This window comes from Thermobia domestica, chromosome 4 (genome assembly GCF_964235325.1).
Source record: "Thermobia domestica chromosome 4, izTheDome1.hap1.1, whole genome shotgun sequence".
In the NCBI taxonomy this organism is placed as follows: domain Eukaryota; kingdom Metazoa; phylum Arthropoda; class Insecta; order Zygentoma; family Lepismatidae; genus Thermobia; species Thermobia domestica.
The window spans coordinates 26494750-26621690 of record NC_137457.1 but is presented as its reverse complement, the minus strand read 5'-3'; the positions used below and the strand labels follow the sequence as shown (position 1 = coordinate 26621690).

The 126941-nt window shown below is 36.1% G+C and overlaps 2 protein-coding genes and 1 non-coding gene across 3 annotated transcripts; 1 reads left to right on the top strand and 2 right to left on the bottom strand.

The window, feature by feature from the left end:
- Window positions 1-30327: 30327 nt before the first annotated feature.
- On the bottom strand, window positions 30328-30411 carry TRNAL-UAA (transfer RNA leucine (anticodon UAA)). The gene has a single exon. It is a non-coding gene; the product is annotated as a tRNA-Leu (tRNA).
- Window positions 30412-58689: 28278 nt separating this feature from the next.
- Window positions 58690-98979, top strand: LOC145683785 (uncharacterized). Its single transcript, XM_081755366.1, has 3 exons — window positions 58690-58829; window positions 91466-91526; window positions 96985-98979. Exons 1-3 carry the CDS (start codon window positions 58788-58790, stop codon window positions 98655-98657), a joined length of 1776 nt encoding a protein of 591 aa, XP_081611492.1. The 5' UTR covers window positions 58690-58787; the 3' UTR covers window positions 98658-98979.
- An 11713-nt stretch (window positions 98980-110692) lies between these two features.
- LOC145683784 (uncharacterized) lies at window positions 110693-126438 on the bottom strand. Its single transcript, XM_081755365.1, has 3 exons — window positions 126245-126438; window positions 115480-115759; window positions 110693-111009 (listed from the first exon to the last, which is right to left on the bottom strand). Exons 1-3 carry the CDS (start codon window positions 126321-126323, stop codon window positions 110994-110996), a joined length of 375 nt encoding a protein of 124 aa, XP_081611491.1. The 5' UTR covers window positions 126324-126438; the 3' UTR covers window positions 110693-110993.
- Window positions 126439-126941: the final 503 nt, after the last annotated feature.

The following is a 126941-nucleotide window of genomic DNA, read 5'->3' as shown; positions in this document are numbered from 1 at the left end:
GTGGTGCTACCACTACGTATATACAACTATTCTGCAAACGTTCTACAATCACTGGACGCTTCTATAACAGTACGCAATATATTGTGGTCTTTCTAACGCATACTCTTCAAAATATTCAACCAATTCATCATTCACACGCCTTAAAACAAATCACCCAAACAGCAACAATATTCCATGTTACATTTCATACTACTTATTATGGTTAAAATATCTATTTTCTTACAGTACCTTTGGAAACTACTGTCTAACCTACTAATCATGGATATAGTCTTTATATTTCTCAATATTAGATCCATTCATCAGAATAAAGCTTTATTCGAAGTGCTGTTAGTGAAAAAAAGAGCTGTAGTGTTTATCCTTAACAAAACCTTTCTCACTTCCTCCACAAATGGATGAACAGTTGTGGAATTTTCTCCACGTATTTCATCACGCCACCACTTTTGTATGCTGCCAGATCTTCCTGAATATCTCACCATTATTTTATATTTCCGTAATATAACTATAATCGTTGGTACAGTTTATATCAAACCTGTAAACCTGCTACCTACTGTAATCGTGCAACACATTTCCGATAATTATAAGAAATTCATAATTATGGCCAAGTTCAACATACACAGCAAATCAGAAAGAGACAAATCTACCTTTCAAACCTTTGTCATAACTTACATACCTGGTATCAATCAAAGTCTTTCAAACCCCCTAGGCCTGTATCACAAAGCATACCTAATATTGTCATTACTTCGCTAATCACATTTCACAAATCCAAATTAATGTTCTCGATCCAATAGGAAGTGAGCCTCTTCCGATCAAATTACAACTTAGTACTCATCATACGACTCAATCTACAGAATTTCAAAGAACTAGCATCCGTTAACAAATTCAACTGTAAACAATACAAAACACCTTTATCAGCAGCAGTAGACCCATTACAACCGTACATCAATGGACGCACTATATCATGACATTCATACCAATACATCTTCAATCCAAGAAGCTAATACACTTTACATACCAGTAACTACATCAACGCCTTATCGACCAACATTTCCAATAAAATATCTCACATTTATCACTCGCTCTCGACAATTTTAACGTAACTATCAACGTACAAAAAAAAAAAAAAAAAAAAAAACAAAATCATTCCATCATCACCAACAACTTTAAAGAATGGTCAAAATTACATCTGTGGTTACAAGCTATGGTGTTGAATTAAAATCTATAATACTCTCTAACGTCACTCGTCCTAACAAGTATTGAAAACATTTCAATGCTCTTTGCGAAAAAACATAGTAAAACAACATATCAACTATCAAATGACGCCTTACCTATATAGAGAGACTACTCCAAAGTTGATGCTTTTGTTGATTTCCTTCAAGACATCTTCACACCACTCACTCGCAAATATTTCTATAGACATCCAACCGACACAATCAATCCATCTTTACACCCTCATATCCTTCATACTCTTCGGCAAAATGAACCTCTAATAATAAACGAATTGGTCGTTATCATTTTATCATTTTCATTCAAATATCATAATACAGTTAAAACATTTGTCACTATACTGAAGAGATAAAATCAACAAACGTAACATAAAACATATCTTGCAGAAAATAAAGGGATCATTATAATGAAAACAATTCTATGCAATTGTTAAAGTCAATATAGTGTCAAACTGTCACCTAAGATGAACAAGCGCTTATAGTTACTAATAATTAAATTATTCTTTGTATGTGCTAAAACTATGAACAAATCCCACAATGTGATGATCCCCTAATTATAACATTTATAAATGGACATAACATTCATCTATTCATAAACATTGTCTTGGGAGGATTTCAAACCTTCAAAGCACTTAATACTGTAAGTGTCATAATCTATAATACAATTAAATTATCATGTAATTCATCAGTAGTGAAAATAGTATATAGTTTTTGTCTGTAATCAATCTGAAATAAAAATATTTAATGTCACTATTAAACAAAAAAATACATAAAGAGTCTTCATAAGTAAAAATTGCTATTTTCTTATCCATCATATTCTCCTGATATATCTCCACATCATAATGTCAGGTCTCATCGTTTTAGTTTTTATCAATTACTTGTAAATATTTCTTATGATTCTTTAAACTTCATGTATTTGAAAAATTTCTGTTCAATAAGGATACAGTGTTCTTCAGTACAAGAAAATTATTCCATATTCATAGAAAGTTATCCTTAATGTTATGCTTACCGATATACAAATATAAAATTCACAGTGTGTTTGTTCAACTCTTCATCATCAACTCGTAAATCAAACCAGTACTTATTCAATATGTAGGCTATAAATATATAATTTCAATTTAACTGTTTTTATACAATTATATTTATCTTATCAAATTTCTTTAACAAAAGAAACTGTCTACAATAACAAGTTAATATAAGCAGCAAAATGATTGAAATATAAAGTTATGTAAAAGAAAATATAATGCATATCCATTAGTATTTATTAATTGAATGAATAAATATTCAAAATAATTAGTCTTTAGTATAACAGCAAAACGTCCTAGTCTGTCATTCAAAATCTAATAATTTAAATACGAAGTAGTACATGGTAATGTCGTATACTGAGTCGTATTTAGCGTCAATATACCTTGTTACTATACAATCATTTTAAAAAATATTTATGGTTTAATAAATGAATATTTGAAGTAAAACAATTCAATCTGACATTCATGCAGTTAATAACTCAAATAAGTCAACAGATGTCGCTAGTTGTGTTACCTTCTATCTAACAGGAGTAGTCTTGATATCATACTAATCAAATATCAATCCTTAAATGTAAACCTAATATATCTTATAATGAAAAGAAAACAAATCAAACTAGCATTCAAACTGGCAAATAAGTTAATAGATGTCGCTAGTTGTATTTCCCTCTATCTAACATATATAGATTTCATTATTGTAATAATCAAAATATTCAACTTTAATGTAAAGTAAATACATCTTATGACAAAAAAAAACAAATCACGGTAACATTCGCGTATTTAATACTTCAAATAAAATAATAGCTGTCGTTAGTTGCGCTGCCTCATATCTAAATAAGTGACTAATACCAAAAACAAAAGTGTCTCCATAAATGTTAACCAAATATATCTTATTATAAAAGCAAAACATATCCATCTGTCAATTATATTTAAATAGCTTTAAACAAAACAATAGTTGTCACTATTTGTGGTGGCCTGGCTATCTATTAAGTAAATGTCGATAGTACACTCTTCAGTTAGCATTACATGTAATTGCTATGCATTTATGTTATAAAGTACTATGTGGCAATCTGTCAATTATGTGCTTAGTAATTCAAGAGGATAATACTTGTCATTTAGCTGTGGCGCTTTGTATCTAAAATAAATAAATAAATAACTATATTCCAGGAATCATCTGTCAATCTTAATATTCTAAATCAATTAATTCTTATTATTAAAGCAATACATATCAATATATCTCTCAAATCATAATAATTCATAATCATAGTATTTCTTAGTAAAAACTACAATTCCAAGGATATAATAAGTCTCTACTGTACATTTTCACTGATATCAACTCAAAAACATTCTGCAATGGATCATAATATTGGTCATAGTTAAAACTGTTACTTTAGTTGATTCCAGTTAAACAAATCTAAATAACAATAATAAACATACCATTTATAGATAATTAAAAGAGTCGTTATCATCAATATTTATAAATAATGTACTTCTATCTGCTAATTGCAATACTAATAAATTAAAGTTATATAAATAGAGTATCTCCAATCCAGTATAATAGCTGTCACTATTGTACAAATCAATTGTCCTTGCTCTTAAAACATAATAACCATCTACTTCTTAAAAGACTAGTAATTTCAAACCTACAAAGTATAGTGTGAACTTGTGTTCCTAGTAAACCATAGTTAGTATTAGTTATCGATAGTTCATACTTAATATTGTGTCATATTTCAATATAAAATAAATTCTAATCTTACTGTAATATCTACAAATAGTCATAAAAAACTAATTTATCCTAAAATGTATGCAATATGTGAACAGTAAAGTATTAAATTAGTGGTGGTACCATAACACATAATTAAAGTTCTAATCAGTATAATAAGTAAATATTAATTATCGCCAAATTCAAGCAAAGTCCTTTGTCTTCAATCTTATTTCAAATATAGTTACCAATTCTGATAAATAGTTTCTAATATGGCCTAATGTAATATAACAAACTAATTTGTAGTTATTTCTGGTAATGTCACATAAATATAATACAGTAAACAAGTTTCAAGTTTGAATAGTGTAATTATAATTCAACAAATTTAAATCAACATCCATAAATAAACCAAATAACATCAAACAAAGTTCTATCTTGCAATCTGAAATTCCAAAATCTTAATGGACACAAGTTTCCGTGAATTCTTTTCTAAAAACCATTAACCCATATATCTAATATCCAAACAATAAAGTATCAATCATTTTCATCATCATACAGTAATAGCGTGTAGTTAATCTGTATCTCTATACAAAACTAATCTCGTAAAAACCTAGTTCAGCAAAATATAAAGTGTAATCAATCAATCAAATCTTCACATGTTGGTTCTGTAGGGTATCACAATACAAGTTATGTCAAATTCTAATATTATCGTGCATTGTAAATTTAAATATATCTACAGTACACTATACTAAATATCAATGTGCCATATATGCATCACATGACAATTTGTGAATCTTTGATTCCCCACTTCAATTAAACCTATGTCAAATACTCTGTCAATAACAATATATTCTAGTCTTAGATATAATCAAATTCACATATACTCCATAGAAAATATTTTTAGGAAGCTCCTTCGTGACTAAGTGGTTAGCGTACGCGCCTTTGGCGTGGGAAACCCGGATTCAATTCCCGGCAGTAGCTCATGTGGTTCAAATTCCACGTTAATCAGTAGGTCCACGTCTCATATAGCCTCGCTGCTAAACGGGACGTAAAACTCAAAGTCAACTCAACTCAATATTTTTAGGGTAAACAATCAAAACAATTAACATAAAATTTCAATAAAAAACAATTTTTACCTATAATAATTCTGTCAGTAATTTAAATGTACATAAATTGAGTCAAATAAAACCATATACATTAAAATATTGTTGTGCAGCATAAAAAATAAATAACCATCTACTACATCCAAGTGTTAACCAAAAGGCTTGTGAATCAAGCCCACTTGTAAGTACAAGATTAAATATCCATAGTATATTTCCTTCAAAGTATAATAATACAGTCCTCAGCAAGCTTAAACTAAAAAAAAAACTCCCTATAAAGGCATCAACTATAATCTTTGCCTAAATCAATAGTCCCAATACTGTATTCGTTGTAAGTCCACATAATATATAAATAGTTCTGCAACACTATCTATCACATAAAGTAAATAACTTTTACCCCTCAACAATTTCCCATTAAATTCGCTTCAAACAATGGAATACCCTCTATTCTTACTTATAGTGAACACACTTCGTAGTTAGTATCATCAGTACTCTTGGTTCAATTCTGGACCCTGTATGTTTGTAATGGACAAACATCATACATATAAAATTTTCTCATAGTTCTACCGTTTCCTCCTACATTCTCATTCCATCGTTTCATTCATCTTAAAAGGGAAAGTCACCACAATGTGTTCTAATACAAGTTATCTTAACATGCATAATCGTATGACAATAAACTTAAAATTATTTAGTGTTTGATTGTAACCTCTGGAGCGTAAAATGTTTAGTTCAATTTCTGATAATACTATCAAAATCAAATATTTCTGTAATCATATCTTCATTCAGTAAACAAATATGCATTTCACCTACAAAAACAATAACTATCATGCTATAAACGTATATACCATTCAAACGCTGCAACAGGATTTCTAAGTAAATTCAACTATAAAGTTTCCCATTATAAAGAAAAAAATCTAATCTCAAAGCATAATTCAAATAACTCCAATGTAAATCAAACCGCTAATATTAATTTCATGCGAACAAAACAGCTTAAAACCATTGCAAGTTCTAGTAAAATTATTGCCATACGTAGTAAGTATAGTTTAATTAGTAAATTCACGCTTGACTTAACAATCCATAATCTCACCATTATTTTGAATACAAGCTGTATTAAATTAGTAATAAAATTATTAAATTCGGGTCTTATATCTTGAATGTCTATGCATTAATATTGTAAATAAAAATGCAGCACCCTAAATAAAAAATAAGTATCTAACAAAACAAAAAATGGTTATCCTTAAAATCCACCCTCCAAAATATCTAAAATACAATTTCAGTTTCAACCTATGTATGAAATGTCTATTCTTATGCATATGTAATATAAATCTAAACAGCACAAAATTAGGCTGGTAAACAAGACTTCTACGCATTTTCAAATTGTTTGTTCAATCTTACCGAATACATAACTGATAGGATATACAAACTAAACATTAAAATCTGAATATCACAATCCAAAAGTAAACTAAAATCATATGGCCTCCGCAATTAGTAACAAAATAATAACTGTATTACACATATCAAATAATTATAACGTGCAATTTCATATTTAAATAATAGGTGCATACAATAAAACAATCGTATCTACATGTTATTTCTATATCCAATTTCATATACTAAAACGTAATCCCATGCTTATAATAATTTCCTGCAACATACAAAACTAACTTTCTTCCAGTCATATATATCCTAACATAACGGAATATTAATTCAGAACCCAAGTGACAATTCTATTTACGTAAGATAATACTTATTTTGATACTTCAAATAATAATAATAATAATAATAATAATAATAATAATAATAATAATAATAATAATAATAAATAGTAATAGCCAAAAAAAACCAATTAAAACTGTATTATCAATCCAAATGTGTAAAAGAACATAGTTCTGACTTGCAAGGTACAACAAATATCCTACAATCAAATGCTATACCTGCAATCAATGTCATATAAGCCATGCTTCCGGAAAAAAGCAACATAAAAGTACCAACATACAACGTTAGCTTGTAAACATAGCTAGTTTCGGACAGTGTACGTGTAAGCGCCATAAAAAATATCGCCACTCCAATAATGTATAGTTTCTCTTACTTTTTTAAAAATTCTTCAATACATAAGTGCACAATAATTATGTTTTTCATAAAATTACAATATCAAATTTATATATTCAGCCAATTAATTATTATTTTATTAAATTCAAAAATAGCCTGAATCAAATAGTCAACCGAGGTTATAAATATACCTAAAACCGAAAATACAATGGCGGTATCGCAATATTTGGTTGCTTTCGGTTCGCGCAACAAGTTCTTCTACGTCATAAGGAAAATGGTCAACATCAATGAACCACCAACCGCAACCAGAAAATAAACAGCAAAATAGCGGGCGTGTCATCAAAGGTAAGTAAACTTTCTCTTCTTACTTAAGTTAAAATATTGGATAAATATACAAAGTGTGCCAATATCTATAAATGGAAAATACCATTAGCGTCCTCGGCAAATATACAAAAAGGGCGTGCTAAAACTCGCAACAGTAATGGCGCCAGCGGAAAGCTAACGTTCAATACAGTGCGGCTGTCGGGCAGTCGGTAATATACAAAGTGGACGGGCAAAAAAGTATAAAGGGAAGTCACGGCATAACCAGACAGTAATGGCGCCAGCGGCACCATCTGCCAAGCGTTATCAATCCAAAATAATTGCAGTCATTACTTCAATAATACATTAAACCCGTTCGTAATTAAACACCACTATAAGGTAATAACGGTACGTATATCATCATACGCGATTACATTAATTCTACGTAATCATCTTTAATTGAATAAATTAATAGCTGTTTGATTAAAGGGGGTAATCAATTTGATAAGAGTTTAATTAAAGGGTTAATTAAATTGATATCAAAATTTAATTAAATTATATCTTACAATGTTGCATGATTTACACTATAAATATACATAATATAGGGAATTTCAACCCTTTTAGGGCATAATTTGGCAACACCGCGGCGCTAAAAAGCCCGTAATACACCGTAAAAGGCCACGATTAATATAATATCGCCTCAGGGCGGTCAGATTCGGAAACCTACCTACTACCCACCACCCACCGTGACCCACGATCCACTTACCCACCGTGACCCACGATCCACTTACCCACCACCCACCGTGACCCACTCTGACCCACCACCCACCATGACCCACCACCCACTCTGACCCACCACCCACAGTGACCCACTCTGACCCACCACCCACCATGAACTACTCTCATCCACTTTGACCTACTCTGACTCACCAAAATCCATCGTCACCAACTCTGAACACGATCCACGGCCTCTTCTGAACTGACTAAAGAGTTTACACTTGTAATAAAACAAGAGTACGAAATTATCACTAATCGAAGTTTGAATTTCTAGTCAATCGCTCAAGCACAACTCTGTTACAATAACGGTGGATCTGACCTTTACGATATAAAATGGTAAAGTGTTTGTCAGTGAGGAAATTGAAGCAGTTCGAGATGGGGGGAAATTAGTGTGTGCCTAAAATATTCTTGTACTAAGAGAGTATTCCTGCAAGTGTTAATTTCTGAACGCATTCCCCAAGAAACTTCTATTCGCAGGAAAATATCCCTGTACAATATGGAAAAGGTTATGGTTTCTCAGATCACGGTATTTTTCTCACAAAAAACTTGAAAAATCAGTTTTTCATAGTGTATAAAGGTGGTCTGGTACCCTATGTGAGAGCATTTCCATAAAGCATGCTCATAATTGTAATTGTGTAATCACTAAAACACCACGTTAAATATAAGTTACAAATATGCATAATTGCAATTATTATGAATATTTATTCAAAGTAGTTTACCTAAGGCAAAGAAGAGACTTACTAAAAATTAGGTACAAAGTTGAATAACATAAGTAACTAGCCATTAGTAATACAAGTATACATTTTTCGTAACTCGTAATTTTCCACCTTAAAACAAACCTGAAATCGGATTTATTTCCTGTTGGTAACTTTTTCGTGGTAAATCGTCCGCAGCGGAATGATGTCCATCCTTCAGCCAAGAAATAACTAGCTCGTCTATTTCGAGCTTGTCTAGCGGTGGGTCATTAACATTGATGAGCAACAAGTTAGACAATGTTTGAGCACTTAGTCTATTTCTAATATGTCATCTGTAAATTCATACGGAGAAATCCCCGTTTGCACTCTGTCGTGGAAATTGATAATACTTCTACCCGATTTCTGCAACTTCACATCGACAATCTACTTGTTAGACTCAAGTCTGATAACGATTTTTCTTGGTCAGGTTTGAAATACTCAGCAAGAAGTATCATCTCTCCATCACCATACATCTTTTCCATATCGACCATGTCAGTTGGCAATGTCGACCCATGTAGAACAGAAACTTCATCTACCACACCTTTGATAGGGAATCGTGTGAATAAATTATCAATTAAAGCCAGTAGTAGGCCCCCCCGTATGGCTAGCCGAGTCAGCAAAAATTTTCTCGATTCTGATTGGCTGAGAGAGGTCACGTGACGTTAGGCCCCGCCCACGCGGGAAATTCAAATTTTCAGGTCACGTGGTATGATGACCCGCGGGGAAATCCCTCATTCTCTTTTATGACCGGGATTTTTGAAATTTGTTCCCTTTTACGGGTAAGATGTGTGATTCTGATTGGTTGATAGCTGTCACGTGATTTTAGACCCTGCGATATTTGAAATTCGTTCCCTTTTACGGGTAAGATGAGTGTTTATGATTGGTTGATAGAGGTCACGTGATCTTAAGCCCTGTGACTTTTGAAATTCGTTCCCTTTTTACGAGTAAGATGAGTGTTTTGGTACCTCGATTCTGATTGGCCGACAGAGGTCACATGATCTTAGACCCGCCACACACCCCATGAGTGAAATATAGAGCGATATGTCTGTGATCACCCTAGACCTGTATTTTAGAATTTTGTTCCCTTTTATGGTTATCCTTAAAGTTCCCATGGAGGGTTCAACCTCCTCCTTAAATAACCCTTTTTTGGTATCATGATATTGTACTGAAGTTTACATTAAATATTATCGTTCTCTTTGGCAGATAAGATGATTACCAGCTTTCTTACCTTGATGGAGATCCTGTCCTTGAATTAGTAGCCTATGTCTCTGGAAGTAACAATGGTGAAAGAGAGGTGTCGCTTGTAGATTTCTTATAACACATTGTTGTGAGTTTAAACGATTTTTTAAACGCTCAGTAAGCGCTTCATTAATGGAAACAGTGTTGCCAGATTTTTTTTTACCTAAACTGCACCGATTCTTTTCGAAACGGTTCCGCAGAGTGCAAGAAATTTTAAACTAAAAATTTTTCGAACTAAAAAAATTTGTAACTAAAAAATTTTAAACAAAAATTTTCAAACAAAAAAAATTTCGAACTAAAAATTTTGAAACAAAAATTTCAAAAAAATTCGAACTAAAAAATTTAAACTAAAAACTTTCGAACTAAATTTTCAAATCAAAAAAATTTTCGAACTAAAAGGAATTTAAAAAATTTTCGAACCCAAAAAAATTCGAACTAAAAAATTAAAAATTTTTCGAAAAATATTTTAAACTAAAAACTTTCGAACTAAATTTTCAAATCAAAATTTTTTCGAACTAAAAATTTAAACAAAAAATTTCGAACCAATTTTTAAAACAAGTTTCGTACTAAAGTTGTAAACAACATTTGAAAGTTTTCAAATCCAAATTTTTTTCGAACTAAATTAAAAACCAAATTTTGGACACTAAAAAATTCTTTAATTATTTTTTTCGAACAAAATCACGTAAACCAAATCTTGGATATATTTTCCACCTTAAATTTTCAAGATTACCATTTATTTGAAAAACAAGTGTTCAGGGTTTCAAGAAATAATAAAACATATTTTTTTTCAACTTGTTGTATTTAACGAAAGGTATGTGGTCTTCCTATACATGTTTATTAACATAATAAATACAGGATCTAGTTTAATGAATATGTTGGACGTGTCATCATCTTCGAATCTTGTAGACGTATCCTGTAAAGAAAAAGAAGAAACGACGGATTACTTTAAGAATTTCTTTTTTTTCTGAAACAATAAAAATGAGTCAATATTGATAAGAGAGAAATAAAACTTACTCGTAAATGATGGATCTGTTTAGGCTCATCTTCCTCCTCGGGTACGAGATAACACCATTTCATCCACTGATGGATGTTTACGAACTTTTTCTGGGTACTGCATTTTTCTTGGTGTTGCTGCTTTATGGTCAAGGTTCCCCCTTGGGTACGAGATGACTGCATTTCTTCCACTGATGGTGGTGTTGATGGTTTATAAACTCTTGTGGGTACTTCATTTTCTTCTTGGTGTTGCTGCTTTGTGGTTAAGGAGTGAAAAAAAGGAAAAGGAAAAAAGAAATGGCGGCCTTATTGAGTATTTACAGTTTTTTCTTCTTCATCTTCTTTTTCCAGTTCCATCTTCTGTTTTTTAACGTACCCGTACGGAACCGTATCATAGGAATTGAATTCTTTAAATCGACGTTTTGTGTACTGGATACTGTACATTTTTTCTTCTTTGCGTGTGACGATGGTATGGTCTTTGGTCCTGCATATCTTATGGGGGATAGTGATGGTGACTTGTCCACGGCATTGATTTGTAATCATTTCTTTTAGCGTGTTGAAATTTAATTGTTGTCCTGCATTGTAATTTAATGTAAATCCTCTAATTTTACATATGTAACTGGTGACGTTGGTATCCGGATTGTATATTTCTAGGCTGTAATTTTTTGGTCCTCCACTGACAAATGTCTTGATGTATGCTCGTGGTCCGTAAGACTCCATCTCATTCGATAAGCATCCCAAGTACGTAGAAGGTTCAATGGTTGGCTCCCCGGGCTTCTCCGTAAATATTACAGAATCCGTGTCGAAATATAAAACACGTTCCTGCAACATTTCCAGGTACTTGTACAGTTCCAGACGTGCCTGACATGTTGTAAATACACCTAACACGACATTGGTGTTTCGGTTTTGAACAGGCACATGTTCATTGTACTCCCAGAACGCATACAACATCGTATCATTGATGGGTACAATTTGATGGAGTTTAATGTCGGGGGAAGTGAGTTTTTCATAAAATTCTTCCGGCCGATCAATAATTGTGGTCTGGCTAAAGTTTGATCTTTGCGAAAGTTTTCCCCAAAGAGCATTAACACAAAGCTTAGATAAACTTCTTCGTGCAGGATTATTTTCAATTTTGGACGGATCCAATGCAATACCTTCACGCTCCAGGACGGTTTGTATGAATTTTGATTTGTCTTCTTCGGTCACACAGGAACTGGGCCAGCCAGACGCTTCCATTTTTGATTTTAAAAATGTATTGATATATTCCGTGAACAAGCCACCTGTTTTCGTGATGGGATCATATTGTTCAATGTCATAGTCCCAAATTTCAAAAATTTCCACTGGTTGATATCCTAATTCTATTGCTTTCTGGATTTCATATGATACCCATGTTCCAGTGAGGCATCGCTCCTGGTCGTTGTGTGTACACGTTGCTGTAGGGTCTGGGTTCATTTCTTCGGCACACGCAGCACACAGTGGAAACAGTAGTTTCTTGTTACATCGGTAAGGCAGGAGACCATGATAAAGATGGCGACTTGGTAATATCGACATTTTGATTAGACCATTGACTTTATTTATTGGTGGTATATTTTCATCACCCTGTAGATAAATTCGTGGATGCCCTACAGGGTATTTAGCACACTTATTGATGTAAGGATAAAGCGAGACAATATCGAAATATTTTATTACTTCCCCCGCTTTTTCGTCGACTTGGTGGTACAATTTCACGCAATTGGTCCTTCCTCCAAAAAAACTATCTCTTGGATTTAATGGTCTGCGGTTCATGTACGGGTGATTCTTCAGATACGTCGCCATTGCAGGATTTTGTTTTAAGAACTGATTAAATTCGCACTCCCACATTTCATGTACAATGTACCCCAATTCACGCAGTCTTGCATTTTTTCTTTGCGTTCGTTCATAACGGAATTCCATAGTGTCTTCTGGATTGCTGTAGATGGGCTGATTACGGCCTGTAGTAAAACATACTTTACACCCGTGGTAAAAACAGCCGGCATGCTCGTAGATGTGCTCCTCTAACGTCTCAGGATCTTGGTAGTAACCATCAACATGGAATCCCGCAATAAACACTTCCTTTTGTCGGGCCGCATGTAAGATTTGTTTTTCTTCGGTTTTTTCAATGTAGGCCAGCCATTGCATTGCAGCAATCGATTGGGTACTTCTCCATCGATAGCCATGTGCCGGTAGAATTCCAATAGTGTTGGGTTTAAGGAAATTCCGGCGGAATACTAAATTGGAAGCACTGGCAATCGTGATCGTCTCCAAGAAGGGATTCACTTTGGTTTCTGTTTCAAATGACGTCATAAACGAAACGCATGCTTGTCGCAGTACATTGACATCTTGAATACAATACTTGAGAATTTCTTTCTGGAAATCAAACGTGTCATTACGATGATCGTTGTACCACTGCATGAACTTGTTTCTGTCTTCGACGGCCATTTCATCTACACCATAATACTTTGTTTCTGGAAGTGGTCCAATATACGATTGATTCTCCTTGGTGTTGAAGAAATGCGGGAAGTAGCCTTTGGTTGTGGGTAAATTGAACGCTTTTGACAATTTACTTAATGCCATAGGTAGGAAGTTCAACGAGTCAATGAACGTCAGATTATTCAAGGTTAAACTCAGTATCTTGGTTCCATTTAATATGACGTCAGGTCTCCATTGGCATTGTTCTACCATAGCCTTTAGGATGAAATGCCCATCGTATCCCTTAGCGTTGTGCGCGACACAGAAAATCCTATTTATATTGGGACGACGTTCCCGCAAGTACTGGAGAAAATTATAAACTGGATCCTCTCCTTGGAAAATATGCTGGCGCTGACCACACGTACTGCAAGACTGCTGGATATTATTGTTTTCAACACATGCATAACATACTTGTTGTGCAACCAATAAATTTGGAATGTGTACATACGTATTATCGCCAATATTCGTGTCCTGCATAGATTCTATATCGTAAAAAATCAATAATGCTTTCTTTGCGTGCATGAGTGAAGGAACACCAGGTTTCAAGCATTGGCGATCAGGAAGCATAAAACATTGATGCGATCCCGGAACAATCTTCTTACAAACATTGCAAAAGATCTCATTGCAATCATGAAGGCGTTCTCCACTTCGTACAAAGGAATATACTCTGTAGCATCTAGTACATTGCTTCACCATTTTGCATACAGGTTCCCCTTGATGATATATTGCATTCCGATGATTGTTAAAACATTCTTCGCCGTAAAATTGACGATTGCAGTCGTTACACAATATCGGTGTTTGAGTCTTGTCGCATAGAGGTCTCTGTAAACATTTGGAGCATGGTACAGGACAATTTTTCACATGTTCATTGCGTTTACTATACTTTTTATGGCACGCTTCACAGTAGAACTTGGTTGCAAAACAAGCAGTTAAAGATTGAATGATGTCAAAATGGCCAGCCAAACAAATCAAATTTATGGGAGTGCGATTTTCGTCGTTGGGCCCCTCGTACATGATATCATGGCCTGTGAAACTAGTATACACTGTAATTTTATATTCTTTGAGGTATGACTGGAATTGTCGAATTTCATTTACACTGGCACCATGATCCAAATTGACTCCTGCATTTGCACATAATGCATTCACTTCATCGTCCACAATACATTTCGATTGATTTTTATACTGCTTATGTCGTTGCATATCTACATTTTTGTATGCCTTCAGGCCAATAGCAATAACAAGGGCGTACGCCAGGCACCTTGAATCTTGATTTCTTACACGTACAATCCCTCGCTTGCTACGTAACAATTCTTCATTTTGAAGTACTCCTTGCCGCAAACCGCCATAGCCACGTGGAATATCCACACGATGAAAATGAACGGTGAATGGCTCGTGCAGGAGAAATGCATTGTTACTTTGTAACACTCTTTCGAACGAGGACCACATCGTTTCCAGTGTCAAGTTTCGTGCTTGGCGAAAACTCACCCAAAACGGTTTATTCGTGTTCCGTGGTGATATTACTGATAAACCAACCATCGCCTCATCGTCGACATTGGCTAACAAATGGTCCAGCATTGCTTGGAAACTGTTATGTACATACTGTATGATATCGGTTCCTACGGGCGGTGCGTTGAATTGAATTTCGAGCATTCTGCCCTCAATGTTAAATCGTCTATAATGACGAGTGATTTCATTGCGAACAGTAAAACCCGATTCGGCCATGTTAATAAAAGGAGATAACAAACAAACAGGTACGGTAAAACAAATATGTAATGGGAAAAAAGGAATTGAGCAGCGTGAATTTACTACAAAAGAAAAGAAGAAAGAAAAATCTTAATCACCTGATAAACAGGAAATCATAACATTCATGATAAATTCTTAACTAAACAATTCATGTAAAGGTCCTGAGTTTGATTCCTGGCGGTGACGTTCAGAATCTCATTATGAAAGCATATGTACTAGAAATCAAAGTTTTTTAAAAAATAATTATGTTACTGAAATGAGTGTTTTATTGCTGTCAAACTCGAGAGCATTACATCAGCATTTAACTGACCTACCATTCTATAGTGATAAAAAGAATGCATGAATGAATGTTTCATCAGTGCTGAGATGTGATAAAGTACGCGTAAGCATTTTTTCTACTCACAACGACCTTTAAATGATGCGTTTGCAAGTTGAAGAGACTCATCGAACATTAACGATACACATACGTAATTGTCGAAACAAAATCTGTATAGCGTATTTTTTTTTATTATTATTGTGACTAAGCGGTTAGCGTACATGGTTCGGACGTGGAAGGTCCTGGTTCAAGCCTCGGTGGGTTTGCTTTCCACGTCGGGGCATGTCAAGCCTTTTCTGTAATTTAATATTCTCACGCGTTATCATACATTCTTTTCAAAACTAAGCTAAATGGTTGACGTGCACACCTCATAATACATAAACGTACATAAATCGTCTATAATGACGAGTGATTTCATTACAAACAGTAAAACCCGATTGGACCATGATTAAAAATGAAAACAAACAAACAGGTACGGTAAAACAAATATGTAATGGGAAAAAAAGGAATTGAGCAGCGTGAATTTGAGTTGATTTTTTGATTTTTTAGTTTAGCGTCCCTTTCAGCAGCGAGGCTATATGAGACGTGGACCTACTGATTAACGTGGAATCCGAACCACATGAGCTCCCCGCCGGGAATCGAACCCTGGTCTCCCACGCCAAAGGCGCGTATGCTAACCGCTTAGTTCGGGAAATCATAACATTCATGATAAATTCTTAACTAAGCAATTCATGTAAAGGTCCTGAGTTTGATTCCTGGCGGTGACGTTCAGAATCTCATTATGAAAGCACGTGTACTAAAAATCAAAGTTTTTTAAAAAATAATTATGTTACTGAAATGTGTGTTTTATTGCTGTCAAACTCGAAACAATTACATCAGCATGTAACTGACCTACCATTCTATAGTGATAAAAAAAAGAATGCATGAATGAATGTTTCAACAGTACTGAGATGTGACAAAGTACGCGTAAGCATTTTTTCTACTCACAACGACCTTTAAATGATGCGTTTGCAAGTTGAAGAGGTTCACCAACCATTAACGTTACACATACGTAATTGTCAAAACAAAATCTGTATAGCGTAAATCTTTTTAACCACATATTCATGCACTCGTGGCTAAGTGGTTAGCGTACATGCTTCTAACGTGGAAGGTCCTGGTTCAATCCTCGGTGGGTTTGCTTTCCCACATCGGAGCGTAGTCAAGCCTTTTCTGAAATTTAATATTCTCATGCGTTATCATACATTCTTTTCAAAACTAAGCTAAATGGTTGACGTACACGCCTCTGGCCTTGGTTCAATCCCAGGTGATTGCTCGAATATCACGTTAAGCTGAAGGGGGCCGCTAATGCTTTCAAAGGGTATCGAACCATATTGTTCTCAGGCATAGTTTCTGAAATTTTGTAATGCATTCTTTTCAAAACTAAGCGCACACATTTTTCTGGCCATGGTTCAATTCCCGACGGGTGCTCGCTGAAGGGACGCTAAACCATATCGTTTATCGTGCTTACTTTTAATGTGTGGAGGTTCCTGATTCGTACTCCCACTTTCCCATTCCACTAATTTCTTCATAGTCTAAATATTTCGTACTAAAAGTAAAACAGTGTATTCGTGATCCGCCCACAAATATAAAATAAAAATGATTTTCGAATCTTGTGTGAAAAATAAAATCTCACTGAACTTACCTCAAATTCAATGAACACAAAGTCGGTGCAGTAAAGCTTCTTAAATAAAGACACTTTTCAAGAACAAACCTTCTCACACGATAGTTGAGAGCGATGTAGGATTTGAAAAATGAAATTTAGATTTTTATTTAGGTCGCTGTGAAAACGACGTCACCGTCAGCCAATCAGAAACGAGGAAATTTATAAAATGACATCACAACGAACCAATCAAAACGCTCGCTGCTTTTCGTCATGAATCACGAACCAAAACGATGTGTAACAATCGATCGTGGCGTCATTCACGTTTCTCAATAGTTACAACATCTAGTATCGCAATTCCGATGCCAATTCCCTTCTGCCAGGATCATGTCACTACTTGTCGTAACTGTGACGACATTTCATTTTCCTCATATTCCATACGAGAATGTCAATGTTTGCTTTTTTTCCATGAATCATGCTGACACGTTCGTAGTAAAACAAAAAGTAATGCGATCCGCTGACGTTTGCATTTTTTCAATCATATGTGCTTCTATGTCGTCACACAAAGAAGTCTATCAGCATTTTATTTTAATCCACGAACGAAAGCGTTACACTGTCAGATTTATTTTCTTAAAGTGTATGTGTATCCTTTTCAAGGACCATGGTTCGAAACCCACCAAGCATAATTAAATCCGAATTCATTCATAGCTAAGCGGTTAGGATACACATCTTTGGTTTGAAAGACCTGAGTTCGATTCCTGGAGAAACATTTCTTAGGATTTTTCTAAACTTGGTTTCAATTTCTAGTTCGAAAATTTTAAAAGTTTAGTTCGATAAAAAGTTTGATTTGAGAAGCGTTACACTGTCAGATTTATTTTCTTAAAGTATATGTGTATCCTTTTCAAGGACCATGGTTCGAAACCCACCAAGATCGATTAAAACCGAATTCATTAAGCGGTTAGCATACACATCTTTGGTTTGAAAGACCTGAGTTCGATTCCTGAAAAACATTTCTTAGGATTTTTTCTTAAACTTGGTTTAAATTTCTAGTTCGAAAATTTTAAAAGTTTAGTTCGATAAAAAGTTTGATTTGAAAATTTTTAAATGTGATTTACATCTTTAGTTCGAAACTTTTGTTTTTAAAAAATGTTTTAGTTCGACAAAATTTTGTTTCATTTTTTTTAGTTCGAAATTTTTTTTGGGTTCGAAAATTTTTTGTTTGAAACTTTTTTGTTTCAAAATTTTTTAGTTCGAAAATTTTTGTTTAAAATTTTTTTAGTTTTGAAATTTTTTTAGTTCGAAAAAATTTTTAGTTTAAAATTTCTTGTACTCTGCGGAACCGTTTCGAAAAGAATCGGAGCAGTTTAGGTAAAAAAAATCTGGCAACACTGTTTCCATTAATGAAGCGCTTACTGAGCGTTTAAAAAATCGCTTAAACTCACAACAATGTGTTATAAGAAATCTACAAGCGACACCTCTCTTTCATCATTGTTACTTCCAGAGACATAGGCAACTAATTCAAGGACAGGATCTCCATCAAGGTAAAAAAGCTGGTAATCATCTTATCTGCCAAAGAGAACGATAATATTTAATGTAAACTTCAGTACAATATCATGATACCAAAAAAGGGTTATTTAAGGATGGGGTTGAACCCTTCATGGGAACTTTACGCATAACCATTAAAAAAAAAAAATCCCGGTCTAGGATGGATCGCTGTCATATCGCTCTGTATTTCCCTCATGAACTGGGGGGGGGGGGGTAAGATCATGTGACTTCTATCCACCAATCAAAATTGAGGTACCAAAACACGCATCTTACACATAAAATAAAACAAATAAGTAAGGGGTTTTCCCATGTAATCTGTTCATCGTGTGGCGGGTCTAAAATCATGTGACCTCTGTCGGCCAATCAGAATCGAGGTACCAAAGTATACATCAGAAAGGACACCCTAATTTCAAAAATCCTAGGACCTAAAATCACGTGATCTCTATCATCCAATCAGAATCAAGGTACCAAAGCACTTATCTTACCCGTAAAAGGAAACGAATTAGTGATGGATTTCCCCGCAAGGGTAAAACATGACGTCATACCATGTGACCTGTTCACCGTGTGGCGGGTCTAAGATCATGTAACCTCTGTCGGCCAATCAGAATCGAGGTACCAAAGCACTCATCAAAGAGGATACCCAAATTTCAAAACCCAGGGTCTAAGATCATGTGACCGCTATCAACCAATCAAATTCAAGGTACCAAACCACTCATCTTACCCATAAAAGGGAACGAATTTTAAAAATCCCAGGGCCTAAGATCACGTGACCTCTATCAGCCAATCATAAACACTCATCTTACCCGTAAAAGGGAACGAATTTCAAATATCGCAGGGTCTAAAATCACGTGACAGCTATCAACCAATCAGAATCACACATCTTACCCGTAAAAGGGAACAAATTTCAAAAATCCCGGTCATAAAAGAGAATGAGGGATTTCCCCGCGGGTCATCATACCACGTGACCTGAAAATTTGAATTTCCCGCGTGGGCGGGGCCTAACGTCACGTGACCTCTCTCAGCCAATCAGAATCGAGAAAATTTTTGCTGACTCGGCTAGCCATACGGGGGGGCCTACTACTACAAAGCCTGATAAACTGATGATTTCTTATTTGTTTATAAATTTAATTTTTGTAGTTACACATGAAGGTTTGATACCATTACCAAGTTTCCTCCCCCGTCTAGAAAGCGAAAGGGAACGAGGTTCCTGGAAAGTGTTCAGAGGTGAATGGGAATTTCCCTCCTTCCTCTTCAATTACCACACTGCTGTTTGGCATGTGCCAAATTACGATGAATTTCAATTAAATTATCATAATATAATTATTTCCTTGTTGAATTATCAATACTTTTCAGTGGAAAAAAGGATGAAATTTCAAAGTTCCAAATCAAAGTAAGTAGACCAACATAAAGGGAAAAAAGTGTAAAATTTTCCATACAATTATGCGTACAATCCAAACTTAAAAGTTCCGTGTAATTAAGCTTACAGTACAAATTTTATGCCTATTTTTCTCACAACTTTATGGGTTGATTGCCCTGTGCTGTAAGCGCTCCATATAATAAACATAAGCTTCAGCAATCATTATAACAGAAAGCAATGGCTATATGAAGCCAAGCACTGTTTTTTTTTGTTTCTGATTTTTTCTTAAATAACATCGATCGTTTTCGATCATTTTTACTAGAGGTGGGCACGAGTCGAGCTGAAACTCGACTCGACTCGAAGCTCGACTCGAATTCGAGTCGAGTTTCGAGCCGTGTGAAAGGTTGTTTTCTCGAGTCGAGTTTCGAGCTGAGTTACTGTTTTTGAGATCGAGTTTCGAGTCGAGTCAAGTTTGGTACATGGCTCGCTCGTTTAGCTCGTTTTAGCTCGATTTGAAATCATGGTCTGATTAAACTGTAAAGCGAAAGCCATGAGAAATGTAAGCCGTACTGTGGAATACTTTTAGTGTTGCTCACGAGAGGGGACACTGCTTGCATCTCATCTCGTCTCGATAACGAGAGCACAATAGATTTTTTTTTAAATAAAACTACAGCCTCAAATGTCTTGAGCACCAATATATGTATATACTGTAGTTTTTACCATCAACGATGAGACCTGCACGGTCGTATTTCTGAACCTAAGCAGAAGCCCAACCCGGGTAGTGATGTCAACGGGCTCGGCTCGGTTCAACTGAGCAAACAGCTCGAGCCGGCTCGGTTGGAATGAGCCATCGGCTCGGCTCAATTGAGCCGATGGCCTGAGCCGACTCGTTCGGAATGGGTTCGGCCCTGGTGAGCCATCGGTTTTTGCCGTCTCGGTTAGGTGAGGTGTTTACCATTAAAATTTACCATATTTTCCAATATTTTATCATATATATCTCGAATAACCCCTCCAACCATAATTATCAACATTAAATCTCCTTGTCTTTATATATATGTGACTGTGTATAGCTGTGTTGAAATGGCTCCCATTATGAATGATTAATAAAAGGGATAATTCAAAATTGATCACTTTTCTGAATATCTTATCATAGGCTATGTGGAGAAATTACTAATTTTTCAGTATTAACATATTGGTTTATTAGTCTGTTTTTCTGTTAGTATCAATCATTATAAAGAATTCTAGTGACAAAAGAAGTCATACTTAACTTTAAATTATCTTCATAATACTCTTTAGTAATATTCCTATATTGTCTTTAGCTTTATAATTTTCCTATGGTATTTTTAAATTCCTCATATTTAGAATTTCTTGCGAGAAGAATAATCGTCATCTAGTTTCTACATATTATTATTATTATTATTATTATTATTATTATTATTATTATTATTATTATTATTATTATTATTATTATTATTATTATTATTATTACCAATATTATAAAAAGCCTATTCCGGATAACAATGTTGTTATTTGTATAATATGGGCAGCTCGTGGAAACAAAATTGTATGCCACATTTTCTGACTTTCGAGTAAGTATGAAAAGAAAGTTCATCATTCCTATGCAATTCTATACAATGACACATACCAAACTAGTTTCCCTTGTAGTCTAATACCAATCCGGTCCACCTAATAACTTAATTTTACCAGAAGTGACAATTATCATGATGTTCGCTAAATCCTCTCGTATCATGGTAAAAACGAAATGAATCTTTAAGTTTTATGTCCCACGGTTTTGCCGGTTAGGCTAAAGGACACGATGATGATGAGAGATGAGTGAAATGGTGGAATGAAGAAAGTGCGAGGAAACGGGAGAATCCCGAGAAAACCCACGAGCGCGGTGTGTGTCCACCACAAAGTCCACACGGTGCGAGCTGTGATCGAACTAGGGATCCCAAGCACCGGAGGTGAACGCTCTACTACTGAGCTACCGCCCCCCCACACACACACATCATGGTAAATAAAGTGATGGCTTCGCTTCTTCATATTTTGTATGGCCGGAAATTCTCTTTTATCTTATTAATTGGAGGCAAACGTTCTTACAGATTTAGACTGGACTGCAACTGAACACGTGGTTTATTGTTCAACAGCCCTGCAACTCTGCAAGTAAACAAGTTACCACCAAACGGAATATGTAATCAGAGGTCCCTCCCTGCAGAGGTTCAGACTTTTCTTTACTGAATAGTTTTAAGCTCTTTCCTTTTTTATAGGAGGCAATAAAAATAGGAGAAGAACAATATTACTTTTCTGCGGCAGTGTGTCATTTATTTGAGCAAAGCTATGGTAGTCAAAATTTGCAGACACTCCTCAAATAACAGGAAGAATCGCACAGCTATTTACAAAGGCAATCGGAAAAACAAGTTCATTTCTCAGCTTTCACGAAAATATTTACATGTGTGACACTTTGCGTGCTGGAATTAATAATAATAATAATAATAATAATAATAATAATAATAATAATAATAATAATAATAATAATAATAATAATAATAATAATAATAATAACTAACTCTCTGGCCTATGAAACCCGGAGGTTCAATGCCGCGTTCACAAAAGCTCTCCACTGATTTCTATCCTTAGCCAATTGGATCCAGTTTCTACTTTGTATTCCAATCTCTGCGAGATCCATCTTAATATTGTCCTCCCATCTGCGCCTAGGTCTTCCTAATGGTCGTCTTCCGATTGGTCTTCCAGTCAAGACTTTGAAAGCGTTTCTACTTTCTTCCATTCTAGCTACATGACCCGCCCACCTAAGCCTTCTAGACTTGACAACCCTAACAATGTTGGGTAAACCATGTAACTTATGTAGTTCCTTGTTATGAAGTTTCCGCCATTCCCCATTCCCGTTCCTCTTGGGTCCGAATATTCATCTCAGGATCTTGTTCTCAAATACTTTCAGTCTATGTTCTTCCCTCAGAGTAAGTGACCATGTTTCGCACCCATACAGAACAACAGGCATAATTATCGTTTTGTATATTTTAAGCTTCAAATTCCTCGACAGAATTCGCGACGACAAGAGATTTTGAACCGAATAGTAACACGAATTCCCTGCTTTTAGTCGACATTTAATTTCTTCGTGAATATGATTTTCCTCTGTTAATATTGATCCTAGATATTTGAAACCATCCACTTTATCAAAAGTATTATTTAATATTTTAACGCATCCATAATTTGCTGTATTCCGGCCCGACGCACTTCCATGTATTTAGTTTTCTCTGCATTTACTTCTAAACCCATGTCCCTGCAAGCGTTTAATAAAATCTCTGCATTTCTTTCTATTGTTCTCCTATCATCCCCTATTAAATTTACATCATCAGCATATGCCATAACCTGGTGAGTACCGTTCAACGCTAGGCCCTGGTCGCTATCTTTGATTTTCCTTATGGCGTATTCCAGAACGAAGTTAAATAATAATGGCGACAACGCATCTCCTTGTTTCAGGCCATTTTCGACGTGAACAAAGCTCGTGGACAAAAATTTTCCTATCCGGATTTTACTTTGGGATTCATTTAAACATATTTTAATTAATCTAATTAGCTTTCTCGGTATTCCAAGTTCTATAAGAACGTTGTATAATATTTCTCTCCTAACCGAATCGTACGCCTTTCTAAAATCAATAAATAGTTGATGTACTGGGGTATTGTATTCCCACTTTTTTTCGAGTATTTGGCGAATGGTAAATATTTGATCGATAGTTGATCGATTTCGTCTAAATCCGCACTGATAATCTCCAATAATTTCATCTGTGTATGGGGTCAGTCTTGCTAACAGAATATTTGAAATGATTTTATAGGATGTTGACAGAAGAGAAATGCCTCGATAATTATTACAGTCAGTTTTGTCGCCTTTCTTGTGAATTGGAACAATGATTGATTCTTTCCACTCTTGTGGCAATTCTTCCTTGTTCCAGATAAGGAGAATGAGTTTGTGTATCTTGTTCCACAATTTCTCGCCTCCAGCTAAAATTAACTCAGCCGGAATTTCATCTACACCCGGAGATTTGTGTTTCTTTAATTTCTTTATAACGGTTTCTACTTCTATTCGTTTGGGTTCTGGAATATACGGTTCTGCGGTGTGTATCACCTTTTCTCCACGCATACTAGTTTTTGGTTGCGTGTTAAGCAAATCGTCAAAGAAATCTTTCCATCTATTTAAGATGCTATCCGTGTCAGTGAGAACCGTACCGTCAGATTTCTTTAATATATAAGCACGAGGTTGATAGCCTTTCTTAAATTCGTTGATTCCCTTATACATGTCCCGGATGTTTTTATTTTTACTATTATCTTCAAGTTCCTTAATTTTAGCTTTCAGAAAATCGCGTTTCTTTGTTCTATAAGTTTTGGAAGTTTCCCGCCTGATATCTGCGAAATTTTGTGTAGTTATTTCATTCGGATTTTGTAGCCAGCGTAATTTTGCCTGTTTTCTCTTCTCTGCTAGTTTTATGCATTCCTGGTCGAACCATGGTTTGTTCCTACGTATTTCCGCGTGTCCCAATTTTTCTTTTGCTGAAATTTTAATGCTATCTCTAATTTCAATCCAGGTATCCTCAACGCTAGTACACTCCGAATCTTCCAAAGCCGAGAATCTATTCGAAACTTCAATCTGGTATTTCTCTCTTATCTGGCTCTCTTCTAATTTCTTTAAATTGAATCTCTCCGTTTTCGGACAATGAATGTTACCTTTATTCAACGATAACCTCTCTCGTATTATCGCTACTACCAGGTAGTGGTCAGTGTCACAATCAGCCCCTCCAAACGACCGGACATCAATTATGCTAGATTGCCTCCTTCTATCTACTAAAACGTGATCAATTTGGTTGTGTGTTTTTCCGTCTGGTGATGTCCAAGTGTATTTATGAACGTCGCGATGTGGGAATTTTGTACTCTTCACGATTAGGTCTTTGGATGTTGCAAAGTTCACGAGTCTAACACGATTGTCATTACTTTCTTTATGCAGACTTTCGTTCCCTATAATCGGTTTGAAAATATCCTCTCGTCCTACCTTCGCATTGAAATCCCCTAATAGAATTTTTATATGGTATCGCGGGAGTTGGTCAAATATCCGTTCCACTTCTTCGTAAAAACTGTCTTTTATATCGTCATCCTTATCTTCGGTTGGGGCATGTACATTTAAAACAATAATATCACACCACCGTCCCTTAAGAGTAATAAAAGAAAGTCTATCAGTAACAAATTCAACCCGTTTAATTGCTGGTAATATACGTTTATGAACGAAAAACCCTGTTCCTAACTGGTGATTTTTATTTCCTTCCCCGTAAAAGAACGTAAAATTTCCGGAATTCTCAGATCCATTTCCTTCCCACCTAACTTCCTGAACTCCTACTAAGTCCATCCTGTATTTCTCTAACTCACTCGTTACGGATTTTAACGCGCCTGCCCTACAAAGACTCCTAATATTCCATGTTCCAAATCTCATGTCCATTTTCTTTTGCTGAGGTCGTGCCAAGTTATCAGTCCTTGTCCGAGGCTTTTGTGAATATTTCTGAACAAGTGCTTTTTTTTTTTTTTTTTACAGGATGAGGTTGTTAGCCCTACCCAAACCCCCAAGCTGGAGGACCACTCCTAGTCGGCTGTCCGCGACTGCTTATTCAGTATATTCGCAGCTAACCTCTATATCTAGAGGCCTTCTCCTCGATCCGCAACCTGAGGACGCGCCATGCCGTGGTGACAGGAACCCACGTTACACGGAATAACAATAATAATAATAATAATAATAATAATAAGAAGAAGAAGAAGAAGAAGAAGAAGTAGTAGTAGTAGTGTCATTGATAATAATTGTATTGTGTATGTATAATACTTGAAGAGAGTACTTGAACTACACACACGATTAGGCTCGATTTGGCTCAACTCGAAACTCGAACCAAATTCGAGTCGAGTTGGAGGAAATTTTTCGAGCCGAGTTCTCGAGTCGAGTTCAAACATGTCTGTTTCGAGTCGAGTCGAGTTTCGAAGTAAATTCGCTCGAACTCGCTCGTGCCCATCCCTAATTTTTACAAACCAACTCACTACCAATTTTCCATATATAGAAAAGTGCCCCTCCCCCACATAAAGGAGAATTTTAAAAATGCTAGGACACATTCTGTTTATTTTCAATAAAGAGTTAATACACTGAATTTCAGCTCCGTAAGTTTAACGGGTTGCGAGATACTCATTTTTTTTTCCGCAAAAATTTGAATCCTCACTACCTCCTTAGGATATTATGCATTATAATAAAAGCAATATAACATCCCAATTTGGATTAAGGCCGAACTATATACCAAAAGTAATTTCATTTGACTTGGCAATTTGACCATGATGATCAGGCACACATAGTTACATGCATTTTTTTATATATTACAGTGATTCAAAAATGTATTTTTTTTCAGTAGTTAGCTCTAAAAACTCACAGGTCTCGAAAGCCAAGTTGTAGTGTAAGTCATATTGCTATTATTACAATTAAAAATATCAATATCCAAAAGTGCTTGAAGTTCTTTTTTCACTTGGTTAGATATACTCACCTCAGGTAGGTAGACAGAAACAAGTGGAAAAGGAAGGGAAATGAAGGTCTTGAAAGTAAAACAGAGACAAATTTACCAGTCTTCAGAAGATACTGTCTACAACGCAGTGAGCAGAGAGGGTCGGTAGACCATACTGAGTCGGTGGGTCGCAGTGGGTCACAGTGGGTCATGGTGGGTGGTGGGTCGCAGTGGGTCACGGTGGGTGGTGGTTCACAGTGGGTCATGGCGGGTGGTGGGTCACGGTGGGTAACGGTGGGTGGTGGGTCACAGTGGGTCACATGCTGTTGACCCACGACCCACTGACCCACTCAGAAAACTTGACCCACTTGACCCACTGACCCACTCCAACTCTGCATATAGCCTCACTGCTGAAAGGGACGTTAAACTCAAAATCAACTCAACTCTATAGATCACTATGAAAATCAGTGCCAAGTTCTGAAAGTTATGAAAATACTCCTGCACATTACTTTTCATACTTTTATGTACAGCGAAATATTTATAATTTCGCGATATAAAGATAATTGCCGCTTAGGACTATAATTCCTTTATATTTTACTATTATTTCGCGAGCTTGTCGTTTCATGCCTTCTTATGCATCCACTGTCACCAGACTCAATTTCTTGTCGAATTCCAAATAGTACGTGACAGGAGCGTCATTTCATACTTCGCTTCGGGGGGACAAGAGCACCCACCGACATATGACTTTCACGTTTTGTACTAATATATTAATCGATTAAACTATATGCATTATTCAAACTCTTGGGGGGGGGGAGCAATTGCTCCCTCCTGCCCTCCGTAAATGACGCCCCTGGTACGTGAAAGGGTAGCACTAGAGTTTTATCCGCATACAAGATACTGTATCACTTATGCTGTGAAGTCTTATTAAAGTAGCGAAAGTGTAATGGCTGGAAAACAGGGTCCCGATTACAAATGGGGCTCTGAAACACCCATTACAAGCGGAGCTGGGAAACGAGAGCTCCATTATAAGCGGGGCTGGGCAACAGAAATCCCATTGCAGGTGGGTTGGAAAACAGGGCCCTATTACTTGCTTCATAGAGCTTAATACATAACAGTACAGAACACCGTTGTTGTATGTGCGTTTTATCTTATTTACTTTTTCTTATTATTTGGAAATGACATTGCAGCAATTTTTTCTTTAAATTTTTTGGGGCCCCAAGAGAGCGGGGCCCTAAGCTATAGCTTGTTTAGCTTATACGTAAATCCGGCACTGAAAGTGACATCCTGTACTTCAAAAGCAATAGGTATTACTTTTGATTGCAATGTAATAGGTTCTAGGACTCTGTTTAACTCTGTAATGAATAATGATTTTAAGATAGATACTTGCAGAATATAACAATGCCAAAAGTCGTGATTAATGAATTAAAGTTTAACACAGACACACACACAATCGTGCTATTGAAACGCCAGTGTTTGTATGTGCTGCGCTTAAAAAAAAAAGAAAGAAAAGACAGAGCTTTTTAAAAAGCCGACTAAATAACGGACAGGACTGACCAGTATTGTCTATTGTCTGATTTCAGAAAGAGAGGGAGTGAGTAGTGCTTTGTGTCGGCGCGATTGCTTCTTAAAAAAGGGTTGCAACTTAACAATTGTTTACAGCAATGTACCGCATGTCTTACCCGTGTGGCATTAAAGAGATTTGTAAAAACCCTTATTATAGCATTGTTGAGTTGATCTCTGTTGTGTTCAGAAGTCTCGGTGGTCGGTGCTTGTTCAGCTAATACGTATGTCGAAAAAACTTATCAGCGATTTCTTCTCAGGCTCAGTGTCTTCCTCGTGTTCAAAGAAGCGTAATTTTCAATCTGTTGACGTTAGTGATAATCCTTCTTCAATAGAGAAAAAGACAAAAAATACAAATACATGTGACAACCAGGATTCGCAATTTGAAGTGTTCGATTTCGAAGAAAGTGAAAATAAACTAGATGCTGGGGAGAGCGAAGACGACAGCATTGCTTCTGAAGATACTGATTTATATTTTTTGTCTCTTGCTTTCTTGTAATAAGTCTTTCAAAGGTAAAAATGTTTGCAGTAGCCTATTTCATCCTTGTTTTACTTTACCCACTTATTGTGTATTTTATGTTATTAACGAAAAGTAGAGTATTATCTGTTAGTCTGTGTTGTTTGAACATTCTTTTATTTCTGTGCATTCATGTGCATTCTTGGAGGGAGAGGAGTTGAAGCTGTCTTGAACTTCATCGACTACACAGTACACACCGTTATTATTGGAAAAAAAAATGGAAATAGAGGTAGTGTGTCTGCCACGCGAAATTCTGTAGGTCGAGCATATAGCCACGAACTCCCGCAGCCCATCCTAAGTCTTGCATTTCTTCAGTCCCACCAGGCGAATGCCGGAATTGTACCTTCTATAAGGCCAAGACAGGTGTTTTCCACATCCTTGTTCCTCCCCTATTTCGGTCTGAGCCTTAGCTAACTAAGTACTATAAAAATTGAAACTTAATTATTGTCAAAAAATGTCTACATTGCCAGTTCTCATTTTCATTGTTCGCCCACCCAGCAACTAGGTCCGCCTCTTTCCGCCCACCCCATCAAGCATTCCTGCGCCGTCCCTGATTTATGGCATTCTTTATTAAGCGCAAACAGATTAGGCTACTTATAACATGTAAACTGCAACTTTTAAAAATAGTTGAATACACTGCAGAGTGAAGCTCTTCGCTCCCCTGTCATACCGTGCTTTTGCCAGAAAACTGGAGGTAAACACAACAGCAGCGCCCACCGCCAAAAACCGCACTGCAACTTAGTGGAAATACTTTCTCACTCCCCCGCCTGTCCGACATTCAATTTGTTGCACTTCCATCTTCCTTCTGTGGAACTTTCACGCAGTGTAAGGCAGGCCCGTATTCACGAAGGGGGCTAGGGTGTCCCCCTAAATTTCCTCTGGCCCTCCTAAAATTTTCGCGGTAGGCTTGCAAAGGAACTATAATATGAACTATAATAAGGTTGGGTCGGACCCCCCAACTTCTACCGCTCCCCCTACATTTTTGGGCTGGTTACCGACCCGCCCCAAATGGCGCCCCTGCTCTTCACCTCCATTCTGGTAGCTCCAAGATTTGAAATTAAATGAAATGAAATCTTTGAGTTTTACGTCCCACGATTATGCCGGTTAGGCTAAAGGAGACGGTGATGATGAGTAATGAATGAAATGGTGGAATGAAGAAAGTGGGAGGAAACGGGAGAACCCCGAGAAAACCCACGCACACGGTGTTTGTCCACCACAAAGTTCACTTGGCGGGGGCTGGGATCGAACCCGGGACCCCTAGCACCGCTCTACCACTGAGCCACCGCGGCCCCGCTCCAAGATTTGAAAGGAACACAAAACCACTGATACTACAATCATTTTCTCACATCGTTTTCTTAAGTTATAAAATGTCAATTATTTTAAAAAGTAGGATGTACTGTAACACTTTACTAACCTGAATTAGGTTCAAGTTATTTTGTAATTAGAATATATGCATGGTATTGAATCTATTTTTAAAGTTTAAAAATATTAGTGTCAGGTGTGGGGTTCGAACCCACGCTCCCTACTGGGAACCAGAGCTTAAATCTGGCGCCTTAGACCACTCGGCCAACCTGACCTTGTGTAAAGAAGCTAGCTAGTACATTTGTGAACGGCACTGGTGCTACGCACTGGCTGCCTTAGAAGAGCCACATGTAAACACAATGACGTCACACGAAACAACGGTAAAAAGTCATTACCCCTTTCAATCTCAGTTGTATTTGGTTGGGTTTCTCTTGTCAGTCGTCCTTGGCAGTCAGCGAAGTTTTTGTTGCCCTAAATAGCAGAAAAGAAGGTGTTCTTTTTCTGTTTCAAATGTATCACAAAGCTTTTTGGTGGAAGTTTAAGCCTATGGGTTCAAAGCCCCTTTCTTTTGCTTCAAGTTACATAGTAGGGGTGTTCGGAATTGAGATTTCAATTCCGGAATTCGGAATGTCGATAATTCCGGAATTTTTCGGAATTCCGTTTTTCGGAATCTCGGAATTCCGATTATTAGAAATTTCCGATGGAATTTTAAAATTCCGGAATTCCGACCTTCCGAAATTTAGTATCGTGTCCTGGATTCCGGAATTCCGATCTTCCGAAATTTCAGATCTTGTTTCGAGATTCCGGAATTCCGAACTTCCGATATTTGCGATGAAGTTCCGGAATTCCGATTTTCCGAAATCAAATCTGTTAGAGGCTTTATATTTTAGTATAGATATGTGGGAAATACCAACTGAAAATGTTCGTTGTGTAACAACAGTAGTGCCAATATTGTAAAGGCCATTGTTGACTTGAGCGATTTCCAACATTTGAGTTGTTTCGGCCATACTTTGAATATTAGAGTAAACAAAGCCCTTGAGCTACAGGGACCTTCGGAAACAGACAAATTATGAGTCAAAGCAGGAAAATGAGACATGCGCTGCAAGAAGAGTAAGATGCATTAGGCCTTCTGCGTAAAATACTTCCGTCATGCACGCCAACAAGATGATTGTTTACTTTCCTTTTGATGCTGATAGTTTTAACACACCAAGAAGAAATAGCAAAAGTTCTGTCTCAAACAATATATAAAAATCTTATCCTTCAGAACGAAGAAACAGAATTATTAACTATGATTATTAATTAGAATTATTAACTATTATCGTTCTTACAAATGCTTTGTGACAGTATGTCAGCAGAAACATCTGTTACAGCGTCGGACATATGGCCATTATGAACAAATTTCAAAAGATTTTCAAGTCGAAGAATCTCAACTGATAGACGATATATCATAACAAGATGAAGCAAGTACGCAGGAAATACATCTTTTATTCTATGACTTTTTGACTGAAGAGGGAGATAGTGAACAGATCTTAGAAGCAGCCTCAAAGAAGATAAAAGAAGCATGAAAATGGAAATTTTGTCTCTTCTGAAATCGCGATTCGAGAAGGATGAAAGAAGCAGAATTCTGTAGAAAATTTGTGCTTTCTTAGATCTCAGGTTTAAAGAAGATAATTTGGGTAAAAATATTGAGATAACAAAAGATAGAGTACTGTATAAGTTGAGACTTATTCCAGCAGGAAATCCTAAAAAAGATAATCGAGGGAATGTTGGTACTAAAAGATTAGACAGTTGCCTAAAACGAAGGACATTTGGTGACAGGATAAAGAAGGCAGTCACATAGAATAATTGAACCTGTACCTAAGCCTTAGGGATGCAGATTTGGAGGAAGAGCCACTACTTTGGTGGAATAATCATTCCCACCATCTTTCAAGATTAACATAATTAGCGAGAAAATATTTGTGTACACAAATAATCTTACCGCTGAGCAGTTAATATTTCTGTCCATGAACAAAGCTATTGTCCCAAAAACATTTTAAAATACTATTGAATATAAGCTAAATTTTCTCATTGTTTCACATCTCTGGCTTAGTATAACAGGGGATTCATAAATCAACACGAAGTACAGAGTCCGACATAATTATTCTAACATAAACATATTTACTAGATTTATCATTTCTATAGGTGTGCAAAGAAAGTAGACAAAAATACAACTGCTACAAAATAAATTTGAGTCTTCTTTATAAATATATAAACTCATGAAAAGCATCGGATACTTATTTCCACTACCAGAAAGGATGAAAATAGTTTGTTTACATCTGGATATCAGCATTCAACAGAGAACAGCTAGTAATTAGTTATGTTCCCCTTTTTATGGATTACTACAATAATTTTTTAACATGACTGTACTTTTTTGTGCTGACTGCAGAGTTCATATTTCTCCACTCTGAAGAAGTTCTTTCAGATAGTCCTTACTTCTAATGTGATGTTTCCTAATACGATCTTCGAGCTCGTTCCAGATGTTCTCTGTACGATTTAGATCTGGTGATTTGGTCGGTATCTTCAAAGTGTGAGGAGTGTTATACACCATCCAAAGCCTCATAATTTCCGCAGTATACTTTGGATCATTGTCCTGATGGAAGTAATAACCATTTCCCAATTCTAGCTTCTGTGCACTCCTCTTAAGATTGTTTTCAAAAATTCTCTTGTATTCAAACTTTTCCATGATTCCATCTATGAGCACAAGTTCCCCAACGCCTGATGAAGCCATACATCCCCATACCATCACACTGTTGCCTCCATGTTTCACTGTAGCTACCATGTTCTTAGCTGTATTTGATAGCCTTCACACTGTAACACGTCCATCACCCTTGTATAAGCAGAATTTGTTTTTATCCGACGAGAGAACGTGATCCAAGAATTCTGTTGGCTTCCCCTATACAGGTTAGCAAATTTTAGACTCTTTTTCTGATTCACACAATTGACATATGGTTTCCTCGTACGAAAACTGGCATTGTAACCGGCACTATGTAAAACCCGTCCAACTGTTCCTGTGTGCATCACTGTGCCAGAATATTGTTCAAGGCTTCCTCTAATCTCAGATGCCGGATTCTGCTTGTTTGGCTCCTGTCTCTAGTAGTAAGTTTAGAAGGAGCGGCGTATCTCGGCTTATTCACAATACTATTAGTCTGTTTGAAGCGCTGAATGATGGAGAACACCATGATTTTGCTTCTGTTGACTGTACTATCAATTTCGGAGAGGGGTTTGTGTTGTTTGTACAAATTAATTACAACATTTCTCTCTTCGACTGTTGTCTCCTTACCTTTACACCCCATGTCACTTGTGAATGCTTAGCTTTACACTACAATTGCGAGCTGCTGTTGCGAGGCACAGTATGAAATCAACGACTGTGTGGTGGGGGCATAAAACATACATCCAGTCATGTGTCTACTCGTTTGGAGACGTTATGTCGTCCTATAAGTGAGACAGCAGGAGAAATATAGTAGACTCTATATATTGTGTGCTAAATACATGCATTATGATATTTTAAATATAGTTTTGGAGACACATAATGGTAACGTTTATATGTTTACAAATTCAACCTACTAAGCAAATATGATGTATGTTGTTTATAATTCATACAATGTAAATAAAGTATTAATTATATTATTCCAATACTTCTGTCGGTCTCTGTATCTGTTTTTTTCTTATTTTCAAAGGTACGGTAAATTTAAGCTATTGAGAAGGGCATAGTTACCAGTGTCATTATCACTGCATAGATGTATCTGTATATTATTCAAATAACATTTCCTTTGATTTCATAATGTTAATACATTATTTCAATATAATATTACAATTAATATATTTCTTAAGTTTCATAATATTTCGTATTTAAAATGTTGTTTGTACAGCATAACATTTTCTTAGTTTTCTAGTGTTACGTATTAAATATGCGTAATATATATTGTTATTATGTTATTTGTATAACATTTCCTTATGTTTCATCATAATAAGTACTTTTTATTTTAATTTGTAGTTAATGTACATTTCCATTCTGCCTTTTACATATGTCCTAGTAAAATTAACCAGACTGAAAACGCTATGAAAGGATAAAAGAATTTTCAAAAGTAACATTTTGTAGTAGAAATAATTTACAGATACAATCAGGTTTAATGGCATCCATCAAATATATAGGATATTATTTCTAATTTTTAAAACATTTATTCTTTTGAAAATTGTCGCGAACATAACTATCCTCTCACGAGTCGGGGTCGAAGAACTGATTTTATACATCAGAGTCCGACGAAATAAAAGGTTGTTCTATAACCGCGAGTACCGTGTTCAGGAAAGTATTAAAATGTTGTACAATGATAGTATTGGATTTGAGGTAATGTGTATTTTTTTTTAGTTTTTGTAAATTAATTGTAATAATGTATATTCTAATCTATGAAAATTTATACGAAATTTATATTACATTAACCAACATCTTTAAACATAATAAGGTATTTTTTGTTTGTTTATTTTATTGATCTTATGAACAGGTAGTCTAACTTATAAGAGTAAGAATCCGCTATTATGTAAAGCTCTGATAGAAAAAATTACGGTAGAAACTAAAATTATAGGTTTCCTTTAAATTAAAGAAATTTGAGAGAATTAACATTCTATTGATATGGCATTTCATTATTACTTTATGTTGAAATCTAGATTGATTGTATATTTTTTCCACTGCTTTTACAAATATTAAATACAGTTATTACAAATATATTACATTGTATTTCCAATCTTCCGCAGTTCAGATCTATCATATTTTTTATTTCTTCTTTATATTAACGCAAAATACATTTGACATTAAGGAAAGTTTTTTTGTGTACTAAAAAAGGTATCATGGTATAATTGAATTAATTTTTGTGCCATACTATCTACAAAAATTACATAATTATGGTATAGCATTATGCAAAACCTACTTTATGAAAAACTATTTGCTATCAGCTAGTTACGGGACCGACTACGTATGTGAGCTCCGAACCACATGTTTTCGTTAAAAAGTTGTTTTCCTAATACAAGAAAATAGAAACTAAGAAAACTATGAGGGAGAAGAGCTAGATGCTTTGTCTTATAAAAATGGATGTATGTTTGTTCCAGCATAATTCTGGAACACCTGAAACAATTTCAACCAAACTTGGTACACATATGACTAAACTAACTAACTAATTCTATGGCCTATTGAACCCGGAGGTTCAATGCCGCGTTCACAAAAGCTCTCCACTGACTTCTATCCTTAGCTAACTGCATCCAGTTTCTACTTTGTATTCCAATCTCTGCGAGATCCACCTTAATATTGTCCTCCCATTTGCGCCTAGGTCTTCCTAATGGTCGTTTTCCGATTGGTCTTCCAGTCAAGATTTTGAAAGCGTTTCTACTTTCTACCATTCTAGCTACATGACCTGCCCACCTAAGCCTCCTAGACTTGACGACCCTAACAATGTTGGGTAGACCGTATAAATTATGTAGTTCCTTGTTATGAAGTTTCCGCCATTCCCCATTCCCCATTCCTCTTGGGTCCCAATATTCGTCTCAGGATCTTGTTCTCAAATACTTTCAGTCTATGTTCTTTTCTCAGTGTAAGCGACCATGTTTCGCAACCATACAGAACAACAGGTATGATTATCGATTTATATATTTTAAGCTTCAAATTCCTCCACAGAATTCTCGAGGACAAGAGATTTTGAACCGAATAGTAACACGAATTCCCTGCTTTTAGACGACATTTAATTTCTTCGTGAATATGATTTTCCTCGGTTAATAATGATCCTAGATATTTGAAACCATCCACTTTATCAAAAGTATTATTTAATATTTTAACGCATCCACAATTTTCCGTATTACGGTCCCGACGCACTTCCATGTATTTAGTTTTCTCTGCATTTACTTCTAAACCCATGTCCCTGCAAGCGTTTAATAAGATCTCTGCATTTCTTTCTATTGTTCTCCTATCATCCTCTATTAAATTTACATCATCAGCATATGCCATAACCTGGTGAATACCGTTCAACTCTAGGCCCTGGTTGATATCTTTGATTTTCCTTATACCGTATTCCAGAACAAAGTTAAATAATAATGGCGACAACGCATCTCCTTGTTTCAGGCCATTTTCGACGTGAAAACTCGTGGACAAAAATTTTCCTATCCGGACTTTACTTTGGGATTCATTTAAACATATCTTAATTAATCTAATTAGCTTTCTCGGTATTCCAAGTTCTGTAAGAACGTTGTATAATATTTCTCTCCTAACCGAGTCGTATGCCTTTCTAAAATCTAAAATCTCTTCGTGCGCAGAACGAGCATTTCAGCTACGTATCCAGAACCTGGCTTCTAAACATTAAGGAGTACGAGGGTGAATATCGGCTCAAGTGTGCAAGTAAATATATAGGTAATGAATACGAAACTCGCAATCTATGGCTTCACCCTGTTTCTAAGTTTTTCATTTTCTATATGTCATTTTGAGGCCACGCAGGGAAGAAACTGGTCGATACTCTATCCGTATTGCACTAGTGACCCAGCTAGCAACGATGTATAAACATGTTAGAGCCTGCCCTTGGATAGAACATTAGAACAAGACAAGAACCAGTAAATGAAGTCTTTACACTTTGTTCAATGAGTCCTTCTGCTCAGCTCTTTTCGTTCTGCAGAAAGACGGAGTATTGCCGCCACTGACAATGAGTAAAAAAGAGTAACTTTCATCATTACATTGTCTGAGTGTTGATGTCTATCTCATAATCATGTTACTTGAAGATTTCAGATGCTGACATTTCAGCATTCCGAGATTCCGATATGCTGGCTCGACGTACCGTCATTGGGAATTTCGAATTTCAAAGATTCAGAAGTGCTGAACCGAAATCCTCATATTCTGGAATTCATAAATTTCCAGCTGAAGTTTCGAGATTCCGGAATTCCGAGTTTTGGAAATTCCGAAATTTATGACTGAAGTTCCGGAATTCCGAGATTCCTGAATTCCGATATTTCGAGGTGAACTTTCGGAATTCCGAAATTCCGGAATTTCGAGATTTCGAAATTTCGGAATGAACTTCCTGGATTCCGGAATTCCGAGATTACGGGATTCCGAGATTCTGAAATTACGGAATTCCGAGATTCCGGAATTACGGAATTACGGAATTCCGAGATTCCAAAATTATGGAATTCCGAGATTTCGGAATTCCGGAATAACTAAATTTTTAATTCCGATTCCGGAATTAAGATTTTCATTCCGAAGTATTCCGGAATTCCGGAATCCGGAACACCCCTATTACATAGGTGTTGATAGATGTTACATCACACCTGAAAAGTCTACTTTGGGGTGTTTCATTACACCATATGATTTACAGTGTACGTTGTCTGTCATAACGAAAAATGGCTGTACTCTTAGAAATGATTTCTTTTACAACATAGTTTAAACCGGCCTCGAAATAGGTGGTTGTCACGGCACTTTTATTAAAATGCGTATTCTAATGGAAGAGAGAATGGTAAAAATGTATGTCAAAAATAGAATATTCCACATTGAGGAGAAAAAACTTGGTATATGAAGTCCTTATTGAAAACGAGTAGGGACGGTCCAAGTATATTTAGAAATTTCGGTATTAAGTGGGGAGGAGGGAGAAATTTCTGTAAGTTTTGCTCAATATTTAAAAATGATGACATCGATTATTATCACAGCAGGGGCGTCATTTCAGATTTCGCTTGGGGGGGCAAGAGTATCACCGATATAAGACTTTCACGTTTTGTACTAGTATATTAGTAAACAATCGATTAAAGTATATGCATTCCTCAAAGTCTTGGGGGGTCATTTGCCCCCTCCTGCCCTCCCTGAATGACGCCCCTGTATCACAGCGAAACGAATGAACCGCTTGAAATGATTTATTTTAACATACTGTATTTACCATTTCACTTGAGTCAAGTTTTGTCATGATACATTCATTAATATGTATATCACAAGAGGAAGAGATATTTAAAAGGTATGTCGGAAATAGAGTATCTTTCGGCCCTCATACATCAGAGAGGTGAAACTAGGTATATAAACATCTTATCTTAAAATACATGAGCATGTAGTCTATACCAAAAAATTTGCTTTAAGGTGGAAAAGAGGCCAATAGACAAAACTAACATCGTGGTTGTCTGTCTGATCATCGTGTGAAATGAATTAATCGTTTCAACTTAATTTTGAACACATTTAGTACTTATATGAAAATGGTTAGCTTGCACTAACTGAAAATTTGACAAAAGTCGGACCCAGAGAATGCTCAACTATGCGTACTCGTAAAATTTCAGGTCGAAATGGACATGAGGAGAGAAGTAATAAGAATTTGAAATTTAGCGTTGGAAGTCATTGAGAAACAGAATTTGATGCGCGAATGATCAATAAAATGAAAGTTACGTATGTCTAATTTTCTCAATTGTGTTGTAAATAGTTACTGACCAATTAAAACTGCGTCAAAATCTCTTTCTCATTGATTTTCAATGGTAAACTTCATTTCAACCCCCACAACGTTCCCCGTGTACACGACTGTCCAAAATTATTGTTGCATGTCTATAAATATCTTTGTTCTAGGATTATAATTTGATAACGATTTCGTCTGGTATTTCTTATAATGTTAGTATGTGTATAATCGGCAAAGACATATATGTGGCAAATTTAATGTCAAAAGAGCAGTAAATAAGAACAATAAAACGAAAATATCTTTTTTTTTATCCATTTAGCGACTTTTTCTTTTACTCATTCTAATTTTCGTATTTATAATTCTTTTCCTATGAAATTTACCACAAATATACATTTCCCGATTATACACATAGTATCAGTATTAACAGAACCCTGCAAACTCATTACTAGGGATGGCCAAAATTTTCCGGAATCCGGATTCCGGAAATTTTGTTTTTCGGAATCGGAAAATTTAGTTTCCGGAATTCGGAAAAATTCCGGATTTCGGAAAAAATCCGGAATTGGGAAAAAATCCGGAATTCAGAAAATTCTGGAATTCGGAAAAATTTCGGAATTCAGAAAAAATCCGGAATTCGGATCGGAAAAATCCAGAATTTAGAAAAAATTCGGAATTTTTCCGAAATCTGGAATTTTTCCGATTTTACTTTCCGGATTCCGGAAAGTAAAAATTCTGGAATTGGCCATCCCTAGCTAGTAGCTGTTAAAAGAGAAACACAATAATGAATATATATACTGTATTAGTTTCTTGTAGTTGGATATGTCTTTATCACTTACGTAGACAATTGTTACTGCACTTATTTACTGCTTTATGAGGAAGGTGTTATTTTCGCACACAAAAAAGTCGCCGGTATGTCTCAAACATAATCGTGTTCCCACCTGCAGCTGCTCCAAAACGCTGCAAACTACTTTTTAACCAGACGAAAGGCAGTGAAGGAAAAGAAATCTCAACAAATATTGTAATAACGTTCGCTTATTGTCAACATACTTATGTACAGTAAATACAAATTTATAATTTTTGACTTTATGAAGTATACAATGTAATTGTTCAATAATTAACATAAGCAGGCATTCATTAATTTATATTAATACAATAATTAATAAAACTAATAAGCGGGTGATTGATGACTCAGTGGTAGAGCTTTCATCTATGGTATTCTAACCCAAGACATGTGGGTTTTGGATGGCTAATTTCGTGTTCGAAAATTTTTCCAGTTGTACTCTTGGTTCCCTTTCTTGTATTTGTTCCATCATCACTCATTAACGAATTTAGTTTATCAAAACTCTATAGCCATATATTCATTCTGTCCGTCAGTGAAACAAACAGTCTCAAAAACTATCTGATGGATTACCATCAATTTTGGCCACGATGTACAGAGTCAATAGTTAAGAATCGAGTTCCCTGATGAATGTAATATTCAAACCGGAAGCGGTACGAATCAACCATTTCCGGTTTTAACGTTAATCATTATATTGTAAATATGGTAATAGATAGCGAGAAGCGATTTCCAGTAATCGACATATATAACATTCATGTAGATAGAATGTTACCCAATTTGTGCATCTGCTGAAAATAATGAGCTTAGGTATTTAGAGAGCATTTTCAGCTTTAGAAAATGTGTGCTTGGTTATGAATGTAGAGAATTAGCTGAGTCATGCACGTAGCTAGAATATGGTAATAGGAAGGGGGGAGGGTCTGTCACGAAATACTGTGGTTATTTACCAGGGGCTCAATCATTCTAAACTATTTTATTGGCAACATATATTGGTTCATTTAGTCACGATTTCTAATGGAGGGGGATAATATGAAATACCGTGGTTACACACCAGGGGCTCGATCAATCTAAATATTTTACCGACAACATACCTATATTGATTGCTTTGGACAATAAAATGAGGATATGTTAGTAAGTATTTTAATAAGAAGCCACGAAGAAATCTCGAGTAAAAGAATATAAAAAAGTATTGAAAAAGATATAGTCTTCCGAGGTCATTCGAACGGTGTCGAGAATTTTGCGCCTGGGAAATTTGCGCCCTACCTCAAGAACAGGGAAAATTGCTCCTGCGATGTACCTCCACCGGGAAGTTTGAGCCCTGCGAAATAAAAGAACCTATTGGAGCTTACGCATTTGCTCGGAGGGGCTGACATTACAGCATAAACAATCTTCCCCCCACAGCCATGCCATTTGTGATTTATTTTCATTGTGGCTATATAAGGGGAGAATAAACTTCAATATAAGCCAAAAGAACACAACGGATCAACGCAATCACTGCTCCTTCCAGAGATGATTTTGGGGGAACACTGGCTTCCTCATAGCCCCTCGGAGGAGACCAAAATAATACGCCTATAATATAATAATAAATAGTACCACCAGTGACTCCCCTTCGGAATACTAAGTGTGCCCCCCGGAACATTTTTTCTGAAAGAACGACTGAACGCAATTGTGTGTTTGAAGTGTAATTCCAGCAAGTAAACACATTGTACATAGTTTACTTGATAATATTACTGAGCTGATTTTACATTCACTTTACACTTTCTTTTCTATATTTTGTGTCCTGAAAAGCCAAACGACTCGCAAGGATTGTGAACAGAGATATCTGAGTAGAGCCAAACAGCCTTTTGTAGATTAAATTATACTCTTTGATTATATTAATAAATAATTATATATCAGTCATTTATACTCTTATTGTAAATTTTGTAGTATAGTGAAAAATTGTATTTGTATGGATTGCCCTTTAGTGAACTAAAATTGTATTTTTTTCATTTGGTCGGAATATTATAACGGATGGAGTAACTCACTGAGACGATGAGAGGCAAGCCTAGTTCAAGTGTGAGTGGAAGTTACTTTACACAATACAAAAATAAGTTGAATTGTAGGGCGAAAACATCCCAGTGCAAATATATAGCCGGCGCATTTTCCCCTCTTTTTGGGGTAGGGCGCAAACATCCCAGTGCAAATATATTGAGAGCGCATTTTTCCCTATTTTTGTGGTAGGGCGCAAATTTCCCGGGCGCAAAATTCTCGCATTCAAGGAAAATATAATGTCCGTGAAGTTGACAAGCCACTTATGTCAGACCCCAATTTCGACTTTAAAAATCGCTAATGCTACGTTAGTGTTGGATAGTGACGCAAATCGTTAGTACTCCATAGATAACGTGTGCTTTTTAAATAATGGATATAGGTCTTCTAACTGCATGCCAACACGCCCACTTCTAAGAACCATCTCAAAAATGAGGTTAACCGTTAGAGCAAGTCAGTGTTCATTAGTGCCATTAATATTAAAGTTAATGCCTCCATCGTACGGCCCTTGGAGTAATAATATAACTTTAACAACTTTATACATCAGGCTCACCTTATTAAAATTAGCCAAACGAATATGATAACACCACGCTCTTTGCTAGAGTCTCAATGCGTCCCTATATTCTCGCGAACATAATGCGCGACGTGGATGACCCTGACGTGCCCAAGTTAGTTACTTTTTTTTTTGCAACTATTGTTTATCTGTTATTTATTGCTAGTCTGCAGAGTAGTCCTTACATTTATATGCCATTGTCCTTGATAATCATTGCGTATTTACTAGGGATGGCCACAAAGTTCTGCTTCCGGCGGAACCGGTTCCGGACCTGGATCCGAAAACCCGGTTCCAGAACTGGATCTTAGGAACCGGTTCCAGACCTGGAACCGAAAACCCGGTTCCAGAACCGGATCTTAAGAACCGGTTCCAGACCTGGATCCGAAAACCCGGTTCCAGAACCGGATCTTAAGAACCAGTTCCAGATCTGGATCTGAAAACCCGGCTCCAGAACCGGATCTTAGGAACCGGTTCCAGACTGGATCCGAAAGCACCCAAAGACCCATAAAGGAGGGATAAAGCTCACCTTCAAAAATAATGCAAAGGGGACCATGCGCTTGTGCCTTCCCCGCCCAGACCCGCTTGTGCCCCCAGAAAAAAAATTTTGGTCCACCAGTCGGTGTTTAGCCAAATAAGTTGGCCAGTTTCCCTGTTTAACCAATGAGTTTGCCAGTTACCCAGTTTATTTAGCCAAATGAGACAAGCTGCCGCCGCCTGGGGGCCTGCCTGTCGCTTCCACCATTTCATCTAGCATACTGTTCACAGCTTGCCAGCTAGTGTTGTAATAGAAAAAAACGGTTCGTATTTTTTCAGAAATGTACGTTTTTTTTAGAAAAAAAAACATTGCCTCTCGTTTTTTTCTAAATTTCGTTTTTTTTTCAAATAGTCATTTGTAATGCATCTTACGTCTATTTAAGTATTAAAAATTTTTATGTAGGTGTAATCACCGTAAAATGCAACATATATTAAATGCTAGATACTGATACGCTACAAATATTTTACAATTTACATGAATACCATACCTATTAACAATTCGGGTTTCAGCAGTTTTCATCAATATCAACTAAGAAATAAAAGTAGAAATGAAATTTTGTTTTTTCGTGAAAGCAGGCCTTTAATAAGTACGAAAATAATGTCACGAACAGTATAAAATTCCAATAACTTGTCTAAAGGTAAAAACTAATACTAATTTGCCTAATAGTATTTTTCTAAATGTCATATATAAATAATTTGTCAACTAGATATATATGATATGCAGAACCGGCTCTACCATATATGCAGTGGCGTATTTACGAATTTGTTTCGGGAGAGGCTTTGCTAACTTTCGGGGGCATTTGCCTGAAAATGTGAAAATTCTACAAGATATTTCATATACTTTACTATAGTAAGTAAGATTTCGGGGGGGGGGGCTTAAGCCCGGAAGCCCCCTAAATACGCCACTGTATATATGCAACACGTGCATTTGCGTGGAACGGCAAGCTTGGATGGTCCGGCAAAATCTATCATAAGTATATTATTTAACTAAATATTTCTTGTTGGAAACAGACTTCATGATGATGGTAGTTACATTTACTAAGCTGACCTTCTATTTGAATACTACATTCATAAATTATGTTTAGGTTGATTAGTTTAAGGCCCCGTGGACAATGCTAAAGCAAGTGGTCGAATAAACCCGAGCACAAATTGCTTGATTGTTGCCAAATGCAAGAATTCAATTCTCGAATAGTAGTGAATATCTGTTCCATTTAGTAAGTTATCACAGTTTTGATATGAAAGTAGTCTTGTTTTTGTCAGAAGCAAGTTCCTTATCATTGAAGATAGAAACAAGTTTTTTTAAAAAATGTTAGAAGATGTAGAAGAAAAATCAAGAAATAAAGATAAAAGAGCTAGTTGCACTGGAATTGCAAACTGATACATTGAGATTGAAGCTCGATAATGAATTCTATAGAAAGGATTACCATCTTTCCTCTGCAGGTGTGTTTGCTTTATCTTTCAATAACATAGACCTAACAGATTAATATTTAAAAAAAAAAAAAAAGACAACGGGATTAAATTTTTAGTAAGTATTCAAGCCTTTCTGAGTGCAACTACACTTACCCTCACCTTTGTTGTTCATGCTGGAGTAGCATACTTAAAATCATGACTTTTAAGATTTGTTCTTTCTGGAGAAAGGGGGAGGCGGCAAATTATGCCATTGCCATTACGACAAATTGACTAGGACCTGGATATAGGATGACTCAATTTGAAGTAATGCAGGGTGTTTCAAAATTAATATTAGGGTTTTGAAACTTTGTAGTGTCTATTACAATTAACTTACAATTATAAATATTATATCAGATGAAAGAGCAACTCAAACAGTTTTGTACATGCATTGTTTCTTCTGTCTGCCGTTAGAAAGAGCAACTAGCAAAGATGGAGACTAGAGAGCAGAAAGCTTTTTGTGTTTTAATAAAGACTGAACCTGTACACTGCAACCGTCTGTGTGAAGAATATTAAGCGTCTGTGTGCGTCTCGCTTGCAACTACGTCTTTATTGTTTGCAGTTGCTACAGGTCTAAAACCTACAGACTACGGTTTACGTGCCAATTTCGCAAGTGAAATATTCCTGCATAACAATGAAGATTTTCTGGATCGTGTCGTCTACAGTGATAAATCGACTTTTCATCTAAGAGCTAATGTGAACACTAATAATGTTTGCATCTGGCGTCAGCAAATCCTCAGGAGATGGTACAATTGAAACGAAACTCCCCTAAATTGAATGTGTTTTGTGCCATATGGCGGAAAGTTTATGGGCCTTTCTCATCTATCGACTAGATGTGTGCCGTGTGATGAATGAATCTCACATTGAACACTTGTAGCAAAGACTGTTTGAGGTGCTCTTTTACTTGATGCATTGCTTATAATTGTACGTAAAATGTAATAAGTACTACGAAGACTTAAAACCCCAATGAAACACCCTACATTTCTCACCAATAGTGTTGGAACTAAGATGTAAAAAGGAGAGAAAATTTTCCTTATAAAGTTATTGTTTACAACGATATTATTATTAGTTGAGACTATAACTACAACAACAACACGAGTTAGTAGTCAAAAAAATGTAATCAAATATGTACTCGGTGGCCCATGTGGCTAAAGTGGCACACACAGGTGTGTCACTTGTTTAATCCGCTCCAGTGTGGGCACTAATTAAGATATCGGGATATTATTCTTGCAAAATGTGGTTGGACTATAGTTTATCCTATTAATTTCTTTTTCTTCTGGTGTCGAATTTCCTTCTCAAATTTCACCCCAGTCAAAAATTCGAGAATTTTCTAATTTTGAATTTCCTTTACTTTTTTCCCCTGTAGCTTCCTTCGTTGTAGAAAGACATCCTTAAGACGCCAGGTAGATACCTCGGGTGGATACCTAACTGTTGACATCAATTGGACGCGCCTGCGCGCAGTGTTGCCAATTAAGGAAATTAAAATTCTCCTATATTTGGGCAAAAAATTAGAAATTTTTGTTTATGAATCCGTACCTATACATCCGAGTGCAAGTCAACTTACGCCAATCGAACATTTGTCCTTACTTAACAAACGAAAGTACAGATCGTTACAATGGGGTAATTAGGGGACGCACGTAAAATTCGTATTTAGGATCTAGCCCTTGATTTTTCTAGTTTTTCCTTACTTTTCTGTTTACCGTAATATATTTTTGGTAATTAGAAGCTTTGTTCCTCAAATATCACCACAATACTTGTAGGATACGTTAGTGGCGTACCAATATTTAATTTAAGATAGTTTGCGTCTGTCTGGTTGCAGTGTTGCCAGCTGCAGAATATTTAAATTACAGATTTTAGGAGGAAATTTTGAAAAAAATATATGTTTTGTCTCTATTATTTCCCTCCTGTTGACTAAATCGGAACAAACGTACCAGTATCTGGAAGTCTCGTCTTTGCTCTACACAACGCACTATAGAAAGTTTCAATAGGATAATTAGGGGAAGTACAGTTGAGGTTTACAGTGGACCTTGTTCTCTAATTGGAAAGATAACTGTGATTGTTTTAAGGTAGAATGAGATATTTTTTATTGACATGCTTACTTTATTGGATATCGTCACAAAACTTGTAGGATATATTAGATGGATACCAAAGCTTATTTTAAGATAGTTTGTGTGTGTCTGGTAGTAGTGTTGCTAGCTACAAAAAACTTTAATTCCAGATTTTAGGGGCACATTTTGGGAAAAATTCTCTTTTTTATTTCTATTATTTCCTTCTTGTTGGCTACATTCGGAGAAATGTACCAGTGTCAAACAGCCTCATTCTTAGCCTACACAACGCACCATAAAAAGTTTCACTAGAATAATTAGGGGAAGTACACTTGAGGTTTATAATAAACCATGTTCTTTAAATGGTAAGAAAATGGCGAATTTCTGAGGTAGAATGAGATTTTTTTAAATTTCATGCTCACTTTGTTATATATCGCCATGATACTTGAAGGATATATTCTTCAAGTACTACGGTTTATTTTCAGATAGTTTTCGTCTGTCTGATGGCAGTGTTTCCAGCCAAAACAATTAATTCCCGCTATTAGGTGAAAAATTCGGAAAATTTCCCTTTTCCCCTCTATTATTACCCTCTTACTGGCTACATTGAAACAAACGTACCACTACCTGAAAGCTTCCTCTTTGCCCTACAGAACGCACCATAAAAAGTTTCAATAGGATAATTAGAGAAGCTGTACCCCGGCATATTTGATTTTTGCCTCTGTGGCGTAAAAAGTGTCAAAATTTCATGTGTATGACAGAATTTTTTTCCCCTCTTTGAATGGAAGCCAGCGACTTCAGGATTTCACTGTACCTTGTCAACACACCAAAGGTTTGTTTAGGTGACTTGAACCCATATAGCAGCAGTGGTGCTAGATACAAAAAATTTTTGAAGTTCGGTTAGGGAATTTTTTGTAAATTTTCACCCCTACATTTCCCTCAATAATTTCCCACTCGTTGGTAACACTGTAATGCAACTTACACCAAAAAATAGCCACATCCATTTTCTGAAAAACAAGGCCTTAACCATATAAATCGAATGAATAGTTTTTGAGCAATAAGTCACTAACTGGAAATGTAGGAAAACGCCAAAAATGACCTGGGACCGAAAGGAATAATCACACAATTTTGCTCGTATAGGTTCAGAGAAACAAACGATTTGTAAGTTACGAGGGCTTCGACTCAAGTTCTGTTGATTATTTCAATAATCTGAAACATAAATCAATAAATAATAGTTGCCAGAAAAAAAAAACAGACTTTTGAAAAAAACATGAAAAAGAACGATGTTTTTTATTGAAAAAAACTTCACAGAAAAAAACCGTTTTTTTACAACACTATTGCCAGCAGCTCGGGTTTAGCGTAGGGATGGTCACAAAGTTTCGGTTCCAGCAGAACCGGTTCCAGACATGGATCCGAAAAACCGGTTCCAGAACCGGATCTTCTAGAACCGGATCCGTTCAAACCCGAAAACCGGTTTCATCAGGAACCGGTTCTGGCCATCCCTAGTATTTACAAGCAGTGTGTTAGAAGATATCAAAAAACAACAGATAAAATCTACTACTTAACGGTTCATATTTTTCTTTTACAGTACATAAACGATTAATAATAATAATAATAATAATAATAATAATAATAATAATAATAATAATAATAATAATAATAATAATAAGACTATTTCAGCATAAAAGTTATCAATTGCATCACACTGGCAACAAGCGACGCATATTTTAACTTCATAAAAATTCGTTTCTCACGATTTTCTGGAAAACTACGTATGATAACATCTTCATTCTGTCAAGTTATTTATCTCAGTGTGATATATGTCTTACCTCTGGACAATATCACAGTAAAACAAAAATTAAATATTAGGAGTACATCGTACTTTTGGACTACATCTCATTAACCATGGGAAGATTGAGAAGTGTATACTTTAGGATGTAAGTTTCAGCTTAACTTGCATCATACATTCTTAGGATTACAAAAAGGAAATTTGTTCGTTTGCATTTGAACAAAATTCTTAGGATTACAAAAAGAAAAAATACTTTTTCCGAATTCCGGAATTTTTCTGAATTCCGGATTTTTCCGAATTCCGGAATTTTTCCGAAATCCAATTTTTTTTCCGAATTCCGGAATTTTCCGGATTCCGGAAAGTAAAAATTCCGGAACTGGCTATCCCTACTCATTACCAAATTACATTCTTACAAAAAGACAGTTATAGATATGCGACAATAATTTTGGACATGAGTGTACACTTCCACCTGAAATTTTGTATTTAGATGTATTTCTTTAAATAGTGTCCGAATTTCTCAGTGTGCTCCAACTCACCATTTCTTATAAGCTCGGACAGGGCTTCTATCGTGTTAATTCATTACAATGTATATCCTTGGTGAGGAAAGGACGATTAAAAATGTACATAAAAATAGAGTGCCTGGCGAAAGTTTCTTTATAGGAAGATGAAACTAGCAAATAAACTCCTCATTTAAAATGTATGACCACATGATCCATCATTTTTTTTTTAATTTGGCCTCTAAGAGGGAATGGGATCATTTCCAGTTTGATGGAAATGGTATCCTAAAGCTGGAAAGAATTTAGACATTTCGCAAATAATATCCTTAACCTGTTCTCGTTCTTTGAACGAGAATTTCACTCAGTCCGTGTATGCCTTTTAAAGTATTCCCCTGTCAATATTTTAAAAGAAATTGTAGGTTCTATTTTATGATTTTTAGAATATATCTAAGGGTTTCTTGAGTTTATATTAGAAATCCAAAATCAGAAATTTTAGAAGATAAATATCCGAAGTTTAACTGTGGGTCAGAATTCTTCAGCGAGAGATCAATTTTTTAAACATAGATGTGCGATTTTGATCTATTTTTGGGTTTACATGAACATTGCTCCATACATAATTTTTAGATTAATTGTGACCCTTGACTGATCACAAACCAATCATCTTACCTGAAACTTATGAAGTGAAAGTCTGACGGGTCGGTTGATTAGGTGTTTGGCATCCCTTTCCGCATCGAGGTTATTTGAAACATGGGATCCCGAACCAAATAAGCCTGCACCATGAATCAATCTCCTGCTGGGATTGATTCCGTCAACAGTTACGTTGCTTTTCAATCTTACATGAACATTCTCAAACAGAATTCGCAGTCACATAATACATACTGTCTATCCACTCAGTAAGAACACTAGTTTAGTAACCATATTCTGATAAATATGGGGTATGAACAGGGCCGTGCCGTGGAAAATCAGCGCCCGGGGCGAGAGTACACGACGGCGCCCTTGTGACCGTCTGCCCGGCCACAAAACTATGTTTTTGGACGACCAGTGTATTTCTTTTTAACTTTTATTCATGCAACGAAATTATTATTTTACTCAACTAAAAGCTATTTCTCTTTTGGTGAGAATTTCAACTCGTTCTGTGTATGCAGGTGTTCTTCAACCGTTGTTATCGCTTCTCACGATAGAACAAAGAAGTTGTTGTTTTTCAATGCAACACTCGTCGTCTCAACAGAGTATTTCGTCGTAGCAAACTTATTTTTTCTTTCTGTAAAATAGTTTCCAACTTATAGTCTTCCCCACCCAACACAAGTACATACTGGTCATGTGTAAAGAATGTTCCTCGAGGTACATTGGAATGTACATGATAGGTACGTGAATAGAGCAATCATGTGAAATACACATGTAAGGAATAAGGTTACTTCCGCCCAAAAGTACGTGCATGACACATACCGAGGAATGTATCTATTATGTGCATATCACGTACCGTGTATATACTTGACACATGTACTAGGCATGTCAGTAATGTTCCCTAGGGCAGTGCTATTCAACTGGGGGTGCGAGTACTTAAATCCTAAAACCTTAACATTTTTACATTCGAATGTAGAAGCATGTACTTTCAAAGAAAGCCACGAAACTAACTCTGAAAATAGATTCTCTCCTCCGGCATCCGGTGGCAATTTATCTATCTATTAAAATGATACAGTAACACTTAAAAGCGACTTTTTTTTTTTTTTTGTCCGTCGTCCCGCTAAAGGGTTTTGCCCTTTCTTCGGGTAAGTGCTTTATATAAAATGTAGGTTGCAATTTAATGTGGTCGGTCTAAGAGGTGCACAAGTATATAATATTTATTTATTTATTAAATACATATAAACAGAGAGGAGATGGAAGGGTGACAATAACATCTAATGAAGTACAAGCATACTATAAGCATGAGACAGCAATATTGTTGAAAATAATAAGTTTATTACCATGTAGTGCGGAGTTAAGACGAGTGCAAAACTGGAATGAATATGGTACAGGAGGCAATATGGAGAGAAGCAGATGAAGATGAAATGAAGTGCTCTGAACGCCACATCACAAGGTATTTGTTAGTACAGACGAATGCGAGTTATGTTCTGTTCCTGGGGCGATTCAGGAACTGATGGAGACAGAGGAAGCCCATGCTAATTGGTGGTTACGGTGCGTGTGATGGATATATGAATGATGAAAGCTCACGTGGTTCGTAGATGTGAAAGATTTCGGGATCCACTACACCATTATCGAGTTGCAAATGATAAAGAGTCATGAAGTGCTGTAGGGGAGTATCAACGTAAGCTGAGGGTGCGTCGTGATCCCGATCGTACCGTAGGATATCAAGTAACATGGGATGCTGCTGGTCAATTCTCTTGCAAACGTACCGTGTACGAAGCTGTTCGAGATGGTGCAATAAAGGTGGAAAGTCAATCAGCTCGTAAAGTAACCGTGTCGGATGCGGTAAGCGGATGCGATGTGCTAGGCGTAGAGCATGGCGCTCTAGGATAGCCAACTTCTGATAGAATTTGGGCGGTGCAGATGTCCAGGCAGTGTGACCGTATGTTAATGTACTGCGCATAAATGCTTTATATGTATGAAGTACTGTTAACGGTTTTAAACCCCAGGTTGTACCAACTAGGCGCTTGAGGAGGTTGAGCCGATTTTGCGCTTGGCGTATGATCTTGGTGAGGTGTGGGGTCCAAGTAAGTTTGGAGTCAAATATGACACCAAGATAAGTAAGAGTATTTGACGGCACGACAGGTGTATGGTCTACTTGGAGGTTTAATCGACTTGGATTCCTGTAGATACGTGAACGGCGTCTACGTGGCAGGAAAACAATAGCCTGAGTTTTGGTAGAATTAATACTTAATCGCCATACATTGCACCAGTCAACGAATGCATCAATTGCCGTTTGCATAGTTTTACTAATGGATTGTACTGTGCGGGCTGTCGTAAAAAAGGCGGTGTCGTCAGCAAACTGAAATATGTTGATGTTGTTTGGAACCACAAGGTCGGCAACATACAGTAGGTATAATAAAGGAGACAGTGACGAGCCTTGAGGAACGCCAGATTGGGTGAAGATCGGATGAGAAAGTGTTCCGTTAATAGAGATATATGCTAGTCGCCCTAGTAAGAAAGAATGGATGAATCTGATATAAGAGGATGGTAGAAAATAGTTATGGAGTTTGTACAGTAAACCAGGGTGCCAAACTTTGTCGAAAGCTTTTTCTAGATCAAAGGCTACCAGACAAGAAGGAAAACCTGTGTTGTATTGATCATAAATAGCCGTAGATAGTCGTAATAACTGATCCATTGTACTGAAATGGGATCGAAAACCGGCTTGATGAATAGGAAGTAGATTATGAGTTGCAAGATGAGCGTGCAAGCGGCGGACTAGAATGCGTTCTAATATTTTGCAAAGGCAACTGGTGAGATGAATAGGGCGATAGGACTGTGCGTCAGTGGAAGGTTTGTTAGGTTTGGGAAATAGAAGAACTTTCGAGTATTTCCAGTCGATTGGAAAAAATCCAGTTCGCAGGATGAAAGTATATATGGCGCTGAGAAAAAGTAGAAAAGCAGATGATGCTTGCCTGACGAGAACATAGGTAACAGAATCAAAGCCTGGTGCAGTGTTTTGTTTACGGAGCAATGTTTGGCGAATCTGATTGGATCGGAGTGGTAAGTTGATTTTTGGGCTCTAAAGAGTGGCTGATAGATGGGCGCAGAGAAGCAGATGTTGGATCTGTACGTCTGTTTATTGAGTTTTGTAGGCGCTGTTAAAAGCGACCGAGCTCTAACCTATAACCTTAACATTCAATCCTTTGACTTACGGTTATTTGTGATTTCACGTTTATAACAAAGACAAATGTATTTAAAAGAGTGTAGTTTAAATAAATTACTTAAAGAAATATTTTTCACAAAGTTATCCTTTTAAATTATTGTTCAAAGGCCTTTGCCTTTAGTAAGTCTTCTCCAAAATAAATGCAAATGAATTGTGCTGCCATCTTTGGAGCTCTTTTAAAATACGCATTTTTTTTTGCGGCCCATCCTGTCGACAATATCTCAGAAACTACAGTCTCTAGAAAGATGACGTTTTCACTGATCGATTGCAAATTTCATGTAGATTGTCCAGTTCTAATTGAATATTCAAAAAACATGGGCACTATTTCTTTATTACATTTTTACGGGTACATTGGAAGTGTTGAAATTTTTAAAAAAAAATAAATAAAACATCACATCACACTGTTGTCATAGGGGTTGTATATGTCTCCGGCATTTGTTTCATAGCCAAATAATAATGGAAAAGGAAGGATAACCATTTCTCCAGTCTAAGATGAACCTTTTTTGGGAGTGTTTTGCCCAATGAACACCATATATAACTGACATTATATTAATTTTGTATGTAATGTATTTGCTTATTACATACTGCATGCAAGAAGAAAGAAAACACTGGTCATACATGAATTAGAAACTCCAACCGGAAGTAGGCTCAAATCTTGCAAACGGTGCGAGATATTCAGAAAAATAATCGAAAAATCTCCTCTTTATGATACCCCTTGGCTATTTTTTAATCAATACGTCTTTAACTTGTGTCTGTAAAGAGACATGTACAGATGTTGAAAGGAATGATAAGGCGATTTATGCTCATATGCGAATAATGCGCTGTGTAGAGAGCTCAGGTTCAGCTAGTTTCTTGCAAAAAATCTTCAATTGAAGATTTATAATCGCCACTGATTTTCAATTTTGTCGATATTATCTTCAAATTCCACACAAGGTGAAAGAAGAAGCTAAATCAGTAAAAGATGTTTCACCGGTTTCAGGCTTATTGCCACTGAAAAGCGACATTTCCTGAAGGATGTCTATATTATCAGGCTGAATTTCTTTAAGGAGTTAGTTTATACTTAAACTTACGTCTTCCCGAAAATTTTATTTAACGTATAGTTTTAACGTACAGGTTTTGAACTAATTCTCTGCTGTGTAACGTCACAATATAACCAAAAATGCTAATTTTATGAGGACAATTCTGACAGTGGGGTTTAGAATGTTACAACCTAGAGTACGCATCAAACGTCAGAAAATTGCAAAATGACACACAGAATATATTAAAATGTGGCTAAACTCAGAAAGTGGCTATAGAAGTGAAAAGCATATGGCTAAAAAAGCCACTACTGGCTCTTTGGAAATTATGTGACTAACGACGTTCTCAAAATGGCCAGATCTAGTCACAAAGTGGCTAAATTGGCAACCCTAGTCGCAATACGAAGCAACTTACGCACAACCATGCCATGGTACATGAGGTATGTGCCATTCACATTCCTCACATTCCAGTGAAGCATGTAAAAGTACCTTTCAAGTGTCAGAAATTCCTCGAAAGGCACGTACCTAGCGACACATGCTATGGATATAAAATGTACATTTCTCAAGTACCAGGTACGTAAACGATACATATGGAACTTAAATGGCACGTTCCTAGAATGTACCTGGTTGGGTGGGTCGTCACCATGACTGTTTTGCATATACGTTTTTCTTAATTACATTTATTAACATTGGGAATATTTTTGGATACGAAGTTGATATTGTGTATGAATGATATTGTATTTATCGTGTTCTCATGCTCTCGTATTACGTCATCCGTCCTGCCGTGAGAACAAACGTTCCTATCCTGCAGGAGTCGTAGGTGGAATGACTCATACACACAATTACCATCGTTCGCTTCTTTCCACTGAACAGTTTTACCTATAACAGCAGTGCATAAAAATCTATAACCATGGGAAGAATTTATTAGTTAAGACTGCTACACTTTTTCAACTATTATTTCCAAGCTTCTTTCCCACGGGATCAAATCAAATGTTGCCAGTATTCTTTATTATAAAATCGATCCATTGGCATTGTCTATGAATGCGGAAAACATTAACATTTTCTTTATTACTTTACATGGTGCATTGCCAACCCTAAGTATCGAAACGGGTTATTCCCAAGTGTGAGCAGAAGCGAGGAGTTAGCAAGGAGAATCCGTTGTAGCAAGAGTGTGGAAAAGTTTGCTGGAGGAATAGGCAGTGCAAGACATCGTAAAGAAGGATAGTATGAAGAATTTTTTTTTTTAGTGCTACATTAATATATACCGGATGTGAAGCAAGATAACAAATACCTTCTGGAGATGTAACGTCTTTTAGGAATCAAGATACCTCAATCAGCAGTATTCCCCCCTTTTCCCCTCGTCATTATCACATAGTGAAAATCTTAGCATAATACGAAGAGTGAATATATAGTGCTAGTGATATTCAAACAAGGGCTATGTTTCTAGTGTTCATATAGAGTGTATGCATATTTTACATTTACCATGCAGTGTTAAAAGTTTATTCTTCATTTTGCTTATTTGATTGCCGTAGAGCAATTTCTTCTGTTTGAGCATTTAGCTCTGCCAAGTGAGAATTTTGTGTGTTGTTAATATATATATATATATATATATATATATATATATATATATATATATATATATATATATATATTTTTGTTCCGTACCCACATATATCTATACTCAATAAATAGGAATTTACCTAAGTAAATATCACTGTCTTCATTCATGTGTGTGTGAATTCCTGCGAGCAGACAGCTTGCCAGTTACGTGTATGTATGCGTGTGCATACGCAAAAGTAAGTATAACACAACCTGAGTCTCAAAAGCATCAACGTGGCTCATGTCAAATCACTGTTCACATTTCAACATTATCAATCTGCGCCCAACAGAATATGAGCCTGGACCAGGATTGTTATCAGCTGTTTTCTTAGGGAGTTCTTCGTGAGCCAGCACCCAAGGGAAACGGTAGGTAGCACCCTCATACATATAATCCAAACAATTTTCCTATCTTTTTCCTTTTTTCTCCAGAATTTTTCGTCCCCTTAATTTGGCGCCCGGGGGTGTTGCCCCGCTCGCCCCCCCCCTCCATGGCACGGCCCTGGGTATGAATTCTTTTTGAAACATATCGAAAACTCTAATGATATACTAACATTTTTCTTTTCCTTTCTCTTTAGGTTTTCACACCCAGACCAGTATTTCATTTGTCAAAATTTTGTTAAAAAAGAGTGTTCTCACTTCACAATTAAGACAGAGATAAGACAGACACTTCAAAGAACTCCTGAGGTAATATTGATTTGTTCTCTCGCCCTATAGCGTTCCGTGGAAACTCATTGAACAAGCGGTTATTTGATTATATACTTCTACATAATAGAAATTCTACATAATATAAGTCGCTCGTATGTTTTGTTTACCTAAGGTATAAACTAAATTCAATCTAGAAGTAATCTAGAATAATAGAAATGCAATGATTCGCTAGGATTGTCACAATTTACTTAACCCAACACATTACCTAAGATTATTGATACTACAGGTATTCTTTGTTACCAATTAGTCATTTAAATAAAAACAAATCGATTGGAATTTCAAATATCTATTTATTGTAGTAAATAACTGATCTTTTTTGGGTTTATTACAATGGTAGTATACAGTGCCAAAGCTCCTAGATTCGAGGATCGTGCTGTCCAAGACATGGATACATTCTACCCTTAATTGACAGCATTAACGAGTAATATAATATTACAGAGTACAATTAATAGTAAATTCAGAGTTATACGCTATAAACACGAATTACCAAAGAAAGCAATATTAAGCTCCCTATCTACTATTAAATACACTGGGCCAACGTCGTAATAAGACCTAGTTAACTCTTTCTCGAGTTACCTTGATTAATCAGTTAAACATACTGGAAATAGAAGACTTATAATACTTACATGATTACAACCATTTCTACACTGTTAACCAAAATATAACGACGGGTAAAAGACACGTATACTTAAAGTGACTTAGGCAAATGTACACTTTGGCCGTAAGTTTAATACAGCTAAATGAGACAAGTTTCCGAGCTGATTATTTACTGCCCTACAGGCCACGGATGGGCTTTCGCGGGTTATGAACCACGAAACACTGTGCGGAGAGATCCAGCTCACGCAAAGGTCTGAATCGTACTAATTCCTGAACGAACTGAACTGAACGGCAACTCGACTGAGAAAAGTCGTTATGTACCCAACTCAATTCTCTTCCACATTACAAACCCAACTATGTTATAGCCCTGTATCCTATTCCACTTTGGCCAAAATATTATTTTTGATATTTCTAAACTTAGTCACTGCTTTCATTTCATCTTGTAATGAGGACGCTCAGATGTATTTCCATCGAAGATCCAATTTCTTCCGTTTGTTTCGACTCTGGCGTCGTCACTCAAAGACTGTTAAATTTACGGACAGTGGCTGTTAATAGTTTTGTGAAGAATTCTTTTCCGTGTGGAAGACAGTTATTGCTTTTACTTTATATGAAACTGCTCTTTTCTATTTTCCAGTAATGTTTTTGATGCCTCTCTTTTAGAAGTTTTTGAATAAAAGAAAAAATATTTTTTTCTGGATATTGTCCTTTATCTCCACTGGAACATGGTAATACCTAAGAAAATGCACGTTGCCATATTTTATTTGAAAAGAAAAACAAAATTATATTTTTATATGTGAACAATAATTTGCTTCTTTACGAAAACAGCATTAACAGAACCGACAATAATAAAACAAATATTTGTGCACATTTCGTTCACTTTGGTCCACTTCTTCTTCCCTTTCGGGGTCAATTTCCAAATTTTTTAACGGGGGCTTTTGCCCTCCAAAACCGTTTATCCCCGAAAATTAAAAAAAAAACGTATTCGTTTATTTTTTGCGTATTGTCCACACACAAAGTTTCGTTGCAATTCTTCATGTCTTTTATACACATCTGACATATTGTTATTAGCACTTTTGATATTTCGTGATCAAAGGTTTGGAGGGATCCGTACCCCACCCAACCGTTTTTTCTAAGGAAAATACGAAACTCGTATTCCCTCATTTTATGTCCACAATATCTGTGCACAATTTCATTCATTTCGGTTCACTTGTTCTTATCTTTCCGGAGTCAACTTTCAAAATTTTGGATGGGGGCTTTTGCCCCTAAAACCCTTTTTCCGCAGAAAATAAAAAAACACGTATTCGATTATTTTATGTGTAGTATCTACCAGCCAAATTTTATCAAAATCGGAGTGTTATACTTCGGAAGTGTTACTTGTAAATAAGGGCCCATTTTCAAATATGCTTTAAACTCCATTCAAGCAAACTATTTTTATAGGCCTATATGGTATTTACTTCGTCTAAGCAGAGAAACTTGAGAGCAACTGTCCACCGAAAACTGCTATCACTCAAGATAACTTATATAGAAATGATGTAACTGGCTGAAAGGTTACAATTAACAGTGGTTCATGAAGTTTAATTCCATTTGAAAACAGGACATAGTAAGAAACAGTGGTGGATCCAGGGGGGCGATCGGGGCGATCCCCCCCAGAAGAGGAAACTTTCTTATTTTATATATACTTATATAAATAAAACCTATCTCAGAATTTGGAGCTCTTAAAAGTAGCTTCTGAGTAGCAGTATTACAACTCACCGACGCCCCCCCCCCCAGAAGTACGTCCTGGATCCGCCTCTGGTAAGAATTAATCACTCTCAAATTACAAGCTATAAAAACAGTGCACTTCAATCACGTATATTTTCTAGCAAGAAAATACAAAAAACATAAGCTATTTCATATCATTGTGTTCAGTGCAGTACCAGCCACGACATTATCAAATGTTTGTATTATGCAAGTTTGTTATAAATTCCTGTGCAATTGTATGTTTCTGCAATTTTTCCAGGTGTCGCTGTAAACACTAGTAAAATTAGTTAATATTCACTGGTGCTTAAAAAAAAGACGAGCAATCACTTTTAAAACGTTTTTTAAACGCTCTCATCTGATTCACACTTTACAGCAAAATGGTGTCGCTATAAACAAGTTTCTTGATATAACAAGAAAATAAAGATCCAAAAAATGGCTTTTTATTAGACCATTTCAACATATGGCACTTTTTTCTTTTTATGAGTGCGTCAAAAAACATTGGAATTTGGTATTGTGTATTGTGTTATCATAGACTTACGTTAGAAAATATTATCCCTCCTTCTTCTCGGAATGGAATGAATAAGCTATGCAACTGGGCGATAACAGTTGAAATAAGAAAAAATAATAATAATAAACTTCAAAAGATTTTATCACAGTCTCAAATTCCTCAAATTTTTTAAAGACTTTTTGTAATGTTTGTTGGTAAAGGAACCATAGCTTGGTTGTATTGAACAAAAAAATGTGTAAACATCCTTTGTTAGCAGTGTGCAAAGCATTCTGGTTAAACTTTGTAATTTCAACCGATTTGCGCATTGCGTTCGTTTTTTGTTTTTTTTTCTTTGTAATATCAATGGAAGTTTTCCCCCCAATCAAACCTGTTGCACTTCTGTCCCCCGTCCCTTCCCCGTCATGAACTAACAAAGTGCGAAGAACAATGCTTACAAGTTTAGCGTTGCATGAAATAGAATTCTCAACGCTTTAAGTTAACCGTGGAGGATGTTACATTTTGTAATTATTTTCGCTATTTGCTCGCTTCAGGTGAGAAAAATTTTGTTTATATTATAAAAGCGTTTATTATGCATGCATTATTTCCAAACAATTAACTTGCTTTGCATTTTTAAGCAAGAAAATTATTATTTACTTTGTGGTGGACAAACACCGTGTGCGTGGATTTCCTCGGGGTTCTCCCGTTTCCTCCCACTTTCTTCATTCCACCATTTCATTCATTACTCATCATCACCGTCTCCTTTAGCCTAACCGGCATAACCGGAGACGTAAAACTCAAAAAGTTCATTTAATTATAATTATTATTTATCTAAAATATGTAGTAGGGGTCTATATACAGCGTTAACATATGTCTAGTGTTCTTGAGTGCAGTGGCGTATTTTGTGGGTTATCCTATGTAAAAGAAAGGATAGGTGCTGATTGCCACGGGTGCTGACTGCCACAGCCAATTATTGGTGCTGACTGCCACGACTGTCGCTGATTGCAAATATGAAGGTGCTGACTGCCACGACGGCGTGCTGACTGCTACGAGCCTGGGAGAAACTGTATTTGGAAAGAGAGGAATTAATCCCTCATACTAAATTTATGATTATTAATTAATTTAGTAGGGATTACTTTAGTAATCATCACAGCAAATCTATGTGGCATCCTGTAAGTTACAAAGTTGCTCACTAAGTGGAACGACATGCACTTGGATGTTTATAAAGGGATTGTCTTTTCTGTAATATGTACAATTTGCACATTTCATTGTTTATATTAATTGTTTTATTGTATTATTTAATGGGTATGATGGTCTGAAGCCAGCTGACAAGGGAAGTTTGGGAGAAGCACTCGCCTGCAGAGAAATAAGCATGTCACTTGAAGGACCAATTCATGCTGATTACAACAGGTAATAAAACTCTGTACGTTGAGAACTGTTCGAGATATTCAACTTGGAAGTTTATATGAGAAAATGAGTGGATGCACGTTTCAATGCGTTAAGTATTCTCACCCATAGCGAAGCCTGATGGTTTGAACTTGCTATTGCTTGATCACTGAGGTCCATTCACAGACAAATTGTCCATTACAAGTTGCATGACGGATGGCAAAGACGTAATGGTTGAGAAGATACCAAAGAATTGCACACGATTTGTGCAACCATTTTATGTATTTTGATTCCGATCAATCAAAGATTATGGCAGGAGAGTTGTACATAGTATGAATCTTCTTCATCTTGACGTTATAATGTACCAACGAAACAATCAAATAAAGTTCGTGTCCATACGAATCACTTCCGATCACCGCGATACATTAGATTGTTTCAGTTTGCGTTCTGCAAGGCAGGTTACGAACAAATTATAGGCCTATAACTTTTGAATCACTTGTCGAATTTGCTTTTTGCTTTGGTTCTGCGAACTGTTCTCTTGACGACTGCAACACAATTGCACATATAAAATGTTCATGGTGCAAGGGAGTATTTTGCTTGCGTCATTTCTTCATAAAAAAGAAGAAGAACAGTGATCAATTTTCATCTCTAACCTATGATTATTGTGAACAATGTAATACTAATTGTATCTAACAAACGCGTTAGTTATTGCGAAACACTTTTTTCTGTTACTTCCGATAGCTTTCAATTCGTATGTCATTATTCGTTACTAATTATGTTGTACTTAACGCGTATAAATGCGTATATTCTCATTTTCTCATACAAATTTCCAAATTGAATATCTCGAACCGTTCTCAACCGTACAGGACTTTTATTAGCTTGTTATAATCAGCATGAATTGGGACTTTAAAAGGCATGCTTAGTTTCTCTGCAGGCGAGTGCTTTCTCCTGAACTTCCCTTGTGAGGTACAGCCAGCAGTGCTTTTTTGATGGAACTTTCAAGAGTTGCTCGAAACAATTTGCACAGCTGTACACAGTTCATGCTGACATAGAGAGTTCAAGTGAGAATACATAAATCGTACCAATTTTGTACGCACCGCTGCCTGACAAAACTGAAAGTACACTCATGTCCAAAATTATTGTCGCATATCTATAACTGTCTTCTTGTAAGAATATAATTTGATAAATTTGCAGAGTACTTTTAATACTTATATTATGTGTATAATCAGGAAATTTATATTTGTGATAAATTTCATAGGAAAAGAATTATAAATACGAAAATCATAATGAGTAAAATAAAATGTAATTAAATGGACAAGAAAATTTTCTTTTCTTTTTATTGTTCTTATTTACTGCTCTTTTGACATGAAATTTACCACATACTTGTCTTTGCCGATTATACACATACTAACATTATAAGAAATACCGGGCGAATTCGTTATCAAATTATATTACTAGAACAACATATTTGTAGACATGTGACAATAATTTTGGACATGAGTGCACATACAGAGACCTGTTTACCTTTGTCAGGTGTTGGTCTGAACAACACGATCCTAAGGATCATCTAGTTTCTTTCATGCTTCTTGGCGTCCGGTAATGTTAAGTCTAGCAACTTTCTCTCAGGCTCGTGGCAGTCAGCACCTTGATATTGGCAATCAGCGCCAGTCGTGGCAATCAGCACCAATAATTGGCTGTGGCAGTCAGCACCCGTGCCAGTCAGCACCCCACCAAAAGAAAGCTCATAGAACATTTTGATTGGTGTACATTGATAAATTTAAGGTTTATTGTCTTCTATTGTGGTACAAGTTTCTCTAAATTTTTCGCAAATACAAACACGTACTAAGATACAACAACTATTATTAGTTTGTATGCAGTAGGACTCGTTTTCTTAAAGACTCCCAATTTGGCAACGGTGTAGAAACCGCTGATTGGCATCAGATGCAAGAAACTTATAACGTGTACTTTTCCAAGTTAGCTCCATTCCTTACAACAGTGTCTTGATAAACCACAAGCTATCATACACCACCTACAATGGAACTTACCAGTTTTCATGATCATTGTTGGTAACTTGTGTATTTTGCTCCGAGGAGGGGAGCGTGGCCACTAATTTTTGAAAATTCTAAATTCGTTTTAGAAAATCTTGTTATAATAGTGTTTGCATTATCTTCTGAACTACTCTCCTGCGTTCTGATTGTCATTGGCATCATCAAAGTTTGGAGGAACAGACTACCGGAAACACTGGCGTATATAGAAAACTCCCAGAAAAGCGGAGGGTCCGGGGGTCCTGCCCGGAAATTTTAAAAAAAAATAGTCTCAGTACATTGCATTTAAAAGCATTTTTGACTTTTAAAGCAGAAAAAAACTAAAATTTTTGTTTACTTTTAACTTTGATAGTCTGTGGTACTAGAAAAAAAAAACAAACACATTCAGTTTGTTTGTTTTGTTTTTCAAGTGGTTCAACTCTGTTTTACAATTTAAGTTAAAACTTAAATGATACCATTGGAAGCTTTCGAAATGTGGGTATGGGAAAGAATGGAAATAATTAGCTGGGTCGGGCGGAAAGCAAATGAGAGGATATGAGATAAGGTGGGGGAGAGTTCAATTTTAGGTATTATTAAAAAGAGTCAGAAAAACTTGGAGGGACATTGCCTAAGAAGGAACCATGTCATAAGGGACGTGCTAGAGCAGGCACGTAGCCAGAGGTTTCCAGACCCCCCCCCCTTCGAGATCAGAATGAAAAAAAATAAGGAAGGATGAAGTGAGGAAAAGAAGGACCAGCGTTAAAAATAAAAACTACAAGAAGCTTTTGGTTACTCTTTCTTATGAGGAGATTTGTATTATTTCCAATACATGGGGCGAGGTGGGCGAGATATCCTGGAAGACAGGGAATTTGAAATTTCTAGAAAAGTTACGGAATTCTCAGAATTTCTGCTACTAGTCATTGAGATTTGAAGCTTCTAAAAGCATTGTGCCGTTGTTTAACACCATGGACATTTTTTAGTATAATTTTCGTCATCGCATCCTTCCAGTTTTCTATTTATTTATTTATTTATTTATTTATTTAAGAAGAAGAACACAACAGGTTATTATACTGCTCCTTTAACCTATCATTTGGAACAGACAGTAGTTGATGGAATAATAAAAACAAAAAATATGTGGAAAGAAAGTTCTGTTAACATTTGATTCAAATTTATTTTTTTTATAATAGTTGAGATCATAATGAAAGGAAAATGGTTATATTTGAATGAAAAGACTAAGAACGTAAATATTGTAAAATCTTTTTCAATATATTTTTTTAATTATTTTTACTTGAGATTTCTTCATAGTTTGTTATTAAAATACTTACCAACATATCCTCATTTTATTGTCCTAACAAACTAATGTACGTTGCCAATAGAGTAGTTTAGATTGATGAAGCTCCTGGGCCTCTAGAATTTCATGTCACGCTCCCTCCCCCCTCCCCGTTACGAAATCCTGGTTAAACGAACCAATATATGTTCCAGTAAAATAGTTTAGAATGATCGAGCCCCTTGTGTGATGACCACAGTATTTCATGTCTCGAACCCCCCCCTTCCTTCTTCACGAAATCCTGGCTACGTGCCTAGCTAGAGGGTATAATGGCAAGAAAGAGAGGGAGGGGGCGAAGGAGACTACAATTAATAGACGATATCAAAACAGAAATACCGTTTATAAAGATGAAGAGGTTATCAGAAGACCGTGGAACATGGAAGCTTCTCAGCTGATGCAAGTGACCCACAAATAATGTCGGAATAAGTATGATGATGATGATGATTAATGATACCAAGTGTATGCCAAAAATAAAATAATGATAAAGGGTAGTGTGAAGTGAATATTCAGAAACAATAAAGTTTTGAAAACAGGTTTTAGGTCTACAAACCTTCAACTAATGTAAATGAAGCTCAACAATGTATAGTTAAAAAAAAAAAAAAAAATAGTTGAAAATTATTGCTTTCTCAGCTAAACTAAAATTGCTTTGCTGCTCGCTACCTAAACAAAAACAGTTTGTTACTTTACAGTTTGCACCACCTTAAGAATCATAGGGTCAAAAATTGACTGCCTCTTTTTCACAATTGGAAACAAATGTTTGTGCTACTTGCTTCATATCTACTTTGTCTAATATTGTTTTGTGATCGTAGCAAATTGCTACATGGTTGACCCTCTTTTGGGTCATAGTTGAACAAAAATATTTGAAATATTGTTGGTTGGAAAAAACTGTTTTAGAAGTATTGTGGGGAAACGTCCCCGGTGGGATTGACGCGCGTGTTTATTGTCATCTCTTTTTTTCTCTCTTTTCTTTCTTTCTGTGGTCTTTCATATGAAATTCCTTCTACCTGGGTAGCTTAGCCTGCTCATTGATTCTTTTATTTTCATTTCTTCCTCTTTATTTATTAAAAAAAAAAAACTTAGTTTTATGTGTTTTAGTTCGACACTGTCATGTAATGTACACTGTTAAAAATTAAACAGCGTTTTTAGTACAGATGATAAACACTTTTAGTACGGATGTTGAGGGGGAAATACAGTATATCAAATGTGTTTTATAAAGTGTGCTTGGCGTGTCCAAAAACGTTCATTCTCCGAGAACAATATCTTATATGACATATTTAAAACACTTCTTCTCGGCAAACAGTTCAAAAACCAAGTGATGACATACATTTTGCACATTTTGTACATACATCTGGGACATACTTGGACAACACAGTATCTATAAGGGGTCAATATGTGTCATCTGGAGGTGTTCAAATTTAATGTGTATACGATGTGTCAGTAATGTGTATACAGTGCCCTACTGTGTCTAAAAGTAGTTTCTATATATTTTAGCAGTGTAGATCAGTGAAAATTCATTACGTTGGAAATCTGTTTCAAATTATACAAGGATGGTTCAATAATTTTTGTCCCTAACCTATAACCAGTATTATTTTTCCAAAAAGTCTCCTTTCATAGTAATGCACTTCTTCCGCCTATGCTGTAAAGCCCCTATGAGGGCTTCAAAGAAAGTCTGTGGCTGAGCCGTGAGCCATTCCTCCATAGCTTCAATAACAGCTGCATTTTAGTCAAACTTAGGGGTGAGATCGGGTGAGTAGGAAGGATGTTCCAACACATGAAAACCAGCAGCATGGATTGCGGCACCAGTAAGATGGCTTTTGTGGGCCGGAGCATTATCTTGGTGGAACAGCACTGTTCGGTGCAACATCCCGCGCCATTTTCCTTGATTGCTTCTCATAACTTATGGATTAGGGCTGCACAATAGGCCCCCGTGATAGTGTGTCCAACTTCCAGGTAGTCAACAAGGAGCACACCCTTCACATCCCAAAAAATTGTGGTCATAACCTTGCGTGCTGATGCTTGCACCTTGAACTTGCGTGGGGGAGGCGAACTGCTATGCCGCCACTCCATGCTCTGTCGTTTGGTCTCGGGATCATAGTGGTGGAGCCACGTCTCATCCATTGTCACAAATTTATCACAGAACTGTTTCAGGTCTGCCCCCATAACCTTCAAACCAGCCCTTGAACATTGAAGTCTGTCTATCTGATTTTCACGAGATAACATTTTGGGTACCCATCGCGCTGACACCTTTCTGAATCCCAAGTGTTCATGCACAATGGTTTCTACTGAGCCTACAGAGATGTGAATGACGTCTGCTAACTGTTGCACCGTGATTCGCCTCTCTGCTATAATCGTATCATGCAAAGTATCAATGTTTTCTGGGGTGCATGCTGTTGTTAAAGGACCAGCACCAGTGGCCTGTTCATGACAACTTTCCCTGCCGCAACGGAAGTCGCGACACCAGTTCTTTACCACCTGGTAGGAATTAGCCCCATCACCCAACACACTGATCATGTCCTCATGAATCTCCTTTGGGCTTAACCCCTTTTCTGGAGGTACTTGATGACAGCTCGTTGTTCGTTTTTCTCCATTTTTCAAGCTCGGTGCCACCTCTCACACCTGAAACGACAAATAATAATAATAATAATAATAATAATAATAATAATAATAATAATAATAATAATAATAATAATAATAATAATAATAATAATATAGCAGCTATGGTTCTGAAATTTAGCATATAAGCATCTAAGACATTAGGCTACAATATCCCCCATCATCCATCCCAGCTCAAGTATTTTAAACATCCTGGGGACAATAATTATTGAACCTCCCTCGTATATTTCCTCGTATATTTTGTTAATACTAAATAAGTACCTACAAATCTAGTCTAATCAGGAAAACTCAATAAGGTACTAATAGTTTTCTATCAGTTTTAGACAATTCTGAGCGAAAATGAGCATATTCGTAAACGTCTCACTTTCTAGTTGTCAGTTTACTCTTTTAGCTTATATGATCACGAATAAATTTACATACAAAACCATCTTATAACATTGTAACATAGCTGTTTGATGCTAACAGATGTTTCTTCCTGTGCTATTCGGTGTTAGTCTGTTCAACCAGTTTGCCAATTTTAAACTCTTGCGACGATTTAATTGTAGCTTAAAATCTGTATTCATCTCAATTTAGTTATTTTAAAATATGACAAGTGTCAGGGCGTATTTAGAAGCTAAAAACTAGGAGCAGCCAGAACCCAGACTATGATAGGTACATCATTAATTTACTATAAACTCTCAAAAATATATAGTTATAAATAATAGCTTAAATTGTTTTTCCACTTAAAAAAGTGAAGACCTAGGTCCCTCCGACTTTGGGCTACATCCCCCCACTGACAAAAGCCGTAATCATATTTAGGTTTCAGTATTAACATTTATGTAGCCGCATATTTAGCCATATAATAACCTATTTGCATATATATGATGTGGTTTAGTTACTACAACCACTCTCATTTTAATAATGAATTCAGAACCAAAATAATATTTAATATATTCTTTGAGCTCGTACCTATGTTGACGTGTTGTTCTTTGATGATGAATAAATCGTGATGGACAAAAAATCAAATTCCACTAAATGAATAATTAACACATTTGACTAGAGTGTGTCTACAGTAACTGTTTCACGAGATAACATTTTGGGTACCCATCGCTTGAATGACACCTTTCTGAATCCCAAGTTTCTGAATGAAAGACAAACTGTTATTTATTAAAACTAAAATAGGGGAAGATGGGGTTATAAGAGACACTTGGGGTAATAAAAGACAAAAGTAATTTAAAACGTTAATAATTTTCAAGTCACATTTCTGATTCATTGTGTATATATTCTTTGTTACTGGGCAAGAAAATAGAAAATTATTTTATTTTTCTTCCCAATGTACACGAAGACTGCGATTTTTTTTTTCAAAATTACAGTTGTTGCCCAGATTTCCTTCATGGTGTGCCTTGTTATTAAATGGGATTACAAGGCATATGCCTAAGATGTATTCTATTGCCCTACCTTTTTACATGTTTTTATTCTAGCTACTTTTCTGTCAATTGCATGTGAAAATTAAGGTTAGTAAAAGTCGTACTTCAAAGTTGAATGCTTTAGAATACAAACTATACCAATTACATCCTTTCATAAATTGAGAAGTTTTTCACTCATTTTGAACGTTTTGAAATGAGAAAATTATACATTGTAGTCATATAAACCTTTTTTATTTTAAAAAAAAATAGGGCCTACATCGTAAAACAACTCTATGCTACAGTGCTTTCTTACACAGTAGGCTATACAAAATTAAACAGGTTATACCAAAATTAAAAATAGCCTGCGTGAATACTTTTTACAATAATGAAATGAAACTTTAAGTCCTAAAACAGAAAATAGGCCTAGACCAAAACTTTTTAAACCAACCATTCTCTCCTGTTAACAGAATAAATCCTATTAATATTTACAAGTTCTGTTCTCTTAAGAATGAACGGATTATTTCTTAATAAAATTACCTGATCAAACAAGATAAACAATTTATTCAGATCCTGAATATTATTATGAGGAGGACAGTCGAATTTTAATCTTGAGTTAGTGAACCTGGGAAGACCAAACGACTGTCTCTTATTACCCCGACAAAACAAAAAAAAATAGGGTAATAAGAGAGACGCATTATTGGCAAGCTCATTTACCAGAGAAAAACTGCAGCAACTCCAATTTGAAGTATCACTAATGCTGTACAAATTTATGCAATTTTTTAGAAACATTTTTTAACTAAATTGAATAAAAAAAATTCTTACGGAAAATACTGGCTTTAGGTACCTAAAGATTTTGGTAGACACTTTTTAAAATACAGAAAAGAAGGTAAAGAAGTTGCCAAATAGCAGTGAATTTCTGGGGCTTTTACACAAAAAGATACAGTAAGCCGTGGATTTTCTTTTTTTTTTAAGACAAACCACCCTACCACACACTTTGTCTCTTATTACCGCTGTGTCTTATTACCCCATCTTCCCCTACATTGTAACGGTTTGGACAATTAACGTTTTGAGTGTCTGATGAAGATAACGTTAAGTTTTGAAAACCGTTATAACGTACCGGTTAGTTTTAATAAATAAATGTATATACTTTGGTTAGAAGTATCAGATATTCGTTTAATGAGTTCCAGAGTTGGGACGGATAAAGTTCCATTTTTCATAATCTTCAAAACAGATTGTTACATGGAAAATAGTTTAGGCACATTGTATTGTTAATACTGTATTATTTGTGAAACAGTATAAACAAAAATCATTAGATACTCTCTACAATTCTCAAATTTTTCAACATCTGGTAAACTACTCCTATTTTTAAGGGTAGGAAGAAACTTTGAGTACGTTGAGTGATATGGCCTCTACGTAAGTGCATATTATATATATATATATATATATATATATATATATATATATATATATATATATATATATACATATATACAGTGGCGGATCCAAGGGAGGGGCTATAGGGGCTGTAGCCCCCCCCCCATTGACGCTGAAGTATACACTGGATAAAATGGGCTTCAATCCTGCTTTACACTGGATAAAACTGCAAAATATGGTTTAGCCCCTCCCTCGATCGTATCCTGGATCCGCCCCTGGATCCTCAGGTATACACTAGATAAAATGGACTTCAATCCTTTTTTACACTGGATAAAGCCCCTCCCTTGACCATATCCTGGATCCGCCACTGTATATATATATATATATTGTAAGGATCCCCACAACACAACATGAGCACATGTTTATGAACGACACGTGCTAACGTTTATGAACAATCAGACGATGCACCGAACAGGAAGAAGACGAAGGATACCGAAAAAATACGAACCACCCGAAGAGAGCCCATAAAAGAGGAACCACAGACGAAGGAAGATATCAGTTGACCTCTGATTGCCAACCCACCTCGACTCTGGAGGTCGCTTTGGTCTAAGGGATATACTTATCCTAATATCCTGGAGGCTACTATGAAGCTAAGGGGAATCCTCAACATAACCTAACCTCGCAAGGCTGCTTTGAGCTGAGGTTTCCTAGGACCATAACCTCGATTCACCATAAAACACCCCAGCGGCTGCCTTGAGCGAAGGGGTTCCCGTACGAAACGATATATCCTTCAATCTTAGTTATAATAAAGACTTTGTTATATGAACTTTGTAAAGCACAAAGACTATTTTGTATTTTATAATAAAATAGGTGAAGTTCTAAATCTCTGTCCGTTATTGACTCTACCTACAAGACATCGGAATATATACTGTATGACAAGACATTGAATATTAATTTATCACATTAAAAGGGACGCTGAATGAAAGCTTTCAGGTTTATTTGCAAGGCATAACTCACTTTCGACAATAATATCACATAGCGGTTCTTCGAGGCGCAACGATGACATATAAATTACGTTGAAAATACACACGATATAGATCTACTTTATACGTCTAATATACATTTAAGGCGGACATCTAAACTACCGATATACGTATAACGTACGTAACCCATACCAAACCTATACAGATACCTACATATACGTATACAACGGCTAGATGTTTTGTATATACATTATACATATGATATACGTATATGTGCTGTGTGGGTACCATTACAACTTGCAATCACCATAAAACAAAAATGGTAATATACAGCGACAACCTGTTTTATGCAATCGATTCATGGTCTCAAGAGTACATACGATGACAATCGGTGAAACTGCAAAACCGGAAGTGGTTGAAATTTACTAGTACTTCCGGTTTCATTGCTGATTCCCTTAGAACAGAAACGGTAAGAGACAGGCGAGCACCCACAACTTTTGGTTAGGAGACGTCCAAGGTTAGAGATCTCCAAAACTATAAACCACGGCGTCTATATAGTATTGAACGATTATTATTCTGTACCCGAAAAGACGATAAATAGTTGTAAAATACTTCCAACTATATTTTCAGAATAAAATGATTGAACTATATTTGTTTTTTTATAGGAAGAAAAGGAGTACAGATGAAGTGTAAGATCAAATCTTCATGATACATCGGTCATTTCTCAGCTAAACAAGTATAGTTTTATTAAGTAATTGTACACTCATATCTAAAATTATTGTTGCATGTCTATAAATATGGTGGTGTAGGAAAATAATTTGATAACAAATTCACCCGGTATTTCTTATAATGTTAGTACGTGTATAATCGGCAAAGATATGTACGTGGTAAATTTCATGTCAAAAGAGCAGTAAATAAGAACAATAAAACGAAAATTAAACTTTGTAGTCCATTTAGTAAAATTTTGTGGGTTAAGTTCCAAAGTTGGGCGTCCGTTTCTAGCAAAATTTTTAAAATTTACAGGAAAGATATGAATAATTTGATCGTTTGTGTGCTTGATAATATATAAGAATCTCGAAAAATCTGTTTATTTGTTATATACAAGCGGTTATAAACATGGGACTATACGGCGAGCGGAAGGAACTACTTGGCGCAAGGTAACCGAATAGTTGCATTGTGGGAAAGAAACGAGCATTTATGTTATCAACATGGCGAATGTACAAGGGCAATGAACTAACAGTTTTAACATTTGTGAAGCAATACGTTGATAACGAGCAAAATCTTTTAAAAGTTTGTGAAGAGCACGGATTAATGAACCTAATAACAAATTGCAGAAAGTGTGCAAAGGAGATAACCGCGAAAAAACGTGGCGAAAGCGGACGCCCAACTTCGGAATAAATGCCCATTTTGTTTTAATTTTCATATTTATAATTCTTTTCCTATGAAATTTACCACAAATATATATTTCCTGATTATACACATAGTATCAGTATTAAACGTACCCTGCAAAATCATTATCAAATTATATTCTTACAAGAAAACAGTTATAGATATGCGACAATCACTTTGGAGACAAGTGTACAAATGTATGTTGAATTAGATAGTTTCGAGGAAAATCCGGATCAGGTGTATCTTCGCGTGTGTATGTATTCCACTGGTAAGAGGTATTTAGGTGTAGGTTTTGCAATCAATTCACCTTCTCAAAAGTAGGTTTTATCTCTTCCCTTAACCAACTATTCAATCCAGAATTGTTCAAATCAACGATTTCCAGGTTCAACCTTTATCGCAATAGAGTTAAATCAGTAACGCATAGCGAGTAATGACTTTCTCATACGGATTCAACGTTTGAGGAACATGTTCTATCTTTAATCGCATTAATCTATTGCGACCTTTAGTTATAGATGTACTACTTCAATTTTGAATATTGAATTCCCGTACTTTGGAAGTCTAGCATAGTTTCACACTGTGAAAGGAAAGGCACATTTGACTACTACTATTAGACTTCCAAATTAGTCTATGCATAAGTGTCAGAAGTTTTATAGAACGGCTTTGGCCGTCCGTCCGTCTGTTGACAGGTAACGGAGCAAAATCGGTAATGGTCCGTTGTCACGTTACATAAATCTTGTAGCTGTCATAAAAAGACCTTGCAACCCTACTATATTTCTCCATGTAAACATAATCTTAAAAGGGACATACAACATTTTTTTCCATCTTGTAAGGAGTTCAACAATGTGCAACTTTCTTGGTCGTCTTGCTTGCTACCTGCTATCGCTCTCCCGCTGACATAAAGGAAAAACCCGTTTCGCCGCTTCCCAAACAATGGATTCTTTTGGACAGGGAGAGGAAGTGCTCCAAAATAAATGTTTTTAATGAGGATGTTCACTATTTGTCCACTAGAGTGCAGTGCTGCATGGGTGGAGATAAATTTCATGCTTTGAGAAAGTTGTAAAGACTAAATAGAAAGACCGGTTTGCAAGTTTTTTTTTATGACAGCTACAAGATTTATTTATTTATTTATTTATTTATTTATTTATTTATTGTCTTCAACAGAGAATATATTCTCCAATTACAGAAGACCTGTACAATATATTTTACAAGTTTACTAATGTAATAGATTTAAAAGAAAAATAATAAAAAAAGTAATAAGAATATAGATAAATATATACAATTAATTTTGTAACAAACTATTTAAAAGTGAAATAGCTACAGTAGCAGAAATACATGAAATTAATACGCTTATACATAAACATGTGAATATGCTTTTAGGAATTCATAAAACATTTTGTCGCAACAATTCACAATAGGTTCGAAATGACATATTAAAATCTAAATACGGCAATTTTTGTGATATAATATTATATGTTTTGCACATTCGGATCAATGGTGAACTGCTGTAATGCTCCGTTCTAGGTGTATCATATAATAATAAGCACCTCTGTCGAGTATTAGCCATTTTTGTGTTAAATTTTAATAGTCCCAGAAACGAACTGTTATCGTATATACCTTTGTATATATCAGTTTGTATAAAAATATTTGTTCATGTAGTTTTTGTCTATTAGATAATTTAGTATAATCAAATTCATTTAGCAAATGCTGGTATGATATTCTATGTCTTGTAGCTGAGATGTGGTATTTCCGGAAATATAAATAACGTAGAAAACGTTTCTGAACTGCTTCTATTTTATTGGAATGGGAGAATGTAGAAGTTTTCCATATTAAGGATCCGTATTCCAACTTACTTCTTACTAGACTATTAAATAAAACTTTACTAGAATTAATAGTTCTAAAGTTTGCAGCGTTTCTGATGATAAAACCTAATTGTTTGTATGCACATTTAACTATATAATCCAGGTGATTGTTAAACGTAAGTTTTGAATCTAATATTACACCCAAATCTTTAATATAATTTACCCTCTGAACTAACTGTTTATTAATTGTATATTGAACTTCCGGGCTGTGCTTAATATTACTAAACACAATATAATTACATTTCTTAACATTAAATTGAAGTCTATTTCTTACTGACCAGTTATACAATTCATCAATGTCCTGTTGTAGATATAGGCTATCTCTTTGATTATTTACTTCGATAAATAATTTAATATCATCTGCGTACATTAGGCAGTTGGCATATTTAACAGTATTAAATATATCATTAATATATAATATAAAAAGAAGAGGTCCAAGGTTGGATCCTTGAGGTACTCCAGTATTACATCTATATTCTACGGACTTAAATTGTTTGTACATCACATATTGCACTCGATCCGTAAGGTACGATCGGAAGAGTTTTATATATTGTGAACATAATCCAAATTTATCAAGTTTATCCAATAGTATTGTATGATCAATCTTGTCAAATGCTTTGGAAAAGTCAAAATAGACTGAGTGGACAGATGAACGCCTATGGAAAATAGTATATATGTATTGAACATAATTAATTAAATTTGTAATTGTAGATCTGCCAGGGTAAAACCCATGTTGAAATTCCGAAATATGTGGTTTGACATGCTTTAGAATTCGATCAAACAAAATTTGTTCAAATATTTTTGCTGGTGAACATAATATTGCTATAGGTCGATAATTTTCAATTACTTTGCTATCTCCTGATTTCAAAACAGGACATACTCGAGTTGTTTTCCATAATGTAGGGAAACAACTAGTTTTTATAATCATATTAAAGATGGAGCAAAGTGGATTCATAAGTAGTTCAGAGCATGCCTTAAGTATATAAGGAGGTAATCCATCAGGTCCACCAGCCTTTTTTGGTTTAAGTTTCTTTATAGCAATTCTATATTCATTGATGGATACACTATTTAAAGTTAAACTATGAGAAACAAACATATTATCACTAGTGGGCCAATCCATGTTATTGAGGGAGGTTTCATATACAGATTGAAAGAATTGGGCATACCCATCAGCTATACTTTTACCAGTTTCCAATACATTATTTTGATATTTTAGTATGCTATTATTATGTCTCATTTTTCCCTTTTTATTTTGAACTAAATTCCAAAAAGAACGGATATCACATTTAATGTCTTTTTCAATTTGTTTTACAAAATCAGAGTATGCAATACTTATCATTTTCTTTAATTCTCTCCTGATCTGTACGAACATAAATTTATTATATTCAGAAAATTTTGACTTTTTTCTATAATATTCTTTTAATTTTAATTTATCTATAATATTCTTCGTGAACCAACATGGATATTTCTTTTGAGTATATGTCCTTTTCCTGGGAACAGTTACATCAAATATTGAGTTCAAAATCCGATAAAAGTTATAAACTGCGTCCTCTACATTACAGGAGGTACTTACAACGTTAAAGTTAGCTTCACTTAAGAGTTTATATAATTGCATAAAATCCGCTCTTTTAAAATTTCGTTCAATAATATATTCTTTTTTTATATAGTTAATTACTCTTTCTTGTTTAATCATAATAATTAATGGAGGATGGTGTTTATCCGGTTTAACCATTGGGTCATTTTCTTTGAAGATTTCAATTCTTTCTTCAAAATTCGATAAAACTAGGTCAAGAGTTCTATAATTACAATTCCTAATATTATTCAGTGAACACAAACCAGAAATATTCAAAAAATCTGATAGTGTTTTGTAACAAGTTCCTCCTGTTGTAAGATCATACTTAGAATCAGTGATTAAAGGAAGATTAAAATCTCCTATTATAATTACATTTTCATTAAACCACTCGTAATTTGTTTCAAATAAATTATAAAAAGATATATAACTTTCAATTTTAGATGCAGGGCAAAAATAAATTCCAAAAATGTAATATACTTGGTGGTTTAAAATTATTCTAACACAGATAACTTCATTTTCATTACCCAGATCAATTCTATAGGAGCTGATATCCTCTTTTACTGCAATCAGCACCCCACCACCTCTTTTGTTTAATCTATCAGTACGATAAACTTTGTAAGAATCAGTAAATAATTCATTATTTGTAATTCCATCATGCAACCATGTTTCTGTTAATACAATAATGTCATATTCACAAGACAAGCTATTCAGATAAAACTCATTAATTTTAGTATTCAAACCATTTACATTTTGATAATAAACAGTCATGCCATTATGACAATCCATCTATTATATATTTAAAACATCTTCAAGTGTTTTTAATACAAATACATTCCTATCATCTACACTTTTTCTCAGTTTTATTGTACCTGCATCATCCACCCACAAATAAGCATAACCCTTTTCCCGTTTAACTTTCCTAGCCTGTCTCATGATATCCTTTCTATATCGAGTTAGACTTTGATTGATGTACACGGGTTGGTCTTTACTGAAGCCAACTTGAATTGCGTACAAATTTCTTTTAACCTTCCTTTTTCGCAAGAATTCCTCTTTATCAACCCTCCTAACAAACTTAACAATAATACCACTTTCAGGCTGATTTGCAGTCTGTTTCAACCTATGACATACATCAATTGCTTCCGTTTTAACATCTAAGTCCAAAGCATGACCGACACTTTTTACAATTTCATAAGTATTTTCATTCGGTAACTGTGGAATTCCATATATTTCAATAGTATTTCTCCTGTTATATTGATCTACATCATCAAGCAATAACAGCGTTTCGTTTAGTTCTTTCTTTAAAAGTGAATTTTCTTCCTTTAGTTGATCAATTTTAACAACACACTCATTTATTGTCTCAGTTTGAGTTTTTATTAGGGCTGTACTTTCATCTAGTTTCTGGTGAGCAAATTCTAATGATTTTCCCAGTTCACGTTCAAGTTCTTTATTAGAGCTTTTTAATTTCGTCATTTCGTCTTTGAGATCCTTAAGCAATTTGTAGATATCTCTCAAAGATGGAATATCGAGATCTTGAGCAACTTCCGCGTGCATACTAGCGCGTCTGTTTTTTGAGCAATTTTTACACCTCCATGATTGATTCATAGATTTCATGCATTCAATATCAGTATTGGTTAATTTTGCACATTTCAAATGGCATAGATTATAACAGTCTGTACACTGAACTTTGGACGATTCTTGTCTTGGTATAGATTTTTCACATTCAATACACGCACTCATTTTATTATCGTGTTTTGTTTCTTCTACAACCGACAATCTAGTGATATTAGGACGCACTCCGAATATATTAACTCGGTGCTGGCAACTATGTCAGTAACTATCAATTGTTTGTTTACATTTACACCTCACAGCTAACCAGCAGCATGGTTTTCAATGTTTAAATGTAGATAAACTAGACAAATGACGTCTTAGGTAATTCAAACAAATCTACATTACTTACTGTTTATGCTAGTTCACTTCACTTGAGATCACAACACAGAAAAACCATCACATTTATTTGGTCTAGGAATTAATTCGTGCGGGTGGACAAGAGATGGCGCAACGAACGGAGCGTCCCACAGTTCCGTGTATCCACACATGTGTTGCAAACTCCTGTCATCGCGTATCGTTCGTAGTATAGGGCAGTGGATTAAAGCGTCAACAACACCAGTTTGTAGTTAAGTGAACATGGCGCAATTTGTGCCTGATAAAGTGTTTTTGTGGGGTGTCCTGCTGCATTACTTTAACATGCAGAAAAGTGCGACTGAAAGTCATGGTATTTTGGTGGAAGTGTATGGTGACCATGCTCTAGCTGAGCGAACGTGTCAGAAGTGGTTTGCACGGTTTAGAAGTGGTGATTTCGGCTTGGCAGACCAAGAGCGAGCTGGACAGCCAAAAAAATTTCAAGACGAAGAATTGACAGCATTGCTCGAGCAGGATTCGTGTCAAACGCAGGAACAACTTGCAGCAGCATTAGGCGTTGATCAAACAACAGTCTCCAAACGCTTGAAAGCCATGGGAATGATTCAAAAGATGTCACATTGGGTTCCACATGAGTTGAAAGACAGAGACGTTGAAAGACGAAAAACCATTTGCGAATTGCTGCTTCAACGACAGAGCAGAAAGGGGTTTCTGCATCGAATTATTACGGGTGATGAGAAGTGGATCCATTACGAGAACCCTAAACGAAAAAAGGCCTGGGTGAAACCAGGTGAACCAGATCCATCACAACCAAAACGAGATATTCACTGTGCAAATGTTATGCTGTGCATATGGTGGGATATGAAAGGTGTGGTGTACTATGAGCTGCTGCAACCGGGTGAAACTATGAATGGAGAACGTTATCGACGACAATTAATGCGTTTGAAGCAAGCTCTGGCCAGAACACGACCAGAATGGGAGAACAGACATGATAAACTTATTGTTCAACATGATAACGCTCGCCCACATGTCGCAAAACCGGTCAAAACCTATTTAGAAAATGTCGGATGGGAAGTTTTACCCCATCCGCCGTATTCACCAGACGTTGCTCCTTCGGACTACTACTTGTTCGATTGCATGAACAACGATTTGATTGGACAGCGGTTTACTTCTTCAGAAGATATCGAAACATGGGTCTCTGACTGGATCGCTTCCAAGGATGAGGACTTCTTTCGCCACGGAATCCGTACATTGCCTGACAGATGGGCGAAAGTGGTGGCTAGCGATGGACAATATTTTTCTTAAGGTATTTATGTATTTTGTGTTTGTACTACAGCTTCAATGTGTGCGTACCAACCGCACGAATTAATTCCTAGACCAAATACATAAAAACTTCGGAGCACAAACGAATACGTGTTACGTTCCCATCGCCAGTGTAGCCATTCATGTAACGTGATAAGGTGACTTAAGAAATACCGAGGTGTGAGTGTTTGTAATTGATTTATCGTCCCAAGGGTATGTTCCATTACCTCCGTTAACTTTCTATTCGAACTAGAAGTTGAACAAATGATTCGAACAAACGAATGAACAAATGAAGAACAAATAATTCAACATGTCAAGGCAATGTGCCATAGTTATCCCGTAAACTTTACTAAAACTAAAAGTAGTTTATATTTACTATTACTTCCAGTTTCAAAACAGAATTTCATAGAGCAAAAAACGGTAAGAGATATAGATTTTTTTTTTTTTTTTTTTACAATTGATTCAAACCTTCCAAGGAGGTTCTGTCTTCTCCATTAACCATCTATTCAAATTGAAAGTTGGGCCGAAGTGGCTCAGTGGTAGAGCATTCACCTCTGGTGCGTGTGTTCCCTAGTTCGATCTCCGCTCAAGCGAAGTGAACTTTGTGGTGGACAAACACCGTGTGCGTGGGTTTTCTCATGGTTCTCCCGTTTCCTTCCACTTTTTTTCATTTCACCGTTTCTCTCATTTCTCATAATCTCCGTCTGCTTTAGCATAGCCGGCATATTCGTAAGACGTAAAACTCAAAGATTTCATTTCATTTTTCAAATTGGAAGAGGTTCAAAATTAGTCTATTTCCTGTTTCAACATTTATCGCTATAGAACAAAAGTGGTAATAGATAGCGAAAACTGATTTTCCGTAATCTATTCAGGATGTCAAAAGAACACACCATCACATCCGCAAAACTCTACCAAAGCCGGAAGCAGGGGCGGATCCAGGGGGCAATCGCCCTTCCCAGAAGAGGGAACTTCCTTATTTTATGTATAAATAAAACCCATCCTATAGTTTGGAGCTCTTTAAAGTAGCTCTAAATAGCAGTATTACAACCGACCGCCACCCCAGCAGTTCGTCTTGGATCCGCCCTTGGCCAGAAGTAGTTAAAATTTACTGCAACTTGTGGTTTCAATACTGATTTCGGTAGAGAAAGAATGGTAAGAGATATTGAGGTGCAATTTGTTTGCAATCGATTCAGCTCTCAAAGAACGTGTTATATCTCCTCCCTTAATCAAGTATTCCATTCGAAAGTTGTTGAAATTTAAGATTTTTGGTTCCAACCTTTATTGTCATAGAACAAAACAGTAAGTCATAGCAAGTAATGGCTTTCTGATATGGATTCAGCTTCCTTATTAATCTATTGCTTTTTTTTTTTTTAGTCGTCTACCCGTTTAAAGGGTTGCGCCCTTTCTTCGGGAAAGTGTTGCATTAGGATTGCAGAGGCTACAAAAATTGTGGTTGGTCTAAGGGGTTTTCTTTATTCATTCATTATTTTAAGTAAATAACATATATACATACAGTAGAGATAAATTTCAACAGGTGACACAAATATAATAATAATAATAATAATAATAATAATAATAATAATAATAATAATAATAATAATAATAATAATAATAACATAAAGAGAATAAGTGCATGGAGGCTTAAAGAATGTGGAACAAGAAAATAACAAAATTTTCAGTGCATGAAGGCGAAGTGCGTGAATCTAAGAATAGAGAAGAAAAGAGTAACAGGAAGAACAATGCAAAGAAATAATATTTTTGAGATGATGATGAAAATGAGGATGAATTTGTACTGGACGCCACAACACTAGGTTTTGTTAGTGAACGGATGCAGTTATCTTCTGTTCCTGGGGCTATTCAGGAACTGATGTAGACAAGAGAGGCCCATATTAGTAGGTGATTACTGTGCATATGATGGATATATGGAGGATGACAGATGGCGTGGATGATATATGGCAAATACTTCTGGGTCTCGGTCGGCAGGATCCATTTGCAAGTGGTACAATGTGAGGTAATGCTGGAGCGGAGTATCGACGTATCGTGGTGGTGCATCATTGTCTCGGTCATAGCGTAGTACATCTAGAAGCATGGGGTGTTGTAAGCCAATACGATTCATAATGTAGCGGATACGAAGCCGTTCTAGATGGGTGAGCAATGGTGGAAAATCTATGAGATCATAGAGAAGCCTGGTTGGGCTTGGTAATTTAATTCGATAAGCCAGTCTGAAAGCGTGTCGCTCCATTATGGATAATTGTTTGTAAAATTTGTCGGGGGCTGCGGCCCAAGCTGTATGGCCATAAGTTAGAGTAGCCCTCATAAAGGCTTTGTAAGTATGGAGGACAGTTTGTGGTCGTAAACCCCAGCTTGTACCAACTAAGCGTTTAAGCAGATTTAGTCTATTCTTGGCTTGAATAACAATTTTCTTAAGATGCGGAGTCCATGTGAGTTTCATGTCAAATATCACCCCAAGGTAGGTAAGAGATGATGAAAGAGGAACGGGTGTGTGGTCCACATGGATGTGTAATAGATTCGGATTGCGAAACACTCTGGATCGTCTACGAGGTGGTAGAAATACGATAGATTGTGTTTTCGCACAGTTAATACTGAGTCTCAACACGTGACACCAACGGGCAAATGTATCGATAGCTGGCTGCAGTAGTCTGTTGATGCGCTGAATAGTACGAGCTGTTGTTAGAAATGCTGTGTCATCAGCGAATTGATAGACTTGAACGTGAGGAGTGAGTCGGAGATCGGCAACGTAAAGTAAGTACAGCAATGGAGACAAAGAAGAACCTTGTGGTACGCCAGAGTGTAAGAAAATGGGGTGAGATAGAGCGTTGTTAATAGAAATGTATGCGATACGTCCGGTTAAGAAGGTAGTGATTAAGCGTATATAAGATACGGGCAGCAGATAGTTATGTAATTTGTATATTAAGCCAGGATGCCAGACTAGGGATGTGCGATACTTCGATATATCGATCGATCGATCGATATTTTGTGAATATCGAAATTTCGATATTTTGTAAATATCGAAATCGATATATCGATACTTCGATATTTCGACACTTCGATATTTTTCGATATTTCGATATTTTTCGATATTTCGATATTCTTCGATATTTCGATACTTCGATATTTTTCGATACTTAAATATTTCGATATTTTTCTATATTTCGATATACTTCGATATTTCGATACTTCGATATTTCGATACTACGATACCATTCGATATTTTGATAATGGAGGTGGTCTCTATAATTACTAGAAAACATGTTTTAATTACAAAAAATAAACAAGAATGTTGCGTGCAGTTTGCCCATAAATAGATGGCTGAGCGCCGCAGATCAATAACTGATATCAAGGCATATTTTGAGTTTATACTGAAATGGCTGTAACATATTCTGTGTGCCAAACATGATCAAAGCCCAAACAATATAGTCAACATGATGCCAGAATCGAGAAAATGTGGCGATCCATAAGGGCGCATATAATCTGCAAGCCTTATCCTTAGTTTTCTCGAAACTTCCTTGATGTTAGTCACCTGTGGCGCTGATAGTGATGTGAGGCGGAAAATTTTCCGCGGAAAATTTTCCATTTTGGAAAATTTTCCGCTATATTTTTCCGGAAAATTTTCCATTCTAAAAAAATATCAGTAGTCAAGTAACAATTCCTCAGCAATCATGAAATAGATTGAATTCATGTATAGAAATGTTAAAAACTGAAAGATCGTTTAAAGAATCTGAAAATTTTCATGGCTCAGACAATTTTCAGTACTATGTAGGAACAAGTTAAACAATTTTTCATGAATCGAAATATTTTCTGCTTTATATGAAAAAATTGAAGAATTTTTTATGAGTCGGAAAGTTTTCATCATTTCGAAGCAAGAAGTAAAACAACTGTTTTCTGAATTGGAAAGTTTTATTGCTCTGTAGAAACAAGTGAGAGGAATTTTCATAGATCGGAAAATTTTCATCACGATGTAGAAACAAGTGGAAAACACTTTTCATAGGCCTGACAATTTTGGATATTATGTATAGTGATGTTAGGTGGAAAATTTTCCACTATATTTAACTGCACATAGAGCTACAAAATTGAATTTCAGTAGAGGAAAGTTAGTCAGCAACAAATTATAATTTCCCATTTAGCTTTCGGGAACCGGAAAATTTTGTATTTCAAGTTGGGAAATAAATTTTACACAGTGTTTCTCTCTATATATAGAAGAAACTTTTTCACCTCACATCACGATTAAACTACAATGTAGGAATAAGTGGACTATTCTTTTACGAATCGGAAAATTTTCCGTTTCCAAATTTTCCGGAAAATTTTAATCACTGTACAGGACACAATTTTTCGATTCATGAAAAATTGTTCCACTTTTTCCTACATAATACTGAAAATTGTCTAAACCATGAAAGTTTTCAGATTCTTTAAACGATCTTTCACTTTTTAACATTTCTATATATGAATTCAATCAATTTTATGAATACTGACGAATTGTTATTTAATCACTGATATTTGTTAAGAACGGAAAATTTTCCGGAAAATATAGAAGAAAATTTTCCATCTCACATCTCAACTAGACAACGATGTAGGAATAAGTGGAGTATGTTTCTTATGAATCGAAAAATTTTCCGGAAAATTTTCGTTGTACAGGAGAGAGAATTTTTCGATTCATGAAAAATTGTTCCACTAGTTCCTACATCGTACTGAAAATTGTCTGAGCTATGAAAATTTTCAGATCCTTTAAACGATCTTTCACTCTTTAACGTTTCTATATATGAATTCAATCAATTTTACGAATACTGACGAATTGTTACTTAATCACTGATATTTGTTAAGAACGGAAAATTTTCCAGAAAAATATAGAAGAAAAATTTCCACCTCACATCTTAACTAGACAACGATGTAGGAATAAGTGGAGTATGTTTTTATGAATCGGAAAATTTTCCGTTTCAAAATTTTCCGGAAAATTTTCATCACTGGGCGCTGAGCCGTTCAAACACGACATTGTGTCACAGGAAAAGAGTTGAATAATGAGTACCTCCTGTGTTTATAAACTCTGGTATAATTGGATAGAATAGATATATTTATACAATATTCCAGATATATTTATACAATTTCTACATACTACTCCTCTTATGTTGAAGGAAACGCAAAAATTACGTGAACTACAACTAAATTTACACACAAACTTTTATAGTATACATACTACGAATCTTTGTTTCTTACAAATGAGTATAACTGGTGAAAAGGAAACTTATTGAAGTGAATATACAAGAGAAAATAAGATTTTCGTAAAAATAATTCTCACCATCGTGATAGTAATAAGAATTTAAGTAAATGCTCAAAACTTGCACTAAATAGGAATTAAGATTAACTTTCTCTTCCTTACACAAATCTCATTAAAAAAAAAAAAAAAACAATAATGTTATACCACCGGACTGGATAAGCGAAGTCTTACTTAAATCTTACAGTGGTATCTTTAAAAATTACACAGTACTCTTCTGAAATCTAACATGCTTTTGTAAACCTGACAATATTTCAATTCTTTTTTAAGAGTAGGTAATAAAACCTTACCAATTTTTATTTTGTAAAGCATCATACAATTATCATATTTGTCCTATTCAAAATATGTTATGACGTGTTCACAACTTCAAAAAACAAATATTTTAATATTTATAAAAATGATAGCTACATTTTACTATATACCAAATAATTCAATCAGTTCTGCTTAAAGAAATTAGTGATGTAATATAGACAAATAGACTTGTATGCCAGTATATCCATAAAGTGTATAATTTTACTTATAGGGTGTGACAATGAATCTGGCCATTTTAAAAACGTTATTAAGAAGAAATTATGAAATTTATTTGGGTATAACAAACTGGAATATAAACTAGATATGAAAGCATTTACTAATTTGTGAATTTAAGTCACCAGACAGAAAACAATCTTGCACAAAAAAAGAAAAACAGTGTTGCACCCTCCCATGTTTCTCCCTTGTCCCATCATTGATAGTATTTGATTTCATTCTGTCGCATAAGCAGTTTGTAAAGTATTCAGCCCTGTCCCGACTTACACTAATACTTTGTACTTCGAATTTGATGGAAATGAACGGCAAAGTCGAATGCCAATTATTCCAAATTTAAGCTAAACACCAATTTTATTTTTTCTTAAAAACTTTTCTCACAGCCAAACCACAGCAAAGCAGCAGAAATCGAAGGAACGTATATTGTGGCTAGGTACCCCCTATAATTTGGGCATAATAACGCTTCACTACTTTACTCTTCATTTTTGTCCGAATTCTTTTGCGGGGTCCTTTTGGAGTGGAGGAAACTGATAACATGTAACAAATTATTGTCTAGAATCTGATCTGCAAATAGTCTTATACATTATTTTCAAGACATCAGCAAGCATCACCTACTGATCAGTGGTCAACACTATTCTAACCAAAACAATGAAAATATAGTCGCTACCACATGTGTGCCAATTTACAAGTCTATCAATTTAAATACAAAGTCAAAAGGTTATACTGATCTTGTAGCGACTGGCTGTGTTACTCAATGGAAATCATTGGGGGGCGCGGTGGCTCAGTGGTAGAGCGTTCACCTCTGGTGCTTGGGGTCCCGGGTTCGATCCCAGCCCCCGCCAAGTGAACTTTGTGGTGGACAAACACCGTGCTCGTGGGTTTTCTCGGGGTTCTCCCGTTTCCTCCCACTTTCTTCATTCCACCGTTTCACTCATCTCTCATCATCACCGTCTCCTTTAGCCTAACCGGCATAACCGTGGGACGTAAAACTTAAAGATTTCATTTCATTTCAATGGAAATCAGACTATAAATTAATATTTCGACTATTCCCAGCATGAAAATGAAATAGAACATTATCCACTCTCTATTTTACTACTGCTGCTGTCACATAACGTTTCGAGGGAGCACCATTTCTCTCGCCTTTAGGTAGTCTTTTTAGTTTTCATTTTTTTGGCTAATTTCCAGGAGACTAATAGGGGTGACAGGAAACTAATAGGGGAGGAGCCAGAGGGCCTCCATATGCACCACCACCCTCTGATCCTTTGGGACATATATTTCTGTATTACCTACAGTCCAAGGAAAAATTGTAACCATGTTCCCAAAAAATAAAACTGATGCTACTATAAAATCGCGGACCTTTCTTTGTTAACCAACAGTGATTTTACGAAAAGCGTATACCTTTACGTTGACGGTCCTAGAAATTCCCTTAAATATGACAGTGCCATGAAAAATACCTACCTCGTTGGAAAGCTTTTTAATTTGAAACCCTCTTCTTAAAGAAATCAAACTCATGAAAACGAACATAGTTTTGCTTGCAAGTAATTGAAAAACAGCAAATGCAGATAAAAGTAAGTAAAATGTCAATAAATAAATAAAAGCACTTAATAAATAACTACATAAATAAACGAATGAAATAATATTTTTTTGCAGGATACCAGAAAAGTTATGGAACGTAACAAGATTTACTTCAGATGGTTCTGCCAATTCTATGTATGTTTTGTTTGTATTTTCCGTTTTAATGTACATTATCCTTGTGCTTTCCATTAATATCTGGAGGTAATCCGGAGCTACACCATGCATACCTTTGTCCTGTATTAAACGATTTGACAGTAATGAAACATCATAGATATATGAACACCGCAGGCAATGCATTGCTGGTTAACTTCTGTACACCTTATGCATTCAGAAATTGTAAAGAAACCGTTTATGTTGACAACCAATCGTGATTGGACTATATTAATATGTTGTATTTATTAACGCATGCGATGGATCAACGGCAAAGACAGCACTTTTCTAGACATCATCTGATATGTAAATTAATCCTAGAGCAATCAGTTAAAGTCAGGGTGCTCACGCAATGTGCTTATGATCGAGAATGAGAAAAGATTTTGTAACACACTACGATGAAAACATAAGAAATATATAACACATATATATATATATATGAAAGTAAATTATTCATACCTCAAATCTGCACCCTGCTGTTCTCTTTCTGAACAATCTGGATCTCCAGAAGAGACTTCATCTTCAGCAGATACATCCAGAATTAACCGATTCGCTTTTTGAAGCTCAGAATATTGGCGCGGGTGATGTACACGCAGGTGTGACTTCATGTTAGAAGTATTTCCACATTTGTGAGACACAGTCACTAAACATTTTGAACATCGCACACAAGGCCCACCATATTTAGTATCTGTCCATTTTTCAAAATATTTCCACAGAGATACATTTCTTTTTCCTGTTGAACTACCACAATCTGCGTTTTCTTCAGCCATTTTTATGATCCCTGCCTCTCGTTCCAAATAGTAACTACTGGTATGGCATTTCAATCACAACACAACTGTGTGAGAGCCAACAACAATCACAGAGAAGATTGTCACGGTTACCAAATTTACGAGGGAGAAAATTCGCGAAAGCACTGGATTCTTTTTGCAAGATTTTGATTTTCAAAAACTCTTACTTGATACATCTATCTGGAAGAAAAATAATAGTTCTTATCTTTGGGGGTGGGGGGTAGGAGGCGTTTGATAGCACTTTCTTCTTTAAAATGAAGAAACAAAGATGTAGGCGCCAACAAACAATTTGTACATTAAAAAATCACTGTTTTGCATTAGGTGGCCTTTAATTAAGTTGCCAGAGACAAATTAAATCATACAACAATCGAGTTGAAAGCCAAAATGTTAAACCGGATTCTGAAGTTGTATTGTAATCCACATGTCTTAGTTGTATAACCCTTATCTCTGACCTTTGAAACTTCCCACACAGAAGCAAAATGCCCTATGTGGCAAAGAATAGTAATGATATTGGTTTGCTTCATAGAGAGAGGTGTCCACCTTTGCTGCAAATGTTAAATTTGTCTCTCCCCTCCATAAGGCTAAAGACAAGCAGTGCTTAAATACAGCGGGTGCCTCGAAATGCTGATAACCATGAAGGACCCCGGCACTTTTTTCGTCGTGAATTTAACAAGTATAAAAGTCAATCAGATGCGGTATTGCATTTGTTAAGGAAGGTAGAGAGGCTTATTTCATATATTTATGTGGAAGAAAAGCAAAAGTTTTTATCACGTGGAGGGAGGTAAAAGAGTGTTTGTTTCATGACTTTTTTGTGCAAGAACAAGAAAAAAGAGCCAAGAAACAACTTGGACTTTAAATACCCAGTGCTTTTATTACATATTCATTCATCATGGTCGAGAGAAAAAAATAAGTAAAAAAACGAGAAACAAACGAGTCTCTTTTTAGTAGTACTGCTGTAGTTTTAAAAGAATCGATTCTCGTTATCAGTAAGCAATCACCCTACTAAAGAATAAAAGGTTTAACAAATGCAGTTCCCCACTCCGGTGATATTTTGCATCTCTTGTGCCCTTTGAAGTGTGTTTATGAAGGGAGGGAAGATAAATCTAACAGCATCTCTATTACCGCGAGCCCGTCCTACAATCCCTTGATATCTTTAACCGTCAGATAAGTTGGAAAGATGTCGCGGCAGTAGCGCTGAGCGCTCACTTTACCCAAAATAACACATTAGTACTGTGATCGGTTGTATCATCCCGTTGCCTTATCTGACGGTTAAGAGATATCGAGACATTTTATTAGAACTGGCCCTGAAAGTGGCTCGAAAGCTTAGAAGTAAGTACTGTCATGCCCTACTTTCTAATATGCATAGCATTTTTTCTTCGATATTTTTCGATACTTCGATATTTTTCGATACTTCGATATTTTCGATACTTCGATATTTTTCGATATTTAGATTTTTCGATATTTCGACACTTCCGATATTTTTCGATACTTCGATATTTTTCGATACTTCGATATTTCGATACTTCGATATTTTTGATACTTCGATATTTTTCGATATTTCGATACTTCGATATTTTTCGATATTATCGACCGATATATTATCAAACCTTCGATATTTCGATATTCGATATATCGATCGACTTTCGATATTTGGTCGATATCGAAGTCCGATATTCAAAACCGGATATCGCACAGCCCTATGCAAGACTTTATCGAATGCCTTCTCCAAATCAAATGTAACTAAGCAGGAAGGGAAACCCTTGTTGTATTGGTTATAAATGGCCGTGGTAAGTCGTAATAACTGATCTAGTGTACTGAAATGGGGTCGAAAACCAGCTTGATGGATCGGCAGAAGATCGTTCATAAGAAGGTGTCTGTGAAGCCGTTGAACGAGAATACGTTTGAATATTTTGCAGAGACAACTTGTTAAATGGATCGGGCGATACGACTGGACGTCAGATGGTGGTTTCTTTGGCTTAGGGAATAAAAGAACTTTGGAGTACTTCCAATCAAGCGGAAAGAAGCCAGTACGAAGGATGAAAGTGTAAATATGACTTAGAATCAGAATAAAAGAAGGAGGTGCATATTTGATGAGAGCATATGTAATGGAGTCGAATCCAGGTGCCGTACTGTGTTTAGTTGCTAAAGTTGCTCTGATGTCATCTGAGTCTATGGCCTGAGTAAGTGGATTATTAGGTTCCAGAACATGGTGGTCAGATGGTTGTAAATGAGCGGAGGTCGGATCAGCATGACGGTTGATCGAAGATTGAAGGCGTTGCGGTGTGTACCCCCCAGGAAGTGGAGTGAAGATATCTTGGAAAAATGCAGCAAAAATATTCGCCTTCTCTATGTCAGAATTTAGAGCTTGATTGTTATGAATAATAGGATAGGGCGTGCTAGACGTTTGACCAGTAAGTTGATGGAACTTACGCCAATATTTGCTGGGATGAGTTTCTGTGGTAAGAGTGTTACACGTTTGAATCCACTGTCTTTTCTTATAAGCTATTATGTAGTTATGTGTTATTCGGAGATATTGACGATGTAAGCGAAGTGCCTCCAAGTTGCCGCTTGTTCGGTATTCGCGATAAGCGCGACGGGAAGCAGAAATTAATGTAATATACTTTGGCGGCAAGACAGGTTTATGCGGATGGAAATGAGTAGAAGGAATTGAATGTTCTGCTGCATCTTGAACTGTGGCAGTGAGGTCCGTGATGACGTGATCAAGACTATGTTGCGAGGTAGGTACAGTAAGTGCACTAATTGCGTCATCGATGGTGGAAAGGTATACATCTCAATTAGCCTTATGATAGAGATAGATTTTCCTAGCTGGTAAAGGATTTGTCGGCTTCACTGTACATTGCAATTCCAGTTTAATAGGAACATGATCGCTGCCGATTGAGTCCAGTACAGAATGATGTTTACAAAATGAGATAGAGAAGACGAGGTGATTACTACGTCTGGAGTTGTATTGTTAGCTGGTCTCGTAGGCTGTGGCAAGATGTGAAATTTCCCTGTTGTGGAAGTTTGTATAAAGTCAAGGAAAAGCTGTTTGTCGCGCTGTGTTCGACTATGAAAATTTAAGTCGGCCATGATGATATAATGCCGAGATTGTGTATCGATGAAACGAAAGAAATCATAACTGATAATCTTTCCTGGGCGAACATAGATTGTGGCAAATGTGACTGTGCGACCTCGAAAGTAAATAGTTGCTATATTATACTCAGGAAAATTGAAAGCTTGAGCCATCGTAATAGTGCGGTATGGTAGACGAGCGCTAATGCCGATAGCTGTACCTCCATATAGGCGCGGTCCAGATGGAGCATCATGGCGTAGTAAATTATATTTTGGTATGTAACATTGGAGGTAAGGAGCCAGGTACGTTTCATTGAGCGCAAAGGCTGAAATTTGTTCTTCCTGTAATAATTGCGTGAACAGTACTTGATGTGTCAGCAGAGAACGGATGTTCATAAATAATAAATTGTAAGCCATAACGAAATAACAGAAAAGGTAAAAAATGAAAGCAGCCATATTAAACGTAGACTTCGACAGGTTGGATTTGAAAATGAACTGTTGGTCCAGAATAGGTGGCATTGAGTTGAAGATTAAACAAGATTTTAGCTGCATGAATGATTTGGTTGAGAATGTGAGTGCGAAGAAACGGGTGGATGTTCTGTAAACTAATAGTAAGAAAGCGGAGCAGATCTTCAACCGTAACAGGGTGGAGTAAAGAATTAGCAGGTGGAGTTGGACGATCAGCAGACCTTATGGGAGCAACAAGTTCTGGTTTGGATGGCTCAGGTGGTGACTTGGCCTTACATCTGTAGCTATAAGTCGGATGTTTCTCAGGACATGTACTGCACTGTGGCGGTGCTTTTTGATTGGGGCAATCCTTGGTAGGATGCTGCAATGAACAATAGCCACATCTAATATCGTTAGTACATTCGGATGTGGGATGTGCATTATACATTTGACATCTCTCGCATCGTAACGGTAAAGGAAGTGGTTTACGAGAGGGTTCGACCTTATAGCGTCGTCTATAAATGTATGCTCCTTTAGACAACAATTGGTCGATCAACTGTGGCTGGCCTGTGAGTACCCGCACAAGATATGTTGCACCGTTATTGTTCTTTATTCTGATACATCGTTTTACAGGGAATCCTTCCTGATGTAATTCCTCACAAATTTCCTCATCGGTGAGGTCTGGTTCCACTCCTCGTATAACGACTGATAGCATTGGTGATCGTCTAGGAGGAGGAGGGGTTTTGCGTGTACTGGGAGTTAGTGCTGTTAATTTAGCCTTTGGACCAAAGATTTCAAAAGTGGCCTTGTTACGCACATGCGATACGAAATTTGAGTTCGTTGATTTTAAGATTATGCCTCTGCGAGTTTTGACGATTTCGCGTATTTCAGGACGTGGCACATATTTAACCAACTGTTGAAAAACTGCGCGAACAGTGTCATACTTCTGGTCATATTCGGTTAATAGAAAATTATATACAGGCTCTGGGTGGCGCTGTGTGTTGGTGTTTTCGACTGAACTTGATGCCCAATCCATGTTATGGCTGTTACTGTGATCAACTATAGGTGTTACATGTTGTTTCTTAGGATCCATAGATTGTTCACCATCTGAGAGAGACCGAGAGCGAATGCGTTGTCCTCTTGTAATAGACTCAGCGTAAGTAAGTGAAACAGAGTTGCTGGGTCCTGATCTTGGCGTTCCGGTAACGATACGAGGCTGAGTTTTTTGACGACCGTTTGGGCCTATATGAAGTGGAGTTTGTTGACTGAGATGCGAGGTCCGGTAGCGTTGCTAAGATCCGTCATGATGAGAAACAAGCCTAGGGCCGAAGCCCAAATGAAGATGGAAGCGAAAAGAGAGATGATTAATGATGTACAAAAAGCAAGCTTGCCCTCCGAAAGTGAAAACTTTCGTCAATCCCCTAAGTGCGTAAGTGTGCTATGCTCTCAAGTACGTTTTGCAATACTTGGTCCTCGCTTGCACAGTAACTAACACAAGAGAGGCTAGGCTTCTTGGTGAAAGTATGTAATCTATTGCATTTATAACCGGTAGTTATAGATGTAGCCCTACTACTTCAAGTTTGAGTATTGAATACCCATAGTTTGGACGCCTATCGTAGTCTCACACTGTGAAACAAAACTAAATTCTTATTACGAATTAGGGTGGCGCACAGCCAGTCTTAAACGTTTAATTATGTTTCCTTTAAATAGTGTCTTTCTTTTCCTCGTTAAAATTAACTGTAATTTTGGGATGAGAATTAAGCATTTTGCTGTGGTGCCATCTAATGACAGAAACGCAAGTGTCATGTCTTTAGTTGGTTTATACAATACTCGTTAGATGTCACCAGGTGCTTGGTGCAGACTACTGTGTAACATAGTCGTTAACGTCACTTGAATCTCCTGATTCTGTTGTATTTATGTCAAAACATTAATAGAAACAGACACGCACAGACATTCACGGAAAACTAGTCTGTATATAATTATCACATGCCATCGCAACTCACATTCCCACAGAACTGAAATAAAAAGGTATGTTATTGACAATTGGGTTTGGCAATGTATCTTCCATATTTCTCGGTCCCAGATCCCAGACTTAAGATATACGTTGTGCTGTCTCTAATATAACTATATGATAATAGTGTTTAGATCTTTGTACAAAATTCATTTTTTGTACCTGATAATTTTGTTAATTTTATGTAACTTATCTTTATGTCATAGGCAGGCCCGTCTCTCGGAGAAACGAGATATATGCCAATCTTTCGGATGACACAATTTCCAGGTACAGTACATTTGTTTCTCAATTATGTATGAACTAACATGTAAAAAAAAGTATATAAAAGAGCGAATTATAGACTTAAAAAAATGGTCAAGTGATTTCAGAACTATCAAAACACTAAGTAAATCTAAGCATTCCATTAAAAGAATCAACATTTTGCACAAAACTTTTAAACTTAGTTTAGTGAAGAAAGACAAGTTTACGGCTTATTCTTCATTAGGACGAAGAATCAAAAATTAAATATGGATTAAGGTGGATTAGACAAGCAATGGAACTACACCGTAAATTACAGCAAATAATAAATATCTTGTACCTATTATCAGTGTATCGAAATTTCCACAGCATTCAACATGGCACGTAAATTTCAATAACATTAACCTACTTGAATGTTAATGGATATAGTAAAGTTTTTCATTTCAAGAAGGGAAATAGAGGTCCTGTGTTCAGTTTTCCAATTCCTGAGAAAAGTTTTTTTTTTTTTTTTATTGATACTATCCAATAAGTTATAATTTCTACAAAACACTAGAAAAAGAAGAAAGAAGAAAAATGAGTTAAGAAGCAGTTCAAGAAATAATCGGCAGAACTATAAGAATAAGCAAAACAATGTAGTTTGAGAATTATATACAGAAGGTTGTTCGCTTTATATCATACCATTTTTCACGGTTACTCACCTTCAGAAGTACAGCGCCGCCAGCATCGATCATGTGTAATTGGACCTCAGCATTGTGGGACATTCGTTGAAGCAAGCTTTGGCGCTTGACAGGGATGGAAATTCTGTTCTGCTCCTCGCTGGAAGCTTTCCAGAGACCATCCAGAGTGCGCGGGTGGCGATGTTGAAGGCGCCGTTTCAACAGTCCAAATGCGAAAAAATTCATTCGACTGGCATCTGAGCTTTTTTACAGGAATATCTTCAAACAGAATAACACGAATTCCTAATTCTTCTGCCATTTCCTGATAAAAACCGTAGTGATGTTTTGGGTTTATGACTCTAAGCCTTGTCCATACGGATCATCACTTGGTTCGCATCTATTTACAATTGTGGGATGTCTCTCGATAGGTAGAATGTGTCAGAATGGATTCTTGGAAGTATCTTGCATGCATCTTCACGTTTTTGTCCATCTTGCGTGTCAGCAACTTACCCTGATATTCGAATCCAGTAACAACCACAAAGCCACGAGGGAAACTTTCCCTGCACTGAATATCTAAGTTGCTGAGTCCCTTGCCATTAATGTCACGGTATGTGATCGCCCGGATGTGACCAACAGTAATGAGATGGACATAGATTCATACATTGTGACAACATTCTTCCATTTGAAACCCGCCAGGTACTTCTTATATATATTCCTGCAGTTCGTCTTATGTTCGGCAATGTAACATGGTAGCAAGTGGTAGGCCTTACGCGCACACTTCAACCTGAGGGTTTTGTGATTTGCTTTGTTCACAATTGATTGTGCGAAGTGGAATCACGTTGCTTGTAGCCCTTCTTCTAGTGGTTTTCGTAGGTGAATGTTTCACAAGAAGAGCTTGTTGTGTATAACGGGTCACAATAGCTTTCACATCAGTCACTCTGTGTGATAACCTATTCACCCGACACTGTTTCACAATGCGTACGTACGATAACTTAGCAAGGACAATTGCACTTATTTAATCCTCCCAATACCGGATGACAAACATGATACAGAAGATCATTGTCATCATCATCCTACAATATTAGAACATCATCATCCTACAATATTAGAACATCATCATCCTACAATATTAGAACATCATCATCCTACAATATTAAACTGCTAAAAGTTTGAATGTTTGGCTGTAAATTTTATCTTTAACACGATTTTTATGATTTTCTTAAAACTATCGTCTTTGGGTACGAGAAAGCGGGATAGTTAACTCTATACTTTGAAAAAAACTTGTATTGGGAAAGCTTAAAAAAGTTACTTAAGAGAAGGGAGATACATTTTTTTTAATATCGGGTAAATATGGTATTTTCGGAAACCAAAAAGCAAAGTTTTGATTCTGTGCAACCTCATTTCGAGGTAATTGTAGAAAAGCTCAATTAATTAAGAGGATTTGGAGGATTTTCATAAATTTGGTTGATACCATATTTCTTTTGCCCTCCACGTTGATCCGGGGTTCAATTCCTGATGGGAAAGAATTTAAAATTTGGACGCATTACGACGGTTTGGATTCCATATTAAACTTTTGTTTTATGTGAAACAGACGCTAAGCTCCAACCATCTACATTTCTTTTGAAAAAAGATAATTTCCAGACTTTGATAAAAGTATTCCTTGCTAAGTTCGGAGAAAAGAGCCATTTAGTTGATGAGACATAACAAGTTTCACGAAATTTTACAAATCTACCATTCAGATACATCCAAACTATGTTGCTGTATATAAGAATATCTAAGTTTGTCCATTCATTTGTCGATAGACACCTGATTGAAGACGATAAGAAATATAGATAAACGGCTTTTGGAATCGATTCAGCGTCCCAAGGAAAGATCCCATCTCACCTGATAACTCTTTATTCGCCGGTTTCAACATTGGTTGCCGTAGAACAGGAGCGGTAGTAACAGATAGCGAAAATGGCGTTCTGGAATCGTTTCAGCGTTTGGAGAAAATAGCATCTTCATCCGTATCTATCTACTAAAAGTAGAACTAGTAGTTCCGGTTTCATTATTGATCTTTATAGAGCTAAAATAGTAAAGGGTAGAGAGTTACGGCTTTTTGATATCAATTCACTTTACGAGGACTACATTCTATCTTTGATCGTATCCCTTTATTGCAAGCACAAGTTATAGACATATCACACTACCTTCAATGTCAGTGTTGAATTAATATAGATTGGAATTGCGCCGTAGTTCTACACTTTGCAACAGAACTTTAGAAGTCTATAAAACAGTTTAACGAGCTCTCAACCATTTTAAAAATTGATTTAGGATTGACTCCTAGGAGCCCAAAACTCTAATTATTTTGAATTAACTTCAATGAGGTTCATCCCCATAGTTTCTAAATTAAATTCGTATAAATTTTACGTTTATGTTACTTTTCAGGGAACGGTCTATTCATATATCATTTATTATTTATTTATTTATTAGTTTATCGTCCCATAATCATGCTCGGAGGATAAGGGAGAGAGTGACAATGAGATAGACGAAAATGACGGAATGAAAAAAATGAGAGGAAACAAGAGAACCCCTAGAAAACCCGCACAAACAATGTTTGTTCGCAACATATCCCACTTGGTAGCTGGTGTATAACATTTATTTTCCAAGAAAGTTTTCCATGTATCCGAAAGAGCATTTCACGATGAAATACTGTATGACCACGTAACGACAATACACAGGAAAATGTGAGAGGAAACCCTCAAGGATTGTATATATTATATTTATCACATCAGCAGAGATCTGGAAGAACATAGAAAGCTAGAAAGAATTCCAATCAGGGTTTTCAGAAATGAAATTAAATTAAATCTTTGAGTTTAATGTCCCGCTATTATGCCGTTTAAGCTAAGAAAGATGATGATGAGTAAATGGTGATGGAAGAATTGGCGAGGCTATATTAGACGTGGAGAGCTCCTACCAGGAATCGAGCCCGGGTCTCCCGCGCCAAATGCACGTATGCTAACCACTTAGCCACGAGGGACCTCCTTATGAAGTTTGATCTGTGGAATAAAACGTGTATAAAGCATACATCTTAGGAGTGTTTAAAGTCCTTATGAAATTGTACATAGTGTTACTTTAAGGTACAGCAATGGTGCAATAGAAATTTAGAAAAACCTATGTCCATAGGAACGGTTAAATAAACCAGTAAAGGAAGAATCCAGTACCTTATCTAATACTCAATCCAGTACTAATTCTCATTATTACCGTCTTCTTTATCCTACATGGTATAATCATGGTACGTAAAACTTAGAGATTATCTTTTTTAACGTGTGATTAAGGCCGATGAGTCATCTTTCACCTTTTTTCATTTCAAACCAGAGATAGGTTTTGTGTGTAAGGACACACAAAGAAAGATGTCTTTGACCAACTGTGAAACATGCAGACGCAATACCCTGTGATGTTGTGCATTGCAATATCCTGCTTTCTAGTGGGTCCTATGCTGACGCTTACCGCCTGCGTCATTGCCCATGATTATGTTGTCATTTTAGGAGATATTTTAATTTTATCTCTCTTTGAGGCCTAATGTATTCCAAATTTACCTTATGAGTTCATCGAACGTCTGTCGAATTTCGAATACGTCTGGTTGATGTTGAATATAAAAGTGACATGCAGTTTGGTGATAGCCACAATCCGCCTTCCTATACATTATTCGATGTTGAAATGGAAGGACTTCTTTTCACGTCCCTTGTAAGTCACATCAAACTCCCCTAACATTCGATAATACACTGAGAAAAATCCGTTCTCCGGACAGTGGTATATTGTACAGTCCGCAGCAAAAAAAAAAAAAAACTGCAAAATGAGCATGTAAGATTATTATGAATGTACGCCTAACAGCACAGGGAATCATCATAACGTCGAAGTGGCACGAATCACACCAGAGAAACCTCGGCGTCCTCCCCTGCACACTTATTTTGGAGCAAAGGACTTCGTCGTTTCACAATAAACTTACATGCTCAGGTTGCAGGTTATTTGCTGCGGACTGTACAAATATACGGAATCCTCCTGCCTACTACAGAAATTAGTACGGAGCATACGTTATCCGTATGCTACATAGGCACTGCCCTCAGATGTTTCAGGGTGTCTTGTTATTTAACAGTCTTCCTTATATTACATACATATATGTATGTTGCCTTCGTCAGCTATGTTATATATGTCCATTTGTATGTCAGATACTAATATTGTTTCATACAGAAAGTACATACAGATAGAACACTTATACAGAACGTATTATAAAACACGTTTTCATTTATACGTTTGCCGTACGTTAAGTCCAAAAACTACAGGATTTACAAATGTAACATACGATTTTACGTATGCTGCATACGATTTTTTGCTCAGTGTACATTTTAATTAAATGCAGATATATATCTAAGAAATGCAGATGTACTTATATAAAAGATAGATACGTTGTTATTAAATGAATCTATCGTTTGTAGACATCCAAGCTACACTATTTAGGGAGCTTCATCGAAATTGTTCAAGTAATATTTCTTCCAAATTACTTTTCATGTCAGACATTTTTCTTTATTTTTTCTTATTTATCACCAGTGTTAACACTACATAATAAGCACTAGTCACGTCTGTGTGGAACATTTCTCTACTCTGAAACAGGCGACAAGCCTTATAATTGATTATTTAACAAAATGGTTATCAGAAATTGACTCCAAAGTCCCCATGAAAACGACCCATTACATGCAGCACAGCGTATATGACCTTAGTTAAATCTATAAAATTGTTATTTTACAAATCTATGTACATAATTTGTTTTAGTTTAATCTTTGGTTTTTTCCTTTCAGGTCATGCTCCTTTAATCAAGGCAATATATGTACCAAGACCGTACCCACATCAAATGATAGCAACGCATCAAGCATATGTTCTTCCACGAATACCACAAGATAAGGCTGGGTTTCCGTTGATGCAGTTTACGTACATGCCCTCTCAACAGTTTCCGTTCAGTTCCCCATGGAATGTTTTCGATGGTATTTCTACGATATTTAGAATGATGATGGGTCTACCTCCATTCACCATGCCCAAAATCATTAAACATATTGATAATAGCAATAATAACAATGAGTTTAACCAACCAATGGGACAACCATCAAGTGTGTTTGGTGGCGGTGACGCCATGGATATGATTCTTTACGGTTCCAAACCATCGTCTGTTGATAAAGAAACAGAAATATTAGATACCTCACAAGGATTCGATGGTATTCCTTTTGCTGGATACCCACATCCGGAAATCAAACAATCACAAGCTGGAAATGGACTTATATCACAAGGTATCCTTGATAAAGAATCTCAAATGTCACAAGGAGCAACACCTTTCGAAATTTCCCTCTTAACGGGAAAGAGTGGGATTTACCCTGAAACTGGATCTAATATTGGTGAATCCAATAGGGAAATTCCTATTACAATGCCTGAAGAGAAATTGATAGGTATGCATGGTAGTGTGAACCAAGTACCTTTAATGTCACTTCAAATCCATAATATACCGGAGCAAGTAGCTAGTCATCTTCAGCAAGCAAAAGAATTGATGCAAGTTGCTACTCACCTCGCTGGGACCACAGGCGCATTTTTGTCCTCTTCTTCTATGGGTGAGTATGGTAATATACATAATCCTATTTTACCTGGATCTCAACAATTGCTGTCTTCCTTAGAGGGAACACTGAACGAAGTCAAAAAGTTAGAAGAAATGACTAAAGGCTTGGATAAGGATACTGCATCATCACGGAAGACTACTGTGGAATCAGGAAGCAATGATAAGGTAGACAATAATTCTAATCAACAGAAAACTGACCACTTTGGATCAAATTTAGTTACTTTGTTAGTTGATCAACCACCTCATAGACAACCTGAGGCGAATTCTCTAGGCAATACAGCTTCTTCTCTGCACGAGCTACCTTCTGTTCAAAGACCCAATTTAGTAGGACCTCCTAAGGACAATGCTGTTTCTTTCCCGGTTGAATCAAATCATGTTCAACAACCTAATTTAGCATTTCCTCAACGCAATATTGTTTCTCCGCCTGGTGAACAACATCTTAGCCAACAATCTAACTTGGCATCGTCTCAGAACAACGTTGTTTCTTCCCCGGCTGAACAACATTTCAGTCAACAACAAAATTTGGTAGTACCACCTCAGGACAACATTAGTAACGCTGTTACTGCAAATCCAGAAAAGAATGAAGTTGTTCAGCCTATACAGAATGTTCTCAGCAGCAACGACACCATTTATAATCGATCTAGCGTTCAAAATATTTTATTATTTATTCCGCCTGAACCAAGTCCTTCAGTACAACCTGCTTCCCCTATTGCACAACCTCCAACAGTTACCAGTCCACAGGAGAATGTTCCACTGGAACAAAATCAAGTATCAACAAATTATGTTGAAAAGAAACCTGTCCCTACACCTTTTACATTACCTGATACTGGAGAATTCCCTCACCCCGAACCAACAAGTATTGCCAAATAGTACACACAACATTTAAGTATATTCACTCTTACAATGTTCATTATTATATAAGCTTTATAACCAAGTTGACATTAATAAATTATACTCTTAACACTCGAAATAATCATAGACTTCTATATAACGAAGGTATTTGAGATACCAACCTTAACACTCTGGTTCTCTTGCGATAGTCCCGGTTTTTGATCCTGTTATTCACCTGTATCTTAGACAATATCTTACCGGGATGGGTTAAAGTCCAGTTTGTTTCTTAAGTTGAGTAAAAATGTGACTTACATTTTTAACGTAAGCTTAGTTAAAATGATATTTAAAATATTTGTAATGTATACAGTATATAGTAATATTATACAATTATAAAATAAAGTTATTATTAGAATATATATATATATATATATATATATATATATATATATATATATATATATATATATAGGTACAATTCACTTGAGCGTTAAGTTTTCATATTCTCAAAAACAAGGGTTCTGATTAAGTTTAAGAACACCACATTTTGCCAAATTTACAGGGAAAAATAAAGAATGTGTACAAAGGCATATTTATAAAAACCAAATTTCTGCAGAAGGCTGATGACGCTATCATTCATTTCTTTTGTAGCTTGACTAAGTTTCATTAGCATATAATCAGGACAAACTTATTTTATCAACACCACTTAAAGGTGTTAACACTATTCCCACCATTTAAAGGATGCTCCAGACATAAGTCCTAGTATGACCCTAAATCTGTCGTATTTAATTGTCCAAACTTTTGAATAAAATAGGAATTAATATGTGAATTGCTAAAAATGGCACCAGAGTTTTTGCTGATTTGCCTCTTGTATGTGGTACTTTTTTTGCACTTAAGTATTCACTTTACATAATATCATTAAATGTTCGATTCTTGGTATCAAAAAGTTGACATAAAAATTGTCAAAATTAAAAAGTAAATATTAAAATTGTTTAAATATTATTTGATTATGCACTCTTGAATAGTAGTATGCGCTATGCTGAAACTGTTGTCCGTAAAATGATAGAATGCCGTAAAGTATAGTGGAAACCTTAACAAATGAGGTGTTGACAGTTGGATGGCAAAGTAGCGTAAGTCACTTTTAAGACATTTTGAGATATTAAGATTTTTATTAAAATCGGTATAGAAAAATTGAACAAAAGGTACAAAGTTTTATTGTAAATCCTTTATGTTGCTAAGGTATGTTGCCAACTCGGAAAGTGCAAAGTGTCAGAATTTGTACACAGAGTTTTTGTATTTTCAACGAAATAGCACATAATTGAGGAGCTGGAAGGGAAAGTGGTCCTGGTCATTTCTAGAAATTAATATCTATATATATATATATATATATATATATATATATATATATATATATATATATATATATATATATATATATATATATTAAAATAAATGCAGGAAATTTTACAAGTATTATAGATTTTAATCCCTTTATAACTAGACGTTTATCTGTGAAGACTCTTCATGTAGTTATAAGTTTATAGAATTACCTGTATTTACTCTAATAAATACATCAATATCTAAAATAACGAGTAATATTGACTTACGCCACTTTACCATCTATCCCCTTGTGTAACAGAACAATATGATAACAAAAGCAAAGCACGGCAGTAAATGAACGTCAAAATAAGCCATAAAAACAAAATGGCAACATGAATAAATAAGGAAGGCGTACTGGAACATTATACATCATTATTACTGTCACAGTACACGTCATCATCATCATCTCCATGCTGGTCACTGACCTTTAAAGACAAGTAGTGTGATGGATAGGTAGTATAAATGACAAGTGAATTACGTCATTCTTCTTTAGTTTGCTGATGACTCAAGGCCCTTTCAGAAGTTTTTCTTTGTCACTTTGGTTACTTCTGTCACTTTTCTTGTAGCTTTGTGAAGCTTTACGTACGCCACTTTGCCGTGCAGGCTAATCCTCAATTCAAATTTACGATATTCTTTGTGCTACCATCTCATAGCCAATTTTTAACTCTCAGAACCGTAACTTTGCCATCCAGCATGTTATGGTTTCAAGTTCACGGAAATGACTTAATCACATTAAAAAAAAAATTTACGGTACGTTGTCATCCAATGCCTCAAATGTGAAATAAACTGGAATGTTTTAGTTGTAAATGTGGAAATGTTACAGGTTTCGTGGAAATTAAAGAGAATACGAACAAGCTCAATGATATAATTAAAGCTGTTAATATCGCGAACAATGAAAAAGTAACTTAAAGTATATAGAAAGTTTTGGTGCAGTTTAAGAACACGGATCATTTATATTATTACGAATTATTATTATCATTACTATTATGTTGAACATATTTATGTAAGTGAAGAGCAAATAAGTCACCTATTAACAGAGAAACCATAAAAAACGGACTTATTAGTGCTATTCAATTATAGGGCAAGAATAGTTTAGTGAGTACTTTTTTTTGCATCTTACTTTGCGCGTATGCTGACCATCGCTATCGCGCCAGCTCTCCAAATTCGCCAAGTCCTGAATCGGAATACATGCAAAATGGTTTGTATTGACCATCTAGTGCAGGTTGATACGTGAATTTTGCATTTTTATATTTTACGCAAGCACGAATCATCGTTCCGCCTTCTTAACTTCACCAATATAAAATTATGTAAATATTTTGCAGAAGCAAAAGACGGTAATTTATATGAATTTTTAAAATTTCTTTTAACAATTATTTCTAATCGCCACCCTGAACTTCAATGTTTCAAGTGTTGGTATTGTCGTGTACAGTGCAGATATTTAGCAAAAGAATGTGCTGATAATTAGTAAAAGAATTATAATTTTTCAACAATTATTTCGAGTGGTGTTCTTCAACTTAACCTGACTAAATTACATATTCAATATTTACAATTAGTGGTTAAGTAAATGTTTTCGGTAAAGTAATTTAAAATTCAATTCTGTTTTGTAACGTCATAGTCTGAATTACAGCATTGTTAGTACGATAAATTCCCTGATGTAGGTAAATGTTGTAACGAAAGTTAGAAAATAAGGAAAAAATTAATTTTTTTGAGGCGAAATATTGAAACACAGGAAAATTGGTTGAATTGTAGATTGAATTGGTTTTCTTTCTACAGTCTATTGAAGATAATCAATAATACTGAATTGTCTTCGGTTCCTTTCAAAGTCTTCTTTTTCTTTTTTTGAGATTTTGCCAAATAATTCCCTACTATAGTTGGTGGTGGGAATTTCAATATAATTTTGAAATATCATTAAGAAATAAACGTAGTTTTAAGTATTGCTTGTAAAAGTCATAAAACAAAAGAAAAAAAGTTTCGTAAACTTCAGTGTGTTCCAAATGTTTATTTGAAGACAACGCAGAAATAGTTCCTTTCTTGTTTACTGAAAGATATTTGTTTATAAATCTCACGAAGTTTGCTGCCTTCACGAAGAGTAGAGTCTAGAGAAAATAATGTGAAGTTCTTCCCTTTCACTTCATTGATATGTGTACGATATGGTATTGTTGAATATGACATGTTTATATTATTTTCTGAACTGTTATACGGTACACTTCTCACATTTATTTATTTTATAACGTTATTAGTTATTTGTTTATCCGAGCACGCATAAACTGTTGTGGTTGAATCATTTTTCTTTTTCTTTTTTTGGTAAAAATGACACGTCAGAAAAAAAACAAGTTTTGAGAAAAATGACAAAAACTATAGTACACAGCATAGTTTCACGAGAAACGTCTATTTATTTATAATATACCAAGTGTAGGCAACAGATTGACAGGTGCAGATGTGTCACAAAATGTGTATCTACGTGTAGCAAACACGACATTGTCGTTATTTTCGTGTCTGGCTAAACTAGACATGTGTCGTTTAAAAAATATATTCAAATGAGTAGAAAGATTAAAATTTACGAAGCAGGAAAATTTTAACTGAAAAATTGGGATTTGGTTTATATATTGCAGATTTGTATCAGAAAAGTACGAATATGTATTGTTAGTAAACACATTAAGCAGGAGAAACAGTCGAAACAACGGCATCAGAATCAATGTTCATTTAAGTACCGTACTCACAGTTAAGGCGAGTATATGTCAACTAACAGCTGGCATAGTTTTTTTTTCTTTCTTCCATCTTGTCAAAGTACTTTGTAGGCAGCATTACAGGGTTGCCAATCATACGATAATTTATCGTGATATACGATAATTTCACTCTTAATTCTATATACGATAATATTGTTGTAATAGTATCTTATAAATAAATATACGATAATTTTAGAACGCCCATTTTTTGTAGTTTTTTTTTTTTAATGTGCAAATAAATTGCAGATGTGCATTAAATAATTATAAAACACAGACGCTAAGATTATTTTTAACCGGTCGTTCCCGCTAAAATAAATCAATATCGATTTGAGAATTGGCAAATGGAAACCGTGCATACATGCTTTAAATTCAATTACATTTACGAGAGAGTGGAAGTTTGTTGTGTCAAAGCAGTGTTAATAAGAATTTTTAAAAAATAATGAGGACAGTGACTCCGATATGGAGTTTAAACCTGAAGATTACTAGATAAGTTTATTATATATTATTGCTATTATTAGTAGAATTATATTTGTTTCTATTATAGTCAGGTGCGTAACTAATATACGATAACTTTTTTGTACTATACGATAATTTTAAAGACGAAAATCGATAATTTTTATGTTTGAAGTTGGCAATTCTGGACGTCAACAATTGGCAACAATCCAAATTCAAAAGGTGGATGTTGAAACATAGCCCAAAATCGAATCAATTATTATCAGATATCATGTTTCGTTTACTGTTGAAAGAACTTTATTTATTAGTAGTATGTTTCTGAAAAGCAAGAGAAGTGTACATGAGAAGAAATGAAATAAGATAATTAACAAATGTGTGCTAATTATTATTTGATTATATATTCAACTCGGCTTTAGACAAAGCTTGAATTATTTATTGCCTTGTATTTTTGTCAATACTGTCGACCCGTACAAAATGTATTGGAAAGTGAGGGAATGCGTGCTGCTATCTTTTGTTCATAGTTATGCCTTTACTTCTGCCTTAAATGAACCACACTTTCCACAGAGGTCATAACAAAGGTCAAATATAAATTGTTTGATGTGAATTTCTTGCAAAATATAATTTAAGTAAATTGTGTGCTTCATAAATTATGAACACATCCAATACGGTATATCTATTACCAATGTAATGTGCTTTTGGTCAAAATGTGTTCTGGTTTGTTATGTTAATAAGGAGATCACCGTATGCCACCTCCAAACCTGGAATTAATCCTCGTTTCTGAGACTATGTGCCCTTCCCAGTGGATTCTGTGATCTTCACTTGTGGAAAGAGTTAGAGTTATGCATATATAATTGCCCATACGGTAATCACGTTTGCTTCTAATTAGTCAAAATAATGTATAAACTTATTCACTGTTTATTCGAGCTGTTGAACAAATATTTTAGTTTTCTATTTCCTTATAACGTTTCTATAAATGTATATTTGTTTGCATTTTGTTATTATTCTATTATATCTCTACAATTTTGTGAAACATTAAAATGTTTTTTTAAGAATCCATGGATTAAAAATATCCATAAATTTGTATTATATAATATAGTTAAAAAATAAAGTACCTACGAAAACCTTTATTCCATACTGTGTAAACAACTTTAAGAAGACCAAAAGAATGCTGGTGTAACGTTCTTCCTGTTATAGGGGTAAGTAGAGCTTGGTAGAGTGAAATTATAGATCGGGAATCTTTTCCCACTACCGGTATACTATAAAATCCAATACAAACATATTCTACAAGTTTAGTATAATAACGTAAATTTCTCTAATATAAGGTAAGTATAGAATCCCTTCGACCAGACGGTCTATGGAAGGATCCCTCAGTACAGAACTACGTTAGGTGGTGTAGGACATTCACTGCTCCACTGCAGAAAAACTGCAAGCAGAAAGAGGGGTAAAGTCTCCCACAAGGCTCCACTGCAAGCCAGGAGAAGAAGGAACCATTAGCTCCGCTGCAGGCTAAGGCTTTGGGTTAGGGTAGGTACTTCCTAGGCTCCACTGCAAGCCCAAAAAGAGAATTTAACAAATTGAAACTTGTGACTGTCCGTCGAATCCTGCTCCTTACATTGCACTCCAGGTGAAGCGGTGGTGTTGCTGTTCCCTCGTCGTCATATGATCCATGGTATTGCTGTATCTCTGTCGTCTGTAATTTGTTGTACACCAACGTAAGGTATAGTACTCCATCGTAAGGTGGATGTGGTTTTGTTTATAACATCAGTCAATTCACTGAGAATGGATTTAAGAAAGGCTATCAACCTCGTACTTATATATTAAAGAAATCTGACGGAACAGTTCTCACTGATACGGATAGCCTCTTAAATAGATGGAAAGATTTCATTGACGATTTGCTGAACACGCAGCCAAAAACTAATGTGCGTGGAGAAAAGGAGATACACACCGCAGAACCGTATATTCCAGAACCCAATCGAATAGAAGTGGAAGCCGCTATAAAGAAATTAAAGAAACACAAATCTCCGGGTGTAGATGAAATTCCGGCTGAGTTAATTTTAGCTGGAGGCGAAAAATTGTGGAACAAGATACACAAACTCATTCTCCTTATCTGGAACAAGGAAGAATTGCCACAAGTGTGGAAAGAATCAATCATTGTTCCAATTCACAAGAAAGGCGACAAAACTGACTGTAATAATTATCGAGGCATTTCTCTTCTGTCAACATCCTATAAAATCCTTTCAAATATTCTGTTAGCAAGATTGACCCCATACACAGATGAAATTATTGGAGATTATCAGTGCGGATTTCGACGAAATCGATCAACTATCGACCAAATATTTACCATTCGCCAAATACTCGAAAAGAAGTGGGAATACAATACCCCGGTACATCAACTATTTATTGATTTTAGAAAGGCTTACGACTCGGTTAGGAGAGAAACATTTTACAACGTTCTTACAGAACTTGGAATACCGAGAAAGCTAATTAGATTAATTAAGATATGTTTAAGTGAATCCCAAAGTAAAGTCCGGGTAGGAAAATTTTTGTCCACGAGCTTCCACGTCGAAAATGGCCTGAAACAAGGAGATGCGTTGTCGCCATTATTATTTAACTTTGTGCTGGAATACGCCATAAGGAAAATCAAAGATAGCAACCAGGGCCTGGAGTTGAACGGTGTTCACCAGGTTATGGCATATGCTGATGATGTAAATTTAATAGGGGATGATAGGAGAACAGTGGAAATAAAGTGGATACTTTCAAATATTTAGGATCAATATTAACAGACGAAAATCATATTCACGAAGAAATTAAATGCCGACTAAAAGCAGGGAATTTGTGTTACTACTCGGTTCAAAATCTCTTGTCGTCGCGAATTCTGTCGAGGAATTTGAAGCTTAAAATATATAAAACGATAATCATGCCTGTTATTCTGTATGGTTGTGAAACATGGTCGCTTACTCTGAGGGAAGAATATAGACTGAAAGTATTTGAGAACAGGATCCTGAGAAGAATATTCGGACCCAAGAGGAACGAGAATGGGGAATGGCGGAAGCTTCATAACGAGGAACTACATAGTTTATACGGTTTACCCAACATTGTTAGGGTCGTCAAGTCTAGGAGGCTTAGGTGGGCAGGTCATGTAGCTAGAATGGAAGAAAGTAGAAACGCTTTCAAAGTCTTGACTGGTAGACCCATAGGAAAACGAGCATTAGGAAGACCTAGGCGCAGATGGGAGGATAATATTAAGATGGATCTCGCAGAGATAGGAATGCAAAGTAGAAACTGGATGCAATTAGCTAAGGATAGAATTCAGTGGAGAGCTTTTGTGAACGCGGCACTGGACCTCCGGGTTCCATAGGCCATAGAGTTAGTTAGTTAGTTATAACAAACGAATCATATATGAGGGCTGTTTTAAGTAAGGTTCGAGCCATACTTTTTTGGCTATGTCTTCTATACACATTAAGCTATTTTTCTACATAGTTACCATGTTTGTTTAAACACTTATCGTAGGGTTCGACAAGTTTATGTATGCCCACGTAATGAAATCACTTTCCTATGAACGAAGCCAATCTTCAACCATTGTTTAATTTTTTCATTGGTATGAAACCTCTGACGGCGGGAAACTACTTCTGGAAGGGAAACAGATAGTAATCTCTGGGCGCAAGGTCCGGGCTGTACGGTGAGCAGTCCAGTAGCTCCCATCCCAAAGACCTTGGTTAATTGTTGAGTTTGAGCTCCAGAATTTCACCTTTGAGGGGCAAACTCAATTTAATGAAACATTTCAACTACCAACACTGAACAATACACACATTGAAACTAAGAATGCAACTGTTGACGCCTCATGTTCAAGGCATTCTCGGAAACAACGATTTCGGCAGAAAGAACGAACATAGCCAATAGCCGCAGTGAAAACAACGATTCAAGCTTGGCTTCAGTCACAAGTGGATAATTTCCACAACGTCGGTATACAAATGGGGGCCGCGGTAGCTCAGTGGTAGAGCGTTCACCTCCGTTGCGTGGGATCCCGGGTTCAAACCCTCCTTCCGCCAAGTGAACCTTGTGGTGGACAAACACCGAGTGTGTGGGTTTCCTCGGGGCTCTCCCGTTTCCTCCCACTTTCTTCATTCCACTATTTCATTCATTTCTCATCATTACCGTCTCCTTTAGCCTAGCCGGTTAACCGTGGGACGTAAAACTCAAAAATTTCATTTCATTTTTTTTTTTTTTTTTTTTTTTTGTATACAAAAACTTGTCGAACGCTATGATAAATGTTAAACAAACATGGTAACAATGTAGAAAAACAGTTTAATGTGTACAGAGGAAATAACTAAAAATGTACAGCACTTTCTTTACTAATTTTGTATCTATTGACAATAGAACTTTACTTTAAAAATTATCCTCGTATCTCTTATCGTCTGTATAGATTAAATGGAGAATTGCGTGAAAATCTTTCGAACCTTAACTTCACAAATGCTCCACAACATCTAAAGAAGGGCATGGAGACGTATATACCTGTGTGAATACATCATGATGAACCACATACAGAGTTTGTATTTGTTAGTAGTCAGCTATAGTATATAGTAATGGAAAACGACTAAACAACACTGGTATGCCTCTATATCAGTGATTTCCAATCAGTATGCTGCACAATTATATACGGTGTGTCTCGAAACCAGAGGACTTAAATTTAAAGAAATATTTAACAATTAGCTCAAATTAATTTTGAGACAGACTGTACCAGTCAATGCCTCCAGCGGGAGTAGCAATGCTCGGTACTGCATATAATCACAACTTTGTAGAAACATAATCTTACACTACTATAATTTGTATTATTAATAATAATAATAAAAAACAAATAACTGTGTCGTAGATTTTCAGTAGACTGAGTTGTTAACCAAAAAACGTTCCAACTCCTGCACCATCTGAGAGTCTAACCTTCGTGTATGTGGACTTGGTACTATTGAGTGAAAAGAACCTGTAATATGTTTGTGTTTCGTTGAATGATGCATTCAGGTTATTGTTCCATGAGGAGGGTGGAATATCAGTATTCTCGCAACAATTGATCTACCGGGCCATATCTATCGCAATAGGTGACCTACCGTGTGTTTGTCATTGGTTATCAGTATGAATAACCTGATTTATGCATTGGTGTAACTTTCTTCCTTTTGGGATTATTTATCAGGGTGACTCACACACATTGTCGTTATTCCGCGTCCTTCTTTCCAGAAAAAGAAAAAAAAATGAAATGTGTCTGTCAGAACGAAAGGAATAATTTGTTGATGGAGAGTTTAGCCATCAAAATGACAACCAATGAATTTTACTGTATAAGTGCAACTGAGCAATTTGCGAACAAGGCTTGCCAACAAGATTCACGAAATTTCTCCTGTCGACTCGAAGACGGGACGAGAATTGTTATGCTTTTTGTCTCGTCTCGTGTGCAATACGAATGGGCAATTGTAGGTGTTTGATTTGCATCAAAGAATCAAAATCTTAATAGATAGCAAACGTCTCATACAAGGATGTTATAAAATAGAGGATCTGCCCACACGTATGTTCATATGTTCATCCTATGAACTCAGTGAAGGCAAAAAACAACTGAGGATCGCCTGAGCTGCCACATCTGATTGGCTACTCTCGTTTCCGCCATGTTTGTTGGCTCGAAACATTACGATCTTAGTGGCGCGGAGCGACCAGAGCAGGGGTGTAAGGAGAAACTGTGACGTATGGCTTCACGATTTTGTTGTATGGGCACATCCTCTCTTTTATAACGTCCTTGGTCTCATATCTCTGCCTGAGCAAAAAGCGAATTTCGGGGAGACAGGCCACCCCTACCCCCTCTGGTTGCGGGTCTGTGGTAAGTGTGAAAAAATAACATGGAAAAGATTTTAGTTGCCCATGAAAACCAGCTAAATTTGGAAATTTTTAGTTTTGGTGATTCACTTTGGTAACGCTGATGGAAACGTACTAGTACCTAAAACATGAGGTTATAGGTAGTGATGGGCAGTGAGAATATTCCCGGTGGGAAGGAAAATAAAAAATGGGAATATTCCCGGTTTTTTCCCTGGCATAAATTCCCAGGAAGGAATTTATTTCCTTTTTCTTTACCTTATTTTCCAAATTATAAGAACCATATGACTAATTACTTTATTTTCATTTATTATGATTTACTTCTAAGTTTTAAGAACCAGTTTGTAATGTAGTGATTATGTAGAAATAGAGATGAAATACTATCAATACACCCCGAACCACTGTTATTAATAAAAGTCGGTTTGTCTCCTGTCTCTGACTCGAATTTCTGAATAGTTACTCGTCTCGAGAAATAGGTAGGAAGAAAGATCCTGTGTGGCAATAATATGTGCAAAATTCTAAAGATATCTTGTCAGTACCTTGCAAATATTGTAAACATAAATAGGTATGCTCAAATGTAGATAAAATGGTGAGACGTGTGTCTTCTTACAGTTACCCAACCTAATTTGCTTATAACATTTAAAAATTTAATATGTTTATAATATCAGTAGTAGAGTCAAGTTTAGAAAATCCACTTACATATAAATTTAAACTGTTTAGCGGTATAAAAGTATGTGGATTTCCTATATCATTTTTTCATACATATTTACTTGCGTAGAAAATATCGTAAGTAACTATACATTTATGCGTATTCTCTAAATATAATAAAATATCATAATACCGTTCAGAATGTACATTTTAAAGAATCCTCTGGAGACAACAGTAATAATATACTGTGATTTAAAAAAAGAACGAATTTAACATTGAAATCATAATATAGTAATAAAATGCAATTTTCTTTGTGATTGTACATAAATTCCCGGAATATTCCCATTTTTGGGAATATTCTCGGGAATATATCATGGAATATTCCCAAAAAAATGTCTTCCCGGGAATTTGCCCATCACTAGTTATAGGTCCAAATAAGGCCCATTTAAATAATATGGCCAATTTCTTCATCCCGCTTTCAGACCCGCCTAAAAGCTAAAAAATATTCACATTTGGCAGTTTTCCTATGGGTTAGTCTCCGAAAGTTACAATCTTGTCAAATTTAGTTATTGTAGTCCTACAAGAAGTGACCAATAATTTTGTTGTGTACAAGGTGTGCCACATAGGCTAAATAACATAGGAAAATTTTTCCGTCGCCTATAAAACCTCACTAAAGTTATTTTTTTTAATGATGATTTTGTTAAATAATCCTATAAAAAATGTACGCGGATACCAAATTTTAAGTTTTTATTCCAATTCCAAGTACCAAAAAGATGAAATTATGGGTTAAAAACATTTGAATAGCATGGAGAATTTCATCCCCCATTTAGACCTTCAAAAATTAAAAAAAAAAAAAAACTTTTGGCAATTTTCGTGTAGGTTAGTCTCGAAAAGCTAGGATCATGCCAAACTTCAACCTTCCTCGTCAACTAAAAGTACCCGTTATTTTATGTCAGTGAGTTCATTTAGTTTTATATATAGTTAGGATAGGATGTTTTATTAAATTATCATACATTTTATATAAAAAAAGATATTTTATTAAATTATCATATATATAAAAAAAATGAAATATAGAGAACACAACATATAGTAATTTGTTCGAAAAGCTCCTTTGATACAAACAAGAAAATTTTTCACATTAATATTGACTTTTGGTTAGAAAATATTTAACCGAAAAAAGTTTTTTCCTGAGATCCAATTCAGTTTCTTCACCTTTGTACTGTCCATCCTTGATAAAATGAGTATTTTGAGTTTAAGCTTCCCTTTATAGTCAAAAGATGTCGCCGATGTCTACAAAACTAGTAATCTTCACTTTCTGTATAGGTTACCGTCCGTAGTAGCTGAAATTAAATAGAAAAAAATAATGGTTAAGAAGGAGGAATTAACTAAGAGTACTAAAAATATTGAAGAGGATACGTTTACAGAAACAATGGAGTATGTTTAGTACAAGGGGTCCAGAAGCACGTAAAAAAACACAAAATTTACAGGAGAAATGAATGATAACAGGTACTTAGACGTAACATAACGTAACCAAATCTAACCTAACCTAACACAAACTAACCTAAGCTAACCTGAACAAACCTAATATTAGTAGAAATAAGAGAAATTCTATCATTTTTTTTGGGGGGGGGGGAAATTATGCGGGACCCCTACATTAATATAACATAAACTAAACTAACCTAATCCAACCTAACCTAAACTAAACTAAACTAACCGAATGTGAACAGAAATTACCAAAATTGTAATATTTTTTTAGAGAAAAGAGCTGGCCCCCTTCTGCTAAAGATAGGCCGAAACAATAAACGTTTGTGAAAAATAATCTTGGATGGAAAAAGAAAAATGCATTTTAATTTTATTATAACCTTTTAATCTAGTTCACTCCAAAATCTACCTAATTAACATGCAACCCAAAGATTGATGAAGTGATGGAAGATGTAAAATTCTAAGTTTCAGTGATGCCAACCTGTAGAAAAAGGTCCGTATTGTGGGATTTTTTTTTTTTACTATGATTTTTCGAAATGGGATAAAGGGGATTTTTGTAAAAATTAGGATAAACAGGATTTTTAAAAATATATCTATAACACTGACACCAACAAAATTGTCCATAGGCGAGGAATACACAAATAAGTTATCAATGAACTTTAATACTAATTGTCAAATTTTGTTACTAATATAAAATCCATGTTAATGTTAAAATTGATTTATACAGTGGCTTGTGAATCTCCAAAAACAAATGCCAAGGAACGTTTATGGTATTCTTGAATTAAAAAGAAGAGAAATGATAAAAGATTAGAATTAATGGAATGAAATAAAACGAGAAACGTCCAACTTCCAAATTTTTCCATACAAAATGTCTGAAGAAGGAAGTTTATCTAGTTTTATTAGTTCAGTAGAAGATTACAGCAGAAAAATGTGAAATCACAACAAAGTATACTTATTTTTATCACCAATTTCAATTGTTTATTTCAATTAAGGAAAATACTTGTTCATAAACTGTTTGATTAACGTTGACAATCAAAAGCTTTAAATAATTCACTCATGTATTGAAGAAAATGACTAAAATACACTAATTTAGCTGTACATGTTTTATAAGTTTAGAAAAGTTTATAGTGTGGGAAATTCAAGAGCAAAATGGGAATTTCTTCCTCTCGAAATGGGATTTTATACCTTTCAGGTTAGCATCACTGATTCTAATAATCGTCCATGGGGGAGGGGGGATTAGGTCCTATTAAGAAAATAAGCACTTCACTAAAACTGTGTTTCCATCCCAAGGTAATATCCAAAATAGTACATAAATCCATTACAATAGGCGAATTTAAATTAATCTTACGGTATATGAATTTAGACGACAAAGCTTAGAATGAAAAAGTAGGACCCAAAACCCGTAATTATTATTACAGTGCTTTGTTATTTCGTCAGTAACTTCAATAAGATGTATTTATATAAATATGTGTTAGTTATTAGCGTCGTTGCTTCTCAGCAGCCTATCATTTTGACAAAGTTAAATTGAAACTTGCTTCTTAGTGTCCATTTCACCACCGATATCTCATCAGAAGTACACCTTCAATTTTTGTGTAAATTCTAAGAATCGAACTCGAGACCCCATGCTCAAAGGTACATCCTCTATCCACTAGACCAGCGGGAAGAACAGGTTTTCCTAGGGTTTCCTCGAAGTTTCACCAGTTTTTGTTGCTGTTAATATTGTTTAAGATTATATTCTCAACGCAGACAGGAATACTCGGAAGGTTGGTTAAATAAATTAAACTTTAGATAGGTAACAAATTGGCCTCAAACATTAACAAATCATTGTGTTTTTTAACGCTGGTACTGTTAGTTCCTTCGTTTCGGGAAACAGAGTGATAGGAAACATTTTAATCACTGAAATTTATACTTTTTTTTTTTTACGTTTTACTAAACTCTATTTTCTATTCTGACGAGAACATTTGCAAACTTCCCGTTTAGTCAAGTGGCTAGAGCGCGTGCCATTGTTACACAACATCCCAGACTAGGTTCTATGTACAGAACATTTGAATGGCATTAAGGTGGTTCGAACTCCATCTTAAAACTGTAGATGCACGTCTCGCATAGCCTTAGAGCTGAAAATGGACGCTAAACTTCAATAAACAAAAAATAAGAATATTTTCATTTTTTCAAAAAAGAAAAAAATCAATTTTACTTCTTCAAGCATTGCGTTTGACTTTTTTCAGTTCAAAAACGAATCTACACTTACTACAAACAATTCATTGTTGGTTTGAGGGAAATATGAACAAAATTTTTAACACAACGTCCCTCACTTATGCTCTTAAGGCTGAGACACTAAATTTTTATGTGATAGGCCTATTTCAAGAAATGAGAATGTTGGATGAAGCGGAAGAACCCAGGAAAACCCACGGACATAGTGTTGTCTGCCTTAAAGCAATATGGTTTGAGATCGAACTTGGGTTCATCACATCACAAATGTGCATTCTAGTACTGAGTCCCGTGAGTTTGACGCCCCTTTCACAGCATCTGGATATTTATGAGAGTAGACCTACTCAGTAAAGTTGGATCTGAATCACTACACGGGTTTATGCCCCACACCCACTGGGAATAAACGTAAGACATGACACAGGCAACTCCCGATCACAAAATGATTTACTATCTCTAGGTTCAACAGGTTCACGGAGATAAAAAAAAAAAACAACTTATGCACTCCTTTACAATTGGAGGGGGCGCGGTGGCTCAGTAGTAGAGCGTTCACCTCCGGTGCTTGGGATCCCTGGTTCGATCCCAGCTCACGCCGTGTGGACTTGGTAATGAAGAAACACCGTGCTCGTGGGTTTTCCCGGGGTTCTCCCACTTTCTTCATTCCACCATTTCATTCATTTCTCATCATCACCGTCTCTTTTAGCCTAACCGGCATAACCGTGGGACATAAAACTGAAAGATTTCAACTGGATGCTCTGTCACGTCACAGTTTGTTGTTCGCATTCTTGCTAAACCGCACGAAAAGAACAAAGAGTGCACGGGACACCAGAAATTGGTAAAGTTGCTGGTAAGAGGCAAACTAGAACCAGTGATGATTATAGTGGATGACTCGGAAGAAATGCCTCCGGAGTTACTAATTATCCTCGGGGTATTTCTCCCATCGGGCAGTATTATCACAATATTATCTTCACTCGCTATTTGTTTAAAGTTTCCCCGCGGAAAATCTTCTGAAAGCATCACTGACGAGAACATCGAGAGTTCTGCAGACTCACTATTCGCATACTGTAAGATTTGTGTATACCATTCTTCCACCTTGTTTCATAACCTATTTTGCTCTATATATTTCTCTCTGTCATTTCTCCGATTGTAACAACGTACTCCTACTTCAGTAAGAAATGAAATTACTAGAGAAATGACATGTTGCGATGATTTTTTTCTCCAAGAGGGATAAGTGTTCTTTCTGGTGCCAGAGTTATCTGATGTGAAACTATAGTCTTAAGTGTGGTCCAAACCACTTATGCTCTTATTTGGGATTGAACTCAAGCTTTGCATATCAAAAGCAACGACAGCTCAACTGCTGTATTTAGATACAACAGAGTTATTTCGTTTATTAAGACCTGCAAATAAGGATTGGATAGCCCATAAAGAGTAAATAACTTATATCACAGGTATTCAACGTGTCCCCTCATCACAGCTCGCCCGCACATATCTTTGCTGTGGCCCGCGCTCTTTTTGAAAAGTAATTAGGTACTTAGTGTGAAAACTCGATTAGAAACAGTTCTAAATAACGCATTGTGGCTTAATAGCCTGCATCATTGGAATTGTTAGACTAGCCGCAGATTGAGCAGAGAATACTGTAGAGTAGGCAAGCCGAGACGCAGTGCTGGCAGGAAATTGTTAACAAAGAAACAAAATGTCGTTCTGCATATTTATACAAGCATTTTCTACAGAAAGGCCTCTCCAACATTGTTATAGATATATACAGTCAATCAGGGGCGGATCCAGGACAAACTTCTGGGGAAACGCTGGGTTGTAATACTGCTACTTGGAGCTACTTTTAAGAGCTCCAAACTCTGAGACGGGTTTTATTTATATATATAAAATAAAAAAGTTTTTTCTTCTGGAGGGGCAATCGCCCCGATTGTCCCCCATAGATCCGCCACTGCAGTCAATGCACAATGTACTCAGCTCTCTCTTCGCATCCCTTCCTGTCTTCCGTTGCCTCGACTTGTCTCACCTGTTCTCTGATTAATATTCGGCTAGCCTTAAAGTGACCCCACACGGTCTGACAGGTTGCATACCTCTGGCTTAAGTAATTTTTATGATAAAAGATTACTACTTACGGATATCCGAAGCCTCCCTGGCCACCACCGAAACTCTGGCTTGCAGCACTGGCTTGACTCGCTGATCCGCCAAATCCTCCAAGCCCTCCGTATCCGCCACCGAAACTCTGACTGGCTGCACTGGCCTGGCTAGAGGCTCCACCGTATCCAGCACCGTATCCGCCACCAATTGGGTATCCGCCACCATATCCGCCGCCAATAGGATAACGACCATGGCCATAGCCGCCTCCGTAATAACGTCTTGTTGGGGATCTTGCCACTCGTACAAGTTGAAGTTCTTCTAAAAGAAAAAATGTTCAATACCTTTCTTTAATACAATTTTAAATCATTTTACTTATTAATTTTATTTACAAAGTAAAATCTGCATACGAGAAAAGAATTTCGATAGGAGATAGAAATATTAGGTTTAAACAGTTTGCAGATGATATGGTCATTGTTGTTGGATCTGAACAGAAAATATTATTTTAGACAACTTGTAAAAAAGCTGCGAAGAACAGGAATTATACTATCATCATTATTATCATCATCATCATACATATTCTGCTATTATTGGGAGGTTATTTGCTGCAACTGAGAAGCTTCCGTGCTCTGTGTCTTCCGCTGACTTTTTCACCTTCACATACGAATTTTCTGATCTGTTTTCGTCCATCAATTATAGTCTCCTTCCCCCCCTTCCTCTCTTTCCTGCCACCATGCCCTCTAGCGCGTCCCTGATGATACATTTCCTTCTTAGCCAACGTCGCAACCAGTTTCTCTTCCTCTTCTTAACAATATCTATCATTGTTCTTTTCCTCTCCATCATTTCTAATACCCTCTCATTCGTCTTCTGCTCGACCAGCTAATTCTCTCCATTCTTCTCCACATCCACATTTCGAAAACACCCAGTCAATTTTCATAATTTTTGCGTAATGTCCATGTTTCTGCCCCATAAAGTACAATACTCCACACAAAACATTTTATGAGCTTTTCTGTCAACTATTTATTTAAGGTCCTTTTCTTTCGCCTTTCCTACTCTTGCTCTTGTTTCATGTTCACACTTCATACATCACTAATAATCCTACCTATGTATCGAAAAATAGTCACCTGTTTCATATTCTCCCCACTATATTTGACACTGATCGCTTCGTTCCAATCACCATGGCTTTTGCTTTCAATAGACATAGTCTTGTGGTATTGGACTTCAACAAAGTTTGAACTTGTCCCAACAAATAATTCTGGATGCTTGTCTGGAAAGAGCCGTACCTGTGGTCCAAAAGTATGCGAGGGGAACCAACAATGGTCTAGTCCTTGATGCCCTCCCCCCCTCTAGTTACGCCCAGAGGCGGATCCAGGACGGACTTCTGGGGGGGTTGTAATACTGCTACTTAGAGCTACTTTTAAGAGCTCCAAACTCTGGGATGAGTTTTATTTATATATATAAAATAAGAAAGTTTCCTCTTCTGGGGGGGAAGGGCAATCGTCTCGATCGCCCCCTTGGGATCCGCCACTGGTTACGCCTGTGATGAAACATCCAGGCCATGAAGAATTTACACTCTTGAAGTAAAACAAGTATGACTAAGTAAGAGGCACAGTGGGTCAGTGATATAATGGTTACCTCTGGTGTGTGAGGTCCCTAGTTCGATTCGCGCTTTAGTAAGTTTGTAGTGGACATTGTGTTCGTGGGTTTTCTCAGCGTACTCCCTTTTCCTCCCACATTTTCATTTTACAAATTCTTTCATCATCATTCATTTGCCTCAATCATCCGTCTCCCTTAGTCTAGAGGGCGTAAAACTGTAAGATTTCATTTCATTTTCCTTTTACGTATGACTGATTATCCATTTTTTTTCGTTGGAGCACTTTCGCACGAAAGTGGTAGACTATTCGTTTCTAATACGAGAGGTTTACTTCTCGTCATACGAGTCTGTAGTGGAGAAAATTGTTTCCGCGTGTTCTATCGTTTTCTCCCACATTATCATTCCATTCATTCTATCATAATAATTCACTATCATTAACCATCGATCTCTTTCAGGAACCCCCGCTTGATCTAGTGGCTAGTACGCTTGACTTCGGTTCGCATGGTGCCGGTTTCGATTCCCGGTGAGGGTACAGTTGAACGATCAAAGTGGTTTGGATTCCACTATAATCAGTAGGTTCACGTTTCCTTTAACCTAGTAGTATAACCATAGGACGTTCAACTAAACCAAACCAAACAAATCGTTATCCTTCAGCCTAAAGGGAATAATAGATGGAACTTTCTTTTGTTTTCTTATTAATACCACATGCAGTGGTGGATTTAGACCAGGGTCCATAGGTCCCCCAGTTTTCGGATCTCAAAAACGATTTAAGGTGTTTCATGATATACCTAACATAGTCTGGGTTGTGGCCGCCCTACCAATTTTTTACCTTTTAGGTTCGCCACTGACCACAAGGTGAATTTTGGAATAGTACTTATAAATGTCATCCTACTTAATTCTAAGTTTTATTTTTAAATTTCTCAGCTCTGAATTGTTAAGGTTTTTCGTGAACTATGTTCCTGTAGTCTAAATGGTCTAGGCCCCTGCAATCGGTAGGTGATTCCTATAATAACTAAAGGTTCACATGATATATAGAATGTATATAAATGACGATTCTCCGTAGAAATATGACAAACAGTGTACTTAGCTTCAATTAATCATGTTTTGTGCATTAAATATATCAAGATTTTCGTACTATGAAATAAATAAATTTTATCTAAGTGTAATAATGGAAACAACACTGAGTTCAGATTCAGTTACTGTAAATTTCGTTTATAAACTGATGGAACCGACATCTATAATAGAAAATCTTGTTATTTATGTTACCCTTGCAGGTTAAATGATTGTCGAATTTGGGTTTTGCATTCTTTTCAACAGTGAGACTACAAGACGCTGTCCTAAAGCGTAACGTGGAATCCGAATCTGCTGGAAACCAAGCTTAGATATCCTGCATCCAGTGGCGCCCGAAGAAAATTTTCTAGTGGGGGCATCTATATTACGTCTGGTATTTAATGTAGGTGGTTTACTATATTACGCATAGATTTTCCTGAGCCAGACGCCCCTTCCCTTCGGGTGCCCAAGCGCGCCAAATTAATCAAATGAGATAGATTAGTTAAAACGATCATGTATTTTGATTGAGTCACGGCCTGTATAAGTATCAGCTTTCGGTTTACTTACAATTTCAGATAATAGTCGTGTAATGAAACCGAAACAACTTTCCCAAAAAAAAAAAAAAAAAAAAAAAAAACTGCAATTTTTTAGTCATCTGTCAGACGAGAAATTTTTCACTTCATCCTGAAACTTATCTTGAAAACGAGTCGAAAAGTAAGTTATTAAAACAAATCGAGCCGAGATGAGAAACATAATTTTCTCCTCGTCTCGTTTTCCGAGACGACAATCGAAATATAACAAGAAGAATTGTACAAGTCTCCTGGACTATACTATTTCACACAAGTTTTAGATTTCAAACAGTTCTAAGTCTTCGCGAGTTCTAATATAAAACAATAAAATAATAAAGTGAATGCAGATACAATGAAAGGAAATTTGTCAACGTTTAAAGATGTGCAATTCATTGCACAATACACTCCAAGTATAAATATGCTTTAAATTTAAATCTTCCAATTTAACACATTATAGCCCTAATAGTTCTAATTTAACATCATCTGAATAGTGCATTCTCAATATTTAATTTCTTGTAAATATTGAATTCCCATCTTAGTGTAATAAATCAGTGTTTCCCGACGGGTGTGCAGCGAAATTTTATAATTAAAAAAATTATGAAGCATTTAATAATTATACTCGTGTCGCTGTATAAAACGTCCTCCTATCACGTACTCTAAAACAGAAGACTCAGCGCTTGTCGTTGGCTCTTAATGACTTGATGTACTTGAAAGCGCTCGACTGTTACCACGTCAGCCAATAATCAAAATCCACAAACCTGTAACTCATTTAAGGGAGTGTACGCTAAATTGCAACACAGCATTAAGTAGGTTGGGCCAGGCCGGGAGTAACAGCGACGAAAGTATAGTTAAAATCAATTGTATGGTAGAGTGTACGATTCAACCCCTCCAGCGGGAAAAGGGTATGAGGGAAAAGATTGTATACCAATACACGCTTTCCCCTTGTACAGTTCGCAGCAAAAAAACCTTCAACATGAGCATGTAAGTTAATTGTGAAACTACGCTTAACAGCACAGGGAATCAACATAACGTCTAAGTGGCACGAATCACGCCAGGAGAAACCTCGGTGTCCTCCCCTGCACACTTAGTTTTGGAGCAAAAGACTTCGTCCTTTCACAATAAACTTACATGCTCATGTTGGAAGTTTTTACTGCGGACTGTACCCATTCTGTCTTATCAATACGAAACTTGGTACACATATTTCTTATCAACTATAGTATTTTTCAAGATACATTTGGTTTGAGTGTTTTACCCGGGGTCACTCCAGAGGGGGGCCAAAGTTGATGGGAGAGATTTATGGAGGGAATTTTCCCGACATTCTCCCAATTTTCCCTGTTCAAGTACCTTATGGCCCTCAATACATAGCACCTCTGAAAAGCTTGTTTCATGCTGAAGAGAATGAACTATAAACCGCGACTTTCTAATAAACAATATTGATGCAATAGCTATTTCACTGCGAGTCTATGATTTTCTTTATACTAACAGGCTTAATGGGCCCCAGGGACTTACTCCGTTGTCCATGGCGCGGTGGCTCAGTGGTAGAGCGTTCACCTCCGGTGCTTGGGGTCTCTGGTTCGATCCCAGCTCGAGCCGTGTGGACTTTGTGGTGGACAAACACCGTGCTCGTGGGTTTTCTCGGGGTTCTCCCGTTTCCTCCCACTTTCTTTATTCCACCATTTCATTCACTTCTCATAATCACCGTCTCCTTTAGCCTAACCGGCATAACCGTGGGACGTAAAACTTAAAGATTTCATCTTGAACATATCTTTGTTATGTTTATCGATTGACTAGGCTTGATTCGGATGTTCGGATGACAGGTTCATGTCCGTTCCTTGTTAGTTTTCTAGATCATCTTATTTTTTTAGTACATATTCAAATAAAAGATTCCATTCCAAGAACATGCTCCTTAGTAATAAAATCTTTTCTCAAATGATCCTTTTTATAATACAAAAAAGACGAAAATCTGTAACATTAATTAATAATAGTAAACAATGAAGCTAATAGGTGTTAGTAAGTGCGCTACTTGACTGCCTGACACCGATAGATGACGCTAGCTGGAACTAAATTGCAGAAATAAAGCCATTATGATAATTTACTTGCAGCTTTTTTTTGAAAAAAAGTTAATTATTTCAATATAATTCTTTAAATATAGAGCCACAATCACGTTTAAATTTCAGTATTAATGGAGTCTTTATGTATATTTCTACAATAAATACGTCGTGACAAATTTCAATTTTAAATTGAATTAATTTAATATTTTAGCTGTCTGACATTGATTATGCCGAATATGAAGATGCCTTATTGTTTTCTTGTTATTAAAACAAGTAAAGAATTAGAGTTTTAAATTATACAGGGTTTTTACCTATAATGTAGGAGAGACTACGACTTGGGCCTAGAACATTAGTAGAGATAACGAAAATGAACGAAGTTGTAGCAAACATTAAGAATTTAAATGACCGTTCTATCAATAAAGCCCCACCATTCACTAAGTTAAACTTACTGGAGTTAGTACTCATTAAGAATTATGGTTGGCCAAAGAGCTTTTATCAGCTTAATGTGTGACCAGCACTTCAATTTCAAGCTTCTAGACGAGATATCCATACCTCATAAGTCAAATACATCTTAATTACTTCATTATACTGCTCCAACAGTGAAAAAAAAAAGCTTGTTCTCACTAGAAATTGAATGATAGACTTGAGTACTACGGTAATGATAATTTAATTCACAGGAGCGATAAAATATATTAATTACGGTTGATAATGGCAAGGTTTATTATCAGAGAGTGTCCATGCATTGTTGTTCTTTGGATTGGCATTGTAAATGAAAAAAATTAAAATTAAATGTGTCAGTTTAACGTGTCACAATTATGTCCTTTATGCTAAAAAAAACGGACGATTAATGCAACTGAATGGTGACGGACAAATTGGGGGAATAATAATGTGGAGGAAGCCGGAATACCCCGAGGAAACCCACGCATACGGTGTTTGTCTACCACAAATTCGTTTGGCCTCACATCGAACCAGAGACCCCACACACCAAAGATAAACGCTCTACCACTGTGCCAGCATGACCCCAAGCATTGAGTCAAGATGAGTTTTCCACCTAAAGAGCGAAAACCGTAGCCATTTATTTACGACAGAGGAATATCGTCCACCTGGCAAATGGAGTGGAAGCTGCTAAGGGTCGATTTTCTTTCTTTCCTTCTTCCCACGATTATGCTCTTTAGACTAAGGGAGACGGATGATTAAGGCAAGTGAATGATGATGGAATAATTGGTAAAATGATCATGTAGGAGGAAAAGGGAGTACCCCGAAAAAAAACACGAACATGACATTGTCCATCATAAACTTGCTTGACCTAAGATCAAACTAGGGACCTCAGGCACAAGAGGTGAGTGCATTACCACTAAGTCACCATGTTCCTCATGGTCTATTTTATTTTTTTTTTCTCTATAGTCTCTTGAGTATACAATCATAGTCATACGTCTTGCAAATAAAATCAGAAAAATAAACACACTGCTGAACAAGACTGCACTTATTTAATATAAAAACACATTTACACGTGACGTTTCGATCTTCTAGCCAAGATCCTCATCAGACGTACACCCCGTACAGCAGGGGCGGATCCAGTGGGGGCGATAGGGGCCATCGCCCCCTACCCTCCCTCAGAAGAGAAAACTTACTTATTTTATATATATAAATAAAACCCATCCCAAAGTTTGGAGTTCTTAAAAGTAGCAGTATGACAACCCACTGCGCCCCCCCCCAGAAGTCGGTCTTGGATCCGCCCCTGCCGTACAGACGTACTCACGTAGAGTATACGTCTGATGAGGATCTTGGCTAGAAGATCGAAACGTCACGTGTAAATGTGTTTTTATATTAAATAAGTGCAGTCTTGTTCAGCAGTGTGTTTATTTTTCTCTTGAGTATAGTATACGTTTTCCGTGAACAAAATCCCAGGTTCATCGTACACAGGTCTCGTCTTCTATAGCCATATTGCTGACAAGGGGCGGAAATAGAAAACAATCAACCGCAAACCCTCTTAGAGCGTTACGTTACTGGAATTTCTTAAAGGTACTTCCAAATACTATAAATGGAATTAGCTCTGGTAAAGATGGTAAAGAAAATAACTTAAAACTTCACATTTATGAACGAACTTCAAGCTGACAGTACATGAAAAGGTTTAGCTTCGCCAATATCTTTGTAGGTTTAATCAAAACAATTTACACTTGAGATTAAATTAGTGCCAGACAACAAATATACTGTAGGCTTTGTACACGGTATCACAGGCGCGCACCTATAAATCTTTTGTAAGAAGGGGTCCAAAATGTGTGTGGGGGACGGTCAAATATTATAAGACAGTACGTCTTATAATATGTAATTATATGTAGTACGTCTATGTAATATTCAACTGGTGTTATTCTAGATCCGAAAAGACAATATGTAATTGTTAAATACTACCATCTATATTTTGAGAAGAAAACATAAAATAGATTCTTTTACACCTCTGATTATATTTTTCCTGAAGCATTGTTGCCAGAATGTGCTATTGTATTTTTAAAATGTGCTTTCTACTGAATACAAAAAGAAAAAAGCCTCTACAACTGTCAACGCTGCAAAACAACATGCAGTTTTTGTCCCATCCGATAAATATTGATGCGTGCTAAACATTTACCTTAAGAATTACCGCGATTTTTTTTTTTTTTAAATCCTCGCAGTTGATTATAAGGAATTTGAATTTTTTTTAAATACACTTCTGGTCAGTTAAACAATTACTGAAATTCAAGGTTACAACTTGTCTCATTGGTTTCATTCTCAAAATATCTCCATAGACAACGTAAACTTTTGTCATATGCGTCTTTCGTTTTTACTTCAAAAAATATACTCGATCAAAGTTTGGATTGCATTTCTTTTGGGACACTCTGTATAAGAAAAGAAAGAGTATAAATGACATGTAAAATCGAATATTTACGCTACATCAATCATTTCTCTGTCAAGATTAAGAAAGTGTACAAATACATGTTCAAGCAGGAAGTTTCGGTGGAGATGTCCGGACCCGGTGGGCCCCCAAGTAGGTACGCTCATTCCCTTTCATATCCCAAGTATGTGTGTTATAGTGTGCCCAAGAGAAAAGAAAAAAATGTTTCTTCGTCTTATTTTCGTAAATTTTGTAAAGGTACCTTCTCGATTCTCGGAGACCTTCTTCCGTCTGTTTCATACAAAATCTATGAGCTTTATTTTTCGCTTATTTTTTTCCTAGACGTTACTAGAATCCTACTACGATACAAGAGTTACACAGAGACTGTGATGTAACAGCATTTAAACCATATTTACTATTGGAATATAGTCTACAATGACTTGTGTATCTTTAAACGTCGTGAAATGCTCTTTATTATATTCGTATCAAGTTATATCAAGTTATAGGTTTTTATACTATGAATGAATAACACTAAAACAACGAATAACACTAACACGAAATTTAAGAGTTGGGTGAACTAGTGTAGCTCACGAAACTATTGAAATTTTTCGTCTCGTCTCGTTTTTTCGAGACGAGACTAGATATTTCTTGCCTGGTAAGCAATATTAGTGAGGTTTTAATAGTCTTTTTATATATATATATATATAGATTTAACCAATAATTTCATGTTATGACCTCTGGGAAGCACATGTTTGGCATCAGCTTAAACAAGAATACTTCAGGTTATCCTCGCATATCTTAAGTATATGAGGTTTTAATCTTGCTAATATTTCTTTTAGGTTTAACCAAATATCTGTTGCCCTCAAAAATATATGAAAAGGATCTAACCTTAACGCATAATTTCATATAAGGGATATGGATAGCCACTCTTAAAGACGCCGTTGCCTTGAAAATGTTAACTGGAGACCCCTCTTGGCTAAGCGGTTAGCGTACGATCCGTTGGTGTGGGAGACTTGGGTTCGATTCCCGACGGGAACTCATATGTTTCGGATCCCACGTTAAACTGTAGGTCCATGTCTCTTATAGCCTCGCTGCTGACGCTATACTAAATATCAAATCAAATTATATTAACCTATTAACTCCATTAACGAATTCATATAAGGTAATAGCGCAACCTCTATCCTTTAAGTTCTTGACTTATGGAGAACTCAAGAGGTTCCACATGCTTTCCACATTGCATGGGTCAATATACCGACTTTCTATCTCTTTATTTGAAGTAAGTCCTTCTTATGCTCTCCTCCCAAATACAACGACTAAAGCTTGTTCTCCTGTTGCACAAGATTCCCGTTTGGCTTTCGGTATGTAAGCCCCACCTTTAAACTGTGTCTCGTCCTATGAACCTTCGCCACTGACTAAGAACGTAAATAGTTGGGCAGGGTGGAATGATCCTGTGATCAATTTTCTTGGAGGCGAAATACTGTGGTAAGGAACGGCCTATACTGTAAGGATTGATCTGGCATGATGGTGTGCGTACCTTTCAACTATATCGGATTCAATCCGCGATACCAGTTCGAACCCACGTTCCAGGCTTGTGTCCACGGGGGCGTAAGGGGGCCAGGACCGATTATAATTTTCAGTGTAGGCTTGCAAATAAACTATAATATCATTGGATCGCCCCCCCCTAACTTCCACCAGGCCCCTCTATATTTTTGGGCTGGCTACGGGCCTGTCACATTCATAAGTTCTTGTCCTTCATAACCGTGGTATTGCATTAAACACAAAAGACTTAAAATACAAAGCACGTAAGTATAAATCAATCAATTACGTACAAATTTACAACTAATGTGAGATCAGAGCTACAGACGCTCTCGCGGGGAATTAAACCCTGGTCATTGGTACCTTATGCTAATTCTATAGCCAGGAGCAGGCTCGTAGCCAGCCCAAAAAATTAGGGGGGGGGGAGGATGAAGTTAGGGGGGCCCGATCCAACCATATTACCATATTTTAGTTCATTTGGAAGCCTACCGTGAAAATTTAGGCTAGACCCCCCCTGGATACGGGCCTGGCCAGGAGGGACTTCTTTCATTTAAGTTTAGCCTAATGTTTTATTCTTGAGGAGGCTATTTGAGATAAGGACCTACAACTTGGCGTAAAAATGAAATTTCTTGTTTAATGTTCTATGTTTGTGATCCCAGTGGCGGATCTAGAAGGTAAACACTAGGGGGAGCAAGCCAGAACCCAGACTATAAACTTTCAAGAACATATAAATAATATCTTAAATTATTTTTCTGAATCAAAATATTAGGGGGACTAGGCTCCCGGCTCCGAGCTAGATCCGCCACCCTATGCACCAAAACTAAAGAACACGGTAAAATGATAATGAGATGAAATGGTGGAATGAAGAAAATGGGTGAAACGGTAGAATTTCGAGAAAACTAACGCACATGGTGTTTGTCCACTACAAAGCCCAACAATCTGGAATCAAATCATGGACCCCCACGCAAAAGACCCCTCTACCACTGGGCCACCGTCAAAAATCGAACCCAGGCCTCCCTACCGGAAGCGCGGTAATGCTAACCAATAAAGCATCATGGAACTCTAGATGATATTCGTAACGACGCTGGTCGAACCAGTTTGTATATATATATATATTGATAACAATACAATTCCACTTACCTCCTTCCTCAGGCACAGGGAACGGATAAGCAACCACGAAGGGCAACAAGATAAGAAGTCCAAAAGCGATGGTCTTCATGATGGAAGTTGTTGGCAACTGAAGAAGTTGAGGATGTATCGTAATGACGAACTTTTGATGCGTGTATGCTCGAATTCTAACTGAACCGCTGCTTTTAAATATTGTCCAAGAGGTGGAGACGAGCAAGTATTGCAAAAAAAGAAGTCTTAGTCATGTTAAAAGCCGCGGGGAAGGAGGGGCGTTTGCTCTGTAGTTACTGGCCAGTAAGCAACGGGGAAGTTTTCTTTTTCCTTTTTACAAAGGATTGGAAAAATCTGTAAATAGTGACTTTGGTTCTTCAAGAAGTGATTCCGGTCACGAATCACATCGTTCTCGTGACAAAAGAAGACACAGTGATTATCCTACCGTTATTAAACTGGATTTATTGTGAACTCTAGTTTTTCAAGTTTAAACTTATTAATATATTGTGATAACTTTACAAACTTACAAAAAGGAAAAAAATAAAGGAAATAAAGAAATTAAAAATAAAACCAGAGCTAATGAAAACTGATTGTTTCTATAAGAGGTTTAATGTGATCCAGAAGCGTACCCAATGAAAGAAAAAATGAAATTTTTGAGTTTTACGTCCCACGATTATACCGGTTAGGCTAAAGGAGACGGTGATTATGAGAAATGAAT

Bases quoted from the DNA above. Each gene is read 5' to 3' on its own strand.
- LOC145683785 (XM_081755366.1), top strand. From the start codon at position 58,788: ATGTTACATTTTGTAATTATTTTCGCTATTTGCTCGCTTCAG. The intron at 58,830-91,465 runs GTGAGAAAAATT...TTTATGTCATAG, and splicing joins TCGCTATTTGCTCGCTTCAG to GCAGGCCCGTCTCTCGGAGA. The intron at 91,527-96,984 runs GTACAGTACATT...TTTTCCTTTCAG, and splicing joins TCGGATGACACAATTTCCAG to GTCATGCTCCTTTAATCAAG.
- LOC145683784 (XM_081755365.1), bottom strand. From the start codon at position 126,323: ATGAAGACCATCGCTTTTGGACTTCTTATCTTGTTGCCCTTCGTGGTT. The intron at 115,760-126,244 runs GTAAGTGGAATT...TTTTTCTTTTAG, and splicing joins CCCTGTGCCTGAGGAAGGAG to AAGAACTTCAACTTGTACGA.